Source organism: Callorhinchus milii, unplaced genomic scaffold (genome assembly GCF_018977255.1).
Source record: "Callorhinchus milii isolate IMCB2004 unplaced genomic scaffold, IMCB_Cmil_1.0 Scaffold3, whole genome shotgun sequence".
In the NCBI taxonomy this organism is placed as follows: Eukaryota; Metazoa; Chordata; class Chondrichthyes; order Chimaeriformes; family Callorhinchidae; genus Callorhinchus; species Callorhinchus milii.
Window position 1 is genome coordinate 51745760 of NW_024704744.1, and position 116684 is coordinate 51862443.

Here is a 116684-nt window from a genome sequence, read left to right on the forward strand (position 1 = left end):
ACCCCAACCCCTCCTCAACCCCAACCCCTCCTCAACCCCAACCCCAACCCCTCCTCAACCCCAACCCCAACCCCTCCTCAACCCCAACCCCAACCCCTCCTCAACCCCAACCCCAACCCCTCCTCAACCCCAACCCCTCCTCAACCCCAACCCCAACCCCTCCTCAACCCCAACCCCAACCCCTCCTCAACCCCAACCCCTCTTCAACCCCAACCCCTCCTCAACCCCAACCCCTCCTCAACCCCAACCCCTCCTCAACCCCAACCCCTCCTCAACCCCAACCCCAACCCCTCCTCAACCCCAACCCCTCTTCAACCCCAACCCCTCCTCAACCCCAACCCCTCCTCAACCCCAACCCTCCTCAACCCCAACCCCTCCTCAACCCCACCTCAGCCCCACCTGAACCCCAGCCTCCACACTACCTCAACCCCAGCCCAGCCTCAACCCCAGCCCAGCCTCAACCCCAGCCCAGCCTCAACCCCAGCCCAGCCTCAAACCCAGCCTCAGCCAAGTCTCCAGCCCAGCCTCAGCCCAGGTGCAATCCAGCTTCAGCCCCAGGTCCAGCCCAGTCTCAGCCAAGCCTCAAGCCCAGCCACAGTCTCAGCCCAGCCTCAGCCCCTGGTCCAGGTCTGACAATGGTCGAGAAAAACTCAGCATTTAGCTTTTGTTTAAGAAATTAATCAATAACATCTGTTTTTTATATTTTAGGGTTACAGTCACGCAGTCCCAATACTTGCTGTTTGGAAAGGCCTCCCGAAAGCTGCTGCTGAGATTTGCCCCGTTTAATACACAGGATCCTGGATGGATTGCACTTCATAACACCCGTGTGTACAACAAAGCACAACACAGCACATACAGTGCAGGCTGAGAGCCTGGAGCTTGGAAAAAAAAGATATTTAAACAAATGAATAAGGGGTGTTGAAAGTCGGCCACCTTATTACCTGAATCCAGAGACTGTAGCACTCACTGCCTTAAATACACCAACTCTTGTGAGATTGTAGAGTCTTCAGCGAATAGTTTTTTTTAGAGCCAAAAATACATAATAATCCTTGCGTTTGATATAGCGCCTTATCGCGTCTTCGAGACATCTCAAAGAGCTTCACAGAATATACTGTAAAGTGAATTGACTATATTTTGTGGGCGAAATGCAGCAGCCACATGGCAGTGAAGTGGAACCCTCCTGGTTGCTCATCATTCATACTGTTGTGTAGACTTTCAGTATTTTGTGCAGTATTGATTGGAATAGTGAGGTGTAGGGAAAAAAAAAGAGAAATAGAGAACACAACAACCAATTGTATTTACACAGGAGGTTTTCACATGACAAGGACATTATTTCGGGAGGGGTGGGTAATATAGTGAAGGGTATATGATAATATAGGCGAATAGTTTTTGTACAAGGTTTGCTGTTTTATATTTTTACATCTGCTGTAACATTTATTTTGTTTCCTCCAAAATACAGCCAAGCCTGTTCAAGCAACCACCCCATTCAGCAATAATAATAATAACTTCCTTTGATATAGCGCCTTTTCACATCTTTTAGAAGTCTCAAAGCGCTTCACAGAATATACTGTAAAGTGAATTGACTGTATGTTTTGCAATCACCCCCTGTTAACAACCTCCCTGGAACAATCTGGATAGCCCGGTTCACATACCATCAAAACCTTACGCAGAGGCCATACTTATATAAAGGTCACTTGTAATGAGCAGTAAGTGTATTGGCTAGGCTAGTGCCTTGGGATGGCCTCCAGATGTGAAAGACTCTTTACAAATTAATTTGTTGTTGTTTTACTGTTGGAATTTGACCAGAATAGGTTGTAATTCAAGGTTCTGTTGGTCAAACAGCATGAAATTTCTTTCCAAAATGCAATAAATACAAAAAACTTCAATGAAACATTCCCTCCACATGTAACTCTATTGTAGCAAGTCAGTTTTAAAGATTGCAGATGATTTCTTGCATAGCTCCCAGTCGCTGGCTATAGAGCAAAATTGGCCTGGAGACAAGTCTTCAATGCAGCCTCTAGGCAGTTTTAAATATTTCAGAGAGGCCTGGTAGTCTGGTGGTTGATATATGTCTAGATTCTTAGCAGTGCAGTGCTGAATATGTGTCTGGGTCCCCATTGGTCTGGTAGTGGATGTGTGTCTGAGTCTGTATCCAACAGTGTATTGGAGTGTCAGCCTAGATTGTGGGTTCAAAATCTCACATGGGGCATGAACCCACAATCTTCTAACTCAAGAGGCGAGAGTGCTATCAATTGAGCCAGGCTGACAAATATGTTAATTTTAATAAACATGTTGAAATTTTATAAATTTACTTTTGTAATTCTATAAACTTACATGTTTATTTTGAGTCTTCATAATTAGATAATATTTCAAACTAAAACATATATAAATGTATTAATCTTGGTGCTTAAAACTCGTTTTAACCTGGATTTGAACAGCATTTTTGTTTTCTCTTGACAAGTAGCTGTAAGCGATGGATTTTAAGTATGAAGTCTCTACAACTGAGCGGATCAGGTTTATGGAAAAAGAACTGGCTGCAGAAGTGGCAGAACTGAAGCTTGAGATTGAAGAAAGTGGAATATTACAAGGAGGATCTTCACGAGCTTTCAGGTAATAATTAATAAACACTTGTCAATATCAGAGCTGTAGTTTTAAAGATACATAATGTGTGTATAGTACTTTTTAAAACAACTTAAATTTCCTGGCACTATAATATAGTTAAAAATGCAATTACTAGGTAACAGAAGCATTTTTAGCTATCCTGATGGTCCAGTGGATAAAGAGGTTGCCAATGTAGCACTCCATCAATATAGATCATCGGGCTGCAGATTCAGTGCTTAGTTAGACAGTCCTGTTGGGGTAAAATTGATCTTAACACCCCATTCTAGGGAATGGAGAAGCATCAGTGCTCCTTATTGCTGTCCACTGATCATTCCTGTGTGAATATTCATCTTGGTCTGTGGTCTTACAGCCTCTAGGGTCTTATAGCCTGCTCACAACATGTAAAATGACTGCATGTTCAATACTTTAGGATAAGAAGTTGCAGAGTTGAGAAGGGTGCTTTTAGGACAGATATCAGGAAATAGTTCTTTACAATGGGAGTAATTAACAACTAGAATGAGTTTCAGGGAAAGGTGGTAGAGGCTTGGACAGTGAACTCAGTCAAATCACAGTTTGTTGCTTTAATGGGAACATGGTAGCTTAGGTACTCTGAAAGGATGACATCAAATGGGCCAAAGCGCCTTCTTCATCTCAATGTCTCTTATATTAAGTGCTCAGAGATGCTGCCCTGTGTGAAGGTGCTGTAGAAATGTCACTTCTTTTTGTTGTGTAATTTTGTGTGTGATCTAAACCTCTGATGCAAATTTGTTAGTTGTTTGAATGTTCCTAACTGTGGTGAACCACACAGATATCATGTTATTTCCTACATTCCTAAATTTCCTACAGTTGAATGTGAACAAGACTGAGGCCCTCCTGATTGGCTCACACCAGCGCCTCTGCACCTCAGGCTCTGGTACCATCAACCTCCATGGTTCCACACTTCAACTCACCAAACCAGTCAGGAACCTTGGTGTCTTGTTCGACCTCAACTGTCTTTTCTTCCCCACATCCAAGCCATGACCCGTCTGCCTTCCCTCACCTCTGTAAGATCGCCCGACTCCGCCATTACCTCACCCTTCAGGCCACTGAAACTCTTGTTTATGCCTTTATCACCTCCAGGCTCGACTATGCAAAAGCCCTGCTTGTCGGCCTTCCCAACTCCTCCCTCCACAGGCTGCAGATAATCCAGAACTCTGCAGTCCGTGTCCTCTCCCGCACCAAACTCTGTGACCCCATCGCCCCCATTCTCGCCCAACTCCATTGGCTCCCTATCCTTCAGAGGATCCAGTTCAAGATTCTGGTCCTCACCTACAAAGCTCTCCACGGCCTCGCCCCACCCTACCTCCGCGACCTCCTAACCCCCTACCAACCCGCCCGCTCCCTCTGCTCATCCGGCTCTGGCCTGCTCCACATCCCCCGACCCACCCGCCCCACCATTGGCGGGAGAGCTTTCAGGCACTCTGCCCCCAACCTCTGGAATTCCATCCCCCAATCACTCCGCCTCACCCCCTCCTTAGCCTCCTTCAAGTCCCGCCTCAGGACCCTCCTCTTCGACCATGCCATCAGCCACCCCCTTCCCCTCCCCTCCCTTCTCCCGCCCTGATCCCAGCCCGGGTCTGAAATGCTGTACACTGTCCAGCGCCTCGGGACATCCTCCCGACATGAAAGGCGCTATACAAATGTAATCTTGTTGTTGCTATTGAGTGTGGTAAATACATGTGTCATAATAAGTAGTGATCTTTGAGGCTTTCAATGTCAGCATTATCATCCAACCTTTTAACTTTATTGTGATCATATTTTCTTATTATCTTTTAGTTCTGTTTCCATACCAAGGGACATTTCCTATTTCAGAAAGGAAAGAGAGCTGGTATTGAAGAAAGGTTTACAGGTAACTCCAGAGAATTTTTGACTTGGGTATTTTCATGTTTCTGACATAATACAACAAAACATTTAATTTGATAAAACACTTGCACTTCACAAGCCCTTTGTTTTTGTCATTTTAGCGCTGCAGTGGTAACCTTCAATAGGTGCTAGATTACAGTCATATCAGTTTAAGGAATGTTCAATTTGGTGAAGTGTTTTCATCTAGAAAATAAATGAAAACCAATATGCACAAAATTTATATCAACTTCGAGAGAATCTTATTTAATATCAAAAACTATAAGCTTCAAACGGAATACTTTTTGTTAGGTTCCTTCCATCAAGCTTTATCCTCTCATTTTCTTATGTGTGGTTATTTGCCTCTATTTGTATTACCCTACTTATATTTGATATAATGCCTTATCTAGGCCTTATTTAAGTGCTCTGAGATGCCATCCTGGGCGAAGGGCACTCACTATATAAATGGAAGTTATTGTTGTTGTTATCAAATTAAAATGTTTCAAAATGCTTCATACAGTTGGATACTTTAAAATGCAGTCACTGTTGTTACGTAGACAAACAGCAGCATAGTTCTACAACAACATCAACAACAAAATTACATTTGTATAGCACCTTTCACGATGGGAGGATGTCCCAAGATACTGGACAGATAGAGTTTCGGACCCCAAATTTCTACAAACAGAAACGCAACAAATATCCAAATTTCAACTTATTTTTAGTTTATTTTGAATAATAATGACAATCCATGCATTTGATATAGCGCCTTATCACGTCTTCAAGACATCTCAAAGCACATCACAGAATATACGGCAGCCACATGACAGTAAAGTGGAACCCTCCTGGTTGCTCGTCACCCTTGAATGAATTGACTGTATATTTTATGGGCGAAACGTGACAGCCAATTGTGCACAACAGTGTCCCACAAGCAACCATGGATTGAGTGACCAAATTATTATCTTTTATTTTTTGAAGGGATTATTACCCGCGGAAAAGCGATCTGCCAATCGACTAACAACTGGATTCCTACTTACTGCTAGGTCAACAGAGGCGTGAGGAGTAAGGAAATTTGCCCAACGTTTTGCCCTGCCCGAGAATCGAACTCAGATCCTCGCTTGCGAGGCGAGTCCTCTAACTACTAAGCTAGAGGACTCCACATATACAAGAAAATATTAGTTCAGAATAGGTTGTTCTGCACTTTAGATTTCTCTTTCACCTTCCGCAATACCATTGCTTGAATATCTGAGTGAAAGGCTGAGGATCCAAGCTCCATGTCGGGACTTTGAACTCACATCTACTCCAATACAGTGTTGGGAGAGTGATGCATTGTTAGAGGTGTTGACCTTTGGAAGAGGTATGCCATCTAGTGAATTTTAAAGATCCCATGATACAATTTGAAAAGAGAAAGGAATTTTGCCTGTTATCCTGTCCAACATTTTCTGAGATGTAATTGGTCATTCACTTCATGGTTGTTTTGTGGAGTCCTATATCTCAGTGGTTAGAGCACTCGCCTTGCAAGCGAGACACCTGGGTTCAATTCCAGGCCGGGCGAAACCTTGGGCAAGTTTCCTTACTCCACACGCCTCATAATAATCCCTCCAAAACAAAAAACAATAATAAATTGGTCATTTTCAATCCAAGACTGTTTGTGGGACACTGCTGTGCGCAATTGGCTGCCGTGTTTTGCCCACAAATATACGGTCAATTCACTTTACAGTCTATTCTGTGAAGCACTTTGAGACATCGAGAAGATGTGAAAAGCGCTATATCAAATGCAAAGATTAGTATTATTATAGTATTATGGGGCATTTTACACATATTGCCTGCTGCATTTGCCTACTAAACACATTATACGGCAGTATATTAATTCTGTAAAGTACTTTGAGACATCCTCTCGACATTAAAAGATCTATATCAAATGTTAGCATTATGATTATATTATTAATTCATTATCATTAGTATAACTCCTTGGATAATTTTGATCATTTAGTTCATGGCTATTTGTGAGACATTGTTGAGCGCAAATTAACTGTCATGTTGGGCTATAAAATTCACGATTATTACACTTAGTAGTAAATTCTGTGTCCTAGTCCCGTGAAAGGTGCAATATTAAATGTAAATATTAATATTATTATCATTGAGGTCCAAATCTCTGCTTCCATGGAATTCAGTCTTCTTCAAATAATGTTTAAAAGGGAATTTGTTCATTTGTTTTGCAGGTGTCGGAAGCAAAGCCTCTCGTAATTCAGGCTGATGTTATGCAGAGAGAGCTGGAAAGCTGTCTGAAAAGGGAGTACACGGCAGATAGTTTACCTCTTATTCTTCATCAGGTAGTGTGATCTCTTCAGTCTGCAAAGTGTAATTACGATTGTTTAGTTCTTTGTGCTGTTTTTTCAGCTTCTGCAACTAGCTATTTAATACATTGTATGGATCTGGATTTTTTTAACTGAGCCAGCTTTTTGGTAAACAAAACGCAAAAAGTTGTTATCTCACTAAATTGATCCCAAGGTCTCTAAAACAATATCATTTAAATCATGGGAAATCCAGGTTCAAAGAAAATATATGGATATATATTCTCTTTGAACCTGGATTTCCCATGATTTAAATGATTTTGTTTTGGTCCAATTCTAGTTCTAAAACCCCATTGCTAAGTAGAAGCTGTTATTAATCCTATTATGTAAATAATGTGTTTCCCATAACATTTTATTCACATTTCAGTTGGTTAGACTAAAATGAGAACACAAACTTGCTCAGTTTCTAACCTAACATTGTTGATGCAATAGAAGTTGGCAACATAATGTATTTCTTTTTGTTATTTTGAACATTTTAACTCACCATTGTGTGGCACAGTAGGACATCATAAGAGACACTGTTCAACACAAATGTGAGAAGCAACATAAATGCAAATAGCAAATAGCCACATGCCATATATAGGACCACTCCATTAAAACATGCCTCGCTAAAACTTCACTTATAAAGTTATTGGGTTGTGACCTCAACATTTCTTGTCTAAAAATCAAAATCGCAAACAAATGGCTGACTTCTGGGTTCCTGTAACTTCACTTCTTGTGGGTTGTGCATGTTTGCTATGTACAGGCAGCATTGCTGGCATCTCTTTGCAAAGGAAGTGAAATTAGGAGTGCTTCCTACACATTACACAACAACCATAGTCCCTGCATTTGATGTAGCACCTTTCATGTCGGAAGGACATCTGAAAGTCCTTCACAGATTTACTGTAATGTGAGTGACTGTGTGTCTTCTAAGTGAACATGTGTGTAAAATGCAGATGATGTCAGTGGTGACGTGACAACCTGGACGTTAGCCATTCTATTGTGCCTCTTTATTACACAGAGCCTGAGATATTGGACCCAGGTGCCTGCTTTGTAAGGGGTTGTGCATATGTTTAAGTTTAACTTGTCACTGAGCATCATTTTTACTTCAGTTTTTCACAGATCGGATTCAGCACTTAGTTCAGTGCAAGTACCTACACATGCTCAGATGGAAAAGATTTTGTCGGCACACTAGTGTTATTGAGAAACTTTACCCTCTGTATAAGGTAGGTCACAAACTGGAAACTTTGAATGCATTTGGCATTAGTACTGTCAATGCAAAGCAGTGTCAATGCAATGTGTGGAAACCATGTGATATTTTCCAGCGGGTGAGGAATTGTATTGGAGATTCCAAATAGTGACTTTTGTAGTAAATGGACAATAATAAATTTCCATTCTCTCCTTGCTAAATAGAGGAAGACCCATCTTAACGTAATCCAAGATTCCACAGTTATCCCTTTTTCAGTTGGTGTTAGTTTGTATCTTGTCTGTTTTGTGATTGAGGGGCTGTCATTCCCCACTACTTCCCCCCCCCCCCCCATTCTTGCACAGCAGCAATTCTAATGGAATTAAATCATATTGGGCAAAGTTATTTTATACCCCAAGTGATCTAACAGAATAGGAATTCAGATCTCTGATATAAACTTGAAGCATCTGTTTCGTTGAAGAGACACTTCCTCAGATTCCTCCAGGGTACTACGTTTCTCACAGAACCGGTACTGTGCGGTTAACAGTCTCTCACGGGGAAAATGGCAGCCTAACTGCACAGGAGAGAGAAAAGCAGGATAAATGTTTGGTGGGGAGCGTTACCATTGCTATCTGTGGTGATTGTTGGATTGGCACGCCTTCCTGATCCCAAACATCAGCTCGTGCAGATCCCTGACTGTCCAGCGCTTTGGGACGACCTCCTGACATGAAAAGAGCTAAACAAAAGTGACCTTGGAGCTAGTCTGAGGATCAGGACCAGTTTGGTGTTGGTGTTGCACTGGTGTTTCTAGAATCTTTTTTGCACAGGGATTTGGTATGGAAATAAGCTTTCAACCCATTGTTGTGGTAGTTTTAAAGGTTAATGTTTCAGTTCACTATATTTTCTCCTTTCTACACATTGCAGAAACAAATAGTTGGTATTATGAAGGAGTATGATGATGCTGTTCAGAGAGCTCAAAGGCTTTCAATTGCCAGAGAATGTCTTTTGACAGAAACCGGAAATCCTAGTAAATCTGTGACCCAGGAAGATGTAATGATCTACCTCCAGTGGCTGGTGTGTCACTTGCATTCTGTCTCAACCATTCATAACTATCTGAGGGTAAGATAGTTAAAAGGAGATGTATTATATTCAAACTATACTCCTTAAATATAATTGTGTTACATATATTCCTGCTTAAATATATGGTTTTCAAAAGCCTATTTATTTTTGGATGGGTCTGTTCTGATTGTAATTGATATTTTCAATTAAGATTACACAAATCACCATTTTCTCTATCCTCCTGTATGCCTTTCCTTGCTACTTACTACTACTTACATACATGTATCTAATCCACTCTCCCTGGATGAATAAAGGAGTGGAATGGGATGAATTTTTTCAATGCTCCTCTCTGAGGCAACCCTGCCTCATCAGCTTTGACAGGCCTAGGCTAACTACCTGCTCAGAGATAAAATTAATGGACCACATCTAACTCAGCACAGGCAGGAATCAAACTTGCAACTTTCTTGTCTGCATGGCTTTAGTGCTGCACTAGATGATTCTTTTACTCATTAGGGAGTCAACATTCACATCTTCTCCTTGGCACAGGTTGAGCTTGAGTTTGCATCTCAGTAGATAGATTTTTTTCTAACCTTCCAATGAACTTGGAGAGAATCCATAACTAATGTATCAAGCTTCCTAAATAATATGGATGATTGGTGTAAAGGGTATAAGGTTTAATTTACTATGCATAATCTGCAGGGACCTGAAAATGAACTGTTGCATAATACATAGAAATGTGTGAAATATGCCCAGTCAACATCATCCACTTAAGGACTCCTTCCTGATCCCTGTTACTGCTGGGCACACATAGAAGCTAATCAACAAGGCTCACTCCCTTTTCACTGTGGGTTTGTTTATTTCTGAGTAATTTTGCAGAATTGTGAACTGATCATTCAGCATTCTGAACAATCTCTAAACTGCGTTGTTAGATTTATGGGTGTAATTTGCTGACTGAATACTTTGATTAATCCAAACTAATCTCATCCCTGGCAAAGACAAATGACAAAAAATACTTCAAAACAATTCCAGCCCCTTATCAACCTCTTCCTGCTTATACCCTCTGGGCCTCTCTCAGTCTGTTACATGCTGGACCTGAGCCTAATGATTGCTTAAAAGCTTCATTCTAGACCAAGAAGAGTGCAAACTTTGGCCTGTCTTCAGCTGAGCAGGCCCAGAAAACAAGTATTAAACACAAAGAAGTTAGAAGTTGCCTCTATGACTAAAAGTTATATTTTTAAAATATTGCTAATTCAAATAAAATGCCGTGGAGCGAATTAGAAGGAAGCATTCCTGCTTAAGAGGAAAGGGGTGTTCCACCCGGTGGGAATTATCAGATATATCTTAATTAAAATAACAAACACTAAAAAAATCACACATTCTATCTCCTTATTACTTTTTTGGTGGAGGATTATTTAGGATATAAATGGGGATTGGGAATAGTCAGGTAAATGGGACTCAAGGGATTCTTCTTTAAAAGATCCAGCACCGGCTGAATGTCCTTCTTCTCTGCTGTAAATTTCTGTGGTTCTATGCATTTTATCCCTGAGTAGCTCTCACTGTAAGAGGCTTAGGTGCAGCCTGTAACACGCTAAGAGAGGTCCAAAGAGAGTAAATGTGAGGAAGCTGATAGGGGTCAGCCTGGAATTCTGTTTATCAGGCATGAGGTTAGTTTAAGTACTTTCAAATTAACTCCTAACATGAAAGGCTCTGTATAAATATAAATAGTTTCAGCAAGTGAATAGATGTGGTGCTCTGAGATGCTGCCCCACGTGATGGGGGCTATATAAATGCAAATTGTTGTTGTTTGTTGTGTACTTTCAATGCATTGCAGATACTGCAGTACCTGCCCATGATTCATAAGCTAGAGAAAGTACCGGATACCTTGGATGCTGAAGGTAAAGGCAGCAGCTTCTCCCTTTCTGAGTATCCGACATCATCTTGGCGAATGTCTACCCGACCCAGTACAGCATTTTCTAGCATTTCGGGATCAGCTGGTAAGAAAACTAGCATTGCTCAGAAGAATGCTTTATGGCACATAAACAAGAATTGAAATGGTCTGCAACACATAAAGACAATAATTGTTAGATATTAAGGAAAAGTATCTGAAATTTGAGAGATCTGGCTGGACACTTAGAATCAGATATTCGGTGATATAGTATAGAATAGAAAGACACATGTTTTGTATGTTGTGTTGATTTGGTATTCCCATCTCAGTAATCCAATCTTTTCACTCACCTGCTGCCAGGTTAAGGTGCTCTGAAAAGTATTTGCTAGAAACTACTTAAAAGCGCTCAGGGACACTACCCCGTGTGAAGGGTTCTACATAACTTCAAGTTGTTGTTGTTAAAATCACCTCTGGGAGGAATAGCTCTCTCCCACCCCCCTCCCCTCCCACACCCCCCACTTTGGAAATAAGCCAAGTTCCTGGTTAACTCCTGGACTCCTTGTTGGGTTGGCTTATCTCATCTGGGCTCATAGTACAGGACACTACAATTGGTTTCAAGGCCCTGGGTACTGAAAGTGGGCTAGAGTTCCTCCTGTCCAGGACCACACGGAAAGTGATCACTTGGGTGAGATACCTGAGAGCACCTGGCATCTGCCGAACTTTACTCCAGAATGAATCATTGCCTTGAAGGGAGGAGGAAAAGAAGAAAGCAAGAGAGCAGAGTACAGAGCAGAGCAGAGTACTCCCTGGTGGAGTCCTGTAGCTCAGTCGTTAGAGCACTCGCTTTGCAAGTGAGAGACCTGAGTTCAATTCCAGGCAGGGCGAAACCTTGGGCAAGTTTCCTTACTCCACACGCCTAATAATAATCCCTCCCCCAAAAAATAATAAATTGGTCATTTTCAATCCATGACTGTTTGTGGGACTTTGCTGTGCGCAATTGGCTGCCGCGTTCGCTCACAAATATACAGTCAATTCATTTTACAGTATATTCTGTGAAGCGCTTTGGGACGTCTAGAAGACGTGAAAAGCTCTATATCAAATGCAAGGATTATTATTATTAAGAGGAGGTAGTGCATTACAGAATAATGGCATGGGCATGTGTTTAGGAGAATTTGGTTGAATACTGATATTGAACATTCAAATTAGAATGAATTGAATATCATTCACTGAAATCTGTGAGGTGCCTTCTTTGCAATTAATCAAATGACAGCAGTTTAAGTATTTTTTTGCAAGTCAGTCTGGTTAGATTGATTAAGATTTGACTAGGTTAAAAATATGTTTGCCCTTGGTCATTTGCAGCACAGAAAAAGTGTCTGGCTTCTTTCATAGTAACATATAATCAAATCATTCTGTGCAAATGGCTGCAGACCAAGATCTTTAACATTCTCAATCAGGTTACGTTTGCGAAGGATTAGCCAAGATGTTGTTTTGCTTTGCTAAGGTCAACTGATGAGTATTGCTAAAAAAATGAATTTGCAGCTATGAAGACACTGTTTATTGGTCTTTGTGAATTCATAAAACTGTTTTTTAGCACTTTGATTGATTCTATTATGCATGCCTGAGAATTTCACAAATTAAAGAACAACTGCATGTGTTTGGAAAAATTTGGCTGGATACTGATATTGAGCATTCACAGCAGAATGAATAGATACCGAAATCTGTGAGGTGACCCCTTTGCAATAAATTAAATGACAGCTGCTTCCTATTCCTTTTATTTACCTACAATTGATAAAAATCCTACTGCGCTCTGATATTGTGTTGCATGCTGCAGATTTGACCCTTATGTTAATCAATCTCTGAGGTAAAAGAGGAGAACATCCCACAGAGACGATTCAGCTTTACAGAATTAATTTAGTTTGAAGTCCTGTAGCTTATGATTAGAGCACTCGTCTCACAAGCGAGAGGACCTGGATTTGATTCCCATTCAGGGTGAAACGTTGGGCATGTTTCCTTACTCCACACGCCTCTGTTTACCTAGCAAAATAAATAAAATAAATTTTAAAAAAAAATAATAATTTGGTCACTTAATCCACGGCTGTTTGTGGGACAGTGTTGTATTGGTTGCCGCGTTTCGCCCACAGAACATACAGTGAATTAACTTTACAGTATATTTTGTGAAGTGCTTTGAGAAGTCTAGAGGACATGATAAGGTGCTATGTCAAATGCAAGGATTATTACTATCCTTGCAACAACGCAGCACTCCCCCAGCACTGCAATGGAGTGTCAATCTCGACTTGTGAGTTCAGTCTCGAAATGATGCATGAACCCTAAACCTTCTGATTCAGAGGCGAGAAAGGTACCTGAGCCAGACGGACACCTTTGCCAGTGGATACTATCATCTAATTTACTGTTTATTTTTGTTTTGGGTGTCCATATCAGGAGAAACCTCTGCTCTAGCACTGTCAGCTAGAACCTGCTTTGTCCCACCGTTCAACAAGTGCTCCGTTGTCACAGAGTTTGAAGGTAAAGATGCTCCATTGTGAAACATTCTCTGTTATGCTCTAGTTGCTGTGCAGCCTTGTTACATTTGTCAGTTCTAAAGATTTTATTTATGACAGCAAACATTACTTCTTTGTTGATATCCTCCTGACTTTCTAGGCACAGAGGATGAAGGCTGTGGATTTGCCCTTAGACCTCTCTTAATACACCTCTATGACTAACCCTCTAATGCCCCCTTCCCCAACCTTCCTCTTCCTTTCCCTATCTAATAAGGCCAAGGCACCTTCTGCTCAGACACTTCTCTTCTGCAGTAAGCTTGAGATAGGGTGCTCCCAGCATAGGGAATTGTGGGCACAAGCCTGCGACTTCCCAAAAGATTCGATTGATACATCTATCTCATCTTATAATAACTTTTAATCCTTTTAATTTCCAGGAACTTATCCAGTCAATTGTTGAAAGCCTTTGTTACAATTCCTTGTTCCACTATCTGTGCTACATACTTTTCAGACTTTTACTGAAGTATGTATCTCCAACACAACTTAATCTTACTCTTTTATTGGTTTATTTTGAATTTTAATCTCTTTTATTCTTTCTCCGATTCCCTATTTCAAGCAGGGCTGCAGGGTAAAGCTTTCTTATGTTAGGGTTGCCCTCTCGGTTGAAAAACTGTAGCCTTATGAGTTGCTGTAACATTTCTTTGGCACTGCTAATCTGTTGCAGGTTTGTTTGGTGATGACATTACCATTTGCCTTCCTACACACAAGCTACAAATTGAGGAGTTTAAGCCTCAGCTACAAAACCTTGTATCTCACTTCAACATTGGATACAATGTGGATGATATCACCAACACAGCTAAAGAGATGGAGCTATTCACTCTGGTAATTATGTCCTCAAGTTCATGAAGGTTTTATTTGCCATTTTTCAAAAGGTGGTCCTGAAAAAGTTGTTTGCTCTTCCATACCCTGAAGTCACTTTGACAAGAAGTATTGTTCTGGTACATACAGAACCAGGATGCCTCACTCCCACCCCCTAAACTAAAAGCTGATGAAGCTCAGCTATCCTAGTCTAGCATGCTGAGAGCTCAGAGTGAAACATGGCTGAATCACTGAGCTGCAGCTTATGTAGCAAGGCCTGTAAGTACTCAACACAATAACAAAATTACATTTATTTTAAATTTATTTTAAATAAATAATTCACTTAACCTCAGTTTGAATGTTTTCCATGATCTCTAATACAGCCCAGAGTTACATACAATATAAAATAACAGCAGTATTTGTGAAAGAAGCTATTGTAGTCTAACAATATTGGCAGTGATGCTGGATGCGTTTTATTGTTGAGCTTAGATGGGGCTAGGAAATGTAGAGGTGTCAATTGTCCCTGTATTTTACCCAAACCTATTTGTGTCTATGGGGAGTATTGCTGTACCTAAATTACAACAACAAAAACAACAAAATTACATTTATAGAGCGCCTTTTACATCGGGAGGACATCCCAAAGCGCTGAACAATCAGCTGTCGGGGCCCGAGCATGGGGAGGGGTGATGTAGGGATGAGGGAAGGCAGAGAGGTGGGAGGGGGACCAAAGGCACGATCGAAGAGAAGGGTCTTGAGACCAGCCTTGAAGGATGCGAAGGAGGAAGCGAGGTGAAGGGACCGTGGGATGGAGTTCCAGAGTGTGGGGGCAGAGAGGCTGAAAACCCGGCCACCGATGGTAGGTCGGATCGGGCGGGAGACATGGAGTAAGCTGGAGCCTGATGAACAGAGGGAGCGGGCAGGTTGGTAGGGAGTCAGCAGGTCATAGAGGTAGGAGGGGGCAAGGCTATGGATGGCCTTAAAGGTGAGGACGAGGTTCTTGAACTCGATTCTCTGGGGGATGGGGAGCCAGTTGAGTCGGGCGAGGGTGGGAGTGATGGGGTCGAGGAACCTGGTGTGTGAGAGTACACGAGCTGTAGAGTTTTGGATGATCTGCAGCTTGTGAAGGGAAGAGTTGGGAAGGCCGATGAGGAGAGAGTTCCCGTAATCGAGCCTTGAGGTGACAAATGCGTGGGTGAGGGTTTCAGCAGCCTGAGGGGTGAGGAAGCGAGGCAAAGGGACTGTGGGAGTTAGCTGCTATGTTGGTGTACAAAATAGTCTTTACAGTTTTCAATACATCTTGTGATATACATCCTCCTGACATGAAGGCACTGTACCAAATGTAAGGATTAGTATTATTTTATTATCCTCAGCTGTTTCTAGTTCTGCTGCTGACTGAAAAATAAGGTACAAAATGTACCGAATCTGCACGGAAACAAGATTTTGCCCCTAATTTCAGTCCAATAGAAAATCTCGCCATAGGCCTTCACAAAGGTATCTTGAATATCATAAGTTTGGTTTGGATGAAAAAGGCCTTTAGCCCATTTGATCATATCCCTCCACTGTACCCATCCTACTCTCTTCCCATTACGGCTTCAAGCTGCTTTTCAAACGAGTCCAACAGCAACAACAGCTTGATTTATATGGCGTCCTTCATCTGTGGTAGTGCCTCGGAGCACTTGTGTATTGGCCTCACCCACTCTTTCTGGCAACCTGTTCCAGAGTTAATTACTCTCTGGTAAAGAGAATGGAAAGGGTTGGAATATTTGGCAATAACAGAAGCAAGAGGAATGTTGTTTGGGCATTATCCCTGAAATTGAAGTTTGAAAGGTGTGGTTTCTGGAAAAAGGGAAGGGTAAGGGAGAATCAGAGTGCAGCTCCACAGGGGTAAAGCTCTGTTCTTTCTAACCTTTACTGCAGTGAGTCTGCACAAACTGAAAATCAATAAGGACTTTCAACAAAGTTGCTGGATTTAGCAAGTCCTCAGCCCCTTATTATCATGAGACAAATAATGGATTGAAGAAGTCAAAATGGGAAAATTTCTGTTGCATTTATACCCCTATTTTTGTTTTTGGTGAAATTAACCTTAATTCAACATCAACTTAATAATAGCTGCGATACAACAGCTGATTACATTTGTATAGCACTGTTCACATCAGGAGTACACTCCAAGGCACTGGACAGTCAGGGATCTGCACCTGAGCTGGTGGTTGCGATCAGGAGGGGAGCAGGCGGGGAAAATAAGGGTAGGAGGGTGACCGAAAATACAGTTGAAGAGGAGGGTCTTGAGACGGGTCTTGAAGGAGGCAAGGGAGGGGGCGATGTGGAGGGATAGTGGGATGTAGTTCCAGAGGGTGGGGGCAGATACAGCTGTGATATTCCCTTTATGCGTTTCAGGTTATTCGGAAATTCAGAAGCATTTTCAGCAAGGGGCAAACCATGAAGAGGTTTCTGGTTTACGATGCTTTGGAGCCAGGAGCAGAAAACTGGGGAATGAAAGGGCCGAGCATGGCCCTGATGAAAGAGGCAAACTGGATTCCATTCTTAAAGGTGCTGCAGTATTCATCACAGTGTAATTATGAGGAAGGATTACAGGAAGGATAACACAATGAGCTTGTTAGAACATCCTTTACTTGCCCACAACTCCTATGAAATCTTGGATGTTTCTCAAATATGCATAATATTTCAAATGCCGGGTTGATTATTAAAATAGTGGCCAATGCAGGAGTTATTTAACTTGATGTTGAGCACTGGGGAACATGTTTTATTCAACGAATACACAATACACAGTCACTACACTCTAAAGTACAGTCTTTGAGATGTTTTGATAATGTGCTTATACATTTTATCAAATAATTATTATTATTTTGGCCAATGTTTGCTATCTACACCTCTACATCCAGTTTAAGTAGAAAGATGGAGAGGTGTGTTTCTTTGGGCTGGGCAACATCTTATCATACTTGAATAATAAGAATAGATCATTTCAAGTGACAGTCAAAAATAATATTAGATGCCTTACACTACCAGACTTCTCTGATACTTTAAAATTAGAACCAGGAAGATTAGAACTGAGGTCAGGATGCATTTCTTCAAACAGAAGATTGGAATTCCCAGAAAGCCGTAGAGGTGGAATCAACAGGGTTGTTTAAATAAGGGATAGACGGATACTTGTGTATAAGAGGTATTAAGGGATATGGTGAAAGAGCAGGGCACTGAGATTAAAAGATCTGAAAAAATCTAATAAACATGGAAAAGTCTAGATGGCCAGAATAGCCTCCTCCTGTTCCTCTTTTCCTATAATTCTATGTTCCAATGCATATGTATAATTGGAGACCTAGAAAGTGCAGCCAAGTACAAGTGTTCTGTTTTTTATTGCAGTGCAGTTTTACAATGGAAGCAACTTTTGTGGAGTTGAAAAAAATGTAACTTGTTTCTGAGCTGAACTAATACAATACAACAAATGCAATATGTTTTTCCTTATCCAAACAGGGGAAGTCGAGCTTCATCATTTATAATAACAATAATAATTTATTTGTGTTGATAACATCCCACTGTAATTTAAATTTATTTTGTATGGAAATACAAATCAAACAATGCAATCCACTTGTTTTTACATTTCATATAGTTGCATTAGAAAATATTTTGCTTTCAAAGAGATCTATTACGTGAGCTTTATGAAGCACATGTAAAACCTGGAGTCTTTAATGCATGTGTGTGAATTTGTGTTCCAGGGGAATTACAGGTACCTTTAATTATGCAAATAACAACTAAGGAGCATTTCACATAGTTTACACAACTCACATAATAGATTCTGATTGACAGAGTGTGGCAATTAATGTGCTATTGGCTGAATTTGTTGTGAACCCTGTACACTTTACTGTGCCTCAGATTAATTTGAGTCACTGCAGTTATTTTGTTTGGTTTGTTGCACAGATTAAGTAACTATATTTTATTACACAGGTCAAACCAAAGCAAGACCCTTGGCAACAAAAGATCATGAGTAACCTGAAGCAACAGAAGTACATTGATGAGATTTTACGATTACACTCGCAGTTTTTTCAGGTATATAGATTTTATTTATATCTGTGTGTCGAGTGCGTTTCCAGCTCATGGTACTTTAGTATTTTGCTTGACGCTCACTTCTCCTTTAAGCCATTCATCCATGTTCTGATCAAGTTAATTTTCCTGCATCTCTGCAACATTACCTGCCTCTACTACCACCTCCCCTCCTTCTCAGCTGAAACCCACGCCTTTATCACCTCCAGACTCAACTTCTTGTTCACTGATCTGTCCAGCTCCATTCTCCACAATCCAAATCATTCAGATGTTCACAGCCTGTTTTCCTTCCCACAATAAATTCTGTGAGCCCGTCATCCTCTTGTTTGTCCGGCTCCCCATCCCCCAGACTTTAAGGTCCTCGTCCTTATCTTCAAATACCTTCATACCCTTGCCCTTCCCTGATCTCTGTATTCTCTTGTGCCCAAACGTTCAAGGACACTCTCTCCAACTGAATCCTATCCCCTACATGTTCCATCCCACCATTGGCAGAGACATTTTCAACCACCTTGTCCCTGCCCAATGGAACTCCCTTCTAAAACCCCTTTGCCTCAACCTGTCTAAAAACATATATTTTTGCTCACAAAATAGACAGTGAATTTACTTTGCAGTACATCCTGTGAAGAGCTTTGAGATGTCTCGAAGACATGATAAGGCACTATATCAAATGCAAGGATTATTATTATTATAACTATCTTTCAGGCTATGCCTTCACACCCCCCCCCCCCCCCCCCCCCAGCTCCCATCTTCATCCCAGCCCGAGCTCCGATTCTGTCTTTGTGAAATGCTTTGAGGCATTTTTCCTACATAAAAGGTGCTGTATAAGTACAATAGTTGTTTGGTATGTGTGAGCATACCAAACATGGGAACAGAAAGTTCAAATAGACCTTTGTCAAGTTTTCCACTTCCCACACCAGTCATGATTACGGCCTGTTATGGTATGACTGAGGGAATCGCTAGCATAATAATAATGATGACAATAATCCTTGCATTTGATACAGTACCTGAGGATATTTCTGTTTTGAAATTGCTCTCAATTGTGTACAGGGTGGTTGAGTACAGCTAAAAGCTGACTGCCAGCTTTGTGCGGTTTGTATGTGGTGAAGCAGCACCCAAATACTGCCTGCTTCTTGGAATTAAATACAAATTTGCACTGAGGTCCTGATTACCGTGAAGGGGGAAAAAGGATCAAATCCATATTGCTGAGATGTGTGTGGGATTATTTTCAGGAGCAGCCTAGAAATGGCTGGATTTCAAAAGGCAGTGTTTCACGACAGATTCTGTTGTGAAATGGTGTATATTTCACCCACCCCATCGCATCTTAAGCCAGTGAGAGAGCTTGATATTCAGGTCACTGTGTTCCAAACCAGGTGTCAGACCCAAACCGTGTGATGGATGCTCTTCGTCAGCACGCCATGGCGGTGCATGAGCCATGTGCTGGGCAGTCACAGATATCGTATCACTCAGGTCAACATGCAAATCATATATGGAACCAAATCTATGGAAACGCCGATCTCTATGGGGTGAGTATGGACCTGGTAACACGGTTTAAAAAACATAGCAATGGACAAACAACTTTGATCTTGAATGTAAGTTTTTCTTTTTGTCTTTAAAACATCAATTCTGGCCTTGCACTTGAGAAATAGTTACCTGGACACGAAGCTGGAAAGGATGTTAGTTATTACCTGTGGAAATATATCTCATTGTGAGTCACATCACCATCAAGAGAGCAGATGAGGGTAAAAGGTATTGGATAAAATTAACAAATAGATTAACATGCACGTATCAATGAAATATTGTATGAAGATTAATTGTGATTTTGCCTGAGGGACAATAATAATGCTTCCATTTGATATAATAATAATAATAATTCTTGCATTTGATATAGCGCTTTTCACGTCTTCTAGATGTCTCAAAGCGCTTCACAGAATATACTGTAAAGTGGTTTGACTGTGTATTTCATGAGTAAAACGATAATACCATATTTCTTGTATTCAAACTTAAACTGAAAAGACATTCATTGTTAAGATAAATTCCTGTTTATTTTCCTTCTTTGGATAATGGACCTGACATCAGAAACTGCAATTGTCCAATTGCCTGGTGGATTTCTACACTATTTACACTTTACATTAGGATTACATAGAAAGTTAGAGGATGGAAACAGACCTACTTGTCTGTGCTGGTGTTTATAGACCTCATGAGTCTGCCCTCCCCATTCTTCTCTCCTATACCCCTCTATTCGCATCTCTGTTGTGTATGCTTCAAATTTCAAGGAACTAGAGTCAAAGCGTTGGTTCTCCATAGAGCCTATAACCACTGAGATTTCATTGTAAAATCAGAACAATGTGGAAAACCATTACATCATGCAAAATGAAACAGAATTCTTGGAAATCCATAGCATACCAATCAGTTAGCTAAAGGGAAAATCCTGGTCAGATCCTACATTTGAAAAATTAATCTATTTTTCTCTTTCAGATCTCGACCTGTTGTGGATTTCTAGAATTTGTATTTCCATTTTCCAATATTTTCTTTATCATATATCATCATCAATGATGTAATTTTACTTCATTTTGCATTTTGTTTGCCTTTCATAGAATAATAATACACATTTCAAAAGCCACTGACTATAATCGTTTCATTAGCTTAACTGTACTCTACAGGCAACCCTATGGGAGTGAAACAGGCATTTACCTACAAAATAATGGTGAATTTCCTGCCAGTTAAATTTTCAAGGGGAGAATGATCCAAAAATTGTTGGGCTTTTGTCCATGTTTGGACCGAGAAAGGAATAGTATGCCAGTGATTTCCTCATTCTGGGCTATTCTTCAGGAACAAAGGTATGACGGTGGCAGCTCACCTGTGGACATCGATGAGGGGGAAACGGAAAACTTGCGCACAAGCAAACGGATGGGCAGTGCATTTTCTTCCAAGAAGAGCAAAGATCAAGGGTAAAGTAATTCTTGACCCTAACTGATTTCATACCTGATCAGATTTGAGTTTTGGAAGCTATTTTTAGGATAATTTTATCCAATTAATTTTTATTTTGTCCACTGCATTTGTACCCCACTGCATCCCCATCTCCCGCATCAAACAATAAATAATAATAATCCTTACATTTGCATTTGGTATAGTGTATTTTATGTTGGGAGGACATCCCAAAGCGCTTCACAGGATATACCGTAAACTGCAGTGACTGTATTTTGTGGACAAACAAAACTGTCTTATAGTAAGTAGCAGCTGCCTTCTTGAGTACACTTGACATGTGATTTTCCTTTTACTTTGACTATCATAGAAAGTCACCGTTATCCAACGTGATAAAGTAATTCATCTTACAGCACAGTCGAGAATTGACAGCACTTAGCCAACTAATGAGTTGGCCTTAGCCAACTAGTAGCCAACGAAAGCGCTTAGCCAACTAATGGGAGAGGGTGACAAGAAATCTTGGGTATTGAACTCATGACTTACCAACTGACAAACCAAGCCGTCCATCACTGCCAACTGCAAACAGATCTCAAAGTAGTTTTTGAATTTAAATATATTTCACAGAAAAAATCCTAGTTAAAGGAGAAATGTCTAGGAGTTAAAGATCACTGGAATGCATTGCCTGAAACTGGAATGCATTGCGTGAAAGGGTGGTTGGAAGCCGATTCAATAGCAGCTTTGAAGAGAGAAGTAGATAATTATTTGGGGAGGACAAGTTTGCAGGGCTATGGGGAGAGAGCAGGGGAGTGAGATTGAATTGGATAGCTCTTTTGAAAGAGAAAACACAGACATGATGGGCTGAATGGCCTCCTGTGCTGTATGATTCTATGATTCTATGATTACCAGGAAAAAGATTCCTTCTCTTAAAGTTGCTTGATTTTGTATAAAGAAAAATCGTCAGTCTAACCAGGCGTGCAAGTGCCTTTTTCATCTCTAGAGCTCAGTGAGATGATGGTAAACACTTACAGCAGGAAAGCTTAGAGTTTCATTTCTCCACATTAAACATTATTAGACTGCCACTGCCAGTTAAAATGTCAGATGTACTCCTGTCAAAATACATTTTTCAGGTTGCTCCATAGCTTCCAGCCTGTCTCCAACATTCATCCATCTGTTCCCATCCTTTCTTAAAGTTATTCCCATTTTGTGCAGCTACAACTACACCAGAACCATGCAGCAACTAGGACTAGATGAGGGGGACGAGGAGAGCACAAAAGACCCTGCGATGACCCGGGGGGCTTACTTGTCCTTCCTGTTCTTGCGCCATCTGAGAATTGGAGAGCTTCAGGTAACAGTCACTCTTGTACATTTCTGGAGTAAATGAGCCCCATTCTCGAGTCTTGACTGTGTTTCAAAAGACTTTGATGTCTGTGTCTCTATATAATACACATACGCTTAAAATAACATATGCTTAACATAAGTCTCAGAAATAACTTAAACCTCAGACTTCAGACTCAATCATTTGCTGTTGCATTTTAGTTACAAGAGAACAGTATTCACAAAATTTAAAATGGACAAGAGTAACTTTTTTGTTTTCTTTGCTGGCTGTGCTGCAGCGAGTCTGTTTGGGGATACTGAACTACTTCAGATCTATTGAACGAACCTTGACCATCAATACCTCAGGCCTGACCCTAAACTCGGGAAAGCTGATTCACACAGCAGCAGATACATGCTGGATCAACGCTGTGAAAGGTGGCTCAGCTACAGCTGATGGCTTGGGCTCTCATCATTACCTTCATAATACACCAGCGGACTACAAGGTAACGTACCAGAACTGAGTGTAATGTTGTTTCAGGAGCTGGATGACAACATTTATTGGGAGAGGTGTTTGTCCTATGGATCGGTGACGGGTACATTTATTTCAGTAACTTAGCCCGTGAGTGAGCAGCCTGCAAAATACAATGAGGAGGCAGGTATGCAGGGACACAAAACCACAAGTTTTCTCTGCTGATCCAAATCCAAAACCCTTTTTCCTAAGTTTGCAAATCCTTTGTGATAGATTCTCAGACATGTGACTTCTTTCAATATAAAGATATAAATAATAATAATAATCATCCTTGAATTTAAACTAGTGTCATCACTTTATCGAGATGTTTCAAAGAGCTTCACAGGATTTACTGTAAAGTGGTATGATTGTGTATATTTTGTGAGCAAATGTGGCACCCGGTCTGCGTGGAGCAATAATAATAATAATCCTTGCATTTGACATTGTGCCTTATCACGTCTTTGAGACGTCACAAAGCCCTTCAAGGAATATACTGTAAAGTAAATCGACTGTGGGCGAAACGCAGCAGTCAATTGCGCACAACAGTGTCCACAAACAGTCCTTGATTGAGTGACCACATTTTTTTTTAAGGGAATCGAACCCAGGTCCTCTCGCTTGCAAGGCGAGTGCTCTAATCACTTTGCTACAGAACTGAACAAACCGTTGCTTCACAAATAGCCATGCAATGAGTGACCAATGTTACCTGTGGCATTGTTGGTCAGGACACCTGGAGAAACTCCCTTCTCTTTTTGAATAGTGCCATGGGATCTTTAACATCCACTTGGACAGGCAGACAAGATTTAATGATTCATCCAAAGAATGGTATCTCCAACAATGCAGCACACCCAGCATTTCATTGGAGTATCAGCATAGACTATATCGGTCCCAAGTCCCAAAGTAGGGCTTGAGCTCACAACCTTCTGACTCAGAGGCGAGAGTGCTATCAATTGAGGCAGGCTGACACACTGTTAGAAAGAAACACGCAGACTAGTGTGTTGGTGATATGTATATGTTGCTATATAGTTAAATGGGTGATATGTGTTCCCATTTGCAGAGTCATGTTGCTGCGTTTATGGAGTTCTCGGAGATTGAGAATCTCGATGATTTCTACACAATGCAGGAGAGTTACATACACACCCAGGACCAGCGGGGGGTTTACATAATGTATGATGTGGCTCTGCAGGATGTTAAGCAATTAGAAATGCAGCTGTTGCTTCTCGCGTCCCAATACATTGAGAAGGGCAAAGGTAATGTGGTTAATAGTTCAGTATATTTAAGTAGCGTATTGCATACAAAATACAGTCAATTGGCTTTACAGTGTATCCTGTGAAGCTCTATGAGATATCTCAACAACATGGTATGGCGCTCTGTGAAATTGGGGGAGTAGAAGGTGCAGTTTATGTGGAAAGAATCTTCTCTCAGATGGTTGTCAAGGTCTAGAATGATTGGCCAGAGCTTGGAACAGATTGGATTGGGGTATTTTTTTAAACATTTTAAAAAAGTGCATACAGAGTATAGCTATGAGACGGTGAAAGAACAGAGATTAGGGTGAATGGCTTATTGAAAGAGCAATTCACAATTAATTCTGCCTATGCCACCTTACTTGGCAGGCACTCCACATTCCAACTATTGTGAGTGAAAAATAATCTCCAAACTTTCTTTTCGCTCTTCTTGTGAGTATTTTATAACTATGTCCCAAGTCACTGACTCCCCTACAATGGAAAATTATCTCTATAAAACAATATTTTCTAAAAGAATGAATAGTCTGCCCAGGTAAATTTTCTCTGTTATATTCACACTGAAACAACCAAATCTTCATGTAGTCTTCAAACCCTTTTTCATCGCTAATCTGCTAAAATGAAACAGAAGAATCCTGAGTGCAGCAGAAACACTCAAAAAGGTATCCAAACTGAAAGTTTAATGAAACACTTCAACAAAGGGTGATAACAATCTAACAATGGGGACGATCAATAAAAACTCACAATGCCAAGGCTGGCAAATTTATGGACCAGCAGAGAATGAGATGCCTGGCAAAGGTTGATACATTTACCGATTGTTTAGAGAATCCCTTGGTGTTTGTAAATAACCAATAAGCAATAGGATTTGTTTTAGCTTCCTTTTAACTCTCAGAATTAGGCACATCTTTAGTCCCAAACAGCTGGGATTAAATCCTGCTCCACTGAATGAGCTTTTAAGAGTCTCGCATGACCTGAGGTTATAAAGTGGTTCACAGACTTGAAGCACGCCATTGCTTGTGAAATACCACCTGCTGCTCTTAATTCATTATTTTCACTGTAAGAGCTTATAAAGCTTGACAGTGCATTATCCTAGTGCGTGTCTGGGACCTTGTTTCAAACTCAGATCAGAACAAATTAAGAGAGATAACTGCATTCCATATGACTTATGGCAAGACCTGACCCAATGTGACATTGGAGTGCTTGCTGATGTGGATGAGTAAAAAGTGGAAACTGTTCACAACATTTTGCTTCTTTCATTTAATTAGTATTTACTTGAGTAATGGTAAATGTGACAGATCTGTCAGAATCAGCACGCAGCAAAGGTTATTCTCCAGTCATCGGTAAATTTCATGGACCTTGGCATGCAAAAATGTTGCAGTTCTCTTCTGGTGCATGTATTTAAATTTACTTCGAGCGGAGAATGGATCCTAGTGTGTTGAAAAGTAACTGTGGCACAAGTAAGGTGAAATTTATCATCATCTGTCACTTTTCAAGGTTGTGGAGCACACCAGAGACTTCCCTTTGCAGGAAGATTGCAGTCTGGGAATGTTGACCTTCCGAGCTGGGCACATCTCTCAGTGGATCGATTCGCTGTTTTATTTGATCTGTGGAGCTGTGAAGCAGCTTACCTAGAGAATAAACGACAGGTAAAGGCACACAGCACATTCGGCGAGCAGCCCCGATAGACTTCAATCTCAAGTAATGAAAATTCATGTGATCAAAACAAAATGTATATTTATCCGTGGCCCTTGCCGTCCGTAGGCTTTGAGTTGTTGACAAATTATCTCTGTAAACTATGGTGGAGTGGAAGGAAATCGAGACCCTCTTTGCCCATTCTAACATCTGCAAAATTAAAGGACAGGTTTAGAAATGTAAAGTTGAACATGGTGCATTGGTTCACAAACAAACTTTCCTTGAGCAGCTGGTTTCCTTAGGATTTCTGGGAGACAGAGTATTCTGCTGTGTTCACACTGTAGCAAACTTACTGAGTGCTATTCTGCTCTATTTACCATAGCTAGGCACTTTATCAGTTTTTGGTTATTAATTGCATTTTTAGTTATAAATAACCCCACCCCCCCACCCAGTGTGAGTACCATAGCTCAGCCTGGATGTTGAGGGGGGAGAAGTCATTTACGGAAGAATGGGTATCTTCCTTTGGTGTCTTTGAGGAGGTGCCTGCCTCACATATCTGAGATTGGGGACGCAGCAGCACAGAGGATGAAACTGCCTCCCTCCATGTGTCAGTACAGGTTGATGCCGAGTGACTCTCGTTAGGAGGAGAATTACTAAATGTGATGGTAGTAGAGGAGAAAAGGTAATTCGAATCTCAATGCAACATGAGACTATCAAGTGTTGTGACACTGAGTCTCACAGCCCAAGACATTTCCCCAGGGTCCAACCTCACTCTGTCCTGAGTTTGCTGCACTTAATGGCGATTAACCTTAGAAAGTCAGGACTAGGAAGGACAAAGGTCTTTGTGGTCAGTATATTCTTGGAGCGCTTTGAGACGTTTCGATGTGATAAAGCCCTATATCAAATGCAAGGATTATTATTATTCTAGTCACACTCTGGATACACTCCAATAACTCCTTTTGGAAGTGCATATCTGAAAGACAGATGGTGGGTACATGAAGCCTCCCACAGTAAACAGTTTGCTGACAATCACTGTCAAGGTGCCACTTGGTTGGAGTATCAAAAGGTAGCAGCACATGTGGAACCATAACCCAGCATTTGTTAGGAGAAAAATGATAAAGGAGTGAAATTTGGCTAAAAACTACTAGACATGCAATTTCTTGATTTTGAACATTGCACCATTCAGTTTGTACTATTCTCCATTCAGCTCCTGGACAGTTACTTCGAGGCCTATCAGCATGTTTGGGACCTGGAGGAGCGGTTTGCTTTGGCCCAAGTTATTACAGACATTATGCACAAGCGCCCGCGGTTCGACTTGAGTGATGAATACTTTGTAAAAACTTATGAAGCTGAGTATACGTGTCTGAAACTTCACTTTCAGCTTATAAGAGACATTCTGAACAAACAGGTAAGTCTGTCTCTTTGCACATGCCTGTGCACGTATGTGTCTGAATATGTATGTATTTGCGTGTACGTGTTCATGATTGTGTGTTCATATGTACATATACAGGGTGACCAAATAGTCATGATACCATTACAATGCCTAATAAATCTTAAAGAAATTATGATTTTTTTTAGATAATAGGGCAGATATCACAACTTTTTGGTCACCCTATATGCGTGTGTATATGCATATTTATGTGTGCCCCACCTATACATGGAAATTCCAGAGATGTTTATTGGAATGGAGTGCGCACTCTCTCCCTGGAGGGGATGCCAGATTAGGCACAGGTTGGCTTGGGGAACCCAGAGTGTGTGTTGGGGTACTGCTGCAATGTAATCAGCTCAGACCGCATAGCTTGCCATTGATATCGCTGTCTGGCAAGTTTTCCTGCTGCTTGTCCAGTTAGGATCACCCTACCCATTGGGGCTTTGGCTTACGTGATTAATGGGAGCTGAGTAGGATGACTTCATGTCCTCACTGGGTCAGAAGGTTGTAGGTTCAAGACCCATGTCGGCACTTGGAACTCATTTAGTCTAGGGCGATGTAATGTATAATATAATGTATTATTCCTTGACAATGTATCTAGATAGATGAACAGCGGGAATATGTGAAGAGGATTTGGAGAGATGGACAGATGGAGAAAGTCTCTGAATTTGGGCTGCCCCTCAATGTCATCAAAAAACAACCAGTTGCCATTAACAACAGCTGGTGAGAATAATCACAGCAATACAGAGAGTTTAATTTATGATAAATGATGTGCTCATTGGGCTAATGGAATTATCACTCATTTGTGAAATCATTGGGCTTTGTTGATTTGTTAGTCTTTTGTAGCTATGATATAAGCTGTACATCATATTGTCAACATAAAAGTAGATCATACTTCACAGGTGGTTGGCTATTGTTAACTTAATTGTGGTTTTCATTTAATTTGTGGTGTGGTTCCTGGGGGGAGAGGGGTGGTATTCTGCTCTGTTACTCAGGCTAGCAAACTTCCTGATGTCGACGGAGTGCTATTCTGTTCTGTTTCTAGATTTACTGAATTTGTTGATTCACACAAATAGTTTGCTAGTTCTAAAATTGTGGACACGTATTTCATACCAGTGCAACTTATACACTGGATCCCACCTCATGCAGAAATTCCTATCTCAGTAACTTATGTCGAGATCATTAAAACATGACGGAGCTTTTGCTGTGCCCTTAGTCCTGCTTTGAAAAGGATCTACTTGCTGGAGTTCCACCCATCGTTGGCATTGGCTTCACGTATTCCGAAAGGTCTTGACCACGCCTACTGGGAGCTGTATGACATCCATCAACCAAAGGTGGCCAATGAGAGCATCATCCTTGAGAAACAAGTCCTGCAACTGGCCCTGGAGAAGTGGACAACCCTGGAATCGCCCAAGGCTTCTTATAGTCTGCAGGTTCAGAAGGATGTTGGTATTCAGTTCAAAACTGTGCTATTTAGTAGTTTCTAAGCTTATTCTTTTTCCTACGTAAGATGATATTCATCCTCTGTGCAATAGAACAAATCACCTGTTTATGTTGTTTTTCTTCAAAATTTTTATCGAACTCCCTCATAAATGCTTGAGTCTTAGCTTCAATAGCCACCATGTTGTGTGTCAGCCTTGCTCAGTTAGTAGCACTCTCACCTCTGCGTCAGAAGATTGTGGCTTCAAGCCAACCATGGGACTTGAACTCAATGATCAGGCTGATGCTCCAGTGCAGTACTTGGGAAAGCTGCATTGTCAGACTTGATGTCCTTTAGATTTGATGTTAAACCAAGATCCTCCATCTTAAGCGCTCTGAAATGCTACCCTGTGTGCAAGGCGCTATATAAGTGCAAATTGTTGATGTTGTTGTAATTGTTTAGGTGAATATTGATAATCCCATGACAGTCTTAAAAAGAAAAGGGGTTTTCAACTGGATAAAAGGCCTATTCCACCGGTAAAAAAAAATGCTGAGTCAGAATAAATCCAACCTCTCCATGCTCAGTTTCCATTTTTGCATTGCAGTTATTCTCGGATGTGTTTATTGAAGATCCTCTCTTTGTGAGCGGTGTTGGGGTTTCTGCTATGGAAGCTACAGACGAGGATGAGAAAACCCAAGGTGGGCAAAGATGGGTCCTCATGTTGAACACGTTCTGCAGACTGCTGGAGATCATTACTCTCCGTCATCGTTTGATTGAGGTCTCTTCTGAAACTGCCCTGTTGGCAAGGTGAGGGCATGTCTGGAACCACAGTCATCATGCATGAAGCAAGAGCAGACCATTCGGCTCACCCATTCAGGGATGGCAGGTTAATACTATCATGATAGACTAGATAGATTGGGCCCTTTTTCGCTACAGAAGAGATGTTTAAGGAGGGACCTAATAGAAGTGTTCAAAATTATTAAAAGGATTGATGAGGTTAACTAGCATAAATATGCTGTTTCCACTGGTTGAGGAGTCCATAACCAGGGGACACAAATATAAGATAGCGATTAGGGGATCAAAAAGAGAATTTAGGAGGAATTACTTCATGCAGAGGGCAATGAGATTGAGGAAGTCGCTGCCCGAAGCCATGGTTGACTCAGATAATGTAGATGCATTCAAAAGGAGGCTGGACACAGCACCTTCACATGATGGAGAGGGGAATAGAAGGGTGGGGGGGAATAAGGAGTAGGTGGAGACTCATGTAGAGTATAAACACTGACACGGACTAGTTGAGCCAAGTGACCTGTTTCCATGCTGTACATTCATTGCAACATACAAATTATTCTTTTTTAACCAGCATTGTGTATAAATTGATAACATACTTGACAGTAGAACAGGTATAGCTTACTCGTTGTCAGAATATTTAGCATTGGAGGCTATTGATTCTGGTTTCAACACACTGAAACCTTGCCATTTGGTTTGACTCTCAGCTTTCTTTATTCTCTAACATCTTTTCCCTAATCAAGATCACCTTTCTGCATCTTCACCATATGTCTGCCTCCACCACTAACTTACTCCCAATACTGCAAAACCCCCAATGATGCCTTTGTCACCTCCAGAATTAACTTTTCAAATGCCCCACTCACACCATCAACAAGTCCAGCTCATCTAAAACTCTGCTGCCCTTGTCCTTTGTATCCCCAAAGCTGCCTAAACAGCATCTTTTTACCCCGCTCCTCTCTCTCCACCAACCTACCCACTCTGTTTTCTTCTGGCCTGGTTCTATGTAAAGCATTCTTGAGACTTTATCTGTGAAGGGCCCTATATAGATACACATTGTTGTATTGCTTTTGTTGAGATATGAAGAGTGGTTTCCGATTCTTGGTAGCTGAATCAGTGTGGATAATGTTTTAAATCTTTGTTCCTTGTGAAATGTTGTCCTTGGTTGCATCACAAAATGGTGCACTGAGCTCTAAGACCTGCAGGGGGTGATATTACTACATATTTTTCCCATGTACACATCCAAATCATTCATATTAAAGTATTAATCAACAAGCCTCCAGATAGCCATTACAAAATACTGTATTTGTTTAAATATATGAGCAATAAGATGATTTGCTTGAATCATGTTTCCACATCCTATATTTTAAAGTAGTTATTGAATTTGCTGATATTTGAAATTATACCTCTTTAAAACATAACACAGTTTTCCTTTTGCTGGTAATTCACTTTTTATTTCAAAGTTTTATTGAACCAGAGAGCATCCTTAAAACAGTGAGACAGGAAGATGCCACGGTGCATTGCAGCACCAACTGGCTAGTTTAATCTCTCAGCAACATTCAAGGACCCAATCTCTTAGCATTGTGAAGTGAGGTTGAGCAAACCATTAACAAATTGGAGCCCTGAGTTATCTGTTTCTAATGTTAGATTGTTGTGAAGAACAATTTCAGTTTTAAGCGCTCTGAACTGCTACCCCACATGAAGGATGGAATGGATAAATGCCAATTGTTGTTATTTCCAAAGTCCTTCTGCACATGTCAATGATTCTGGAATGGCGAGATATAACACTCCTCTTTTTCCAGGCTATACAAGTCTGTGTCAGTGGAAATGGGCTTTGATGAGTTCCACCTTTACTTGCGGCCAGTGCAGTTTGAATTTGCAGCCCATAAGGAGAAAGCTGATCAGCCTCCTCCGGTGTTTATCACAGCTCTGCTGGAAGATGACAGCAATGTTGATAGGTACTGCATGTGTTCAGAATTGTGTTTGTGACCAGTGAATGAAGAATACTCACTGCCCTCTGCTGCACACAGCTAAGAGGATATTTGGATTTGTTCTTAATGTTGGTTATTTTATGTTTTCACCCTTCCAATCAGCTCTCTCTACAGCATTCCATGACCAAAAGACTATGTTCAACTGCATACAACACCATGGAGCCATTCAAAACCACATGTTGTACATCACACTGCATGCACTAATGCCCACACACACACGTGCATAGAATGTATGGCTGTGCACACACCACACCTCTTTGCTGTCTGTGGAACCTTATTGATGCAAGTGGTTGCCTTGCTTGATACAAATACAAACAATAACATTTACATTTGTTACATACATTTTGTTACATACATTTGTTACATACAAATTACATTTGTTTAGCGCCTTTCACGTCGGGAGGACATCCCAAGGAGCTGGACAGACAGAGTTTCGGACCCGAGCTGAGGGTCGGGGTGGGGGAGGGGGAAAATCAGGTGGGGAAGCAGGGAGATCAAAAGCACGATCGAAGAGAAGGTCTTGAGGTGGGTCTTGAAGGTGGCGAGGGAGGGGCCGAGACAGAGGGACTGCGGGGTGGAGTTCCAGAGGATGGGTGCAGAGTGATGGAAGGCCCGACTGCCAAACACTGCATTCTGCAGTAATTGCCTGTGAAACATTTTGAGATATTTAAATATGATAAGACAATATAAGAATACCAGTTCTTTCTGTTTTGTGGCTTTTCCTGGTTTCCAAAGATAGCCTAGCAGAGAGGCTGCATCATGGGAATTGTGTTCATAACAAGCACCAGGGCTTCATGTCTCTGTAAATTAGCANTTTTTTCACTTTTTTCTCTTCATTTTATGAGCATAGGCTGACATAGTTGAACCAGTTCCCACCTGAGAAATGAAGACACTGACGGGTTATGATGGGAATGTTTAAAAAGCTGAGACAAGGGATAAGGGATGTAAGCAAGCAGTAGAAAAAGTTTGATCACATGGTGCAGCTGCGGTTTGTGATCTTTCATTGCTCATTAGAATATTTAAAAATCTGACGCGTATAAATAACATGAATTGTGATCTAAGGCACTTTTGTCTCTCCAGGTACATTCCCTCCAGTTTACAGTTAGGGATTCATGAGGTTGATGAAAGCCAGATAGGAAAGTTCAGTTTCCGCAGTAGGGAAGCAGTTCTGCAGGTGAGATTTTGACTGCTTTATTGAGGAGCGAGATGCTAATGCAGGTTCAGTCTGTAATTTGCAAAAACGTTGGAGGCGTGTTTTTACTCTCACTATTGAAGTTCATGGTCAGCATGTTAGATGGATATTCAGATTATGACCTACATACCCTTTTAGCTCCTTTTTTTTTAGAAAAAACATTTCTCTTTAACCTGAACCCTACAATGGTGCAGTATTGTAACACAGTAAGGAAGAAACCTTACTGTGGCAAACTCCTTAAAGGAATTGCCGTGTTCTGTTTCCCTCCAGTTATGACATTGAAAATCCTACAGTAAATCACTAATCCAGGTGTCGGCCTCGGTCATTTAGAACCACTCTCGTCTCTGAGTCACAAGGTTATGGTTCAAGCCCCACGTTGAAAAGTGAAACCCATATAGTCTAAGCTGACACTCCAGTGCTGAAGGTGTGCTAGATTCTCAAAGAGCCAACCTTTGGATGAGATGTTAAACCGTGGTCCCTTTTACCTTTCCAGGTGAATGTTAAACATCCTATGGCACTATTCGAAGAAAGAAGAGTTTCTCCCAATGTTCTGTCCAATAGTCCCCTAAATAAAATTGGTCATTCATTCCATAGACATTTGTGGGATTTTGCTGTGTGCAAATTGGGTGCAGCATTCACCCATAAAAATACATAGCCACACTCCCTTACAGTATATCCTTTGAAGCGCTTTGAAATGTCTTGATGATGTGGTACAGTGCTTTAGCACATCCAAGGATGTTTTTAATGTATTGGGAAGGGAATGACTCAAATGTATTTTTGCAACACTGATGCTACCTAGGCGCGATACACCAGGAATTGAATTCTGCACATAAAACAAAGCACAGTTTTAGTACTGCTAATATTTCCACCTTGTATGACATTAAGCTCCCTCACACTGTTGGGATCAGTAACTCCCCATACTCTAGGGTCCGCAAGCCTTGGCTGCTGCATACCTGCACCTAATACTTTCCAGAATTAGGTAAGTAGGATGTGTCCCTCCAAGGAGAGAGTGCGCATTCCATTCCAACAATTTATTTCCATATGTATGTGGGATGCATGGAACTCTCAGCTTGGTTTGGATGCTCTTAAGCGTGGTGATAGATTTCCACATGTATCAGACACCTTACTGATCAAAATAAAACAGCGATTCCTTACACTGTCAGACTCAGTAACTCCTCACAATGTTTATGGTGTACCCGTTCAGGAGTAACAGCATAAAAATAACATTTCAAAACTTTAAAAGCAGATGGCCGTTCAAGATTAATAATAATAATTTAAAAGTTGTGAATAAAATTATTCTTTTCAATTGTTTACAGCTGATGGCCAGAGCTGGAGTGGATAACATACAGGTAGCCCTGGCCTGTCAGACTGTGCAGAAAAATTCACTGATTGCAGCAGTGCAGCAAGCTTTGTGCTGCCCTGTGGAGCAGGCTGTCCATTCCACAGAACCCAAGGTACAGTGAGAAGCTTCTATTAAACGGGCCCTTTCCTTAATTGTTTTAATTGTGCTCCCTCGATCAGTTTGAAGGAATAGCATTCTTCCACAACTGACATTATCCCAATCCTTTTGCCACAAAATATATTAATATATTTGCTTCCTTGTTTTGAGAATGCCACAACTCAACATTACTATGATAAGCACGTGGTGTATGTTCTTGACTTCACTTTCTCCTGTTGAGCACACTCTGTCACAACTACAACAAAGGAGGGTTTAAGACTGCAATGGTGTTGCTGCTTTGTTTCTCATCAACTGTTTTAGGAAGGAATGTCAAGTTTCCGAAGTCTGGACAACTGGGGTACTGCAAGTCGTTCTGGTACTGCGAGAGACGTACAACTGGGTGTTTGCTCTCTTGAGGCCGGAAGCAGAGACCTGGTCCCAGAAAACGGTTTGGAAGGTTTGTATTCCAGTTGTACTGCTGTCTCATGTTGAGTTACGACCCCCCCCCGGAGATAAACAACAAAACATGAAAAAAGACTAAGATACAGAATCGACCAGTGAAGGTGACCAGGGACTACCACAGTCCTGCTTATACCCATTCCTGCTTAATAGTATCCAAACCAAACAGAATTCCATGCATGAGAATGTGCATTCTCTCCCTGGAGCAATGCATCCTGCTTACTTAATCCCTAATAGCTTGCCATTTAAAGCACTGTCCAGCAAGCTTTCCTGCTGCTTGACCAGCTAGGACCACCCTACCCGTTAGGGCTTTGGCTTGCAGGGTTAACAGAAGCTGAATGGAAGAATTCCCTACCCCCAGTGACTGGTCTGCCCTTCTAAGTGCTGCTGATGAGCCAGACTGGCTGTCCTGTCATCAGCAGTAGCCTGGAATATTGTGGACCTATCTGGCTCAGGAACCGGACTACCAAGCGTGTCACCTTTGGGGCCAGTTCAGCTTCAAGGGGATCCGAATTGCCTCCCTCTGCCATCTTCCCACCCTTCCTCCCCCCATCCTAAGGATAGTCACTAGTTGGTCGGTTGATATCTCAGAAGCACAGGTGTGAGCCCTCGCTAGATGGATGGCAAGTACCTGTAATTTTTCAGCATGAAATTGTGAAAGCATTGCACCATCTTCCTGCCCACAGATTGGCAACTCAAGGAAACTTGGGACAGTGAGACTGTTAATTGCCAATTTTAGCTTGTGGACCTTAAGTATGCATCTCATCAAATACCACCAACTTGTAAATTCTATTTTTTTAAATAAACTTTTACTTGGAGAACAAACTCACATTCTTTAAAATTAGACCATAATTTCAGCCTGTTTTAGTGGAAAACAAATAATATAAAAACTGTTTATAATATTTTGAGCCAAAAATTGCAAACAGTTGATTTAGCTGATTTTGCTGCTGTTAGGCAGGGCCTTAGGATACAAATCTCTAAGTAATTCTCCACTGAATATCAGTAAGTGGCTGTATATGTGTGAGAGAGAGAGAAGGGAGGCAGACCTTTGAGAAAGATAGAAGAAATAAAGAATAAATGAAAGAAGAATGAGTAAGGAGAGTTATTTTGCATAAAAAACATGAATTTTATGATAAATATATGTACAGAAACCTATGCAACCACACCAACAGCAACTTGCATTTACATAGTGCCATTCACTCAGGGTAGCGTCTTGGAACCTACGTTTAGACTGTAAGAAATATTTAACCTCTTACTGCCCCGTAATGAATGACAATCTAGCAACTACAACTTTGGGTCGAATCAGTGATAGTTTACAAACCTTTTGATGATTGGTAAAGGTTTTATCCTTCTGCCCAGGGCCTGAATTGAGATGTATTTTCCTGTTGCAGACCCCCAGAGGCATTTGTCTCAATCCAGTTGGAAAAGCTGGGACTCCGTGACACAATGCTGAATTGTTTTATTACTAAGAAAAGTGGCATGGGCAACATCATGAAGATCCCTGTGAGTATCTGACACCAGAAGAACAGTTTAAAAAGAAGTTGGGGTGCGGGGGACAATGAGCAGAGAATTAAATCAAATCCACCGTGTTTAAATTTACATTTTGACTTTAGACGAGATGTTAAACTAAGGTCCCATCTCCTTGTGTCCTGGCCACAAATCACCCAGATAAAATTGGCGACTCATGTCACTTCATTGTTCAATACAGTCACTGCATTTTACAGAAAACTCTGTGAAGCTCTTTGAGATGTTTTGATGTGGTAAGGTACAAGGATTTTTCTCCACATGAGACATTAAAGTTATATTTCTGTGAGTAAAAGAAGCTTGTTTTTCACAGGAAGAAGTGGAGAAAATCAAAAGAAAATTAATTCTCGACTACTGCTACAAGTATGTTCCTTTTCATCACTGCAGACCTTCTTCCTGTTCTGTTAGAGTAGCTGATGTGTTTGTCTGTTGCCTCAACGGAAGTCAGTGGTTTATTTTTTGTGGTTTAATAGGTGTTAAAGTTGTGAAATATTTTCAAATAATTCATGAGAGGGAAAAATGCAGCATTTGCTATTATTATCACTTGTGAATAATTATGAAATGGGATCCAAAATGGGGTCAAAAATAGTCAATAGTTATCATAACTACCACAATAAGATCTCCCCACTATGTTTGCAGCTTGCATTTGGTTGAACATATGATCTAGTAATTGAGTGCACACTGCACCATGAGTAGTACCATGTCATAATAAGAAGGGAATGGGAAATATTGGTTTTAGACAACAAGCTCTTTGGCTTGGGTAAACTGTTTGTTAAATGAAGCAGTAGGTTAACCTGTCGTTGTGAATAATTGATGTATTATTTCAACTGTGTTTAGACTATTTTGTTTCAGGTCATTTACCAACTAAAGAACTCTTGACAAGCAAGCCTTTTGTGAGAAGACCACAATCATTTCTCTGGCTTTATTCTTACAGATTTAGCAGCCGCATGTCACATTATTCCATACGAGGACAGATCGTGGCGTACTACAATAGCCTGCTGGGGTTACTGGAAGACTTTCCCACTGTCAGGAATACCTACTTCAGTATCGGGCAACCCCAGGAGAAAAAAGGAGAGCGAGATTCGGAGCTGGGCTTAACTTCTGACCCAAGGTCTGTGCCTCCTTAAAGTGCCTGGCCACGTTGGCTATCTCTTGGGGAGGCTCAGCTGGTGGTTTTCTTCTAGCTCCTGTGTTAAATATTCATCTTGAAAGACTAGGCTTTATCTCACAAAACCATGCTGTATGATTCTGCGGCACAGCTTGCTAACACTCCAACTCACTTGGAGTCAACCTTCAGATTTCAGTACAGATGATGCTAGATTCACATGAAACAGAACAAAATCTAAAATGCAATTTGTTAAAACAAAAATGGCAGAATTGATGTGCATAGTACTGAACTGACTCTCTGAGCAGTTTGTGGTATAAAAACAGAACTTAATAATAGAGAACTAAGATACAATAGTCTAACCTAGGCTGACTGCTAAAATAGTGTTTTTTCCCAAGAGCTTTGAGATGTTCTCCCAATGGGAATCATTGTTCTGATGATTTTGCATCAGCAAATGTTTTTAATTTCAGGAAACTGCAGCAGCGCTCTCGCAGCTTGCTGTCGGCAGATGGAAAGACCTTCCTTAACCTGTGGTTTATTCCACACCATTCTGAGGTGCTCATCATGTTTAAAACCCTGCAGGAAAAGGTTTGTGTTTCAGTAATTCTGCACTTCATTGGGGTGAGGAAATATATCTTAATACATGGTTTTCCAGAAATGTTTTTTCTGCCTTTTCATGGGTTCTGCATATCTTCTGGGCTAGATTTTATAAGGGATTCTGGTATATCAATGAGCACATGAGTGAGAAGGAAATAGAGATCTCTAGCAGGAACCAGTCACCACTCAGTGACGATGACTGATCCCTGCTAAAGTGTAATTTAAGTGTAATTTACAGTTAATTTAAATTTGTGACCCTGCAGTGCAGTAAGGACTGACACAAATGTACAAAAATATGGTTCCTTTGTAAAAACAAATGCAACATAGCTGCAGATCATTTTTCCATGAAAAAATGACTGATATGGAATGAAAACAGTTTGTTGTTTATAAACAGTCTTTGGTTTTTCCTCCTTGAGCACAAGGATCTTCTTCAAAACTAGTCACAAACAGCTCCCCTCATATGAGATTGATCATATGTCTCAAATATATAAAAATTGCAAATATAATTTGAGATATTATTTAACACATTCATCACAGAATCCTACAAAGAAACTTATTTTCCCTTTTAACTCAGTAACTTTGAAACTCTATGAGGTGGGTTTAGTGAGGTCGTTCAGTCCAGTCAATCAATGTGCTGTGCTGTAGTGTAGTGGTTAGAGCACTCACCTTACAAGTGAGAGGACCTGAGCTCAATTCCCAGGAGGGTCAGGGTGAAACGTTAGGCAAGTTTCCTTACTACAGACACACACGTGCCTTTGTTTACCTAACAGTAAGTAGGAACCCGGTTGTTAGTCGATTGGCAGATCACTTACCGGAGGTAATAATTCCTTCGNAAAAAAGTGTGGTCACCCAATCCACGACTGTTTGTGGCTGCTGCGTTTTGCCCACAAAATATGCAATCGATTCACTTTGCAGTGTATCCTGTGAAGCGCTTTGAGACGTCTTGAAGACGTGATAAGGCGCTATATCAAATGCAAGGATTATTATTAGCAGTAACAATGCTAAGGTTTGTTGAAGGTGGGTGTGCAATACATTGTATCTGATAAGTGCATTGCCTGTCTGTGATCAGTTGTCTTAACACACACAGAGATTGGTCTGTTTCACCTACTGCTACCTTTATACTATTACTTTATACCATTACTCAACAAGCCTTTTGGGAAAGCTATTTGACCACTTCCTGGTGAAAATGCTTTTTTTGCATTTGGACCTCTGTATTTTGCAGACATTAAATGGTGTCTGGTCGCTGCTAGAGAAATGTCTTTTCCTTTAACCCCGTAACAATGTAGAGGTTTGTTGAAGGTGGGGTGTATTGTGTAAAGTGAATGGTAGGACGGTAGGGTAGGTATTGTGGAAGGATGAGATCAAATGGGCTTAGAGATCGATGTCCACACCATCTGTTTCATACTCTCCCAGGAGCAGTAGTGTTTTTTTTTGTTTTGTTTTTTTATTAACATTTTCATCTCTGTGAATTTCTGTTTCACAGTCCACACTTATAAACAATGCAGAGATTCATATTTTTATATATTTTGGGGTTCTGCTCATACATAACAAAATTGTGCTCTTGATTTCTCCTGGACAAGCAGGGTTGTTGGATGACTTTAATGGTTATAGAGTCAAAATGGCTTGACTTCTTTATTTTGCAAAGTATTTGATAATCTTGCTTTAAGTTTTCAATCTCAACGTCTTTGGTTCTTTGCCTCCTGATCCGCTCTAGGTTTGTCACAAAGCCTTGTACCAGACTCTGGAGATTGTGGCAGCATTGCATGACATTGTCTCGTACTTGTGTTGTTTTGCACGACTTGGAAATCTTTCTGCAATTCCTGGTTCCCTGAAGGTGCAGCCTCTCGCAGCAGACTGGGGAGGACTTCAGGGCATTGGTAAGCTTTAAAACAAAAGAATAAAAACATAACAAATGAGTGCAGAGGTTTCTGGGGTATGGTTTAAATGTCAGTCAGAAATAGCTGAGCAAACAGAAAAACGAATACCAGATCTGAAATAAAAATAAAAAGTACTGGAAATATTCAGCAAATTGATTGGTAGATAAGATGGACAGTAACAGAGTGAAATATACTGAATCTTAGAGTGGTAAGATGCAGTCTCAGAGACATGAGCTCCTGGATGAGAGCCGATATTCTCCAGCTGAATGTTGACAAGACCACGGCCCTCCTGCTTAGCTCCCATCAGCGCCTCCTCACCTCACGCGCTGACAGCATCACTGTTCATGATTGCATTCTATACCTGCCTGAGCCAACACAGAACTTTGGTGTCTTGTTCGACCCTCAACTGTCTTTTATACCTCACGTCCATGCCACGTCCTGTTCTGCCTTACCTTACCTAGGCAACACTACCTGCCTTCGCCACTACCTCTCCCCTCAGGCTGCTAAGACCCTAATCCACTCATTCATCTCATCCAGGCTTGGCTACGCCAACTCCCTGCTCTCTGGACTTCCAAACTCTTCCCTTCACAAGCTGCACAATATCCCAAACTTGTCTCTGTGAGATATAGGGAGTCCTGTAGCTCAGTGGTTAGAGCACTCACCTCTCAAGCGAGAGACCTGGGCTCAGTTCCCGGCAGGGCAAGACCTTGGTCAAGTTTCCTTACTCCACACACCTGATAATAACCCCTCAAGAAAAAAAATAATAAAATTGGTCACTTCAATCCATGACTGTTATATAAAATAAATAATAATCCTTGCATTTGGTATAGCGCCTTATCACGTCTTCAGGACGTCTCAAAGCGCTTCGCATAATATACTGTAAAGTAAATTGACTATTTTGTGGGACACTGCTGTACGCAATTGACTGCCGCGTTTCACCCACAAATATGCAGTCAATTCATTTAATAATATATTCTGTGAAGCTCTTTGAGACTCTAGAAAGACGTGAAAAGCGCTAAATCAAATGCAAGGATTATTTATATAAATATACAAATAATATAATAAATAGAACAACAATGATTACTAATTATGAAAAAAAAGTTTATTTGTGCATTGTACTCTGCATTATTTATTACAATCTCTTGCTGATCTATTACCCTTCCTGTGGGTAGGTTCTGAGCTTCAGGAGATCCAAGAGCAAATCGATTGTCTTCCCAACCCGAGACATCCTTCTGCGGTGGCAGAATTTCTCAGCCTTAAAAGAGATGTCATGTTTTTTCAGTTTGATGTCTCAGTTCGTCATTCAATCAGGTAAATGTCTGCAGCATCTATTAAATAGGTTTTATGAAGTACCAGGACAAATTGTTCAGGATTTCATACCGATCAGTAACATTAACTATTATCCACAAGGTAGCAGCACAACCCACCTAGTAATTGTTTTGTTTCCTTAGATGCCTGCCATTTTTCTTTACATTTCGAAGCAAAATATTTTTATGTGTGATAAATTGTAGGCCCTGAAGTGACTTCTGTGCTACTATTCTTGTCTAATATTGATTTTCCATGGGTTGATCTGCGGAGGAAGGCATTGTGCAGGCGGCAGAGTAATAAAAGGCAGCAGTACAAGCACCAGTCCAGTTCTGCTCAATAAGCTGGGTTCCAGACTACGGCCTGGTGTACAATATTCAATTACATGGATCATGTGAAGCAGATTGTCATAATAGGGTCTATTTTGCCAACTTCCCAATAGAATTCATGGTTTGTGGATTGCAGTTGGCAAAGTCTGAAAAAGAACATCTGTGAGCAAGAAAGATTTGCTGACCAGCCTTTTGTCGGATATTGGCAAAGTAGAACATGTTCACTGCATTCCACAAATAAAAAGTTATTTCTTGCTTAACAGAGTGAATCCAGGTTAGAATTCACTGAAACCAAAATGACACTAAGTCCCATTCTGTCATGAATTATATCTAACTTGTCCTGATATCTCTCGAGAGCACTAATATTTCAACTTGATGATGTGATAAGACGCTACATCAAATGCAAGGATTAATATTATTTAAGTCACTTTGAAAGTTTCTGCAATGACACACACTAAACTCAACCAATCCTGCCTCCCTGACTGTCTGTCTCAGTGTGCTGCCATCACTTGAATCAGTCTTGTCTGTTAATGGTGGTAGGTGCCCCCAAGTGCAGAATTAATGGTTCTACACAGCCCAAGGGAAGACATTGAGGGAGTTGATTGGAAGAATCAAGGGGCATCAGTCCCAATTGTTGACTTTTATGATATCTCAGGGTTGTGGAGGACACTAACTTCAGCCTGGACACTGTCCTGATGGACCGTGCTGAGAAGGGATGGAGGGCACTCTGGTCATGCTTATCCCTCTTCAAGAACAGCAAGGTCCCAATACAGGTCAAGCTTGTGGCAAACAAGACCTGTGTACAAGTGGATGGCTTCCTCCGACCTATCTGCAAAGTCCGGGATCAAGCAGTGAGAAGGATTTGTGGCAAACACGGGAAGCGGCTATGGGGAAGGAAGGCTCCGGCCTACACTGACTTGTCGCTAAGCACCCTGGAGATGAAGATGGCTTCACAGCAGTCACGTCTATTTGCCACGACCCCTCACATGAGGACCTGGATTGCGTAGTTGGTGCTGAGTAAGCCTGGTATGCGGCATTGGACATGGACATCAAGGTGGCTAGCACATCACAAGCTGTCCTACAAACATCCTCCCACCACGCTGAAGGTTGATGGCCGCCAGATAGCTGATGAGGAAACTCTGAGGCTGGGGGTGACAGTGTTGGAAGGCGTTACCTGGAGTCCAAGTTCGTGAACACACGTTGGTACATCCAGCTCCTGGAATCCAACTTGATTGGTCTGCAGAGAGGCAAGCAGCTGCTGCTTAAACTCCACACCTCCAATTGATGGAACCGCTCAATGGGAGGGATGTGTGTCTGAGCTGCGGACAGGAAGATGGTGGCAATGCTCTCACCCATTTCATGCTGAGCTGTGTTGCCCACAGGGAAGCTCGCAGTGAGTCCCTTGTACCTACCATCCATCTAGTGAGAGCTCAAACCCGCGCATGTCGGATGTCAAACGACCAACTAGTGACCATTCTCCTTGGGGGCAGGGAGTCATGCCACTCAACTCTTGTTAACCCTGCAAACCAAAGCCCGTAACCGGTAAGGGTGTGCTAGCTAGACAAGCATCGGGAAGCTTGCAGGACAGCATAATCAATAGCAAGCTATGCAGTTTTAGCTGGTTAGACTCCAGTAGTACCCCAACACACATTCTGGGGTCCCCAAGCTTGCCCTTTTGCCAACCTGTGCCTAATACTTTCCGGAATTAGGTGAGCAGGATGCGTCGCTACAGGGAGAGAGTATGCATTCCATTCCTATTGCACAAGGTTAAGGCCCACCGGATTAATGGGAACATATTAGCATGGATTGAAGAGTGGCTAACGGGTAGAAAACAGAGAGTAGGGATAAACGGGTCATTCTCGAATTGGCAGGATGTGACTAGTGGAGTGCCACAAGGATCAGTGCTTGGGCCTCAGCTATTTACAATTTACATCAATGATCTAGACGAGGACATTGAATGTAACGTATCTAAATTTGCGGATGACACTAAACTAGGTGGAAGAGTAAGCTCTGAGGATGATGCAAAAAGATTGCAACGGGATATAGCTAAGCTAGGGGAGTGGGCGAGTAGGTGGCAGATGGAATTTAATGTGGGGAAGTGTGAAGTTATTCACCTAGGTAGAAAAAATAGAAAAACAGATTATTTTCTAGAGCGAGAGAAATTAGATAGTGTTAGTGTTCAGAGGGATTTGGGTGTCCTTGTACACCAGTCTCAAAAAGTTAGTTGGCAGCTGCAGCAAGCAACTAAGAAGGCCAACAGCATGTTAGCGTTCATTGCAAAAGGTTTAGAGTACAAGAGTAGGGAAGTCTTGCTGCATCTGTATAGGGCCTTGGTGAGACCGCACCAGAGTATTGTGTGCAGTTTTGGTCTCCTTATTTAAAAAAGGACATACTTGCCCTATAGGAGGTGCAGCGTAGATTCACTCGGTTAGTTCCTGGGATGAGGGGAATGACCTATGAGGATACGCTGAATAAACTAGGGCTATATTCTCTAGAGTACAGAAGAATTAGGGGAGATCTTATTGAAACATATAAGATTCTTAAAGGGCTGGATAAAGTAGACACTGAGGGTCTGTTTCCCCTGGTAGGAGAATCTATAACCAGGGGTCACAGTCTTAAAATTAAGGGTCAGCCTTTTAGAACAGAGTTGAGGAAACATTTCTTCACTCAGAGGGTAGTGAATTTATGGAATTCACTACCCCAGAAGGCTGTAGATGCTCAGTCCTTGAATATCTTCAAGGCTGAGACTGATAGATTTTTTAAAAAATAGAGGGATTAGGGGATATGGGGATAGGGCAGGTAATTAGAGTTGGGTCTGAAGATCAGCCATGATCTTATCGAATGGCGGGGCAGGCTCGAGGGGCCAAATGGCCTACTCCTGCTCCTAATTCTTATGTTCTTATTCCATCTATCTCTGGGATTTCCATGTGTAGGTGGGATGCATGGAATTTTCAGCTTGGTTTACATATTCTTAAGCATGGTGATGGGTTTCCACATGTGTCAGGCACCCGGCTGACCAAAAAAGGTGTATAATGGCAGCTCATCATAAGTATTCCTCATCATGATTAATTGGGGCTGACAAAAAAAATTGTCTGCTACCATATGATTTGTTGCTTCACAATACTGAGTCAGGTGCCAGGTGGCCTGAAGCTGGTAGACACAATATCCTTATGATGGTGACATAGTCAGAGCCTTCAGCAAATAAACAACTTAAAACTGAATAAGGGTATTGTAGGTACATGTGTTTTCTTTAAAATTTCTGTTTGAAATTCTAGTGGTATTCAAGCATTTTGAGACGCTACCCTGCAAGTTGTTGTTGTGATAGAATTATAATGTACCGTCAATGTAATATAGTACACATCCTTTTAATTTGTCTTTCTCTCTTTTGGTTTGTTTATATGATTCTCTCTCTCTTTGTAGTTCACTCTGATCAGGTTGTTAAGATAGCAATTAATGAATACCCATCACGGGGTTCCTCGGGCAGTGTAATGAAGGGTTCAGATAACATCCTAAAACATGAATGTGAAGCTCAAGATGATGATGCACATTACCAGACTGTCCCTGTTACCAATTATTTATAATACTCTCAGACTGTTCTGATGCTAGCAGCAGCTGTCCTGTGGTGCAGATTCAGATTGGGGTGTGCTCACTGCCCTCGCTGCTTGTTATGTTCCCACACGATGCATGACTAATGCCTAATGATGATTGAGGCATTATTGCCTCAGGCTTACTGAGAAACGGTTTGCAGTTAATTAGCAGAAAATGACATCCTTTCTGGTCCACTGACGTTCAGTGGCATAATGCTCACAGCACACAAGTTTGATTGACATGCCCGCTGTGTGTTGAAAAATCACTTTCTATGCTTTAATGCATTCACTTCTATCTCCTGCCTAATTCTGTCTGTGAATGAAAGAAATTAATTAAGCCCCAATTAATCATTCTAGAAATTCATATAAATGTAAAACTGATCGGATAACTCGTCTTGTAAAATGGTGCCTTGCAATGTAGAGACCTCCTGCCCTATCCTGTGACTAGTGTGGACGCATGGTGGAGGTTGGGCACGCTGCTCAGACACATCGCAGAGGCTTTTGGTCTATCGAAGGGCTGTGTCATGGCCTGCCCCAGCTCCCACTCTATCCTGTTACAGGATAGGGCAATAGCACATGATCAAGGACGCCCACAGGATACACTCTGAGGTTTAGTGACTGTGTATTTGTAGGCAAACGCAGCAGCCAGTTTCCGCACAGCAAATAATCGATTAATGTGAGGGATTGTTGGCCAGGACATCAGGAGAAACTCCCTTCTCTTTTTAAGTAGTATCATAACATCTTTCACATCCACCTAAGAACACAGGGGCCAAGCGGATGTGATTAGTGGTTGCTGTGCAGTTGATGAGCATTTTTTTTTGTACCTCTTTTTCACAGGGAAGCTTTCCTCACCTCTGGGCGAGTGGCTGCTTTTCAAGCTGTAACAGACGGCATGTACCATGGGCTACCAGCCATGAGCAATGCTGTGTGCAGCAGTATCTATGGGCTGCTGCTCCCCCTGCCACAGCCACTGAACCCACACAGTGACAGAGTAAGTCCAAGATTTGGTGGTCGGAGGTTCTTTGAAGATTCTATAAAGCCAAACTGGCAGTGTTCCACTGAGACCTGTTCTGAGGTTTGGATTCGTGTCCATTCTTACTCACTCACGCCTGCTGTGCTTGAGATCAAAAGTCTGCGTCTTTGTATAGGTTGGTTTATGGTGTGGCAAAGTACTCCACCACACTGCAGAGCATTGCACTGCACTCGTCCTTTCCCACACAAATTCCACAACAACAACAACAACAACAACAAGATTACATTTGTATAGCGCCTTTCCCGTCGGGAGGACGGACCAAGGTGCTGGACAGAGTATAGCATTTCAGACCCGAGCTGGGGTCAGGAGGCGAGAAGGGAGGGGAAGGAAAGGGGGGTGGCCGATGGCACGGTTGAAGAGGAGGGTCTTGAGGCGGGACTTGAAGGAGGTTAAGGAGGGGGCGAGGCAGAGTGACCGGGGGATGGAATTCCAGAGGTTGGGGGCCAAGTGGCTGAAGGCTCTCCTGCCAATGGTGGGGTGAATGGGTTGGGGGACATGGAGCAGGCCAGAGCCGGCTGAGCGGAGGGAGCAGGCGGGTTGGTAAGAGGTGAGGAGGTCGCAGAGGTAGGGTGGGGCGAGGCCATGGAGGGCTTCATAGGTGAGGACCAGGATCTTGAACTGGATCCTCTGAAGGATAGGGAGCCAGTGGAGTCCAGAATGGGAATTCACAGAAAGGCACTGAGTGCAGTTGTCTCTCCAGCGGGAGTAAGATGGGGTAATGAAAAGCAAAGGCTGAGTCAATAACGATCATTGTTGCATATGTATCTAAGTCCCACTGGTTATAGAGGAGCCTGGCAGGGGATTAGGGCGCAGAGACCTGCTAGCATCTTATGAATGAGACAAGCAGGAGGCGGCAGAGAAACCTAAATGCGGTTGCCTTTAAACCAGTGATAAGAGAAACAAACAATATGGTGTAGAAAATGTTTTGAATAGTTTTGAGGTCACAGGTTGCAATGAAAACCTCAAATATTTTCTGTCCTAGGCCAATGCACTGTTTCCCTGGAGAACCTTTTTAGCAAGAGAAGGACTATTCCCAGTTATGATCAGCAGCCTGCACAACATTGAGTCCAATATGCAGGTAGGAGAGTGATGCAGTGTGCTGTTTCTTCCATAACTTGAAGAGACTGATATAACTTGGTTGGAGAGTGTGGTATGGATTAAATGATGTGTTTATATTGGGATTGATTAAAAGTTCTCCTCAGATTACTGGTGCTTCTCTGCTGGAAAAGGCACATCATGCATTAAACAGTGTATTTCTGCAAGGAACAAAATCCACGGCAGCTTGGCTCGTGAGACCTCGGTCTAAGACAATCTCAGGAGGAGATTGATGTTTGTGAAGTCGGTGTGACGTACACCTTGCTGAATTGAACCAAACTTTGTGAGCCGCTTTTCAGGTGCTGAGGAACTATTCATGCCCATTTTTTCAGTCTCAATAACCCCGGCGGATGACAGGTCATGTCTTGCGATACTGTGAAAAGATTCACAACTGAGAGGCCACACTCCGAATTTTACCAAGAAATAGATTAAGATGTACACTGGCTGCCTGTGTTTTAAACTGTAAACTTCCTTTTGCCCTTTCTTACATCCAGATGTGCTTGTGTGGCCTGAGTGACCTTGAGCGGAGTATTGCTAATGGTGAGCTGCTTGGTGTCTCGTTACTAATCGAAGAACTTGTCCAGAGTGGTAGGGGCCCCTCCACCTCCATCGAGAAGGACCAAAGTCTCTGTGAGCAGCCTGTGTCTGACAATGAGCAGGTGAATCACCATTCCAGACATTTGCACCATAAATTCACCTTATAAACAGGTTACTGGGCTGGAGCATGAGCTATGACTAGGCTATGAGCTCAATCAAGTTCTGACGTGGGGCTTGAAATTCAAACCTTCTGATCCAGAGGCGAGAGTGTTGTGAACTGAGCTAAACTAACAAAAATAAATACTGCACCAGAAAAAGTCAGTTTTCAATCAATATAGAGGTCACCTCGATTGTACAATCCAATATTCTCAGTCATGTTCAGGGACTCTCTCTGAACTTTGTGATTTACCCACATGTGATTTGACTCTTGCCAATTTTGGACTACCCTGTGCCTTATTATTTTCAGTCTTTACAGAAAGAATCAGCGACTGCAGAAGAGGAAGGCAGGAAACAATCTCCAGTTAGCAGCACCATGCCCTCCCCCAAAACTCTGCCCAAGTCAGGAGATCTTATATCAGCATACACAGCATGTAAATCTTTCCTGGTATTGTGGAAACAACTTGAGGTATTCAAGGAGGAATGGGGCAGGCTGAAGCTTGGTGTAGACAATATCAACTCTATGGACCTTTACAAACAGTTCTGCAGGATGTACAGGTGAGGAAATCAAATGCAGAAAGTGGAAAGATTAAAATAGGCACAAGGTAATTATGCATCAATCAAGTACAAAGTTGTCTTTACTGTAAGATGTACTAAGTTCATTACTATATTGCAATATACACAGCATATTCTGTACCTTTGTACTATTGACACGGAAATCAATTTCAAGTTCCTCTTCAGTCATCTTTATTGAGTTCAAGATGTTTACACTTGTGTATGAATCACTCGTGCCTGTCAGCTGACTACCTCTCGGACCTGTTTACACATTGCTCCACTAACAGCCTCCTTTGCTCAGCTGGCTCTGGCCTCCTGCTTGTCTTTCGTCCCCTCAGCTCCACAATCGGTGGCTGTGCTTTCAGCCGCCACACACCAAAACTCTGCCTCAAGCCCTCCACCTTGCCTCTTCCTTGCCTGTCTTCAGATTATGGTTTGCCATTGTTAACCCCTCCAAGATCTTTGAGATGTCCTCCTGACATGAAAGGTGCTATACAAATGTAATTTGTTGTTGTATCCCGCACAAAGGGTGCTATATAAATGCAAGTTATTGTTGTTGTAATCATTGTGCCAACCACATGAAAATTTAAGTCTCATTTTGCACCAATAATAAAGAAATTTACACTGGAGTGCTGGGTAAGTCAAACTACACAAACATCATAGGAGCATCAGAATAAGAGGATGCCATTCAACCCTTTCTGCTATGTTATTAGATCATGACAAATATTTTAATCAAATTTCCATGTCGTTTATCCATATCCTTTAATAACCTTATTTCTACCTGTCTGACTTTTAAACATCTGAATTCTTTCTGCCTCTACAGTCTGCAATTGAAACTGAGTTTATCTTCCATTTATAGAGTGGAAATAGTTTACCCAACTATGAAAGCAATAGGCAGACGGTTTGATGTTGAAGACGAATATGAGAGATTATTGATGGACAATCAGCCACTGCTTCCACCAAAGGGGGCATCGGAAGTGGAAATAAAAACTCTACAGGTACAGAGACATTTAGTCCTACAGATAAGATCCTAACGTTTTAAATGCTCTGGGACACTACCCTGCATGAGGGGCACTATATAAATGCAAGTTGTTGTAGATATTTTATATACTTTATATAATGCATGTGGTTTATGATCTGTTTAAGAATGTATTCATACAAAATATTATAATGAAATAAACTTTATAATACACCATGGTTTATATTTATTTCTGACCTCAGCAATGAAATTCTATTTTGGTTCAGTGCTATTTCCCTTTATGCGAAGACAAAGGTTGAACACAGAAAATGCCCAGTGTTCGGAGCTCAGCTCATAATCTCTTTTGGTCGTTGTCATAAATAACATAAGAAATATCCTCTGCACAAAAGTGCAGAAGCACTAGACTTGCATACAGAGAGGGCGCAATGACATAATGTGGAAAAGAGGAAGGTGTATAACTAAAATATGAATAGATTTCTGCCTTATTTCTGTTTTCAGTGAACCCAAAAAACTCAAATAATTAAACATGTTAAAGTAAATGATTGTCTGTTTACGTCTTTCTAGCTTCATAAAATACTTGAAAGTATGGAATGCCACATGATCTATGAACTTCAGAAGAAAGTTGCAAAGGAGATGACCCTTGTCATGTCAGAACGAGCACGGGAGGATGCAACTCTGCCAACAGGTAAAGAATTCTACAATAATTAAACAAAGGCTGTTATTTCACTACTTGTAAATAGCTAACATGCAGAAAGGTGTGAAAGTGAAGTAAAGCTCTCTGATGATCCATTCTTGTTTACAGAAGAAAATGTTAAAACTTAAGTTCTTGATTTGAACTGACTTTCATTTTAATAACCATAATCATGAAAAGCAAATTGGTGCATGGGATCCATCAATTGTGGCATTAACTTACTGAGCAAACAGTCCCCAGCTTTTTACAACTGTGCTAAAGACAGCTACAGGTGGATAATTGAAAGTTCACCAACATCAAATCTAACATCTGCTCCTTCGTTATGTAATGGCCAATACATTCAAGTTTATTTTGCTTTGTTAGTGTTAACCCAGCACTGAAACAGGCCAAAATACATAGTCACTGCATTTTATAGTAATTCCTGTGAAGCTCTTGAGATGTCCTGATGACTTAATAAGGCACTTTATCAAACGCAAAGATTATTATTATTTGGCCCAACTAGTCTGATGTTATACGCTACTTGAGCCTTCACCCATCTTAATCCTCTCTCCCTTTTTCCCTCTTATACCACTCTATTCATTTCTGTATATACTAAATTTCCTACTGAGGTCCTGACCGACTGCCTGTCCGACATCAAGTCCTGGATGAGGGCTAACTTTCTCCAACTCAACATCAGCAAGACCGAGGCCCTCCTGATTGGCTCACGCCAGCGCCTCCGCACCTCAGGCGCTGGCAGCATCAGCCTCCATGGCTGCACACTCAACCTCACTAAGTCAGTCAGGAACCTGGGTGTGTTTGACCTTGAACTGTCCTTTCTCCCCCACATCCACGCCGTGACTGGCACTGCCTACCACCACCTCCGCAACATTGTCAGAGTCCGCCACTGCCTCACCCCTCAGGCTGCCGAAACCCTCACCCACACATTCGTTACCTCAAGGCTCGATTACGGGAACTCCCTCCTCATCGGCCTTCCCAACTCTTCCCTTCACAAGCTGCAGATCATCCAAACCTCTGCAGCTCGTGTACTCTCACTCACCAGGCTCCGTGACCCCATCACTCCCACCCTCGCCCGACTCCACTGGCTCCCCATCCCCCAGAGGATCGAGTTCAAGATCCTCGTCCCCCCCCTTAAGGTCATCCATGGCCTTGCCCCCTCCTACTTCTCTGACCTACTGACTCCCTACCAAACTGCCCCTCCCTCTGTTCATCAGGCTCCAGCTTACTCCATGTCTCCCGCACGACCCGTCCTACCATCGGTGGCCGGGCTTTCAGCCTCTCTGCCCCCACACTCTGGAACTCCATCCCACGGTCCCTTCACCTTGCTTCCTCCCTTGCATCCTTCAAGGCCGGTCTCAAGACCCTTCTCTTCGACCGTGCTTTTGGTCTCCCTCCCACCTCTCTGCCTTCCCTCACCCCCCCACCACCCCTCCCCCATGCTCGGGCCCCGACAACTGACTGTTCAGCGCTTTGGGATGTCCTCCCGATGTGAAAGACGCTCTATAAATGTAATTTTGTGTTTGTTGTTGTTGTAAATGTATTGATGCTTTTGTCTTACATTAATTAATCAATCAATTAGATTAAAACTGTTCGCATTTCAATTTAAAAACATAGTAGTGATTTGCACACGGTAATGAAAGTGAAGGTTGGAGAAATACCTGAAAATCCTGAGTTTTGTTTGCAAAGCTTTATTTCAAGCTCTGGATTGTGCTATCAGAGGGATCTATGATTTTGCACCCTGCATGCTCTTGTGAAGCTTTATCAGGAGAGCATCTTCACTGGTTCACCCAACATCTTTTCTGTGCTGGGTGACAATTCATTGCCACTAGGGGTTAAGAATACCATACTCACCTGAGAAGCTTCAACTGATCCAGAACTCTGCAACTGAGTTCTCCTGCTAACCTCGCCAAGCTCCATTGACCTCCCTCAGAGGAACGATTTTAAGGTTCTTGTTCTGGTCTTCAAATCCATCCACAGTCTCATTCCCACCCAACCTATGGCATGTTCTCCAGCTCTACATTCCAGTTTGTATCCTGGTTTTGCTGACTCTAGTTCAATGCTTCCAATGTCCTCTGCTCCAATATCAGTAGCTTTAAGTCACCATTACTCTGTCCTCTGGCCCCTTTTCTAAGATTACTTTACTTTGTTACCTCTCTGCAGACCTTCAAACATTTCCAAAAAAGACTGCATTTGCTTAATCTCTTTAAATTAATTTAATCTCCTTAATCTTTTGTTTGTGGGACCCTGCTGTGCGCAATTGGCTGCCGCATTTCACCCACAAAATACACAGTCAATCCACTTTGCAGCATATTCTGTGAAGCGCTTTGCAACGTGTCAATGATGTAATAAGGCACTGTAACAAATGGAAAGATTATTATTATTAAATCTCTTCCCTGTTCTTGCTTTGATGCTCATGTGGTCTGAGATGCTACCCCACATGAAGGGCGCCATATAAATGCAAGTTGTTGTTGTTGTCCACCATTACATTTGTCAAGCTCTCTGAGACATTCTTTTATGGAAAAGCCACTACAGTATATAATGAAGTTGATGTTGAGCACAGCAACACTGCGGTGTGCAGTGACTGTCCGCTTCAGTTCTTAATTGTTAGTTTCTCTTCCTGTTGCCTGTTAGTGGTACATTGCAAGAATGAAAAGTCCAGAAAACCACATCTGCTGACACCTTCATAAAACTGCAGCCTGACAATTTAAAATTCACAAATTCTCTTTCCTACAGATCTGTGGAAACGGTCAGTCATGAAGGAATGTTTTTCAGTGGCCAGACCTCAAATTGTTGAAAATTTTGTGCAAAAACTCATGGAACATTCCCAAGAGAGCCATAAAGAGGTGAGGAGCCAGGTTAATTTGCAACCATTTCAAACTTTACTAACAGAGATACGCATTTGTGGTTAGAAAAAAAATTCTGCAGTGGTTTTAAAGTTAAGAGGAAGTAGCAAAAGGTGTCACAGTTGAGTTGGCTGTAAGATATTTTCACTGAATAACAGGGTTTACAAAGATTTAACAATAGAGTTACACAATGTGCTGTAGACTTCAGAGATGTGGAATATATTGTAAAAGACACATTTAATATAAAAATGTTCTCAATTCACAAGAATGAGATACCTATAGGGAGAGGCAGAGATAGATAATGCTCTTATCACATCTTTGTGATCTTTTGTAAACTTACAACTTACTATGCTGTACATTGGAACATGGGTAAAAAAAATTGTGATTTACTCCAGTGTCTAGAATACATTTAACTGCTTTTCTTGTATATGCTTTCCCCCACAATTCACCATTCCAACATATACTTCAGTCATCCAATTCCTTCTTGAAGTTTCCAACAATATGTGCCTTTCTCTTTTCGCCTTCTGAGGTTGAGAATGTGGACTTTATGACTATATCAAATATATTAATGGAGTCCATCTTGTGTATAACCTTTAGGAAAAAGAGGGGCTGAAATTCTGGGACTTTGTAATTTTTTTTAAAACAATGAATTGCATGAATATTCTACAGAGCTGACTTTTAAAGCTTTGTGGCATAAAACCTAGAGAACGTTGTCAGAAAACAGGCAGGTGGCAGGCCAGTTGTAAATGTTTTTAGTTAGACTAGTTAAGTGTCTTAACAAGCAGTTAAATGAAATAAAAAGAGCACTTGAACACTCTATTACATACCTCCCACCATCCTTTCCCCCTAGGTAAATATAAATTAGCACAAGTGCCAGAGTTTACATAAAACTTTAAATGAAACACATAGCTTTAAATTCACAAAACTGTAAATCTAGCTTTTTTTTGCAGAATTGAGTTGGTAGTTTATATGAGTTATAGTGAGGAGGGAACTTATTTACTTTGAGGTATATAATTAGCTTGGAATAGTTTTGCAAACCAGCACCTCAATGGGCAAGACTAATTGGCTAGGGTTTACAGGTGATATAAACGTACAAGAACATTTATTATCCTTTAATAGATCTGTGCAGATCAATGTTGTCATTGCCTGAATGTGAGAAGGGGCTGACAGGAGCCAAGTTGACATTTAGCTGACAAGTTAGAACCGCATAATAATGTCACAGTAAATTGTGCATGATCTACACAATGAGTAGAAAAAAACACTGGAAAATAGCAGTCAAATACCATGTTACACCGGAAAAGTGGAACTTAAAGTGCATCTGCTTCAGAGAAATCGATGTGCATCTCACTGACCCACAGAAACCACAAAGGCTCTGAGATACAAAGGCTCTCATCTGAACCGCATTCTCATCAAATATAATCATTACATTTTATAGAAACTTTGAGAAGTGCTTTGAGACATGATAAGGCTTGATATCAACTTCAAGGATTATTATGATTTGTGCCCTCTCCAATGCAGAATGACCCTAATGTAGTATAGAAATTGGAGGCTTTGATCTAATTAGTTGATCAGATTTGTAGAGGTTATCTGATGGATTGTTTGGATGTATTTGTAGTTTTCTAGCCAGATTTGTGACCCTGACTACATGATGGTCTGGTGGGGGTGATAGACCATGGTGGAGGACTTTATATTTTGGAAGCAAAATTAATCCGAGGTAGGAAGAGAATTTTATGTTTTGGAAGCAAAATTAATCCGGACACGTTTGTAGAATTTATGGTTATTAGTTTTTGGAAACGCATTCAACATCATAAGATAATTGTGTATGACACCTGGAGTCTTTATGAAGTTCTGAAAATGTGCATTTCAAAGATTTTCTAAAGGGCTAGGAGAATGAGTTGGAGGTAGTTAAGCAGGTGTTTTCTACAAAACAAATCAGTCCATTTGTATGCTGTTAGATAACCGGCAAGAAGGTGTGTAACCTCTCTGATCTTGCTCTGTATCAAGCAGCAAGAAACTGTCAAACCCTGACCAAATAAAGATGGACTTTCCTAGAAAATTGAAAACATAAATTACCAAGGATGGACTTTTCAATTAACTACTTATTATTTTGTCCGCTGTGCATGGATACCCCTGTGGTGAATTTCATAGTAACTAAACGATTGTTCTGTAAACCACAATCTTGTTGTGAGTGGGTAATTGTTAGCTCTCATGTACATCTAAAGCACACAGCTGTGTGAGGGCAGAGTATAGAGAGGATGTAGCTTTCACAATGAAGAAGAGATCGGTCTGGATGTAGGGACACCTCTTAAGATAACAGTGTAACAGCAATATGTAACCTGTAAAATGGAAACTATTTAAAAGTGAATTTTCTGAATGTGCCCAACCTTGCTGACAGTTTGTAGTATAAGAAGGGAAACAAACCACAGCTCACAATCAACCCAGACCCATTCCAGTGCCTTTTATCCTGTGATGATAATCCCCAACACAGACAGAGTAGGGTTTTCTTCCAGCCTTGTTTGGTTGGGACACCATAATGAATCAGCAACTATAGTAATGTGCATTCAAACACTATAGAATGTGGTCCATAATGATCCCTTCTCCTTCTCTGATGATGATAATCCTTATATTTGATGTAGTGGAGTCGGGTGTTCTAGCCACTAAATTACAGGATTTGAAGTGATTAGAGCACTCGCCGCGCAAGCGAGAGGACCTGGGTTTCAATTCCCAGCAAGGCAAAACGTTTGGCAAGTTTTACTCCACACGCCTCTGTTTACTTGGCATTAAGTAGGAACCTGGTTGTTAGTCGATTGGCGAATTGCTTTTCCGGGGGTAATAATCCCTTCTAAAAAGAAAACATTAAAATAAAAAATGGTCACTTAATTCACGACTGTTTGTGGGACACTGCTATGTACAATTGGCTGCTGCATTTTGCCCACAAAATATTCTGTGAAGTGCTTTGAGACGTCTCAAAGACGTGATAAGACGCTATATCAAATAAAAGGATTAGTATTATTATAGTGCCTTTTCAAGTTAGGAAGACGGCTCAAAGCATTGAGTGGAGTGGAGTGGAGTCCTGTAGCTCAGTGGTTAGAGCACTCGCTTTGCAAGCGAGAGACCTGAGTTCAATTCCAATTTTCAATCTACGACTGTTTGTGGGACATTGTTGTGCGCAATTGGCTGCCGCGTTCGCCCACAAATATACAGTCAATTCACTTTACAGTGTGTTCTGTGAAGCGCTTTGGGACGTCCTCCCGACGTGAAAAGCGCTATATCAAATGCAAGGATTATTATTATTATTATTTCTCAGAATTAACTGAAAAGTATAGTGACTGTGCATTTTGTAGACTAACACTACAGTCAGAGCAATATTGCGCAAACCAATAAGAAGTCGATGACCAATAATTTTCAGGAGATTGTTCAATCGCAGGATATGGCCTGCGATTGAAGGGCGGTAAATTCAGAACGAACCTACTCAAACACTATTTCAATGAGCGAACAGGCTCCATAGGGATAGGTTGAAGTAGGAAATGATTCTTTCAAACACAGATTAGATAGTTTTCTCTTAGGAAATAACATATTGATAAAGTACGTAGGTAGTTTGGGACATGTGTGCATGCGACCCCCAGGAAGGTGGAAGGCGATCTAGATGGACCTTGGTCTTTTTTCGTCTAGCATTTCTTATGTTCTTATTGTCGTCCAGGACATCGAGAGGAACTCCCTTCTCTTTCCAAACAGTGTCATGGAACCTTTAATGTCCATCTGAATAGACAGATGGGATCTTGGTTTAATGTCTCACCCAAAAGACAGCACTTCCAACTGTGCAGCCCGACCCCAACAAGAAATAGGAATGTCAGCCAATTTGAGTTTATATGAGTTCAAAGTCTCAACGTGCAGTTTGAACCCATAACCTTCTGATTTAGAGGAGATAGTGTTACCAACTGAGCCAGGCTGACAATAAAGCTGATTCTGCACCAGGAGCACTGTACTGGGTGTTGTTTGATTTAGTCTCCATTTCTTACCTGCTGAATTAGTGAATAAAAGCATCAACATTACTGTTTTCCTTCAACCTCAAAAGTATTCATAGTAACCAGGAAAAGCTTGGGCAACTTCCCCAGCCAGACTGGGATAACAATCTTGAAACAAAGAGCCAACAACACATTAAAAACATCTCCTGAATCCTTTATCACATACTTGTCACCACTCTTGCCCACACATTATTTAAAACTCAATGCCAGATATAACATACAGTGACTGTGTGGTGCAATGTGTGAAGGTGTAATCTGTGTTTGTGTGTGTAATCCTAACCTACCGTGGCACACAATTACTATTAAAACAGTTAAAAAAACTAAATATTTAAGAACCATTGAAAACATGTTCTTTGTTATTTTCTCCTAGAAATTTTTTGGTTAAAGTTAGTCTATGTTGTAACCTGGAAGCCAAAGATCATAAAGAATCACTCCTGTGTTGGATATGCAAAGTTCTGTAAATTGAAATGTTGAATGCTATATAATGACAGAGAGAGATTTTGTTCCACCATTACTGGCTATTTCTATTTTATTGGAGCAAACTGGTACAATCCGAATCCCACGCTCTTTAGTTCACTCTGTTTGGAAGCTGCTGAGTGAATGTGGTGCTTTCTTTGGCTCAGATTAGACATTTAATGTTTACAATTTGTACTGTATTCAGTCACAAGATCGCCTCAATCTCTTACAGTGCAGCAACAAGAGTCTCAGAGTTGTCCTCCAAAATGCATCAAGTTATAAGTAAAACTAAAAAATAAGAAAAGTTGATGTCATATGCGAAAGGGGTTGTGATTTTTTGGATCATTTTCCTTTTTGGAGGGTGGGGCAAAGAAAGCTCTTGTTTGGAATAAATCAAACAATGTTTCTATTCTCCAACAAAAATGTTATGTTTGTGACAGATCATTTTCAATAAAGATCATTTAAGAGACTGCCTTACGAATCTGGAGGGTGAAGTCATGGCAAGGGAACGCAGTAACTTTGAGACGTATTCCATGTGTTATGAAAATATCCTTCGTCAGGAGCATCAGCTGCTTTACCAAAAGGAACAGGTGAGGCACAGCACAACAGAATGGCTGTTAACACTGTGTAACACCTTGACCAATGCTTGACAATGTCTCTATTCCCTTCCTTTAAGGAATACAACAATGTGAGGTGATAGAAGGATGTTGTGGTGGGAAAGAAAGCGGGTGAGACAGAGTGGCAGAGGAAGGTAGTTCCAGGGGTTAGGGACATAGAAAATGAAGGCTCAGCCACTGATTGTGGTGGTGTGGAGGGTGGGAGTTGTAAGATAGGGTAGGAGGGGGACATGGAAGAGTAGGGTAGGAGAAGATTGGAGAGATAAGGAGGTGGTGCTAGGGAGTGGATGGATCTGAAATAGAGGACAAGATCGACCTTGAAATCGATCAGCAGGGAGAATGGCAATGGTGATGAGCTTGCAAAGTTTAGTGCAGATAAAGATGGTGGAGTTTTATATACGTTGCAGCTTGTGAATGTTGGAGCTATTGACTATTTGAAGTAGAATTTCAGCACTTTGTTTTTATTTCAGATTCGCTGCATTACTCTATCTTTTATTTCCAGTTTTGTGCAAAACACTTGACCAGACTTGTAAAGAAAAACTTGTGCAATAACAACAACTTGCATTTATATTGTGCCCATGCAGGTAGCATCTTGGAGCACTTAAATATGATAAGAGTTCCATATCACTAATGGCTTTTGTGACTACCTGCTCCTAATTGATACCTTGTTATATCATGCTCAAAAACGTGTGAGGATAGGATCAGGTTCGGTTGTGAACTGCAAGTTTTGCACACCCTAAGGGAAATCATTATATACACTCGCATATGGAGACAGGCCACCTGTGCCTGGTATTAAAACGCCTTGACAGCACCTGTGCACTGTAACCAAGCATGAACTACAACTTTCAGAGAGGAGGGGAGGAAGAGGTGATGATGACTAGTTGATGGGATTGGAGGGCTCAAATGTAAATCAGAAGCGGTTCTGAGCAGCTCCGATGCTGCCTACAAGTGGGAAAATTGGTTATTGTTTCCCCACTTCATTGTTGTTTGGCTTTGAGTGCTATTTGGTGATGCATGATTCATTCTCCTGTGAAAGTGAGACTGTGTGGACATCAGGTGCTTTTGAAAGGGAAAAAGAGGAAGAAATGTAATTTTTTAAAAATAATTCCCCAAAATATTTTGGAGATGCACATGTTAACATTGTCCAATGTAATTTTTTAAAAAAGGAAACCAAGAGGATGCAGCACTCTTCAACACCATCTGGAGGTGCTGACTGCCAAGTAAGGAGTAAGGTCTTTATAAATCCTTTTATTTGCAGCTGTAGAGTAAATCGAATATTAATGTTTGCAGAGACAAGGGTGTTATTATTTTCAATTAAACAGTGTAATTTAAGTGCTAAAGTTTTAAGTTTCAGGATATTTGCTTGTTTAAGTGAAATTAATTAAGTCGTTTGAACTTATAAAAACATGTGACCTGCAGAAGCCTCTAATATGTTTAAAACTAATGCTTGTCAGAGTAAAGCCTCATGCAAGGCCCAACTGCTTCCATGAGGTTTTAACTGAGACCAGAGACAAACTCTATCATTGAAGCAGCTTTGTATTAATTGAGTTTAATATAATGAAGTTTATAATGGCACAGAGTAGATGAATGCAATAGAGGTGATTAGGAAATTACGTAGTGACATGACATGAAGCAGTACAACACTGGAGTTTATCTCAGTCAAACTTCCTTATACTCAATTAATACAAAGCTGCCCCTATGATAGTTTGGTTCTGGTCTCAGTTAAAACCTCACAGAAGCAGTTGGGCTTTGCATGAGGCCTTACTCTGACGAGCATTAGCTTTAAATAGATTAAAGGCTCCTACAGCACTGTTAGTGATGAATATCAGCCGATTTAAAGTGACGTTGCAAACAGTTGTGCATTATATAAGCAGTGTTTCTTGGAACAAATATCCATGTGCAGCCATCAGCCAAAACAGGAGTAGGAGAAGCTTTTCATTTAGGAGTTAATGGTGAAAGAGTCCTGGTTGGAGAAGACTTCTAACATCAATAAGACATATTCTAAGGTGACAAGTCAATGCAGCTCTGATTTGTTGCATTTTCAGAAGTGGTGTCCTGTGGATGAGACATTAAGCTGAGGTCCCGTCTGCCTGTTTGGGTGGACGTTAAAGATCCCATGGCACTACAATATTTGAAAAGAGATGGGAGTTTCTGTCCTGGCCAATGATTTCCCAAGTAAAATAGGTCTCCCACTCCATGCCTGTTCGTGGGACAGTACTGTGCTCACACTGGCTGCTGCTATTCGCCCACAAAATACACGGTCAATCCACATTATAGTATATCCCATGACATGATAAGGTTCAATATCAAATGCAGGGGTTATTACTATTATTTACCCCTGATAAGAACTGCTTAGCCTGGCCTATGAACCCAGCATTGCCTCGACTGGCACTTTAGAATGGACTTGTTGTCTACTTACTGTAACTCCACATCTGATTTCGGGACATAAAGCTATTTGAGACATCCTCTTGATGTGAAAGACACAACACAAATATAAATTGCATTGTAAAGTTGCTAAAAATGAACTTAGCTGTTGGACCATGGAAGGCAATTCAAGTGATTCCTTTTGTGAAAAAGCTTCAGTTTAAATATGTGACATTTTTAGCTCCATTAAAGTTGGACAGTGAAGCACTGATTTAGTACTGTTCTGGGAGAAAATCATGCTTCCTTTTAACATTGCTGTACAGCTGATGTCTGGCAGGTGTGGATGTTGCTAAAGTTGAAAATAAGCAATGTTTGCTGAAGTTCTTTTGTCTGTTAGTTAGCAGATCTCAGTCACGAGATGATTATAGAAATCACAGCTCTGCGAGCGAAGCTGACCAGCCTGGAGGAAGAAAGTGCACGGCTGAAGAAGGAAATTAGGAAGGAAATGAATCAGGAGTACGATGCTTTGGTCAGACATCTATTTGCATCCTGCTTTGCACTAAAGGTGTGTATTTGATGCCAAATTTAAATATATCAGCAGTGAAGGGTATGAAATACATCACCGAATCAGCAAACAATACGGGTTACAAGTCTGAGATTAGTAACAGTGAAACAAATGATCAAAATGATCAGCTCCAGATGGTTGAATGAAAAGCACGTTTAGAAGCTTGCAAGTTATCTTGTTATTTGCCTCAAGAATATTGTTTAAAAAAATAAGATTGTGCAGAATTTTTAAAAATTCAGTCTTGCTTTGGAAGCCAGTTTTCCATGGTTCTTTTTTGCACAGACTTTAAATTTAAGACAGTGGCACTGTCTTAGGGCTAGTAACATGAGGATTTGGGGAGTTCTCAAGCCTGATGTTCTACCTAGGCTTATCCTGTAAGAACATTTTGTCTTAAATTTTAGGATTACACAGAATTATGGAAACATCTTAAATTCAGCCTTACTTTATAAGATGGGTTTCAAAAACAAACACTTGCATTTATATAGCGCACTTCACGTGGTGTTGAGTCTCAGAGCATTTAACAGTGGCGGAGCCTGTTGCCGAGAGGGGGGAAGGTGACCAAATGCACGAAGAGTAAGATCTTCAGATGTGATCTGAAGACTGGGGAAATGGACATTTTGAAGGGCAGGTTGGAAGTGGAAGGTGATAGGAGGGTTGAGTTGTGCTTTGTGGAGGAAAGGCAACTGTGGAGTTTGGGTGAGGAAGAGAGTTAGGAAGTACGTGAATGAGGGAAGGGGGTTGGGAGGCCAGCTTACAGAGAGACTGAGGAATGGGATGCGGCAGTCGGGTGACTGCTCCAGAACAACTATTGACAAGTGCCATGGTGAGCACAGCAGAGTATTCCCAGGCTGGAGCAGAGAGAGACTGTGGAAGGGTTCAAGTGACAGAAGGTGAGCAGGGCAGTAAGAGGGAAGAACTGAATGCCAGTAGCGAAGAGTGGGGAGTAGAAGCGGGCATTTTGGGAGGGGGCAACTCAGGTCGGCTACTAATACGCCCACACTGAGACCGGAAACAAAGGGATAATCGGGGCACAGTCAGCCTGTAGGGGGAATGGACAGGAGGCTAGAGACAGCTCGGAGGGGAGAAAGGGGGAACGATACATATAACTTTATTTATTAGGTTAGATAAGAGCCCAACCTAATAAATAGTTTAGTGATGGTTTGAAAGAGAAAGAAGAATTGCAGTTATTAAAAAAACAGTTTCCAGAATTTTGTACAATTCAGCATGATATTAACTTTTAAGTCAAAATGGTCTTTACAGGCTGAGACTAGATGAAATTTCAGGCCTCTTATTTCTACATTCTGATGATGTTCATCGGAGATCAAAATGTAGAGGGAGCCACAATTGAGGGATTGTCATGATTTGTTAAAGACAAAAGGAATGTTTTCCTTTTGTCTTTGACAAATCATGAGTCATTATTTGTTTTTTTTCCATGCAATGAAATGCTAGTTGGAATATAATATATCCCAATACATTTCCCCAGTAATATTATGATTGCCAACCTTTTTTGGCTGCAAATCCATGAGAAAGTGTTAGGTGGTTAGCAGAATCTGTCTTGGAAGAGTATTCTTTGCATCATTTTCAATTCCACTTGTAATTGTTGCCACTGCCAGTTCGCACCCCTTGCACTGTTCCTGATGTTTTGCTTATCAATATTGTTATAACAGTCACAGTAGAGAAAGGTTTCATGAACACTTGATCAAATTCACAGAAAAATGGTCAATCTTTTTTTCCATAACTTTTTTTTGGTCACCGGAAATTAAACCCCTTGCTGTGCTCCAGAGTCCCCAGTGCCATTCTCTGAGAAACCCACAAAAACAGAGGATATGAAACTACAGTATTCGCAAACCACAAATTGCTGGTCTAATCACTGCTGCTCTGGTTTGTGATGTTGGAAAGTAAAACTTTGGCCTCAAAACAGCATTTGCCATTCGTCAGGTTTGTTCTTTTTAATTAGCAAATTTACTGTGAACTTGGTAAAAATTGTATCATTTCAATCACAAACCAGGAGTCAAACTTTAATGGACTGAAGTCTGGTTTGTGAACGATACATATTCAACTTCATCAAGCTTCCACTTGCCAGTTTTTGAATGACACTCCCTCCTAGCGGCCTGGAAAACACAGGCATCGGAGTTGGCAGTGGCTTTAGGGACTCAAGGGTGTGGTTTGAGAAACAGCTGGAAATTAAGAAGCTAAATTCATGTATCATTGCTGTATGAAGACATCTTAAAACAGAGTGGAAGTGTGTATCATGTGTCAGCACCACCCAGATCTCGCTGTATAATTCTGTTTTATAATCCAGAACAATTATCTTGGTATCCATCCTTGTCAATCATCTGACTGAGTGTTTTGTGTTGAAAGAATTTGCATTTTTACATTTATTACCCGAATCATCTAAAAATGCTTCATAGGTAATCACTGCCAAGTACATTGACCGTTTTTGTTGACACTGTATGTGGCAGCTATTTATCCTACAAACACATATGAGGTAAATAAATGACCAAATTATTCTGATGAAGCAAGAGGCCTTGAGGCTGGGGAAATGTACAAAAGCAGCTTAACTGGTTCCCACACAGAGAAACTTAGCTTGTTTAATTAATACAACATTGTTAGCAATGTGCTTTCCTTTCCTGCCTCTCTACCTCCATCTATTGCCCCTCTCTCGCCAGCCTCCACCAGCTCCTAGTACCTCAGCATACCCATTTTAAGATCTTCATCCTATACCTAAAATACTTAAATTATTTTGTTTTTTGCTAGAATTGCAATTTCTTCCAAACCTATTCGCTGGCCTGTGCCTTCTGGTCTTTCAACTCATCTACTGCTTGTCCGTCACGCTCCTTCCCACAAGGGGAGAACAAGTTTGCAGGGCTATGGGGAGAGAGCGGGGCAGTGGGATTGATTTGGATAGCTCTTTTCGAACAGCCAGCACAGACACAATGGGCAGAATGGCCTCCTTCTGAGCTATATAATTCTATTTTCTATGAAGTCTTCAACCACTATGATTCAACGCTTTCCCTAAATCCCTTTGCTTTGTGCCTTCTTGCCCTGACTTCAAATTCCTCTAAAACATTTCTTTGATTATGCCTCGAGTCAAGACCGAGGCTCTCCTGATTGGCTCCCGTCAGCGCCTCCTCACCTCAGGCGCTGACAGCATCACCATCCATGGTCGCACACTCCACCGTACTAAGTCAGTCCGGAATCTTGGCGTCCTGTTTGACCCTCAACTATCCTTTCTACCCCACATCTGCGCCATGACCCGCTCTGCCTTCCCCCAGTTCTGCAACATCCCCCGGCTCCTCCACTCTCTCGCACTGCAGGCCGTTGAAACCGTCATACATGCTTTCACTACATCGAGGCTTGACTATGCAAACTCACTGCTTGTCGGCCTCCCCAACTCCTCCCTCCACAGGCTACAGATCATCCAGAACTCTGCAGTGCGTGTCCTCTCTCGCACCAGGCTCCGTGACCCTATCACCCCGATCCTTGCCCACCACTGGCTTCCTGTCACACAGAGGATACAATTCACAATCCTGGTCCTCACCTTCAAAGCCCTCCACGGTCTTGCTCCCCCTACCTCTGCAACCTCCTAACCCCCTACCATCCTACTTGCTCCCTCCGCTCAGAGGGCTCCAGCCTGCTTCATGTCCTCCGCCTTCCTTGCTCCACTATTGGCAGGCAGGCCTTCCGCCACTCTGCCCCCACCCACTGGAACTCCATCCTGCAGTCCCTCTGCCTCGCCCCCTCCCTTGCCACCTTCAAGACCCATCTCAAGACTCTCCTCTTCGACCGTGCTTACGATCTCCCTGCTTTTTCCCCCCCGTGCCCTCCATCCTCCCCAACCCCGACCCTCAGCTCGGGTCCATAACTCTGTCTGTCTAGCGCCTTGGGACGTCCTCCTGATGTGAAAGACGCTTTACTAATGCTTTACTAAGGATGGTAGGAGGTTGCAGAGGTAGGGGGAGCAAGACCGTGGTGAGCTTTGAAGGCGAGGACCAGGATTGTGAACTGTATTCTCTGTGTGACGGGAAGCCAGTGTAGTTGGGCAAGGATGGGGATGATAGGGTCACGGAGCCTGGTGCGGGAGAGGACACGCACTGCAGGTCCTACCTCTCCCACCGTCTTCATTTTGTTTCCACAAATGGCTTTTCCTCCAGCCCCCACACTGTCTCGTGCAGTGTTCCTCAGGGCTCTGTCCTCGGTCCCCTCTTCTTCACCCTCTATATGCTCCCCCTCGGTGACATCATCCGCAGACATGGGGTTAACTTAACTTGACACCCAACTCTACCTTTCCTCCTCTACCCTCAACTCCACGACCACCGATGCCCTGACAGCCGCCTGTCTGACATCGAGTCCTGGATGAGAGACAACTTTCTTCGGCTCAACGTGCGCAACGTGTGATTGGCTCACGTCAGCGCCTCCGCACCTCAGGCGCTGACAGCATCAGCATCCAAGGCTGCACTCTCCACCTCTCAAAGCCAATCAGGAACCTCGGTATTCTATTCGACCCTGAGCTGTCCTTTCTTCCCCATATCCGCACCACAACTGGCACCGCCGTCCATCACCTCCGGAACATCGCCAGACTACGGCACTACCTCACCCCTCACGCTGCTGAAACACTGGTCCACGCCTTTATCACCTCAAGGCTGGACTATGGGAACTCTCTCCTCGCCAGTCATTCAGAACTCTGCAGCTCGTGTACTGTCCCGCACCAGGCTTCGCAACCACATCCCTCTCACCCTCGCTCGCCTCCACTGGCTCCCCATCCCCCAGAGGATCGAAATCAAGATCCTCATCCTCACCTACAAGGCCATTCATGGCCTTGCTCCCTCCTACTTCTCCGACCTACTATCCCCCTACTTACCTGCCCATACCCTCCGTTCCTCTGGCTTCGGTCTGCTCCACATCCACTGCCCCAACCGCCCTACCATCGGTGGCCGGACCTTCAGCCTCTCAGCCACTAGGCTCTGGAACTCCATCCCGAGTGCCTTCGCCGCTTCCTCCCTTTCCTCCTTCAAGGCCGGTCTCAAGACCTTTCTCTTCATCCGTGCCTTCAGCTCCCCTCTTGACTCTCTACCCCCTCCTCACTCCCACCCTTCCCTCCCCTCCCCCTGACCATTTCCCCCCTGCTCGGGTCCCGACCCAACTGTCCAGCGCCTTGGGACGTCCTCCCGATTTGAAAGGCGCTCTATAAATGAAATCTTGTTGTTGTCGTTGTTGTAATAGGAACATAGGAATTAGGAGCAGGAGTAGGCCATTCGGCCCCTCGAGCCTGCCCTGCCATTCAATAAGATCATGGCTGATCTTTTAAAATAACTCCATCTGCCCATCTTATCCCCATATCCCTTAATCCCTCTATGTTTTAGAAATCTATCAATCTCAGTCTTGAATATGTTCAAGGACTGAGCATCTACAGCCTTCTGGGGTAGAGAATTCCATAAATTCGCTACTCTCTGAGTGAAGAAGTGTTTCTTCAACTCTGTTCGAAAAGGCTGACCCTTAACCTTAAGACTGTGACCCCTAGTTATAGATTCTCCTACCAGGGGAAATAGTCTTGCACTGTCTACTCTGTCAAGCCCCATAAGAATCTTATATGTTTCTATAAGATCACCCCTAATTCTTCAATATTCTAGAGAATATAGGCCTAGTTTACTCAACATATACTCCTAGGTCAACCCCCTCATCCCAGGAACCAACCTAGTGAATCTACGCTGGACCCCCTCTAAGGCAAGTATGTCCTTTCTTAAATAAGGAGACCAAAACTGTACACAGTATTCTAGGTGCAGTCTCACCAAGGCCTGATACAGTTGCAGCAAGACTTCCCTATTCTTGTACTCTAACCCTTTTCCAATAAACGCCAACATGCCATTAGCCTTCCTAGTTGCTTGCTGTATCTGCATACTAACTTTCTGTGACTAGTATACAAGGACACCCAAATCCCTCTGAACACTGACACTATCTAGTCTCTCCCCCACTAGAAGATAATCTGCTTTTCTGTTTTTACTACCTAGATAAATAACTTCACACTTCCCCACATTATATTCCATCTGCCACCTTCTTGCCCACTCACCTAGACTATCTATATCCCTTTGCAATGTTTTTGTGTCATCCTCAGAGCTTACTTTTCCATCTATCTTAGTATCATCTGTGAATTTAGATATTTTAAGTTCTATGTCCTCGTCTAGATCATTCGTATAGATTATAAGTAGTTGAGGCCCAAGCACTGATCCTTGTGACACTCCACTAGTCACACCTTGCCAATCTGAGAAGGACTTGTTTATCTCTACTCTCTGTTTTCTTCCCGTTAGCCACTCTTTGATTCATGCTAATATATTGCCTTTAATTCCATGGGCCCTAATCTTGTGTAGTAGCCTTTTATGTGGTACTTTGTTGAATGCCTTCTGAAAATCTAAATACACTGCATCTACTGTTTCCCCCCTATCTAACCTGCTGGTTACATCCTCAAAAAACTCTAAAAGATTTGTTAAGCATGACTTTCCTTTTTTAAAGCCATGTTGACTCTGCCTAATCACGTTATGGTCTTCTAAGTACCCAACGACGACGTCCCTAATTAAGGAGTCTAGAATTTTCCCTACCACCGATGTCAGAATAACTGGTCTCTAGTTCTCCATCTTCTCTCTCCCACCCTTCCTAAATAGTGGTGTGACGTTTGCGATCTTCCAATCAATGGGAACCGTTCCAGGGAATTTTGGAAGATCAAAAGCAAAGCATCCACTATTGTCAGCAGCCGCCTTTTTTAAAACCCTAGGATGCAGGCCATCAGGTCCAGGGGATTTATCGTTTTTCAATCCCAACAGTTTCCCTAGTACTAATTCTTTACTGATGTTAATTTCCCTAAGTTGCTCACTAACATTAGCTTCTTGGTTCCCCTCTATTTTTGGTAAGTTTTCAGTGTCTTCTAATGTGAAGACAGAAGCAAAGTATTTGTTTAAATATCTTTATCTCCCATTATAATTTCTCCTGTTTCTGTCTGTAATGGACCCACATTCACTTTGATAGTGTTGAGTCGACCCCCTCAAATTCTCCCTCGTTTTCTTCCTGTTCTTCCTGTTCAGTGATCCTAGCTGTTTTAATGAAACACTTTGAGATATTCTACTTGAAACGTGCTATATAAGTACTAATTATTACTATCATTAGATATCTGTGACACTTTATTTTGAAGACATACATGTTTAATTAAGCTTGATCAATATTTTGTATTATGTTCATCCACTGTTTGCCACATTGTATGACAGGTGAATCTGGACAAATACCACATCAACATGAACAAAACTGTCTACGAGCTGATCGGTGACGTGAGAAGGGAGGCAGTGGAAAACATAATTACCCTCAAGAAGAAGGTTGGCTCTACAAAAGAAGATGATACATTAAAAGGGAACCTGGCAAGAGTAAGCTGGTCTATTACCTCATCTCTCATTGGAGAGGAGACGTAGCTTCAGAAAGCTGTGTTGGGATTCATAGGGCACAGGTCAGCGGGTGAGAGCAATGGTTTTATCAGATCCTGGATGATGGGTCAGGATGAAGGGAGGGTTAATCATCAAATGCTTTATCTTTGTCTCCGTTATTCTGCTTGTTGTAATGTCACAAGGGTCCTAAGGATCAAATACCTGCATTTGTTATTGTAATAATACTTACATTTCATATAGTGCCTTACATGTCAGAAGTCTCAACAACAACTTGCACTTATATAGTGCCCTCCACGCAGAGTAACGTCTCAGAGCGCTGAACAGTGGTGGAGCCTGACTCCAAGCCGATGGGTGGGGAAATGGCGGTAAGCAGTCACAGAGGAAGGTTTTCAGGTGGCATTTGAAAAACGGGGGTGAGGGGGCAAGGTGGAGGGATCAAGGGAGAGTGTTCCAGAGTTTCAGAGCGTAGTGGCTGAAAATGCAACCTCCGATGGTTGGGTGCGAGGGATGAGCGCATGCACAAGGGTTTCGGCTTCATTTGGGGTAAGGTACAATCGGAGGCAGACAATGTGGCGGAGGTGGAAGAAGGCAGTCCTGGTCAAGGACTGGATGTGGGGCAGAAAGGATAGTTGGGCTTTGAAGTGGATGTCTAGATTGTGCACTGGTTTGGTGAGTGTGAGGGAGAGCCCAGGGAGATTGAGGAGTTCAGATCTGCAGGAGTGAAGATATTGACAGGAGCCAAGAAGTATGGCTTCAGTCTTGTCCACATTCAGCCGCAGGAAGTCTGCAGTCATCCAGGCCCTGATATCAAAGCCATTCACAGAATATACTGTAAAGCGTAGCGAGCACCTTATTACTTCATCTGGACATCTCAAAGTGCTTCAAAAAGTTTTCAATGTGCTGTTCAGTGACTGTATTACAAAGTAAACAAAAAAAATCTTTAATTACCCAAGCCTACAAGCTATTAGCAGCCATGAGTAATTCTTCAGTGGGGGTGGTGGGATGCTCTATCGCAGTCTCGGTAGTCCAGTTCCTGAGCCAGGCAGGTCTGCAGTACTCCAGGGCACTTCTAATGACAGCACAGACAGCCTGGCTCATCAGCAGGACTTGGAAGGGCAGACCAGTCACTGGGGACAGGGAGTCATCCCACTCAGCTCCTGTTAACCTGGCAAGCCAAAGCCCTGATGGGTAGGGTGGTCCCAGCTGGACAATAAGCGGGAAAGCTTGCTAGACAGCGCTATCAGTGGCAAGCTATGCAGTTTTAGCTGGTTAAACTTCAGCAGTACCCTAACGCACACACTAGGGTTCCCAAGCCTTGGATCCTGCCAACCTGTGTCTAATACTTTCCAGAATTAGGTAAGCAGAATGCATCCCTCGAGGGAAAGAGTGGGTATTCCAATGGAATTCTCAGCTTGGTTTGAATACTCTTAAGTATGATGATGGTTTCCGAATGTGTCAGACACCCGACTAACCACAACCCTCCCCCCAAAAAAATAGCAGCAATGAACTCCAATATGTTTGTTAATCCACACGTGAGCCTTTGTCCAATAAACATTGGTGTCGTAAATTCCTATTGTATTAAATCCTAGGATAATCAGTACTTTACAATCCCTATTGCTCAAGTAATCACACAATTTAGTATATGTATATTTTTTTCAGGAGATCAGGGCATTCTGTTTGTTAATCCATCGAGGCTGTGTTTTCCAAAGTCCAATCTGAAACGTGCCTTCAAACGGAAGCTGAGCTGCTGGGAAGTTCCTGTAAAGGTTTCGAGAAATTAAGTTGATTTACAGTCAAACTTATCTTCAACCACCACTCATGGCCTTTATATAAAGATGGTTTCTGAGCAAAGGGGTTTATGTAATTATGGCCTTTGAATAAGGGTTTGCTGGTGTGTGAAGTGGGCTGTTCCAGGGTGGTTGTTTATAATAGAGTGTGGTTGCTGAATGGAGGCGGTTGCTTGAACACCCTATTGAAGTGGCATCAAGTAGTAGATATTTTCCTTCAACAGTTTTCCTACCATTCACTGTAATGAACAGAACTCCACTAAGAAAGAGAGATGTCTGAATAATAAATGCAAAGAGTACTAACCTGTCAAATAACATTTCAAGGTAGAAATATCAGTCCCATGTGAGACAAAAAGAGTAATGGACAGGTATTTCTTATAAACTAGCTGTTTTTTTAATGCATGTTTCCTCTGCTTGGTTTGTATATACTGCTTACACAAACTCAATTTCTGATACTTTAACTTTTTTAAATGGTTTACTAAAGTCAATTTCGACACAAGACATTGTGTGCAAATTGGCTGCTGCGTTCGCTTATTATTAATAAATAATAAAAGCTAGGCCATGAGGCCTTGAAGACCCAAATTCAAACCATGGTGATCATCAGTGAGGAAAATCAAGAGTCTTGTGCTTGAAGGTGCACACAACTTCATTAAACAGTGGTGTTTCAGACAGTGCTGGAATGGAGCTTGTCAAGGAGTATCAGAGGTTTCTGGAGAAAGAGCAGGCTCGAAGTCGAGAGTGTTTCTGTTGAAGCACAAAAGCAATCTATTCCTTTTGTTTGTTCAGCAAGAGCAGCTGCAGTGTTTGCGGGACGAGAACAGTAGACTGGAACAGCTGGTATGTAAGCTGAAGATCATTAACTGCTGGCGTCAAACTGTAAAACAGGAGCAGTTCCAGAGATCACGGAGTGCCTTGGAGCAGGTGAGGGACACAGTGGACAGGGCAAGGAGGACAAAACATTCAGCCCAAATAGTTCAAACTGAGCACAAGTTGCTGAGACATTAGGATTGAAAATGTACAACTTTTGTTTCATGCCCAAAATTCCTCAATCAAATTAAAACAGTTTATAAAACAATTTACAATCCTAAAGGCTGGCAAAGGTCATTTTGCAGTTGGAGTTTCCCAATTTTTGTTGGACTTTCTGGGCTATTTTTGAGTCGAGAAACAATCTGAAAGCAAAATGGCAGCCACGGTGGGGGGGGGGGGGGGGGGGGACTGGCATTTTTTTTCTTTCCCAACACCACACTCTCCATTTGCAAATATTTCCTTACACAGAGTGATCAATAGATGGATTACTAGAAAGGGTGGTCAAGCCCACCTCGTTATGTCTCTGCTCTCTACCACATCTTACTCCTTGCTCGAGAGGTCACGCAGGAGACCCAGGATATCCTGATTGACTTTCATTATGCAAATACCACATTGTTGTTGTATTTTCAACTCTATTCTTAATCTGTAAGGAATATGAAAGTGGTTTAATGAAGATAGTAAAGGACACAGTTTGCTTGGAAAGCATTGAACATTCTTGAATGTTAACCCTATCAGCCTCACAGTACATAAACCTCTTTCTTGAATAAGTCCAGCATCCTGGGCTTGACCACCCTTCCTAGTAATCCATCTATTGATCACTCTCTGTGTAAGGAAATATTTCCTGGTGTGTGTCCTAAACTTTCTCTTTACAACCAAATGCCTGAAACCTATTGCACCGATGCCTTGGTGTATCTGATGGTAGCCTGGCTCTCCTGCATGACCTCTCAGGCAAACAGCGGGATGTGGCAGAGTGCAGAGACATAATGAGAGGGGACCACAATAAATTGCAAATGGGGAGGGTGGTAGGAAAGCTAAAAAAAAAAAATTCCACTTCAGAAAGATTGACTATAAATCTACCAAGATGTGCATTTTTTTGTTCAGACAACTACTAATCAAAACTTAATTTATAAAAAAGAAATTAACATGAGATCAAGAAGCTTTTTTTCAAAATGAGAACATTTAGAAACCTTAACACCATCACAATAACACATTGTGGATGATGTTCCAATGTTTTAACCTTTGCATGTCAACAGGAAGTAATTAAGACCAAGAAGGATTATCTGAACATTAAAATGTTTGCAGAAGAGGAGGTGATTTTACTGCGACAGCAACTTGAAGCTGTCAGAAAAGCTCTGGCCAAGTCTCAGGCTGAGTGTCAGAGAGTGAAGGAAGAACTGGAAAAGGAGGTACAATACTCACATGTAGACCACATGACCGCTATTTCACTGGGTCCATTCACTTTCCTGTAAACTTCCTGTTCTAAAAGCGACACGGATCCTACTGCAGCTACATTTCAAGCATTCCCAACTCCTACCACATCAATTGATAAATCTCATTTTATTTGCCATGTTATGCAATGTGAAAATCGGCCACAAAGCCTCAGTGGAGAGATGGGTTAATTAACCCTGGGACATGAGTTTCTATTCACTCCAGTTTCTATCCTGATTGACTGAAAGTCGTCTCTCTCACTGTTATGTTAAATAGTTAATGTTTGGGGCTTTCACCCAGTTCCTCATAAACCCTTCTTTCTCTTTCCCCACCCCCTCCCCGTGCAAGACTAACCATGTTAGTGTAATTGGACACCAGTGACATTCTTGAACTCAATTTATGACTTCTGCAGTGTCAATTTGGAATGAAAAGCATAGCGTGGATCTTTTAAATCTCACTGTACTTCAGCTGCCCTCTTGACCTAGCCTCATCCAGCAGTGCAGTAACGTGCTATTCAGTGTAACAGCCAGAGCCAATACAGTGTCCAGCCATCCACTGCATGTCTTATACAATGTCTTTTTATTGAATTTTAGGTTTCTCTGAAGAACGACCATATTCATGTAGAAGGCTAACAAGTTTAATTTATAATTTGATTACTTCTTTGAAGTAACAATGGTTATTGTCATCAGATTGTATTTGAGATGGGTACTTTTTATGTGATAGGTATAAACTGGAATAAATTAATATTCCACCAAGGAGAGGGTTGTCTGTGGAAGGGAGGAGTTCAGATGAGTGATGAGGATATTGGCATAGAGGAACATTTTGGAGAGTTTATGTAATTGCCTTTTTGAGGTTCTGAGATGCCATACATTTCTGACAGGAGGAGTGGGGTGGATAAAGTTTACCATGGACGCGGGAGGGATGGGCCAAATATTTTCATGCTGAGAGGAAACCGCAAAATCATACAGTATAAGAATGCAGCAATGTCAGTCTGAGCCATGACAAGTCCCCATTGACATCCTGAGTTAATGTTCACAACAGAAATGGCTACTGAAGGAGTACCAGCACAGGACCTCTCAGGATTTACGGAGCCGGCAGCAGCTGGACAACATGAAGGCATCCGACATGGAGCGACTACTGGAAGACATGACAGAGAAAGAGCAGCAGCTTCGTCTTTTCACCGACCACTTTGAGAGGTCCTCCAAAATCGATCAGATCCAGCACAGTAAAACCAACAAGGAGATCAAGCAGGTAGGAGGGTGAGGGAAAAGTGCTGGTGCTCTCAGTGGTGGGAGTGCAGTACATTCTGAGCTGGTACCAACATTGCCACTATCAATGATGATTCCTAATGATGTGACATGAGCTTTAAAGACATGTTTCTTTAAACAACTGGGTTTATTTACACTCTTGAAACCCAGTACCCAAAAAGCATTCCATCTAGCAGCCCAGATGAAATCTGCAAAAACTCCTTAAATGATAACACTAAGATTAACTATCAATTATGGATACACATCATTGGGAATATGCTTGGTTACTTTAAGGGCCAAATGGTCTTTTTCTATGTTTTACAGTTAACTACTGAACCAAAATGCCCCCTTATTGTTAATAACTTGCAAAGTTTTCTCACATACATAAAATATTTATCTGAAAGTAACTATACTCTTTCACACCTAACATTCCAATAGATGTGACTAAGAAAACTGCAGGAAAATTAGCAGTCAGAAAGAAATGCAAACTTCCTTACTAAATTCAGCTGCACAGAGAGGTCAGGGACTGACAATAGCTTCATTTGAACATCTACTGAACATATTTGCATTTGTTTTTTTTTTGCTTTTTTATTTTACATTAGGAGGATCTCTTCATGAAGTTGAATTAAAGATATCTGCAAATCGGAAGCTAAGTCAGATAATTCAAACAGACTAATGCAAATCACTTGCCCAGGGCGGGTAGAGACAGGGCAGAGTAGAACAGAAGTTTGATCCCCAGATTCAAGTTGTGAAGAGCAATGTTAGGACAGAGGATAATCAGCAGCTGGAGGGGTTACCAGACAAGGGTGGGTAAGCTCAGATTCAGGGCATTATTTAAGAAGCAGCTTGATGTTGTAATGGGAAGACATTGGAACTATGAAGAACCTTCTTCACCTGAATCTCTCTTTGCTTAACTCAAAAGGCGCAAGAACCAAAAGACAGTGTTCTTGGCCAATTACAGAAAGTTCTCGCTGCGGACAATTGCCTACGTAATTGTTTTGACCGCCTGAATAATATGTATTAACAATATTTTTTCCTGTTCCTGTTGAGACTAAAATGAGACTGTGTGTTTTAACTGCAGCATTCATCTAGTGCTTCACAGAGCACACTTTAAAAAAAAGTACTTTGGCAATGGTGTAGAATGGTGCAATTTCATTCAGTGTCGTACAAGGCTTGTAAATGCCTTCCGACGGGTCTGGGACATGCTGTACCTAATCGCTGTTCGATTAGGATGCATTGGTGCCAGCATAAAGCCACTGCTGTAATGACTTTTACATTGTTATTTTATACTGGACAGATTTTTATTGTGAGCTTGAGTTCCCAACTCAAACCATTTCCCTCCCCCCACCCCAAAGTCAATAAGTTGGGAAATGAGATTCACTGCAGTTTATTAGGATTTTAACCTAACACTGGGTTTGAAACTGGGGTTTCCTGCACATAATCTAGGGGTCTGTAGGTGGCATGAGTAACTGCCTCTTAGTACAAAGAACCCCTGACCTGAAAATCAACTATGTGCTCTATAAATACTTTCAAACATGAAGACAACTTGTAGAGAGACTGAAACAATGAGCAAGAAGCTTCCTGTACAGCATAGCTTCAGCTCTGAATGGATTCACACTTTGATCAGATCCATTGCTGCTGTAAATCTGTTTGACACACTCTTCCTCCACTCTCCCCTCTCCACTCTCGATATGTAGACATCAAACCTTTTCATCAGCTTACCATGCTTTCACTTATTTTCCCAAACTTCCAAGACTGTGGAACTCCTTACCTTCCCCGAGTTTCCTCCGAGAATTAGCAGACTTTTAAGACCTAACTATTACTTGATTTACATCACTGCCTGTCATGATACTATCCTGCACCGTGTGACTTGGTAATTTGCCCAGTAAGCGTACAGATCTGACAGAGCAGCCTTACCATTCAGCCATAAGTGTTTCTAAGCTTATATTTATATATCGCCTTTCATGACGGGAAGACTGGGAAGACTTCTCGAAATGTTTAAATTATAAAAACCTAGAACGCTTTATAGCACAAAGGAGGCCGTTTGGCCTGTCATGCCTGGACTACTGCTAGTGCCCAATTTGGAACTATCCACTTTAATCACTTTCTCCATTCATTCTAATATTTTTCCAATTCACATTTAAATGCCTTTATGGACCTGTAGTGAGAATATTTCTACCAGTATAACCTGTTATTATCATCACACTATGACCCATTTCTGTTTGTGACCAGATACGCAGCCAGCTATCTCATGAGCGCAACTTGAAGCTCGATGCCTTCCAGCGTCTTGATGAATTACAAAGCCAGGTTTATGACTTTGAGGCTATTCTACCACAGAAGAGCTGTGCTTCAGGTAATCCAAACAAGCTTCAGTATTTCTCAGTGGGATCCCTCAGTAAGACTAAAATAAGTAATCCTTACATTTGATATAGGGCGTTTCACATTGGGAGGATGTCTCAAAGCACTTCACAGGATTTTACTGTAAAGTATATGGACTGCGTATTTTGACAACAACATCTTGCATTTATATAGCATCCTTCATGTGGGATAGGCCTAGGAGTCCTTTAAAAAACCTGAAGAGGGAAAAAAATAAGAAAACAAAGGGAAGAAAATGGGAAAGATTACGGGAGGAATGGAAGACAGAGAGGAGAGGTGAAAATGTGAGGGATTGTGTTTTGGTTTCTTTTGAAAATGGCTTAGATCAGATAAGCGCTCCAAGACCCTATCACGCATGAAGGGTGTTATATAAATACAAGCTGTTGTTGAGTCAGTTGACATGGGAAACATTGCACAGATTGGCTGTTCATCTTTACGGCAGCTCGAACTAGAAGAGTTATCTGTACCCGTTTCGCTTTGTGAACAGGTGGTAGGTAGTATTTTAGTCATGTGCGAATATGATACTCACCATATCTGTAGTGTGTGAGATTTGTGTTTTGAAACTAATCATCTTCTGCTTAAACTTCCAGGATGAAATACTAAATATGGCTGGTCAGACTAATGGACAGGGGACATGGGGGGAGAGAGAGATCTGGTCTGCCAAGCTAGAATTTCCAGCTAAGTGTAATTACAACACCGGTACCGACATTGTAATTTCCAGTAAATGCTGTAGCAGCATTGTAATTGTTTGAATCCCCAGAGCAGAAGATAGCAAATAAGGAGTCTGCATGCGGGCATGGAATTTAAAAAAAAAGGTTTCTTTTGAACCAACATTTTTTTAAAATTTCCATTTCATGCCCGGTGTGGCTAGGTGTGAATTGCAGATAGCTGGTATCCAGTAAGCAGGGGTTACTGCGCATGCAAGAGTACTCTTTTTGAAGCTTCCCTGGATTCTCATGATTTCTTATGGGAATCCGGTCTCTGGGGAGTCCTGAAACTGGGGAATCGGGGGAAGCTCTCAGTCTGGAGCCCAGATAGACAGCCCCATCTGCAACTCTTTGTAACCATCAATCTCTTCATCGAACAACTGACAGCCTTACTGGATGTGCTTATGTGCACAGACTTCAATGTGTGTTTTTCGTTTTATGGAAATATCTGACTTTGGTGGTTTATCTGTTTACCAATGGCACAACCTGCATATTGTAGAGTTGGGGTAATAAGTCATAAGTTATCATTGACAGATGGCTCATTTGAACAATAGCTATCGACAACAGCAACTTGCACTTATATAGTGCCCTTCACGCAGGCTACTGTCTCAGAGCACTTAACAGTGGCGGAGCCTGACCCCGGGGGTGGGCGGGAGGTGACGATAAGCACAGTTGAAAAGGATGGTTTTCAGGCAGGATTTGAAAAAGGGGAGAGAAGGGGCAAGGCAGAGGGATTGAGGCTGTTCTACCACAGAAGAGCTGTGCTTCCAGAGCTTCGGGGTGTAGTGGCTGAAGGGTAACCTCCAATGGTGGAGCGGAGAGTGCGAGGGACAAGCAGGAGCCTGGTGCCAGTCGAGTGGAAGTGGTGTGTTGTGGATTGGGGAGTGAGGAGGTCGGCAAGGTAGTGTGTTTGCGTAATCCAGGCGGGAGATGACAAAAGCATGCACAAGGGTTTCAGCTGCATTTAGGGTAAGGTACAATCAGAGGTGAGTAATGTGGCAGAGGTGGAGGAAAGCGGTCCTGGTCAGGGACCAGATGTGGTGGAGGAAGGACAGCTGGGGGTTGAAATGGACACTATTTGCCTACAAAATCCTTAGTCATAACGCATTTCAGAAAGCTCTGTAAAGCACTTTAAGAAATTTCAACATGATAAGGTGCTATATTAAAGTGCCTTGTCACATTGTTGAAATGTCTCAAACAGACAGGATGTTAGTTTAATGTCTTATTAAAACAATAGCACGTCTAACAACACAGCACTCCAATGAAGTGTCAAGCTAGACTGCGGGTTCAAAGTCCCAACATGGGGCTTAACCCCTCAGCTTTCTGACCCAAAGGTGAGACTGCTAATTGAGCCAGGCTGACAATATTATTTTAATATAGATATAAGGACATGGGAGAGAGAAAAATACTTTAAAATGCTCCAAAATAAATTTTAAAAACCTATAAAATACTTAAAGTGGATGAACATTTACTAATGTGGTCAACAGCCAAAATTTAATTCAATACCATTGACATAGCAATTATTGAGCAGATTAGATACAAATATTTCAACAACTTGAAAAATCTGAATGCAGGTATCCATTTGCTATTTTCTTACCTTGAGTGTAGAGTTTCTCAACTCTTTTCTCCAGGCAATTTTTTCAATCGCTCTTCCCAACTCCTGTGAAGGATTAATATCTGCAGCGTGAGTACATTCACAAATAAGACATAATGATCTTTAAAGAAAACAACTGCATATTCATATTCTACCCCTGTGAAAACCTGACAAGGAAGTGTTGAAATGATGTGGTTGAGAGCCAGTGCACTAGAGTTATTTGAGAAATAGTTTGATGGTTTAAGAGAAGGGGGTAAGACCAGTATTCTAGAAGGATTCAGATCAAAGGATTCTTCATCAGTACGTTTCTGAATAATAATCCTTGCAATTGATATAGACCTGGATTTTTTTTTAAGCACAACAAAATTACATTACTTATAGAGCGCCTTTCACGTCGGGAGGACGTCCCAAAGCGCTGAACAGTCAGGTGTCGGGGCCCGAGCATGGGGAAGGGGTGGTGTAGGGGTGAGGCAGAGAAGGCAGAGAGGTGGGAGGACGACCAAAGGCATGATCGAAGAGAAGGGTCTTGAGTCCGGCTTTGAAGGAGGCAAGGGAGGAAGCGAGGCAAAGGGACCATGGGATGGAGTTCCAGAGTGTGGGAGCAGAGGCTGAGAGCCTGGTCACCAATGGTAGGGCGGGTCGGGCAGGAGATGTGGAGCAGACTGGAACCCGTTGAACGGAGGGAGGGGGCAGGTTGGTAGGGAGTCAGCAGGTCAGAGAGACAGGAGGGGGCAAGGCCATGGATGGCCTTGAAAGTGAGGACAAGGATCTTGAATTCGATCCTCTGGGGGATGGGGAGCCAATGGGGTCATGGAGCCTGGCGCACGAGAGTACATGAGCTGCAGTGTTTTGGATGATCTGCAGCTTGTGAAGGGAAGAGTTGGGAAGGCCGATGAAGAGGGAGTTTCGGTAATCGAGCCTTGAGGTGACTATAGCAATCAGTGGATTTCTCATCTCATCATCAAAACATCACAAAGCACTTCACAGGTTTTACTGTATAGTGACTATGGATTTTATAGGTAACCTAGCTCTTCCAAAATTGGCCCAAGCAATCATGTTTCTACCAAACACAACTTGCAATATAAATTTACCCGGTGACTATGTGCAATTTGAAAATCATGAATGGACTCGACAAAAGGAGCATTGTGCTTTGCAAGGATGATGTTAACCACTGAGCAGGGAGGAAAATAGGGGAATTTGAGTGTTGAACAAAGCCAGTCCAAAAGGGATTATTTTAAAAATGCTTTGAAGACAAAGGGTGATAATGTGCTCGTTTATTTCAACATAAAGCCAAATAGTAGTGTCTCATGATCAGTCTTAAACAACAAGCTTACATTTTTATAGCGCCTTTCACGTCAGGAGGACATCCCAATAGACACCTTGATACAAAGCAATACGCATATAAACAAGGACACAGATGTGCAGGGTTGGTGGAGAGATTAAGTGCTGCATGTCATGTTTTCGAAGTTGGGAATAGCATTGTTTCTATTCAAATCATCTAGAGTTCCTGTTCATTTTTTAAAAAATGAGCCCTTGGGCCTGAAATTCCCACCAGTGTACACATAGTGACATTTGAGCTTTCATGAGTATAATGGAGAAATCCCATTAGAATTCAACATGGTAACCATCGCTAGGCTTAACGCAACAGGATAATATGATATGTGTCTGTCATGATAATATGTCTGTTTTTGTCTTGTTCTGTTTAATTCCATGTTCTCCATTAAGTACAACTTTAGTTAAGCCTTGTCTTGTTTTTGTATTATTTTATCTTCTTAAAAAATCAGGCAACAGAAAGAAATCAGCCTCAGCTCTGTCAGCACAAGCAGCTTCAGAAGTATTTTACCAGATATCAAAGCTTAACATGAATACATTGATGATCTTTAGTTTGATACAATTAAATCTGCAATATTTTTCCTATTAGACAGCACCCTTTAACTGCTTCTCCATTCATTTGTAACCCAGCTTCCTCAACCCGCCTGACCTTGGCATGGGTTCTGTTTGTCATTAGGTGAAGGCAACTGCTGACTGCACATCTGTTCTTCATCAGCAAATGTAATCTGTTTTTAAATAAGATCTAATTTTCTCCTTGCCTTTCCTAAAGGCTGGTTTACAATTCCAGACTTGACAGTTTTCAGCTACCTTGTCCAAGTAACTTCTTCCTGTGTGAGCCTGGAAGTGGATTATTGGCAGCCTACAATGACGGGGGGGGGGGGGGGGAAGAGAGACAAAAACTGAGTCCTGTCCTGAACCAACATATATATTCTTCCGCATATATAATAATCATTGCATTTTAGAGAGTGGTTTAAAATAAAGGACAAAACCTTCCTATCTGCTGCATTTTGAAGAGTTTTACATGAATCTAAGCCCCTTGCTGTAATTTACTGCATAATCAACTCAATGTGTGTCATTTTCCACTTAAGCAAAGTTCATTTTGGTCAGACCAATGCGCTCAGACACGAGTTTTCTTAGGTCAAAAAAAACCAAAAGGTTTTTTAATTAAAAATCGTGCTTTTAAAAATAATTGATAATTACCTCAGAGAGTGTGATGGTGAAATCTGGAACTGCAGTTTGGTAGCACGGGGTCCAGTTCTAGTTGATGTGGTTATTCCACTGGATATTCCATGGTATGAATATTAATTTTCCTCCTTCCAGGCACTCAGTCCTCAACAAACACATCACCATTGATTTCCAGGAACTATTATCAGACCCCTTTGACCGCAGGCCCAAAGACCAACCATGCGAGTGGACTCAGCAGTCGTTTGGAAGGAAGAATGCAAAGGCCAAAGACGGTGAGCAACAAATTGTCTTCTGGGTGATGCAAACAAATCTTGCAAAACACTTAAGTGTTTTAATTTTTCAGTGTGATACGAGCAGCAGTTTTCTGGAGGTGGATTAGATGACTTGTCATCTCCTACTTTTTCAGTAATACTAATTACTCTTATCCTGCACTACTGATATGTTTCTTTTCCATGCTTTATTTTGCCAAAATAATTATTCAGAGATGCAATGGATCAGATCAAAATAATCCATCATGTTGCACAATAATTCACACCGTTCACTTCACTTCTAGTATTGTTTAACACTACATCACCATTTTTTGCACTGAGTACTTTAGTACTTCTACTATCTGGGTCCAAATTGTCATACTTAGGATGACTAGCTCTTGGAGCCAGGGTATTATTTTTCACATCTTGTTGATTAGAAAAATCATGCCCATTGACAAAGAAGATAATAGGTTCCACAGGTACTGGTCCCTCACCATCTAAATGAACATGGTTCACTTATTACACTATTTTGCAGAATGGAGGCCAAGTTTCACCTGATATTCAAGAATAGGTGCGCCGGAGTGAGGGAGGCAGGGTGGGCTGTCAGTGGGAAAAACAAAAGTAACAAGAATTGGTTATAATGCCTCCATGACTGTAGCTGACTTTTCCCTTACCCAACAATTTGGATTTATATAGTGCCCTCCACTCCGAAAAGCGTCTCAGAGCGCTTCACAGTAACGGAACCCAGCCCAAAGAGAATGTGGCCATCCATATTGCCCCACTGCTAAGATATAAATGTGTCTTTTTTTGTCCAAAGTATTGTTCTCTCCCCGCTTGTAACCATCTGGATTAGCGATTCTGATAGTGACTTTGACTAACAGGTTTGCATATTGAATTGATTAATTCCATTTCATTTAAATACCCCCAAAATGTCACTGAATGGGGAAAAGGAAAAGTCAAGAAGAAAAATACACAACAGTGAGAAACGGGCAGTGTTAACATGATTGGAATTCATTTATCACACAACTCTCCTGCCCATAACATCCAGTGAAACAATGGTGACATTTTTTTAAAAAATGCTTTACATTTTGAAAGGTACCATACAGACTCCGTAGCAAGGCAGTGGAATTACCTGTACCAGATCATGAGGAGCAAATACCTCAAAGACTTCTCTTGCAGCTGCTGGAGCTCAGAATGAATCGGAAATAGTCAAGACAACCCAAAGAACTTGCAACTGACAATCTACAATTGCATTAGGAAAGCCGTGAGCTGTGAAGAAATGCACCACAAGAACCATCCATATGCTTTATTACTATTTTTGTAGTTTGATTTTCTTTTAAAAATCCAATGCAATCAGTTTGTGCTTTAATGTAGTACACCAGGGAGGGGGAAGAAAAGTTTAAATCAAATAAAAGGTGACTTTATATTTCCTATTAAAAATGTTATTGATTGTTGTGAATGTGATTGTACAATTGTACCTATACATTTAAAGCATTCTGAGTAATAGCATTCCCTCCAATCACTCAAGTAGCCATTCTTCATACTGAGTTAAAAGTGTACATTCACCTACAAAATAGTCATTACTTAACTGCAAAATGCTGTGAACAGCATCCTCCTAATATAAAAGGCAATTATATCAAAAATGCAAAGTTTATATTTTTATATACATCAAGTTATTTGATTTAGGCGTTCTAAATGTGACCCAGTATTTACTGTCACTCCACCTTCCAGGAAGGGGTTACTGGCAGGAAGCAGGATTTTTCCTCGCACCACATTGCTGTCACCCCAGAAAAGATCCAACTCAGTAGCGGCTAAATGTGAAATCTTCCTGGTCTGTATGGTTGATTACTACAGTTCCGTTTCCAAAATAAACCACCAAAAGAAGCTTCAGGAAAAATTCCAAACTGACAAACGGGGGTAAAACATGAAATTTATTGGTTGGTATGGTTACACATTCTGCTCTCTTGACAAAATATTGCAGGTTGTGAAAGCAAAATTACAGAACAATGGAAAGAGCTAATGCAAGCATCCAAATGAAATTTAAGCTTTAACACAAGTTTGAGCACGTAAGGCAGCAGAATTCTTGAACCATGCATTCCCAAAACAGTTTTAAAAAATTATACCCCTTTCTCCCTCCCACCTTCAAAGTTACATTTTTGGCCACAATTCAAATTAATGGCTTGTAAAGCCATTCATTAAGGCACTTCGACCTAGATACATACTCAAATTGCACAGCATCTATTCAAGTGCAAAACTGAGTTTAGTTGATGTTGAGTACAATATGTGAATGCAAACATGAATAGAAAGGCAAAACAGGTACTGTGATGTTTCAGTGCAACATGTATTAAAGCATTTGGAAACACGTTTAATTTTACCAACAAGATTCCTCACATTGAATGCAAGTTGTCATGTTTTGGTAAAACCAAGTTATCAAAATTCACATTTGCTGTAGTCTTGAGCATAGCCAGTAAATTTACATATTAACGTTGCTAACAAAAAGTACCTGCAAACAGCATACAGATCACATTGATACATATAATCCCTTTGGTTTCAGATGGCCAAATGTAGTAATGATGCAACAGGCTTAATGAATTAGAAGAGTTTACAGACTTCTTGTTTAGTTGGTTGTTAAAGGTTGGTTTGGTCTTTCAAACGCCATAAATCACAAAAAAAATTGCAGTCAAGTCAGTTTGCACAATCTACTACAGTTCAAACAAGCACTGTTGTCTAAAACATTCAAAACAATTCTTATTACCCCCAAAATATTTTAAATGTTTGCCAATCATGCACTCTCTCACTATATTAAAACTGAAACTAGTGCAATTCCTACATAGAGCGTCTCTCAGGAGAGAAAGATTTAAAGAAAAATGCAAGACATAACTTTAGATTTGACTCTTTTCTACTGTCACACACCTGCAACCCATTTCCATCCAGGTTGACACTGCTTACACACAAACGCCTCTTGATCTGTGATCTTTTAATGTTGCTGTGCAATTGGCTGGAAGCGGGCATTTGTGTCTGGAGAAGGTGGGAAAGAAAAGCAGAGCTGGGCGAGGGGGCTGTTGGACAATTCAAGTGTATTAACAATGAGGACCAAGTGGTTGGCATCTAAGCACATAAACTTAACTCAGCAGACTGACAATTTAAGATCAACAACTTTAAAACCCAAATCTTCACTTTCTCTTCTCAGCCTCATTAATTCAGCTGCTTCGGGTCAATAATTGTTCACCACCACTTTTTGCTTACGTATTAAGTCTGTAGATTACCAGTTACAGTTAATCCCTTTCATGTGCAAGTTGTACAACGGGAGCTCATACTTCCAACCTGAAGCCACTTATTGTGAATGGTTATAACATGCACTAATGTCAAGGTCCAAGATATATCAAAAAAACACCAATCCCAGAATCAACAATAACATCTTTTAGATTCTAATATCTCACATCTGAAATGATTGTCTTCTGATTTTCACACAACAAAACAATTCCAAACTAAATGGCTAAATTCTTTTCACTGAGGTCATTGCAAGAGCTGACAACTTTAGTTGCCACTGCTCCAAGAAAAATATTCTACTTGCATATCTGAAACCATCCCAATTCTTTTCAGCTTCACACAAATGGCTTAAAAGGAACGCAAATTATTTCCATTTGCAAAACCTCCAACATACCATAACATGCAATATTTCACAAAACAGCAATATGGAATACCTTTTCCTTAAAATGTCGGAACAAAATAAATCCTCCAAACAGTCAAAAGCGGACGTCAATCAGGTAACATGCTTCCAGATTTGTATTTTTATGTATGGCAAATTGAGAATGATCACACACGCTACACATAGACTGGAGTGTTATTTCAGAGATATAAACCAGGCATAATTGACAAATGTTTGGATCTACTGCAAACAATTCAATGGAACGGGGGAGGAGGGATTCAAATTCAGCTTGCAACATTAAATCTGCAATGAGACATTCTCTGCTTAAAGTGGGCTACAGAATGTGCATGTACGTATTGGAATTTGACATCAAGCTGGTTGGCAGCTCTACATTAAGGAAAACACTGAAAAAATTTAAACAGAAGATATACTTCCATGAATAAAACTTCATAGTTTGGAGGCAACCCATTTCCTATGGGTTTAGAAAATAACAGGTATTAAGGCCACGTTTACTTAAGGCATGGTTTAATTGTTTTCACTAAATCCTCATGGCCAGTACATAAACGTGGTTTGAGTCTAGTCCACAAGTTACAATGTCAAGGCAAAACCAAAATCACAGAAAAATTTTAACTATTTACACCATTAAGATATGGCTAATTAAAGAGTGGCATGTCATCTCCAGCAACTTAAACTATACACAGCAGACCAACACAACAGCTGTGATGCTGGGACTTGCAGCAGCTCTTAGAGTGTGTGGTAGTTTCTATCCTTGGTCTTGCAGAACTTGACCGCAAAGAATACAACAGCTTGCAATCCAAGCACCAACACAATACCACCAATGAAGCTTGCGGCATCAAACGTAGAGGTCTTCTTGTATGGAGGCACAGCAGTTGTCCCATTAGTAGTACCTGCAGCAAGCAACAAGACACATTACAAAAACTTTCATTTATACAGCGCGCTTCATGTGGGTAACCCCTGAGCGCTTAACAGCGTTTGATGCTGAGCAGCAAAGGGTGGGGAGATGACCAAAGGCATGGTAGAAGAAGAAAGTCTTCATTTGTGTTTTGAAGGGAGGCAAAGTGTGTGTGTGTGAGAGGAGAGGGGGTGGCAAGGAATTCCAGAGATTCGAGGCATAGTAACTGAAAGCACAAACGCCACTTGTGGAGTGGAGGGGACGAGGGATATACAGAAAATCCGAGCCAGCTGAGTGAAGACAGCAGGCAGAGGAGCGAGCAGATCAAAAAGGTTGGAAGGTGCCAAGGCATGAATATATTTATTGGAAAATGAGAATCATTATACATTACATTAGAACATACAGCACAGAAACAGACCATTCGGAACCAACTGGTCTATGCCGGTGTTCATGCACCACATGAGCCTCCTCCTGCCCTTCCCAACTAAGCCTTCAAGCATAACCTTCTATTCCTTTCTCCCTCATGTACCTATCTAGCTTTCCCTTAAATGCATCTATGCTATTTGCCTCAACAACTCCGTGTGGTAGCATGTTCCACATTCCCACTACTCTCTGTGTGAACAAATTTCTTCTAACTTCCCTAATTGATCTATTTGTGACTATTTTATATTGATGGCCCCTGGTTTTGAGCTCTCCCACAAATAGAAACATCTTCCCTGTCTCTACCCTATCAAAATCTCGATCAGGTCACCCCTTACCCTCCTCTTTTCAAGAGAAGAGTCCAAACAAGTTCAGGCTTTCCTGATAGATATAACTATCAGAATCTTGAAATTGATCCATTCTGCAATAATGATCCAGTGGGGACCGGGGTGATTGGGGTTCAGAGCCTGGTACAGCGAGGGAGGCAGAGTTTTTAAATAATTTGAACCTTAATAGTGGAGCTGGGGAGAACTACGTTTGAGGAAAGACAGAGGTGAAGGCAGGTGATGTGGATGAAAGCAGTCCCTGTAGGAAGGATAACTAGGGATTGAACCAGACGCCAAGATTTTGTTCAGTTTCAATGAGTCCCAGGTATAAGCAAGGAAAGTTAAGGGGACCAGAACTGCAGGTGAGAAGACATTGATGGGAGCCAAGGAGGATGGCTTTCGTCTTATTCATTTTCAACTGCAGAAAGCTGGCACTCTTCCAGGCCTTGATTTCAGCTAAGCATTAGAGGAAAGCATATTTGGGCTACACATGTATTTGGCATTAGAATCCATTTATAATTTTACATTAATCCTTCAAGAACCCCATCAGTTACCACTCAGTTAAACAAGTCTAGCATACAGAGGGAGAATTTGTTTGAGGTGCTCTTCATAACAGTTTCGGGCTGGGTTAGAAATTACTTTGGGCTGACTGGCTTAGCAACCCTTTCACATAACTATCAATCTACTGTAAAACTACATAACCCACAGAGGAGTAATCACAGGCAAATGGGGGTCACAAAAGAACTTGTTTGAAGACTTAGGAAAAAGTTATGGAGTCATGCGTGAATCTGATACAATTCTAAAGCAGTGTCTACCCTGCAGCTACATCTCCTGACAGGGGAAGACCAAAAGCACTACATATCCTCTTCAGGATATGACCTATATCAGACTGGGAGTCTGCAGTATCATCCAACATTTAAAATATGTTGGGATATGCACATGCTTTGAGATGTTTCATGCTTACCTGTGGAATGGGCAGTGGTTGGTGTCGATGTAATGATTGTAGTAGTATTCACAGTGGGGGGAACTGCGCATGAGCCAGAATGGAAAAAAATTAATACCATTGCATCGTCACACTCAAATCACTACATATGTATTACATCCAGCATACGTACCATTAAAAAGTAACGTGCCCCCTTACTCTTATCATGCCAGTGGATATGGACACAAAGCGGGTGTTAGTAGGACTGTAATCATAACTGCAGGCTGTCAAGATTGAGTCTACATTTCATATATCACAGAAACAAACCATACCATCAAAGGTAATATAGTTTCAGTGTGGAACACCCACATATTTCCATAGACCATAAATACATGCACACTGACAAATTGTTAAAATTGAAAGGGAACAGGAGTAGTATTTCTTCCAGATAGGTTGCCAGCAACACCCATGCAGAGGAACCAACTTGCGAACAATACTTTGATGAAGCACCACAGAAATCCTCCAATTCTCTAATCATTACCTGTGGTTGATGAGTTTGAAGAAGAATTGGTTGAAGTAGGAGTAGGAATTGTAGTTGTAGATGGAGTTGTAGGGGCTGAAGAACAAGATAAGCAGAAGAATTTGAGAAGTGGCCAACAAAACTACAACTGTACCATTTTATTGGTGAATGGATTTGTACAAGCCATATTTATCATTCAGAACCTTGGGACATTGGGACAATTTGTTGTTGTTTGTAATCCTGGACTCCAAAGCTTCAGCATCCCACTTTGTTTCTGTAGATTTTTACATCAACGCAAAAATGTGTCTTATGCAGTGAAGCATAAAAATGGCCGGGAAATTGACAAATACGTTTGGGTATTCTTGAAAATCTATGCGACACTTTATAAAACAGAAAATTCTGCAAGTCTCAGAAAGTGCTACTGAAGCTTTGTGAGAAACGAGGGTAAACAAAAAGAACAACAGAAATAGGTGACAGCTTCCAGAAATTAAATGAAGAAAAACACCTTTAGAGCCACATCATCCAAAATATCACAACTTCACATAAGAATCAGAATATATATATATATCCCAGTAGTCCAATGGCATTTTATCTGCAATGAAGTACATGCCCAATAACTTTAATGCTGTTTCAGCTAGAACTGTGCCATTTATTTCATGCCAGGAAAGCTTTCTCATTAAAAAAAGGTACATTTATGTCAAGACCAAATGTTTTCAATGTGGGACTAAACAGCTCTTCTGACCAAATTATACACAGCATTTGATAACAATGGTTACTGGTTAATGAGAGTCGGATCATCAAAGTAACAGTCAATATTGCACTCAACCCACTGTGAGTTCTCCAGGTAAACATTTCATAATGACTTCTTTTTTGAGGATGAGAAATGTTGAACAACCCTGCATTGCCCTACAACATACATACAGTGCCCTTCACCCAGGATAGCATCTCAGAGCGCTGTACAGTGGACACGGATTAAAGGGAATTGACCACAGGTGCGGTCAAAGGGGCAAGTCTTAAGGTGGGATTTAAAAATAAAGTGGGCTGAGATGGAGATATTGGGACAGGGAGTTTCCAGGTTAGGGCTGATAGCCTGTGTAGAAACCTAGAAATCTTCAGCACTGGACTGGAGGAGCCACTTGGTTGACAGTATCTTTGCCACTCAGTCCCCATTTATCAATACTCATTGTGAACCGCCATTTATCAACCCACTTGTACCAGGGCCATGATTTTGTGATACAATGAGGTAGTTTTTAAAATCACAAAGTGACATTAGTTCCAATTCGTTCAAACTCAAACAGCAATATCAACACATAATTTATGGGGAAAAAAAACAGTAGGTGAGGATACCCGCAAGTTCCCAAAACAATGAACTTTCAATAAACAAGAGTCAGCTTTGCATCTTGCAATGAAATCTCTTTCCATCGCATTTTCAAGTCTGCTTCCATTCTCTGTAAGTTTACAAACCTGCTTTACATCCCAGCCTTTAGTAGCAAATTGAAGGGTGCAGCGCTTTGACTTTATACTTTGGTGTAAAACTAATGCTTAATTTCTCAAAAGATGGTCAATTCAGAAAGAACTAGCGACAAAACCTCAGGTGAACTAAATGCCTGACCTACCTTGACATGATTCGTTCAAGGCTGAGCAGTTGACCAATACATGGAGCGAAGCGTTGACACAAGAAGAATTCCCTTGTAAAAAAAATGGAAAAAGATCAATTAGACTTTAGCCAACTGCACACTACCTCTTCAAGATATCTGACATTTTAGCACATGGCAATAACAATCCTTCCACCAATTTAGAATGCAAGCAAATACCTGGGCCCCTATCAATCTCAACAGCTTATTAAAACTGCAATGTTATCCCAAATTACAAAAATATTTTCAGAAAGCAACACTGATAACAACAACACAGGGATAATCTGTGTCCTGTATATTCAAGCTGAATACACCTTACTGAGACCATAAAACCCAAACAACAACAACAACAAGATTCCATTTATAAAGCGCCTTTCACGTCGGGAGGACGTCCCAAGGCGTTGCACAGTTGGGTCATGACCCGAGCAGGGGGGAAATGGTCAGGGTGAGGGGAGGGAAGGGAGGGAGCGAGGAGGGGGGAAATGGTCAGGGGGGGAGGGAAGGGAGGGAGCGAGGAGGGGGGAAATGGTCAGGGTGAGGGGAGGGAAGGGAGGGAGCGAGGGGGGGGAAGAGAGTCGAGAGGGGAGCTGAAGGCTCGGTCAAAGAGAAAGGTTTTGAGACCGGCCTTGAAGGAGGAGAGGGAGGAAGCGGCAAAGGCACTGGGGGATAGAGTTCCAGAGCCTGGGGCTGAGAGGCTGAAGGCCCGACCACCAATGGTAGGGCGGTTGGGGCGGGGGATGTGGAGCAGACCGGAGGAACGGAGGGTACGGGCAGGTAGGTAGGGGGATAGTAGGTTGGAGAGGTAGGAGGGAGCAAGGCCGTGAATGGCCTTGTAGGTGAGGATGAGGATCTTGTAATCAATCCTCTGGGGGATGGGGAGCCAGTGGAGGTGAGCGAGGGTGGGAGTGATGTGGTCCCGAAGCCTGGTGCGGGACAGTACACGAGCTGCAGAGTTCTGAATGACCTGCAGCGTGTGGAGGGAGGTGGCGGGAAGGCCGGCGAGGAGCAGGAAATCATCTGCCCCACCCAGCATTGCAAAATATTGTAATAATAATCCTTGCATTTGATATAGCGATTTTCACGTCTTCTAGACATCTCAAATGTGCAGTACTAACATTTAGTGTCACCATAGTACATAGCAAGCTGCTCTGCCTCTCTCAGGTACAACACACACACTGTCATCCATCCCTTCAACAACACAATAACATATGCTTTGTCCGTGACCTTTGAAGGTTATCTAGTCTCTCTCTCTCCTATTCTCTCCCTCCTGCAAAATCATGGTTTTCTAAATTGCAACGGAACTGGGAAGAGTGCCCAATATTCAGATATCCTCCTAAACGGGAGAGAAAGACTGTGCCAAAGATCTCATGCATTTGAAGTGTAATGTTAAATGCCACACGGGGAAGGAACAAAAAAGCAACACTGTAATGTTTAAATAGAAAAACTGTTCTATGAGCAAAGCTTAAATATCACCACTGCATCACCAACGCTCCAGTTCAGAAACACACAATGTCTTCAATGGAGGAAATACAACCATTGAAAAAGCGGCAAATTTTGATTTCTCAATAATTAAAAATGATTCAAAACATTAACTTAGCAATGTTTGAAAGTTAACAATAGCACTAACTAATTCACATGGCAATGTGAAAAGTAAGAGACTGGTGGTTCTGGAGAGAGACTGATCTGCTGATGAAAACACATTAGCAGGTACATCAGTATAAACCTGCCAAACGCTACTTGCATGAGAGTTTTATGTTATAACAATACACCAGAACCAGGATAATAAGGACAACAGTGAACAATCACTTAGCAGAACCTAATTATATATGCATTAGTCTGAACAGGACAAACTAGGCAACAGCAACATTTGCACACAGGATTTGGGATGTCAGATTTAAAAATAAACAATGTTATTTATCTTGCACAATAATGAACATGGAAAGAATGTAGAAATATAGAAATCTACAGGGTAGAAGGAAGTCATTTGACCCATTAAGCCTGCACCAGTTCACTGAGCTAGGCGATCACTTGAATCCTACTGCCCCGCTTTATCCCTATACCCTTTCAAGCCTCAAAAGTACTTCTGGGGGCATAGAGTTCAACCTACATATTTTACCATCCTTATGATTATGCTTCAAAATGTTCATGACTTCCCAATTACCTGTATTTGAAACTCAAAGGAATCTCCACCATCTCTAGATTACAGCAATTTATATATCTTGTATATCTGTTTCTTGCCAACCTGAGCGTAATACTTTCCAGATTTTGGTAAGCAGGATGCGTCCCTCCAGGAAGACTATGCACACTATTCCAACAATCAATCTCTGGGATTTCCATGTGTAGGTAGGATGCATGAAAATCGCAGCTTAGTTTGAACACTCTTAAGCATGATGATGAGTTTCTGTATGTGTCCGACACCCAGATGACCACCCCAATCCCCCCCCAAAAAAAAGAATCTCTTTCCTTTGGGGACTATTCCATGACAAATCGAGCATTTCACAGCCTCACTGCTCCGTTTTGCCACCTAAGATGGCAGATTGCTTTTTACCAACTAACCACTGGCTGACAAGCACTTCCTCATCCTTGCAACACCCAGCAGTAGATTTACTGATCTCTTAACTAGATTATATGCATATTAACCACAAAAATACACAAGCAAAAAAACACATTCACTTTTTGTTCAGTTGAGAACCCAACAAACAACAACCTTTGCCAAGCAAAAAAAAACAATCAGGCAGGAGGAAACATGATATAAAGATTTGAACTTAATAAAAAAAACTTGCCTTTGTTATTTGATAAAATTTACATTTGTTTATTGATTTCTGTGCCAGTGCTGGAGCACAGGAGTACAGACCAAAGACAGTGGAAAAGTTGGCAACCTGTTCTGAGAGTGAGAGAGAGGCATGTGTCAACCTATTCCAGAGAATCATGCAAACAGTAAAAAGGTGGGACTGATTTTGAAAAAACATCTGTCAATTGCTACCTATAAAGAAGTTTGTATTTTTGATCTTCACCAGATAGCAAAAGTGGATGCCGAAAAAGACTTATATAGTAATCAGATTCCTGCCCTTTCAACTATTTCAAACTTCAAATGGCATGTTTATACAGCAGCTGGACAAAATATCCCAGCAAACCACTAAATAGGAGCATGGTGGGGCGCTCAATTTTAGCAGGTTTCACAAGTTTAATCTTCATAACCTTAAAGATTAAACAGGCCTTCTCATCTGTCCATTAAGAATGCAATTATTCACATACCCAATGGTACTCTGCAATAGATCTAGACACGAGACACAATACCAAGGTCATCTGCCTGTTCAGATAGAAGATAATAATAATCCTTGCATTTGCAGATGTTAAAAACGTCACTAATCAAAGAGTTTCTCCCGGTGTTCATGTTAAAAATTACCCAGATAAAAAAAAATATTAATTAAATTCAAGGCCACTGCAATTAGCAAATTTGCTGCTGGATTCGCCTGCAAATGGTCACTTTTACAGAAAACAAATTTGAAGCACTAGCATTCATTCTAATGTGATAAAAGGCACTTAAAAAAAACTGTCCTAAATTATTTTCTAATTTTCTCTCCATGTGATGTACCTCTCCGCTCCTGATCTTCTCTTGCTGGGGAGTAGGTCCACAGGAGCCTGGCTGCCCTCTGGTACCCTACCCGAATGGCCATTGTTTTTGAGCCTTGGCAGTAAGTGTCACGGTCCAGTCTCGGCTCATCCCACCAGGCTGCGACACAACCGCACTAACACAAAATACTGCAGATGCTAGAAATCAGCAGCGGCAGGGATGATGAGCAAGAACCCGGTAGGCATTCCCCTCCCTAACATGGAAATTCCAGGACCAATTCCCTCGTGCAACCCCTGTTGAAACCAAGAAACTCAGCAAGAACCGGAATTCATACCAGCAAATTACTAGGTCATAAGCTGCAACTCTTTTATAACTTGTATAATTTATAGCTGGAGAAACAGAAATGGGGGGTTAAAACCCTAAGAATATTATTTTTGGGGATTGTGCTGTGAAAGGGAGAAGTTTGGCACAGATAAGCTAAGCAGTACAAATGTGCAACAAACAAAATACTGCACAATGTCATCCACTCTGAAACGTCACTCTTCCAGTTTTACAATGTCATCCAATTTTATAACCGTGTCACATATTTTACATGAGGGTGAACAGTGACACTGCAGAGAATTCCTTAAATGTTAGGTTAAGCTATTCAGGAACTGCAGTCACCAACCTTAAGTGGTTGAGCTAGTCTTCAACACCTAACATAAACCCACAGCAATTTCCTATTCCCAATGTCTGGAATTGGGTTGGCAGGAAGATTCCATGTAGGTGGACTACCAACATTATTGTTTACCAACAAAACACGAGTTATGGGCAAAGCTCCATACTAAACCCTAATTTGATTTGGCCAATATTGCTGAAGCAAACTATTCCTCATTGTTTTAAACACAAAGTACAAAGCCAATGCAACATTAAGATAAGAAATTGCCAACCTTTTACATAGTATATACCGTATACAATAAACATAGAACTAGTCTGCATCCTCGTCCTCACTTTCAAAGCCATCCATGGCCTTGCCCCCTCCTATCTCTCTGACCTGCTGACTCCCTAGCAACTTGCCCGCTCCCTCCGTTCAGCGGGCTCCAGCCTGCTCCATGTCTCCTGCTTGACCACTGGTGGCCGAAACTCCATCCCACAGTCCCTTCGCCTCGCTTCCTCCCTTGCCTCCTTCAAGGCCAGTCTCAAGACCCTCCTCTTCGATCGTGCCTTCAGTTGCCCTCCCACTTCTCTGCTTTCCCTCACCCCTACCCCAACCCTCGCCCCTGCTCGGGTCCTGACCCCTGACTGACTGTCCTCCCAACGTGAAAGACGCTCTGTAAATGTCTGTTTGTTGTTGTTTGGCGATACTATGGAAAATTACTGCAATAAAAAAAGAAAAATAAGGACCAGCCTGGCCAGATGGTGAAATCCCAAGTCTAGCTGAGCTGCTGGTTAGAGACCTTTCCTTACAGTGGTCTGGACACTTTAGCACAGTGGCAATACTTTTAAATGAACTCTGGGCAGGAATCCCGCCGAGACATCCACTTTGATTTAGTTTCTAAGCAGCTTCGCATTCCTCTGGTCCTTTTATCTTGGCTTCTCCAAAACCTCTTTCTTGCTCTAATGCAGCTGCATGCCTAGAACACCCCAGTTCTGGGCAGGCAGCTGCATTAGAGCAAGAAATACACCCCAGAAATAATAATAATACACCCCAGTCCTAGTATATGCAAAATAATAATAATCCTTGCATTTGGTATAGCGCCTTATTATGTCTTCGAGACATCTCAAAGCACTTCACAGAATATACTGTAAATTAAACTGACTATTTTGTGGGCGAAACGCAGCAGCCAATTGCACACAGCAGTGCTCCACAAACAGTTGTGGATTCAGTGACTCATTCACTATTTTAAAAAAATTTGAAGGAATTATTATCCCCGGAAAAGTGATCTGCCAATCGAATAACAACTGGGTGCTTACTTACTGCTAGGTAAACAGAGATGTTGGACTAAGGAAACTTGCCCAACATTTCGCTCTGTCGGGAATCAAACCCAGGGCTCTCGTTTGCGAGCTGAGGGCTCTTACCACTGAGCTGTAGGACACCAAAGATAAACAAAGAGGCCTTCATATATCCAGCTTTTCCTTTCCATACGAGGTAGCGGAGGTAGTGGGTAGTGCTGTAAGGGGAGGAGGTTGGAGAGATGGGGGAGGGGGGGGTACCAAGACATGGAGGGATTTAAACGCTAGCATGAGGATCTTGAAGTTGATCTGCTCTGTGACAGGGAGCCAATGGAGTTTGGCAAGGACTAAGGTAATTGGGGTGCAGACTTAAGTGCGGGTGAGAATGCAGGCAGTGATGAGGAGTTTTTGATGAGTTGAACTTTGTGAATAGTGGAGGAGGGCAGAACGGCGAGGAGGGTGTTTGAATAGTCAAGCTGAGAGGTGACAAAGGTGTGGACAAGGGTTTCGGCAGCTTTTGGAGTGAGGTATTGTCAGAGATGGGGCAATATGGCAGATGTGGGGGAAAGAGGTCCTGGTCAGGGACCGGATGTGGGGGAGGAAGAATAACTGGGGAACGAACCTGATGCCTAAGTTGCGCATGGGTTCAGAAAGTTTTAAGGACAGATCGAGTAGGTTGAGGTCTGAACCGCTGGAAGCCAGAGTATGGCTTCCATTTTGTTGACGTTTAATTGCAAGAACTTTGCGCTCATCCAGGCCTTGAGAACATTAGAGAACTGGGGGTCGCAGCTGGAGGAGGAGAAGTAGAGTTGAGTATCATCCGGAAGCTAACAAGGGAGCATATAGATGAGAAAGAGAAGGGGGCCAAGAATAATCCTTGTATTTTGATATAGCGCTTTTCACGTCAGGAGGACGTCCCAAAGCGCTTCACAGAACACACTGTAAAGTGAATTGACTGTATATTTGTGGGCAAACGCGGCAGCCAATTGCGCACAGCAATGTCCCACAAACAGTCGTAGATTGAAAATGACCAATTTAATTATTGTTTTTGGTAGGGATTATTATTAGGCGTGTGGAGTAAGGAAACTTGCCCAAGGTTTCGCCCTGCCTGGAATGCAGCATTGGGGTACCCTGCAAGTGACCGGGTGGGGGCGAGAAGAAAACCCATTTGCAGAAATGTAGTGCTGGCGGTTTGTAAGGTAGAATGCTTACATCATTCAAGCACAAATGCCAATACAGTACAAGCTTTACTGTATTAACCCTCACGTAGTAAGCACTAACTATAATTTTGAGCAGTATGTTTGCTCTCTCAGTCATTCTTCCCGACTTATTCCTTAATTTTAATCATTTTTAGGATGATAAAAAAATCTGATTTTTTATCATTCTAATCTTATTTTCAAAAACAACAACTTGAATTTTTCCTAAAGGTTAACTTCCTTCTCCTGTTGGCTCCACTTTCCACTTTAAAGTGGATTGTTGGAACAAGTTTAAAATAGTTCTGATTGATTGATACAGTAAACCCAGATCAATACTAGGATGTATCAAGACAGCAGAACAAAAGGACATTTTAGAATTGTAAGGGCAGTTTCAGGACAGACACCGAGAAGCTTTTCTTTACTCAAAGAATAATCAACAACTGGAACACGTTGCCAGGAAACTTGGCAGAGGCCAGGACACCAGCCTCAGCTTTATACTGAGTCACACGGCCCAATCACTTGTTACACACAGAGAGACGTACAGCCCAACACCCTCCCCCGTTTTGCATTATTAACACTTTTATTCTCTTGCTCTGTTGCAACTCCCCACATTGTTTGAATCATTAACACCTCTTTAGCTCATCATTCCCTGTCCTCTACCCCATTTTCTCCTTTATGTTCCTTGCCCTGCCTCCCCCCTTTCTGTTAGTCCTTAAAAGCCTTTCCCTCCCAACATGCCCCATTTCTGACAAAGTGGCGTGGAACCGAAACATTGACTCACTTTTCTTTCTCATGGACGCTGCCTGACCTGCAGAGTGTTCACAGCGACTTCTGTTTTTGAATAAGGAAGTTGCGCTTCACAGAGAACTCAAATTTCAGTTTAACAACAGTACCATGACTGTTCTCCATTTTAGAATAGGACGGCTCACAGGTTTTAATACATAACTTTTTCTGCCCTTAAGTAAGCATAATAAAACAGCACAACACCTTTATCTTTACTGTTAAACAGCAAAAGCTAATGTACAAGTTGTAACTTACTGACTCTCTGCCTTCCCTCACCCCTACACCACCGCACCCTCCCCCATGCTCGGCCCCGACACCTGACTGTTCAGCGCTTTGGGACGCCCTCGCGACGTGAAAGGCACTCTATAAATGTAATTTATTGTTGTTGTTGACTATGCAAGTAAGTAAGTCAGTGCAAGTACAGTGATGTCAATGGAAAATGACCCTAAATGAGAACTTCAATAATTTTGTGGTTACGATCAGCAATGAAATGCAGTTTTCTATATGGGGAAACTTCAAATCCAAGAGAAATAAAGGTTGGCACTTGTACACACAGCTTCCTCAAATGTTCCCACACCGGGGCAAAGAAGAAACCTCTTAAATGGAGAACAATATTGAAAAACAAGAACCAAGCTGAAGCCATGTCCATTGAATTAAATTTGAAAGCAAAAGCCAACCCGAACACAGAAATCATCTTAGGAAGTGTGGATGATGCAACCCTGATTTCCAGGGCAAGTCCGTGGTTGAGATATTGTGTCCCTGGCCAAATTTGCCCCGTCTTGAGTTCAGCAACAAACTGAGCCAGAGCAATAAAATTCTAAACCAGATACACTCAGCAGAGAAACACAGCCATGAATCCAACAAGCTTCGCCAGTACTGCCCGCATCTCGCAGGGATTGTAGAGTTCAATTTTTTTTAAATACATGCCCCTGGATTTGGTTTACAAAATATGATCACCCTAACTTATGTCAAAATCCATCAAGTTTTCCCATCCAGAACAAATGCTTCTCTAATCATTGTATTATTAATGTACAACAGTATGTCACTATTAAAACTCATTAGGATCAGATATTCATTTAATGAGCTTAGGTCTTTAACTGATAAAGCTTTGCACAGCATTAGAACAACGGTTTCTTACACTGAGGCTGATTAAAGATTTGACAACAACAATAACTTGCACTTATATAGCATCCTCCACACGGGGTAACCTCTCAGAGCGCTTAACAGTGGCGGAGCCTGACTCCGAACAGCGGGGTAGCCATAAGCATGGTCGAAGAGGAAGGTTTTCAGGCAGGACTTGAAAGACGAGGCGGCAAGACGGACGGCTTAAGGGAGAGTATTCCAGAGTTTTGGGATGTAGTGGCTGAAAGTGTGGCCTCCGATGGTGGGGTGGAGGGATGAGCAGGAGGCAGGTCCCATTCGAGCAGAGGCACTGGGTGGTGGATTGGGGTTGAGGAAGTCGGAGAGGTAGGGAGGTGCCAGAGAGTGAAGGGATTTGAATACGAGTGTGAGGATCTTATTGATTAGTTTGGTGATGGAGAGCCAGTGGAGCCTGGCCAGAACTGATGAGATGTGGGTATGAAGTTTGGTTCGGGTCAGTATGTGGGCGGCAGAGTTCTGAATGAGCTGGATCTCTTGAATAGTGGAGCTGGGGAGACCGGCGAGGAGTGCGTTTGAGTAATCCAAGAGGGAGGTGACAAACGCATGCATGACAGTTTCGGCTGCATTTGAGGTAAGATATTGTCGGAGGCAGACAATGTGGTGGAGTTGAAGGAAGGCTGTCCTGATCAGGGACTGGATGTGGGACAGGAAGGACAGCCGGGGGTAGAACCGGACGCCTAGATTGTGCACTGGTTTGGTGAGTCTGAGGGAGACCTAGGGAGATTGAGTTTAGATCTGCAGGAGTGAAGACGTTGATGGGAGCCAAAATCCGTCTTGTCCAAATTCAGCTGCAGGAAGTTTGCACTCATCCAGGTCTTGATGTCTGCCAGACAAGCTGATAGAAAATTGGCAGACCTGGAGTTAGTACTGGAGGAGGCAGAGTAGATTTATGTGTCATCTGCATACATGTGGAAGTTTACCCTGTGTCTTCAGATGACATCGCCCAGAGAGAACATATAGATAAGGAAAAGAGGACCCAGGATGGAGCCCTGGGGTACCCCGCAGGTGATCGGGCAGGGGCGGGAGGTGGTGGAGGAGGATTGGTGGTCAACTGTGTCAAACGTGGCAGAAAGATCCAGGAGGCAGAGGGAGCCCTGGTCACAGATCGAGAGGATGTTGTTTATGACTTTGACAGGTGCTGTTCTCTGGGCTGTGGGCAGGGTGAAAACCACACTGCAGGGGCTCGAGGAGGGAGAGGTGTGACCAAAGTTGACCTGCAACAATGTGTTCCAGGACTTTGGCAAGGAAGGATAGATTGGAAATGGTAGTGTGAGAGATTAGAGGGATAGAGGATGGATTTTTTGAGGAGTGGTATGGTAACAGCAGTTTTATCCTATACAGTAAAGGTTCACACATGAAGATTCAAACAATGTTAATAATACAGGATTGCATGTGAAAGAGCAAATTTTAATTAAAGCTGACAATTTCTCATAACTATTTTCATCCTGAAAAGAGGTAGTACAAGCCCTTGCAGGACATGTAAATTGCTGATGTCTAAACATTTCACATTGGAATGCAACCTAATTGGGAGCTGTGCTTAAATCCACCAATTGATTACCTTAAAATTCCATCTGAATATAATAGTTGTTCACAATTCATGACTACAGTATTATAACAAGTACTTGCATACTAGCGACCACATTTGTATACAAAATAATCATTGCCTTTACAGTAAATCCTGTGAAAGTACTTTGAGCCATGCTCCTCATATGAAAGGCTCTATATCAAATGAAAGGATTTATTAATAACTACCTTCACATAGAATAACTTCTCAAAATGCTTCACAGAGACAATGAGAACCCAAGCAGGCTGGGCGATGGTTTTCGGAGAGGGTAGGAGAGAAGTGATTGAGATATAGCAGGCAAGGGTGTAGAGGCATTTTGTTAAGTCAGGATGAGGTTTTTAAATCAATTCATTTCAAAACTTACTTCATTTTTTTCTCTAAAGTCTAGCAGCAGCATTTCAAGGCAAATGCAGCAGAGAATTTATATACAGAAATGTTGCTCGAATGGTCCGGAACTGATTTTAAAAAAATGTAATCGGTTTGGCTTGTAGCAGATGACTGTGTTGGTGACCCTTGGCTTCTCTTCCTGGAGTGTGGTTTCACAGGGTACGATTGCCCTCCAGTTCCACGCTCAAGTTGTCATTATTCTTTTGTGAGCCTTGGCAATGAGTGTGGGCAGGTCCCTCGATTGTAAAGGGTATCACAGCTGAACCTGACAATGTACTTGCGTAAGAACTTTACAAGTATAGTGTTTAAGGAGGACCGTAAACCTGGCTGATTTCAACCTCCTATCCACAGCAATGCTAAGACAAAGATAGCCTCCCATCACAGACAAGAGGATTTTATTAACTTTACTTGCAAGAAAGACCATAAGCACCTCGCATTCAGTATCAGAGGTAAGGATGAAGGGGTCGGGGGGGGTGGCAGAGGTGCTGATTGATAGTGAAGAGGTGCTTGGAGTCAAAATCTACAGATGACTGTAGTTACAATCAGACTATAATTAATTTACCTTTACATTCCTGCCAGAAACAGCTCACGTTCTGGTCCGCTGTTGAAAGACAGGTAGTGCAGTTCTTTCTATCTTCGCAGATCCCTGAAAAATACATTAATTTTACATTTTAAATACAAAGTACATTTATTAGAGAGAGAACATGTAATATATCATTCACGTTATAAGCCATTTGGTTAGCCATGCTCTGTGCCCCCTTGCCTCTCTAGCCTTCTCTTGCTGTGGAGAGAGAGGTTCCACGGGGGTTGGTCGTCCTCCGGTACCCTGGCCAAGTGGTGAGCCCCGGCAGGGAGTGTAAGCAGGCCACTGGTTTGTAGAAGCATCATAGGCAAGCCTGAGCTCTGCCCACCCACCTACAAGGTACTATACAAGGACCAGGAGCACAAACGCTAGTTGGTTTTCCCCTTCCCGACCCTGATAGGCTGGGAACATCAGCCCCAGTCAAGACCAGCAAATTCAGCACAGGCTGGGATTCGAACCAGCAAGTTGCTACCTAGTCCATAAGCTGCAGCTCTACCCACTCACTACACCATTAGGGCTGCCCCATCATATAGCGACCCTTATGTTACATTCTACACATTTTAAAAGTATCTTGAGGTTGCATTCTACACATTTTACTGAAAATAGTGACAATTTTCACACCCATCCATCAGTTATTCTAAGTGGTCTGATACAAAACATGTGACTCACTCATACCAAGCTACTATTTCTCACCATCCTCATTTGGGGCATGAATGAAATATGACCCTCAGATACTGATTAACCTTGTGTTATTTCTAGCATTCCATTTACACTTGACATTCAGGATAATTTTTAAAAGCCACTATTGTATTAGCTTGGGTGTCTTTTTTTAATGAAGCCATTTCACTGATGTAACATTGGATATCAATAATATCAATAGCTACTTGAAGTGTAAGAAATGCACAATGTTCATTGGCTACTAATAGATTTTAAAGTAAATAGTCCTGGTCTTCTTAATGCCCACTTCACCAACAACCAGATTAACATGAAAAAAAATGCAACTGTGCACTTATCTTGTGAACCAGCTATCCCTGCACTATCCTCCAGTTGTTCTCACTAGTTACATAAAGTACAGCATATACTAGTACTAAGCAACTGCAGGCACATTACTTTCAACATAGACCCCAAGGCAGGTATGCTTTATTTTTATCTGTCCTCGAGATGATTTGCATACTTTTAAACCTATAAATAGGAATTTCAAATCCTGAAATAAACATTGCCTACTCCCTTGATTACAAGTTTTCTTTTCAATGGAAGCAGGCAAAAGCCAAAGTTTTCTTTTAGATTTTCACTGCAGTGTACGAATTACCAGCTCAAACCGCAGAGTAACAAGATAAATACTGTTGCGATGGCCCATCATTCAGCTCTAAAAGAGACCTTTTAAAAAACATGGTACAGCTAAGAAAGTTGCTTCTGAACAAAAGAACTTGAACAATACAAAGTGATCTACTCGTGCAATGCTCTTATTTGATTGGGTAATCCCAAGCAACGGCACAACAGATTAATGGGAAAATGTACTGTGCAATATAGCAGCATGTATGGCATGGCGTGCTGGAGAGCAGTTTGCCAATACTGGGCAGTGAGAGAAGAAGCCAGCCAAGCGCAAACCTCTCATGTCTGGTGCTCTGGCCACTCAAACCTGAGTATTCTGATGTTACATTCTACACATGGCTGCATATGCCAAGTCAAAAATAATTCAGTCGCGTTATTGGCCAAATATGATGGCGTTTCAAAGGCAGCTTTAAGAGCTGGTAACAGGAGACATTACAGAATTATATCAAAGAGATAATTACTTGGTGAGGACAAGTTTGCAGGGCTATGGGGAGAGAGCAGGGAAGTGGGATCGATTTGGATAGCTCTTTTCAAAGAGCCGGCAAAGACCCGGTGAACCAAATGGCTCTTTCTAGCTGTATAATTCTATGAAAGACCAACACTATCTGCAGCTTTTTAAGTTATTGCACAATAAATTGGCTGCCCCGATTCTGCCCAGTCACTGCACTTTACAGTATATCCTATGAAGTGCTTTGGGGCATCCTCCTGAAAGGCACTATACAAAATGCAAGGATTGCTATTAAGAATAACTTCTTTCAACATAATGAAATATGCTTGAGATGCTATTCATTTAAATAGATTATCAACTATGCATTGACCTGGAACCTAATCACATTCAAATTCAGTTCCTTTATATTATTACACTTTAATTGTTTACATATTTAATTTGTTTCAGTATGCATACCTTGATCTACATTTAAAAAAATCTGCCACACACAGTCACTGGTTGAGGTCACAAGCCTTCTGTCCATTTACACACAGCTTGTTGCAAATTGCATTTTGTAAATACCCTCCTCCAAGTCATTTATCCATCACGTTTGAAGACTCAGAACAGACAAACTCATGTAGGAATTGCTGATCTCACTTGAGATCCAAATTAATCCCCAAAATGTTGATGAACTGCCATTGCTGAAGCGATCTAGTTAAACTGGACTTGATCAATTTCAATTTCATAATCAAGCAGAAACCCTTTACTCCATACATCAACATTTTCTTTAAGATGAAAGTCAAGGAAAATTAATCAGAATTCTTAGCAAGTTTCCCTTGAAGTGACACTAACAGTACAAGGCAATCTGATTTTCGTTCCAGGAAAAGAGGGTTGCACCACGCAGTCACTGGCTGAGATCACAAGCCTTCTAGCCACACACAGCTTGGCATGATCTGCAAGTTTCGTTTTGCAAATCCCTTCCTCCAAGTCATTTATTTATGTCTTACGTGTGAAGAGCCAGAGCAGACACGTGTATAGAAATTGCTGAACTCATTTGAGACTCAGCCTAGTCACTGAATAAACATCCACCCACCCCCCACCATTGAATAACAGAACACCGCATGCAGATGAACACCACAAGATCACCCCCCAGTTACTGAAAACCACAAAACCATACACCCCCCCCCCGCACCACTGAACATACCCACTTCGCAGCTGAACATGACACCCCCCCCCCCCCCCAACTATCCCACCTCAGTGAAAACCATACCATTGCTGAACAAAACAACCTACACCCCAACATCATCACTGAACACACCAACCCCAACCGCCCCCCCCCCCACCACCCCCAAACCACACCTCACATCCCACATTATCTGATCCAGAGATTGTTTTTGTAAACAAATTTCATATTTCTTTTACATATAAAAAAAACTTTGAAAAAAGTTTAAAATCACAAATTCATCCTGTAGACATATTTGGCAATCAGGATTGGGAGACAATCACTCAGAAATAACTCTGGGAAAAAAGTAAAGAAAATGTCCTCAGACGATCCCTCTCCTTACCCCCTCCCCCAACACACACACACAGAGCTGTAACCCACAGCCATCTCACAGCAGCAGTTAGTCAGTAGGCCACAGGCCAGAGCTTGGGGTCGGTTGTTGGGTTGTTTTCAGTTACACATTGTTTGCAGAGTTGGATTTACCGAGTGGCGACACTGGCCGATACAGGGCAGGGCAGCCTGGGCAGGGCTGGGCTGGGCAGGGCAGCGCTGGGTTAGGCAGGGCTGGGCAGCCTGGGCAGCGCTGGGCAGGGCAGCCTGGGCAGAGCTGGGCAGGGCAGCCTGGGCAGAGCTGGGCAGGGTTGGGTTGGGCAGGGTTGGGTTGGGCAGGGCTGGGCAGGGTTGGGTAGGGCTGGGCTGGGCAGGGGCTGGGCTGGGCAGGGTTGGGTTGGGCAGGGCTGGGCAGGGTTGGGTTGGGCAGGGCTGGGGCAGGGTTGGGCAGGGCTGGGTTGGGCAGGCCTGGGATGGGTTGGGCAGGGCTGGGTTAGGTTGGGCAGGGCTGGGTTGGGCAGGGTTAGGTTGGGCAGGGCAGGGTTGGGCAGGGTTGGGCAGGGCAGGGTTGGGCAGGGCAGGGTTGGGCACGGCAGGGTTGGGCAGGCAGGGTTGGGCAGGGCAGGGCTGGGCAGGGCAGGGCTGGGCAGGGCAGGGCTGGGCAGGGCTGGGCAGGGCAGGGCTGGGCAGGGCAGGGCAGGGCAGGGCAGGGCAGGGTTGGGCAGGGCAGGGTTGGGCAGGGCAGGGCTGGGCAGGGCAGGGCTGGGCAGGGCAGGGTTGGGCAGGGCAGGGCTGGGCAGGGCAGGGCAGGGCAGGGTTGGGCAGGGCAGGGTTGGGCAGGGCAGGGCTGGGCAGGGCAGGGCTGAGCTGGGCAGGGCTGGGCAGGGGCAGGGCAGGGCTGGGCAGGGCTCACTGGGGTTACAGGCCAGTCACAGGCGTAGACGGGGGTTTTCAGGCTACAAGAGCAGTGCAAGGCTCGCTGTCCTGCTTACAGGCTGGTTACTGTCCTGGTTACTAGTTCCAGGCTGGTTACAGTCCGGGGTAGACTAGTTCCAGGCTGGTTACAGTCCTGGTTGCTAGTTCCAGGCTGGTTACAGTCCGGGTTAGACTAGTTCCAGGCTGGTTACAGTCCGGGGTAGACTAGTTCCAGGCTGGTTACAGTCCGGGGTAGACTAGTTCCAGGCTGGGGAGAGCCTGTGGCGCAGTGCCGGGGTGGTGGCTGCTGTATGTACTGACCTGCACCCAGGCTGAGGCCCGCACACAGCAGGAGGGCGGCCAGGGCCCCGCACACCAGCGGCCAGTGCATGACGAGCGGAGAGGCCATCAACCCGGCGAAACCCAACAGTGAGCGAGTGAGCGGCGGCTTTCCTCTTCTCACAGAGATCCCACACCGGGAATCAGCCTCAGCTCCACACAGCCCTCGCGCTGGGAATGAACTGACTTCCTGCTGTAACTCATGTGACTGCGGCGCGGGCGGACAGGGGGCGGGGCTGAGGGCGGGCAGGGGGCGTGGCTGGGTGGCCAGGGGGCGGGGCTGGGGGCGTGGCTGAGCGGCCAGGGGCGGGGCTGAGGGCGTGGCTGGGTGGCCAGGGGCGGGGCTGGGGGCGTGGCTGGACGGCCAGGGGCGGGGCTAAGGGCGTGGCTGGGCGGCCGGGGGGCGTGGCTGGGTGGCCAGAGGGCGTGTCTGTGGGCCGGTAGGGGGCGTGGCTGGGTGGTCTGGGGGCGGGGCTGGGTGGCCAGGGGGCGGGGCCGTGGCGGCAGTGGATAGGCTGTGGGAGTGGGGTGGGGGCAGTGAGGCTGTGCAGCGATCAGCAGCGATCCTGGCAATGCTTTGCTGAATGTATGAAAGCAATGGTTTGAACGTTTGGCTGCTGCATCCTCCCAGGATGTTACATTTGGAGATGACACCAAGTTGGGAGCACTGTGGATTCAGAGCAGCAGCAATGAGAGCTTCATAGAGCTTTCTCCAACTCAACGTCAGCAAGACCGAGGCCCTCCTGATTGGCTCGCACCAGCGCCTCCGCACCTCGGGCGCTGGCAGCATCAGCCTCCACGGCTGCACACTCAACCCCACTAAGTCAGTCAGGAACCTGGGTGTCTTGTTTGATGCTGAACTGTCCTTTCTCCCCCACCTCCGTGCCATGACCGACACTACCTACCACCACCTCCGCAACATTGCCAGACTCCGCCACTGCCTCACCCCTCAGGCTTCCGAAACCCTCACCCACACATTCGTCACATCAAGGCTCGATTACGGGAACTCCCTCCTCATCGGCCTTCCCAACTCTTCCCTTCACAACCTGCAGATCATCCAAAACTCTGCAGCCCGTGTACTCTCACGCACCAGGCTCTGTGACCCCATCACTCCCACCCTCGCCCGACTCCACTGGCTCCCCATCCCCCAGAGGATCGAGTTCAAGATCCTCGTCCTCACTTTCAAGGCTATCCATGGCCTTGCCCCCTCCTACCTCTCTGATCTGCTGACTCCCTACCAACCTGACCGCTCCCTCTTTTCAGCGGGCTCTGGTCTGCTCCATGACTCCCGCCCGACCTGCCCTTCCACACTCTGGAACTCCATCCCACGATCCCTTCGCCTCGCTTCCCTCCCTTGTCTCCTTCAAGGCTGGTCTCAAGACCCTTCTCTTTGATTGTCGCCCTCCCACCTCTCTGCCTTCCCTCACCCCTACCCTTGTGGAGTCCTGTAGCTCAGTGGTTAGAGCACTCGCTTTGCAAGTGAGAGACCTGAGTTCAATTCCAGGCAGAGGGCGAAACCTTGGGCAAGTTTCCTTACTCCACACGCCTAATAATAATCCCTCCAAAAAAACAAAACAATAATAAATTGGCCATTTTCAATCCACGACTGTTTGTGGGACATTGCTGTGCTGCCGCGTTCGCCCACAAATATACAGTCAATTCACTTTACAGTGTGTTCTGTGAAGCGCTTTGGGACGTCCTCCCGACGTGAAAAGCACTATATCAAATGCAAGGATTATTATTTTTATTATTATTATTACCCCACCCCTCCCCCATGCTTGGGTCCTGACCCCTCACTGTTCAGCCCTTTGGGACGTCCTCCCGACGTGAAAGGCGCTCTATAAATGTAATTTTGTTGTTGTTGTTGTTGAATACCCACATGCATGCACAAGCTGTGTACTCAGATGCTAAAGTGAGGTCCTGTCTGCCTGTTCCGGAGGATGTGAAGAAGCCTATGAAACTATTCCAAAACAGAAAGCATTTCTCCTGAGGTCCGGGCTAGAAAACCTCCAGAGAAAATTTGTCATTCACTTCAAAGATGCTAGTGGACATTTTTGTATGTAAACCTGCTGCTACATTTGCCTACACAATGCATAGTCACTATTTTAAGTAAGTTTACAGTAAATCTTGTGATCACTTTGAGATGTTTTGACAACAAGAAAGGTGCGGTGCTATAGCAAATCAAGGATTATTATTATTTTCTGAATCAATCTTGTGATGCCTCTTTTTGTTGTTTTTGGTGAGCAGATGGATTTGGGTTACAGTGGATTACCTTCTAATTTTCTATTTTTCTCCCATTTCTTGCACACCTCTTTGATGCCAACCACTGCCCCTATGACTACTACTGTGGAGTCCTGTACCTCAGTGGTTAGAGCACTCGCTTTGCAAGTGAGAGACCTGAGTTCAATTCCAGGCAGGGCGAAACCTTGGGCAAGTTTCCTTACTCCACACGCCTAATAATAATCCCTCCAAAAAAACAAAACAATAATAAATTGGTCATTTTCAATCCATGACTGTTCGTGGGACAATGCTGTGCGCAATTGGCTGCCGCGTTCGCCCACAAATATACAGTCAATTCACTTTACAGTGTGTTCTGTGAAGCGCTTTGGGACGTCCTCTCGACGTGAAAAGCGCTATTTCAAATGCAAGGATTATTATTATTATTATTATTATTACTAATAATAATCCTTTGATAAAATAATATGATAAACCTTGCTTTTGATATAGCATCTTTACACATCTTTGAGACGTCTCAAAGCGCTTTACAGGATATACTGTAATATACTGGAAAGTGAATTGACTGTATATTTTGTGCACGAAACACGGCAGCCAATTGTGCACAGCAGTGTCCCACAAACACTCGTTTGTTTTTAAGGAATTACTACCCTCAGAAAAGCGATCTGCCAATCGACTTAACAACTAGGTTTCTATCTACTGCTAGGTAAACAGGCGTGTGGAGTAAGGAAACTTGCCCAACATTTCGCCCTGCTGTGACTCAAACCAGGTCTCTCGCTTGTGAGTGCTCTAACCACTGAGCTACAGGATTCCACAAATAGCACCATTCAAGCCTTGGAGATGTCTCAAAGTGCGTCACAGGATATGCGGTAAAGTAGTTTTGACTGTATTTTGTGAGCGAAGCATGAAAGCAAGTTGCATCCATCAATGTCCTACAAGCTGCCATGGAGTGAGTGATCAGTTTTATTTGAGGGATTGTTGGCCAGGGCACCAGGAGAAACTGCCTTCTCTTTTCGAATAGTGTCATCTTTATCGTCCATCTGAACAGGCAGATGGGCCCTTGGTTTCATCCAAAGGATTTGTGCAGCATTTACTGACCACTGGAAAAAGGACAAGATTGGCCCATTTAATAACAACTGTCACTCTAATTTTGCTTCCCTTCTTTTTGAGAAAGTGACAATCTGCAGTGCGCCTCCTCCACTGATTGGGTTGGGAACTCAGCACGGTGGGGAATTAAACTTGTATTGCCCACTCCATAGCACCACACTTTAGTTCTTTAACAAACATCCATTCTGAGCTTGCACCCTAGAGTCATCTCTTTGATAAATTACTATTAATTAATGATTTATTTCCTTCTGCATGAGACCCCCTGACAACAATCTATCTATAGTTAGAAAAAACCTTACATTTAGTATTGCGTCTTTCATACCGAGAGGATATTCCAAAGTGTTTCACATAATAAAGTGAAGTGCAGTGACTATGTGGGTGAAAGCAGCATCCAAATTTGCACACAATGTTGTCCCACAACTGGCCATGGAATAAATGTCCAATTTTAACAGTGGCATTGTTGGCTAGGACATTGGGAGAAACTCTCTTATCTTTCCAAATAGTGCATTGGAACTTTAACGTCCACCTGAAAGGCAGGCGGGGCCCATGGTTTAACGTTTCATCCAAAGGACAATACCTTAGTCTGGTGGGTAAACAGGAGAAAGGTCTAGGCTAATTTACTTTCACACCATGCGGGTAAACATGATATTCAGAATTTAGTAATTTCTCACCTGCCAACACTGAGTGCCTCAGTTTGTAGAAGCACAAATGTTTTTTTAATCCATTTTTTAACCTCCTTCATTTGTAAGTTCACCATAAATATGAATCATAAATAAGTTCACAAACAGCTGCCTCTATGGCAGCCAGTCATAACCGTGCTGGAGCATTAGATTTTTTAAATCAGTCCCGACTGATTTAGAGTCAGGTATTCTCGAAGGATTGACATTTGTTGAATCATGGCCAATCATCATCTTGACTGAATCAGTTACAGCTTGGAAACTCAGATAAATTGGCAGGCGATCAGGGAAGTGTTTCTTGTTTCATTGTTCCAGCAGGCCTCCAAGAAGCTGCATTGGTGGAGGTGTTTGTGGAGTTGACATCAATCAGAAAGCATGGCAAAGAAGAAAAAGGATTTTGGGGGAAAAAGTGATCTGACATGTACTCAGAAAAAATATATATCATTTTGCAAAGTTTACAATGATATTGGGACTCTCAGAGAATTGATTCTTTGTCAACCAACACTGCTTTCAGAATTGGATAATCCCAGTTTTGTGCTATTCATTCAGTACAATAATTGAAGCAGAATAAGTGGTGCAGAATGGGAATTGACAAGAAAAATATCATATCACTCAAATTTAAATTGCATTGATTCCATTCCAAGTCCCGATCCCCAAACCTCTTGCAATTGAATCAGTGCATAGCTTGCAGTATAGCTCAGGTAATATTCTTCATTTTATTAAAGAACCTGTTGCACTCATCGTTCTTGAACAATATAAGGCACTATATAAAATGCAAGCACTATTATTATATTTTNAAAAAAACTCACTGGCATTTGGCACATTTATGTGATGTTCTGTGCTTAAGCAGAAAATATAAACCCTGCTTTCTTCTTGAATTGAGTTTTGAGTTCAAGATCCTTGTCTTCACTTCTAAATCCTCCTTAGTCTATCCACACCTTACCCCTGGAACCTTCCAAAACCCTACCAACACACGCACTCACTCTGCTCGGCCTGTTTCACGTTCCTCTTCTCTGCCCACCCTACCACCGGCAGTCAGGCTTTCATCCCAGAGTCCCTTCACCTTACCACTTCCCTCGCTTTCTTCAAGGTCCACAAGCCAAAGTCATAACGGGTAGGGTGGTCCTAGCTGGACAAGCAGTGGTAAAGTTTGCCGGATAGCAATATCAATGGCACGTTATGTGTTTTAGCTGGTTAGACTCCAGCAGTATCCCAGTGCACACTCTGAGGTCCTCAAGCCTTGCCTCTTTCCAACCTGTGCCTAATATTTTCCTGAATTAGGACAGGATGGGGCACCTCTGCACCTCATGCACTGGCAGCATCAGCATCAATGGATGCACACTCTACCTCACCAAGCCAGTCAGGAACCTAGGCATCTTGTTCGACCCTCAACTGTCCTTTCTCCCCCATGACCCGGTCTGCTTTCCTCCACCTCCTCAATAGTGCCCGGCTCCGCCACTGCCTCACCCCTCGGGCTGCTGAAACCCTCATACATGCCTACATTACATCTAGGCTCGACTATACCAACTCCCTGCTTATCGGCCTTCCCAATTCTTCCCTCCACAAGCTGCAGATCATCCCGAACTTTGCAGCTTGTGTCCTCTCCTGCTCTGTGATTCCGTGATTCCATCACAACCACCCTCGCCCAGCTCCACTGGCTCCCCATCCCTCAGAGAATAGAGTTCAAAATCCTCATCCTCACCTTCAAGGCCCTCCATGGCCTTGCTCCTTCCTACCTTGGTGACCTGCTAACTCCCTAATCAACCTGTTTGCTCCCTCCGTTCAACATGTCCCCCAACCGGCCCACTCCACCATTGTCGGTCGGGCAACAGCCTATCTGCCCCCACTCTCTGGAACTCCTTGCCACATTCCTTTTGCTTCTCTCCCTCCCTTGCCTCCTTTAAAGCACACCTCAATATCCTTCTCTTCGACTGTACCTTTGGCCACCCTCCTCTCTCTGCCCTCCACCCTCCCTAATCCCAAACCAACCCCTACCCCCTCCTCACGGGTCCTAATCCCTGACTGTTCAGTGCCTTGGGTCATCCTCCCGATGTGAAAGGTGCTTTACAAATGTAATTTTGTATTTTTGTAAATATATAATCATACCTGTGAACTCTGTGTGACACACCTCAATGTTTTGAGGTATGATCAAAATGCAAGGTCTCCTATGAGAATACTTGAGCTGATATTTGCTTAAGACTGATTAGAAATGAAATTTAAATAGCTATCTAAAATAGATTCAACTGGACGTAATTTGATGGGTATTTAACTTTGACTCCCAAGACAGAACTGGTGGATTAATGTAATTAATAAATCTCAAGTGAAACTAGAATCCGTCCGTCCATCCCCCCACCCCAGACACACGAGTGAAGATGCAGAACAGACTTCCAGCAAAAGTAGTTGCAGTTAGCAGCTTACATAATCAATTCAATACGCTGACCTGCATGAAGGGTCCTATATAAATGCAAGTTGCTGTGCAAAAAGTATAAAAGCCCTGCAGGGATTTTTTTTAGCTAAATGTTTAGCTGATCTAAAGGTCTTCAAAAAGAATCTGCCTCATACATATTTAATCATTAAAGCTATTAAAATACTCCAATAATTTGTGCCTTTCCATCCTGCCTTCAGGATCAATTCACAAATAATTTGTTTCACACAGCATTAACATCCTGGAAAACAGCATCAAAGAGGCACAGCAATGAAGATTCCAAAAGGCAGACTGTTCAGAAGTGCCTGAATGCACAAATGGCCAATTACATTTTCACATCACTATTTGATTTACAAGTGATTCCCTGAGCAACAATAGATTCTCGTGCTTATAGAAAGTTAATTTGCAGTAATATTACTGGTCAAGTAAAATATTCAAATGTGTAATTAACTAACAAGGAGAGAAGAACAAAGATTATTGGGTTTCTCCCTGCACTATTGTGTTCAGTTCACAAGTTTCAAGAGTTTAGGTGTAAGAACTGTACAGTAACTCTTTTTTTAACTTCATTTGGAAATTATAGTTCATACCTTGGGAGACCTCTTTTGGACTTACTTTTTGGACAGTTTATTCAGTTGCTAGTGTTAATGCTGGCTCAGACATCATCAACCTCCCAGACAACTCCTATTTCTGAATCTGTATTGAACATGAAGGAGATTGGAGAGGGGAGCTGTAACATTTCAGTTGAAAGATCCTGGCTTTTTCCCTTATATAGCTCAAAGCTGAACACTGGCGTTGTTTACAAATTACTGTTGGAAGGAAGTTTAATTGGACAGAATTAGAAGTGACTTTTTTGTTTGGGGTCTTGTAATAAAATCAAGGAGTAGAAAACATTCCCTTTGTGTTATGATTCTTTTATGAAAACACGTTTCCTTAATGTAAAGCAGTTTGCAGAAAAAAGACATTAAGATTTTCCATAAACAATGCCCAAAGACCATTACCAATCAACAACACCCAAATTCTCACCAGATCTTTCAGTGATTTAAATTGACTTTAAGAAGTTCTGAAATAAGCTTCACGTATACTGTATTAACCGGAAGCAAGCAACAACAAAATTACATTTGTATAGCGCCTTTCACTATGTCAAGGGGATCCTCCAGGCTGATCAAAGCTAAGTATTGACACGTTTCATCAAAGGAATGGTGGATGATTCAAGTTCTATCCAGCCTTCAGCATGTATTTAGCATAATTAATATGAGATAGATGCCACAGGAGTGATACAGGGAGATCAAAATTTACAGGAACATTAGGCTTCTTTAAGAATGGATATATAGGCTTCAATGTTTCTAAATTTCTAGTCTTCTAGCATTCCTAAGAAAGAAAATGCCTTCACTCACAAATGATGAAAACTGCAATCTTTCATAACAGACTTATGTGCATCTGATAATTATTGTGCATTTGCTATTCAACATTGAATTGCACCCTATAATCTCATTCACAGGAAGAGCCTGTGAAGGATACAAGACTGAGGTGGATAGATATTTGTTCGGTCAGGGTATCAAGGAATATGATTCCCTCTACCCCTCTCTCACTGTCAAGGGCGGGTAATTGGAGTTGAGGTGTAGATCAGTTATGATCTTATAAATGACAGAACAGGCTTGAGGGGCTGAATGGCCTACTTCTGTTTCTATGTTTCTAAGTCTGTTCCCAAGCTGTATTGTAAAAAGTTATAACTTTAAAATTATGAATAATAATTTCTTTGATGAGTTATGACAAATAAGATTCTTATGACAGTAAGAGAGGGGTAGAGGGAATCGTAAACATCATCATGTGATGCTACTTTGAGATATCTAGAAGACTTGAAAAGCGCTATATCAAATGAAAGGATTATTATTATTACACTAGCTTAAAGAATTACTGTATGACTGAACTTGCCAGCGTCTGTCTGTCTGATTCAATAATCAATATAAACTACATGACGATCAAAATATTATAACATTAAATTTTGTCTAATAGCTATGTTGTGTTCATTCTTAAATGCATAGCACCAGATTTAGAGTTACAGTCTATAAATAACTAAAGAGTAATGACTAAGCTTGTCTGTAGTTAAATGGAATTTTGACCATAAAAATAGCCATGTTTTTCTCTCTGCTAATTTTCACCACTGTCCTTTCTTATGGTGTTTTTTTTAAACTACTTTTTATAATACTGCATTACAGATCTGTAGATGCAGAATCCCACTTGTATGTCGCCCAAGTGGCTATTGTTTATTTATCCATCTTGCCCACAAGTCATGTCCCAATGATTGTGTAGAAAAATACTCAGTGAAAGGATCAAGCCTGTAGATCATCAGGAAGAGATCGGATAAGTTCAAGTTATGAATAAAAAGACAAAACTGACAAAAAAAGAGAAAATATCTAAGTCAAGACCAGTAAGATCTTAAATAACCCTAGGTATTGAGGCCAGCCAACTAGACAGAAAGTTAAGGGGGACTTGTCACTTTATGATTATACCCGTTCCAGCTTCGCTTGCAACCAAAGGATCCAATATGGAATGTAGATTGACACACAGACAGACATTTCATTCTTTATCTATACTCATCTGGGAAAACCCCTGTAAAAAGATTCCTTTTGGAAGGACTCAGTGAAAGAACTCTGTGCTTTACAAATGTAATTTTGTTGTTGTTGCCGCGGCTTAACTTTGTTTGTGGTCTTTATTTTGTTCCTGTCACTTGGCTACATGCATGCTCCGTGACGCACGATGCCATGGCCCCATGGTCAGCTGGCGCAGCCACAATGTGTAACTGCAGTGTGTGCGTACATAGGTGCTCTGTGACACACGATGCCACAGCGCCACTTTGACTCGGCGGCCACCAGGTGTAATTGGAGTGAAAAATGGTAAACTGAAAATAACTAATGAATGAGAGGAGATACCCGAAAACAAATATACCCATGTCGCTGCCAGATGCAACACCTTTCTGATGAGGTATAAATTATGTCTCTACGTCAATCAGTTATTGAGATTCTTCTTAAAGCGCAAACAGACAGACACTGTTGTTTTATTAGTATAGATATAATAAAGAAGAAGATAGATAGAAGAAGATCGATAGAAGAAGATCAGGAGTGTGTGTAAAGTAAAAAAAGGTAGGTAGTACTGATACGGAAATTTAATCAGGCCACCATGAGCTGAGAATGCCCAAATGGGATGGACTCTGAGCACTGAATGTAATACTTGACTACTTCCTGACTCAGTGTGTCAGGGAGTCCATAAAGGGCAGTTCTTTTCTCGACTTAGTTCTATTCAGTGACACCTTCCAGGGACTAGAAATAGTTGATCAGCTAGGTGATCATTGCTTAATTACCTTCAAATTGACTTGGGAGAAGCATGCAACCAAACTCTTAAGTAATGTGCAATTTTAGACAACCAAATGTCAAGGGTATAAGATGGAGCTAAGTCACTGGAAGGCATTACTCAAGGGCAAATCAATTGAGGATGAAGAACATTATGCACAACATACAGGATATACAAGTTATATCCAAGTGCAGCAGGACAAATTAAACAAAAATATACTAAAATTGATAACAGGAAAATAAAAAGGGATATTCTGATTTTGTTTACAATGCTTGTTCAGAGAAAGGAGAGATTAACCATTTGGCTGAACATTAGACTGTACAAAAAATATTTTAAAAGATTAGCAAGCCAAAAACTGGAAAGGAACAAAACAAGAATGGAAAACAAAATGCCAATAAATAATTTCAATACTATAACATTGAAAAGGTAGTCAGGGAAGAAGTTAAAACCCTAAAGGATTCAAATGGGTTTAAAAAAATCAGCAGGAGATAGCAAACATATTAAATGACTAATTTAAATGCTTTTTTAAACTATAAACTTGACACTCAACATCCAGTAAACATTGATTGAGCTCCGGACTTTGATATACGTTGGGCTGAGGTTCTGGAAAGGCTTAAGGGGCTTAAGACAGGATGGTAAATTCTCCCCTGGGGTACAAGACAGGAGATTTGCGCAGCATTCACAGACATCACGAGGGAGTCAATTATCACTGTGAAGGTGCCAACAGACAGGAAGCAAACATATTAAGAAAGGTGACAGGCAACTATAGACCCATTAGCCTGACCTTAATAATTGGAAGAATGATGAAGTCGATCATCAGAAAGAAAATGGAATATCACCTGTATAAAAATAATCTAATAATGATGGCCAGTACAGAATCAGAGGGTTCATTTTGTCTGACCATTCGTGTACTTTTTGAGGAGGTGACCTCCCAAATTGACAGTGGAAAGCCATGTGATGTAATGTACCTCGACTTCCAAAAAGCATTTTTCAAAGTGCCACATGAAAGACTGCTTCACAAACTAATGTTAAAAGGTGGCTGAAGGCAAGACTTGGCTTGTATTTGTAATCGACAGAATAGCAGGAAGTCATCAAGGGAATTAAGTCATACAAAGCAGGATGCCTCAGGGCTTATATAGCTATTCCTCCTGTTGTTGTACACATTACTGATTCACTGATCTAGTGCAAGGTAATTACATTTACAGACAACGCCAAGTTGGTGCATTCAGAGGAAGCAGCAAAGATCTTAGAAATAGAGCTTGAAAGGATATGTAAATTGGATAATGATTGACTAAAAAAAATCGATAGATACATGCAGGATACTATATGATATACAAAATATATATATATATATATATATAAAATCTGAATTAAATTTTGTTTCCACACTCCACACGCCTAATCATAATCCCTCAAGAAAACAAACAATAATAAATTGGTCACTTCAATCCACGACTGTTTGTGGGACACTGTTGTACGCAATTTGGCTGCCGCATTTCACCCACAAATATACAGTAAATTCACTTTGCAGTCTATTCTGTGAAGAACTTTGCGATGTCTAGAAGACGTGAAAAGCGCTATATCAAATGCAAGGATTATTATTATTATTATATTCACAGAGTAGAATTATATGGCACACTTACTCCATGGATAGGATAGAACTTGTCAAGGGGGAAATTGAAAGCGACCTAGGAGTTGATTTATTGCGCACAATCTCAAA

At 42.2% G+C, this 116684-nt stretch overlaps 4 protein-coding genes across 6 annotated transcripts; 3 read left to right on the plus strand and 1 right to left on the minus strand.

Annotated features, from left to right (window-relative positions):
• Positions 1–488: 488 nt before the first annotated feature.
• On the plus strand, positions 489–8871 carry LOC103178342 (putative uncharacterized protein C6orf183). The gene is made up of 7 exons (XM_007893030.1): positions 489–627; positions 709–824; positions 2465–2610; positions 4417–4489; positions 6699–6809; positions 7922–8035; positions 8866–8871. The coding sequence occupies exons 3-7, from the start codon at positions 2474–2476 to the stop codon at positions 8869–8871; spliced, it is 441 nt and encodes a 146-aa protein (XP_007891221.1). The 5' UTR covers positions 489–627; positions 709–824; positions 2465–2473.
• Positions 8872–10999: 2128 nt separating this feature from the next.
• Positions 11000–34237, plus strand: LOC121848532. The gene is made up of 18 exons (XM_042332890.1): positions 11000–11048; positions 13379–13462; positions 14159–14316; positions 16687–16839; positions 18250–18351; positions 19716–19868; positions 21175–21293; positions 22477–22612; positions 22881–23084; positions 24144–24336; positions 25822–25973; positions 27167–27367; positions 27990–28111; positions 28605–28833; positions 29413–29615; positions 31394–31549; positions 32663–32756; positions 34091–34237. The coding sequence occupies exons 1-18, from the start codon at positions 11000–11002 to the stop codon at positions 34235–34237; spliced, it is 2655 nt and encodes an 884-aa protein (XP_042188824.1).
• A 6794-nt stretch (positions 34238–41031) lies between these two features.
• ccdc162p lies at positions 41032–82483 on the plus strand. Of its 3 annotated transcripts, none has more exons than XM_042332847.1 (18): positions 41032–41085; positions 45833–45986; positions 47011–47106; positions 47618–47782; positions 48127–48374; positions 49231–49369; positions 49915–50035; positions 52772–52881; positions 57803–57952; positions 59146–59199; positions 60741–60908; positions 68162–68314; positions 70906–71040; positions 72180–72332; positions 73396–73605; positions 75834–75954; positions 80931–81067; positions 82139–82483. In XM_042332847.1, the coding sequence occupies exons 1-18, from the start codon at positions 41045–41047 to the stop codon at positions 82250–82252; spliced, it is 2469 nt and encodes an 822-aa protein (XP_042188781.1). In that variant the 5' UTR covers positions 41032–41044; the 3' UTR covers positions 82253–82483. The 3 variants fall into 3 exon arrangements, with proteins under 3 accessions (XP_042188781.1, XP_042188782.1, XP_042188783.1); XM_042332848.1 differs by having other exon boundaries at positions 48136–48374; XM_042332849.1 differs by lacking the exons at positions 41032–41085; positions 45833–45986; positions 47011–47106; positions 47618–47782 and having other exon boundaries at positions 48248–48421.
• A 478-nt stretch (positions 82484–82961) lies between these two features.
• Positions 82962–105374, minus strand: cd164 (CD164 molecule, sialomucin). The gene is made up of 6 exons (XM_007892882.2): positions 105155–105374; positions 100587–100670; positions 89410–89481; positions 87815–87889; positions 87316–87378; positions 82962–85600 (listed from the first exon to the last, which is right to left on the minus strand). The coding sequence occupies exons 1-6, from the start codon at positions 105240–105242 to the stop codon at positions 85437–85439; spliced, it is 546 nt and encodes a 181-aa protein (XP_007891073.1). The 5' UTR covers positions 105243–105374; the 3' UTR covers positions 82962–85436.
• Between the last annotated feature and the right edge of the window lie 11310 nt (positions 105375–116684).

Bases quoted from the DNA above. Each gene is read 5' to 3' on its own strand.
- LOC103178342 (XM_007893030.1), top strand. From the start codon at position 2,474: ATGGATTTTAAGTATGAAGTCTCTACAACTGAGCGGATCAGGTTTATG. The intron at 4,490-6,698 runs GTAACTCCAGAG...TTTGTTTTGCAG, and splicing joins TATTGAAGAAAGGTTTACAG to GTGTCGGAAGCAAAGCCTCT. The intron at 6,810-7,921 runs GTAGTGTGATCT...TTTTTACTTCAG, and splicing joins TACCTCTTATTCTTCATCAG to TTTTTCACAGATCGGATTCA.
- LOC121848532 (XM_042332890.1), top strand. From the start codon at position 11,000: ATGTCTACCCGACCCAGTACAGCATTTTCTAGCATTTCGGGATCAGCT. The intron at 21,294-22,476 runs GTAAAGTAATTC...CATTTTGTGCAG, and splicing joins AAGAAGAGCAAAGATCAAGG to CTACAACTACACCAGAACCA. The intron at 28,112-28,604 runs GTGAGAATAATC...CTGTGCCCTTAG, and splicing joins GTTGCCATTAACAACAGCTG to TCCTGCTTTGAAAAGGATCT.
- ccdc162p (XM_042332847.1), top strand. From the start codon at position 41,045: ATGTTTTTTCAGTTTGATGTCTCAGTTCGTCATTCAATCAG. The intron at 47,783-48,126 runs GTGAATCACCAT...TATTATTTTCAG, and splicing joins CTGTGTCTGACAATGAGCAG to TCTTTACAGAAAGAATCAGC. The intron at 59,200-60,740 runs GTAAGGAGTAAG...TTTGTCTGTTAG, and splicing joins CTGGAGGTGCTGACTGCCAA to TTAGCAGATCTCAGTCACGA.
- cd164 (XM_007892882.2), bottom strand. From the start codon at position 105,242: ATGGCCTCTCCGCTCGTCATGCACTGGCCGCTGGTGTGCGGGGCCCTG. The intron at 100,671-105,154 runs GTCAGTACATAC...TGTATTTTTCAG, and splicing joins GGGCCTCAGCCTGGGTGCAG to GGATCTGCGAAGATAGAAAG. The intron at 87,890-89,409 runs GTAGGTCAGGCA...CTTGTTCTTCAG, and splicing joins CTTGAACGAATCATGTCAAG to CCCCTACAACTCCATCTACA.